The 101,647-nt window shown below is 48.9% G+C and overlaps 1 protein-coding gene across 1 annotated transcript; it reads left to right on the top strand.

Moving 5' to 3' along the window:
- Window positions 1-23,298: 23,298 nt before the first annotated feature.
- On the top strand, window positions 23,299-80,672 carry LOC118233445 (supervillin-like). The gene is made up of 44 exons (XM_035429232.1): window positions 23,299-23,425; window positions 27,477-27,540; window positions 29,685-29,776; window positions 33,688-33,745; window positions 33,979-34,127; window positions 34,693-35,404; window positions 39,461-39,903; window positions 40,016-40,200; window positions 40,285-40,796; window positions 41,753-41,923; window positions 43,261-43,298; window positions 44,456-44,520; window positions 45,407-45,543; window positions 46,322-46,405; window positions 49,357-49,633; window positions 50,752-50,865; window positions 52,574-53,085; window positions 53,205-53,214; window positions 53,849-54,338; window positions 56,039-56,228; window positions 62,485-62,617; window positions 63,011-63,058; window positions 64,632-64,712; window positions 66,606-66,753; window positions 67,348-67,440; window positions 67,607-67,693; window positions 67,807-67,987; window positions 68,685-68,857; window positions 69,258-69,413; window positions 69,983-70,119; window positions 70,622-70,769; window positions 72,169-72,314; window positions 72,483-72,658; window positions 72,880-73,030; window positions 73,651-73,930; window positions 74,362-74,516; window positions 75,183-75,288; window positions 75,582-75,789; window positions 76,221-76,354; window positions 76,483-76,638; window positions 77,114-77,257; window positions 77,763-77,884; window positions 78,629-78,784; window positions 80,501-80,672. Exons 1-44 carry the CDS (start codon window positions 23,386-23,388, stop codon window positions 80,585-80,587), a joined length of 7,749 nt encoding a protein of 2,582 aa, XP_035285123.1. The 5' UTR covers window positions 23,299-23,385; the 3' UTR covers window positions 80,588-80,672.
- Window positions 80,673-101,647: the final 20,975 nt, after the last annotated feature.

Genomic DNA, 101,647 nt, shown 5'->3' with positions numbered 1-101,647 from the left:
AAATAATTTTACTGGGCATTTCTCTTAGATTTGTCTTTAGTGTATCATGTATGCATTGCCACTTCTTTTATATAATTTTTATTTTAATTTTTATTATAGCCATTTCATTTGTATTTTTTTGTTTTGCTTTTAAAGATTCTCTCTCTTTCTTTCATCTGTGTGAAGTACTTTGATCTGGACTCCCTTAAAAAAATCCAAACATACAGACATGCAAGAGAACACACAAAGACCAAGCACCGAACTAAGGAAAATCAGGAACTTAAAAACACCGTGAGACACACGCAGACATTTTACTGAAAACAAGGAGATATGTGCGGAATGGGAAAAATCAATTATCCAATCACAGTACAGCGAATGATAGTAGACACGAGACAGGAAACACAGGGAAATCAAAGGAACGGAATGAGAACTAAAGCAGGGTATTTAGGGGTCAGGAACTGGAGCGGTGACATGTGACGTGTGTGTGTGTTTGTGTGTGTGAGTGTCTGTGCCTCTGTGTGTGTGTGTGAGTGTGTATGTGTGTTTGTGTGTGTGTGTCCATGTGCCTGTGTGTGTGTGTGTGTGTGCCCGTGTGCATGTGTGTATGTGTGTGTGTGTGTGTGTGTGCGTTCTACATTTGCTTTTTTCAGTGACTAACCTCTGTGTGGAAGCAGCATAGAGACTCACTGTGACAGTGAAATAGTGAAATCTATTATTGCTACAAATGCAGGGTGTAGCCAGAATGCTTGATATATAGATTTTCGTAGTAATGCTTTTCTTGTACGCAGCTACAACATCTGCATTACATCAAACTAAAGACACTTACATGCTGCCGTTCAGTGCTTAATCGATGACGTGTGTTAATTTACCGGCATCTCGTAGGACGAACGCCGTTGCCAGTTCGCGATTTTTCCATGGCAGTGGTCCGTAAATAGCACACCACAATTACAGTCTATTGAGCCATTATTCAAAAGCAGCGGTTTCAATTAGTTATCTGAGGGCATACATTTTAGCACCCGGTGAATAGGAATTGTTTTACTGCCATTTTGTAGCCAATCGTGCGCGTTTTACGTTCATTCAAAGACATCAACCTGTGATTCGCATCACATTCATTATTTAAACACAAAATAAATGGGGGAAATAGACTAAACAGGAAATAAACTTCTGTATCAAAACTGGAGGTGACTTCTGTGAATGGATGACAAGGGCTCATTCAGCATATGTCCCTAGCTACTGTCCAACATATAAATTCAAATAAAAGTGTTTGTTGTTTTTCAAGGACAAAGAAGGAAATTGTAAATTGTAGAGTCAATTGTAAAGTCTGAACCCCAGCATATCTCATCTGGCCACAAGGTCAGAGGATATAAATAACTATTTGTAAACGTGCCGGTACCTTTATTTTACGAGTTTAATACAAACAATAAGAAGTGATATGAGTTCTTTCTTTGACAGATAAGATGCTGGTGGCCTTAAGACTCTTCCTGTTTTATGGTTATTGTTTTGTATTGCACTGGTCAGAATTGAATTTGATGCTGTGAGATTGTTTGCTGCTGCATTTTAGCCAGGGCTGGCTTATAATGAGATTTCTATCTCTGTATGAGTCACCTGGGTAAAGAATAACAAATGAAGTATTCCAATTAAAGACACAATACTGCATTTACTGCCTACAGGAATAGCCCATTGGCTGGTCTTGGTTTAACCATTCAATTAGACAATTCAGCAGAGCATCAATCTTAAGTCCGTTGCCAAGGATATGAACACTGATATGATTACTAATAGGCATAAAGTGCACAGTACTGAATTAAGAGTTTACATAGACCTCGCTAATTTCAGGTTGTCTCCCGTCGTCTTGTAACGGCACGTTTCAAACAGCCACCAGGCCGGTTTGAACACCGGACTCGCGTGCGCGCGCGCGCGCCTGCAGACCTCGGGAAATGACCGCTTTCTCTTTAAATGTGAGACAGCGTTCACCCCGCTCCTCCGTTCGACGGCGTAATAGCAACTGGAGTCACTGCGCGGAGTTTGTGGCACCGCAGCCAAATAAAACAAAACTCAGGAGAAGGACGGAATACTAAGAAGTACTGTAAACAAAACAGATGTCAGTATGAGATATACTTATTAAAGAAACACCGAGTCATGTTGTAGCACGTGACCAACAAGTTTTCAAGATTTTCCTCGGAAACAAACGACGTTTATCACAAAATACTGAAGAGGAGTCTCACTTTTCTGACTTGATATTACGACTTGAGAAATCTGAAATTGAGAGGTACGTCATGTGTTTAATAAATCAACTATTATTATTATTATTATTATTATTATTGTTATTATTATTATTATAGTAGTTGATATATAATTATTTTCTCCCCCAATAGCATTGTCAAAGTAGGCAATTGTGAAAGCAAACAACTACCAGCTAACTGTGTATATTCATGTAATAGAAAACAGATGGTATTTTAAAAAACACGCAAGTGACGGTATCCTTGTGCATGTGGCTATGCGTAGGGTTTGTGCTATGATCTGTAGTTTCTTGTTTTCGCTCTTCTGTAACTGGATGTCACTTAAAATGTGCGTTTCGCACAGAGAAAGTAAGCCTTCTAAACAGGTGTCCTGCAGAAACGGTGGCATGGTCCCTGAACTGGTTTCTTTACGCGTTTCTGCTGAATTGCCTGGAAATACCCGGTTTGCCATCGGTGGCCAGTTGCATTTAACGTGTCAGTATTTTTAGCGGTTGGGAAATTGGAGACTGCACGCGCTTGGAGCGAAAGCGTTTTTTCATGCTTCAGTGCGGAGCTAGTCTCCCCAATATAAAGTTACCCGCAAGTAATTTGCAACCACAAAACACTAAACCGTCGTTACAACAAAATGCCTATGATACACGCTAACACATTTCATATTCTTGATTCGCCTTAATTTTCTTATTGAATGGACATTTATGGTGTCACAGCGTCAGTGCAGGTGTGCCGCGACCTCAGTTATTGTAAGAACAGCCCATGATTACAGAAACAACAAAGCTTTTGGTGGAAATCTCATCTCATGACAAGCTTTACGTTGTGGGAGGAAGGAAAAGCTGTGAACTCTCGTAATACCGGCGAGTCTGTAAAAAAGTCACTTGTAACAGAAGTATTTTAACCTGGGGATAACTTAACAAAATAAACTTTATAAAATGTATTTTTTAACAGAGTATTGTGGTCAGAATCACAAAAAGCTGAATATGCGGAGAGATCATTTCGTTTATATTTTGAGTATTTGAATTGGGACAGTGATTGTAGAAACCATTGGTGGGTTTATAGAGCAAATGTCAACATATTCAAGTGCCCCATATGCCTCCTTGTATATATATATATATATATATATATTTTTTTTTTCCAAAGGTCGTGGGTGGGGCATGGCGGGGCAGGGCAGGGGGATGGGGCGGGGCAGGGAAGAAGGGTGGGGCAGGGCTAAGAGGTAGCTGGACTTGGTTTCCCCTACCTGTATGGTAACATTTTCCATTAAAAGACAGAAGTGGTCCTGGAGCAGTGGCTCAGTTCTGAGAAGCTTTATAAATGTGGGCCTAGGATTCCTCTGGGTAGTAATGGCATTAGTTGGCCAGTAGGGGGGCGCTTGTCACCCGGGGCCTAATAAAAGCCCAATCACCCGCTGCAGGAATAGGAGAGACAGTGCTCTGTGAGACACCATCTTTTCAATGGGACATTCGTCGTGCTTGCTGATCTTCTATGCGTTTCATCACTTCAGTGAGTAGTAGTGTAAGTCACTGATTGGCTAAAGAATACACACCTGGTTTGCGAGGTCTAAATTCCCATGTGGAAAAAATAGTATATTGCACTATATTTGATAAACTTTATACTTTAAGTATTCAGAAATATATATGATATAGTATTCTTCCGTAATACTACAGCATACTATTTTTTCACTGGGGTTGGCTGATTGGAAGAAAACCCCCAAAAATTGCAGACACTGCAAACCTTTCTCTCTCTCTCTCTCTCTCTCTCTCTCTCATATATTGCTCAGTGATATTAATTTAGCTGCTTCTTCATAACATTGTACAGAGTGCCAGCGGGCCGTTTGATCTCGAACTTTGATTTGCTCATTTTAATTTGAGTAGATTAATTTGCCGTGCGTCTGTGAATGGGATAGGGCCGTGTTAGATGTTAGCGTCTAATCTCACAGCTCTATTTTGGACCAGCGGTGGTGGTTGAAATGGAGCCAGAACGGGCGGCTGAAAGACCTCAAAGCGCTCTGTAAAGTTACGCTTTATTGGTGATTTAATACGCCTCTGTGGGGGGGGAAAACAACTCCAAGACAAATATGTGAGAAGAGTAAAAAAAAAAAAAAAAAAAAAACACTAGACTAAAATAATTGATTTTTTTGGTTAAAAACCACTACGCTGCAATGAAATGCATTTTTATTTTGTCTTTATCAATTGTGCCCCGATTAAACAAGTAATTGAAACAAAGTTTGAGTACCATCAAGTATGGCAAGTCACAATCACTGCAATATTGGAAAACTGGGCTCAGATGGGGGCCATTGATTCATTTCTTCACTTAAGGTTTTCTATTAATGGATCATCGTTAGACATGCTCCATAAATGCTGTGATTCTTTTATCACACAGTGCAGTCTCTTCTGTAAACGAGCGTGATGAACAGAACATCTGACTGGAGTTACGATGCGGTCACACCCTCATTCCTGCGAAGAGGCAGTCTTGTTTTGTTCAGCCACGACCCTAGGAGAGTTCACCAGATTCACTGATGTCATCGAACACAGCACTCCTGCACCGTCTGATCTGAAGGCGTGCTTTGCAGGATTTTTGCTTTGAAAATATTTTAAGCTGACCAAGTCACATCTGTGATGCACTGGCAATCTCTGTCTTTATGCACATTAGCCGAATTTGTGCACCGGTACTCATATTTGTTACTTTAAAATGTGTTCAGGATGTTTTTGGGCACGGCACAAATTTCTGTGTGTGTGTGGGGGGGGGGGTGACCACAGTGCCTCTGGTTGGGGAACAGATTTGTGGTTTGTTGTTATAGCTAGCTAGCTAGCTGCTACAATGGCCCAGATACAGCAAAGCAAAAAAGACAATCCGACAGGGCTTGTTCAAGGACCAGAGTTAACTGTGGAATTGCTTTTCCTTGGTGGCGTCAGGTGAAGTTTGCAAAGGGGATGAGAAGTGACATTGATGACCGAATTGAGAGGACAGGGTTGAAGATGGAGGAGGTGACTTCTTTGATTGTGAACACAGGACCACAGCACTTTTAAAAAAATCCTGCATAGTATGCCTTTAAGGCAGGGGTCCTCAATCTTATCCAGAAAGGGCCGGTGTGGGTGCAGGCTTTTGTTCCAACTGGGCAGTCACACACCTGATTCTGCTAATCAAGGTGCTTAGCACAGATTCCAAGGGGTTGATTAGTAGAATCAGGTGTGTAACTGCATGGTTGGAACAAAAGCCTGCACCCACACTGGCCCTTTCTGGATAGGATTGAGGACCCCTGCTTTAAGGCCTAATCCCAAGCAGGAAGTCTCAGGCAATCTTACATCGCTTTAGTGTTTATGTCCTTTTGGTAGACCCGCTCTCTGCCAATGGTTTTTCCTAGCCTTTGTGCTTCAGTTCCCTTACAAGAACAGAAAAGTCTCGTCTGATGTTATGTACAGAAACCAAGAGGAATATTTTATCTGCCAAAAATGGAGGTAGTTTATTCCTTACAGTACACAACCTTGTAAAAAGCAGACCTGGGTCAAATACGTATTTGTTTTGGATTCTAATACTTTTCTGTGCCCTATCGATCTTGCCTGGTGTAACTGAGTCTGCCAATATGACCAGAAGGCGGGGTTTTGCACTTTTTGAGAGTATTTCATTGGTTCCAATACACCAGACAAGATCAGTAAAGCGTAGTAAAGTATTTGAATCCAAAACAAATACGTATTTGACCCAGGTCTGGTAAAAAGCCATAAAAGGTGCAGTGAGGTTTCAGCCCTCCTGAGTTTCTTCCTAATGCTCCCATCTTCTTCAAATTCCTTTGTTATAAATGCTGTGTATGCATTGCAGGTGGCACCATTGTGTGACTGGTCACACCTGCAGTGTACACAGTCAAAGTGCTCGAATGCTGCCCTTCCTTTCTCCTCCTCCTTCGGCTTGAAATTCGTTGTGCTGTTGGAACAGGCGGTGTTGTTCCCTGCACGGTCGGTGTTAGGGTTAGGGTTAGGGTTAGTGAGTGAGCTTAGCCTGCGGCTAATTCCCGTAGGCCGCAGTGACACACGTGACACTAATGGCCACCCTGATGTTGTAGCTCTTCATCATATCTCTTCTCTTGTAATCATACCTCACTTCTAGTTTGACTTGCCATGTAACTTTACTGATTTCCTGCAGCTCTACATCAGTCCGTGGAGCTCTAAATCAGTCAATACAGCTCTAAATCAGTCAATACAGCTCTAAATCAGTCAATACAGCTGTAAATAAGCCAATACAGCTGTAAATCAGTCGTTTCCAGCGTGGACTGAATCTCTCTGCTGTTTGTGCCTTGCACTCTGTTGCAATCTTTTAGGGATGCGATGTTCTAATTATACTGCTCGTCTTGTAATGGAAAAAAAAAAAAAAAACGAGGACAGAACGGAGCTCGCTCAGCTGAGTTTGGTGTTTATTTCTCTCACTCTTTACTTGGTAAACCTGATCCCTTGGAATAAGTGAGTGTGCTTGGTCATTATGAACTGGTTTTTAAAGTTTTCATTTTGTTGGGTAATTTTGACGGATGCTGGAGCAGATGTTCTTGTTGAGGTTCAATAGCTGAGTCAACTGGATTGTGCCACATAGCAGAAAGCAAAATAAATAAATAAATAAATAAATAAATCACTTCTGGAACCCTGATTTGAAAAGTTTCCCACTGTTAGAGAGAAAAATAATATTTGGAAAAGTTCCGTTCATATGGTGAGATAGGGGTTACATTGCTGCATTGTAACAGTGTGTTTTATGCATACAGTGACATTGTCAGTGTTAATTCAACTCCAGAAGTGTTAATGTGAGCCCACTGGTAGAGAGGGTGTTTTGCTGAGTAAGCCAGCCCGTCCAGACCAGGTTTCCATAGCAATATGTGGTCCAAGAATTGAAGTACTAAGGTCATGCTGTACCTCTGGCGACAACAGCAGTTACAACAACAGCAGTAATGACAGCAACAATAACAACATAAACAGCAACAACAACAGCAACAATAATATTAACATTAACAACAACATTAACAATATCAACAGCAGCAGCAACAACAACAGCAAGAACAACAGGAACAACAGCAACATTAACAACAAAAACTACAATGTTAACAACAACAGCGACAACAAGAACAACAGTAGCCACAGCAACAAAATTAACAACATCAACGGCAACAACAACAGCCAGAATAACAGGAACAACAACAATATTAAAAACAACAGCAACAACAACTGCGACAACAACAGCAATAGTCACAGCAACAACAACATGAACAGAAATATTAACAACATCAACTGCAACAGCAACATTAACAACAACAAATGCAACAACATTAGCAATAACAACAACATCAAAAGCAACAAGAAAATCCTCCCAATATGTTTTAAGGAGGCTTTGCGGAAACTTGGTGTAAACACCACGCGCAGGCCCCACCACCATCCCGGCTAATTAGCAGCAGATCGACAAACTAACGCTGGCCATGTATGGGGCAGTCTGTGACCGCGCACACTCCGAAACCTCGTGTAGGTAAAGAGATTAAAATGTCTGAGGCTTTGTCAGATTTCGCGACTCTTGCGCTGAGTACCGTGTGTGTACGATGCAAACAGTAAAGGGGGGGCGACATGGCTCAGGAGGTAAGACCGATTGTCTGGCAGTCGGAGGGTTGCCGGTTCAAACCCCGCCCTGGGTGTGTCGAAGTGTCCTTGAGCAAGACGCCTAACCCCTAAACTGCTCTGGCGAATGAGAGGCATCGATTGTAAAGCGCTTTGGATAAAAGCGCTGTATAAAATGCAGTCCATTTACCATTTAAAGGGGTCGCGGTGAAGCAGGGGTGTGGCGATCACAGACGCGCGGTTTTGGGGTAAATAAGTGAGCGGCGGTGGCCTCTTGTTCGTGAGCGGGCGAGTGGGCGCGCGTGCACACTGGCTCTCAGAGCCTCGGGGGGGTGCTCTGCCAGGTTTGTTATGCACGCGGGACATCTTGGCGTCCCTGCTGCGTCTGTGTCTCTGGTGTCCGAGCTTCATTGTCTCGCCCCCCCCCTGGTGCTAATACTTTTCCTTTTATAGGAAAACATTCGCATAGGATGCCTGGGATACCAGGACTGGGCGGAACAGAGAGAGGGGGGATTCTGGCGCAGAACCTTGGGGGGGATCCCTGTAGGACAGTGCTGCCCCCTCTTGGTAGGGAAGGCGTACTGCAACCTCCACCTCGACATTAGCTGCCCCGCTCCACCCTCTCTCTCTCTCTCTCTCTGCTTTCTGTTCTTTGTAGGAAAAGGATAAATTTTGTTTTTGGACTCTGAGGCGAGGCTCGTTTTATATCCTGCAGTTCAGGAGTTTTCAGCCTTTTCTGATCCAGGGACTCCCACCCAGACCCAAAGGCATGTAGGGGACCCCCATCATCAAGCTAAAAAAAAGGTGCCGTAAAAAAAAAACGGATTTATATTTTTAAATATTTCTGCAAATCTATACGTAATCATAGCATATCAGGTCTGGCCAGAGGCACTTCCTGCACTTTGTGGACCCCCCTGTAGAGACTGTAGATAATTCAAGGTTGTGGGTTCCTAAATTTCTGTACCCATGATCCACCTATCGTACCGGCCCCAGTGTACAGGTCTCTCTTTGAGTGGCCAGTGTCCTGTAGAGATCCCAGTTTACAGGTAACGAGGGGTAATTTCAGTCTGGGTTTAAAGTTAGCCCTCGGTTTGAGGGGTCACTTCAGTTCGGGTTTAAAGCTAATCATAGGACTGAGCCTGGCTCTGAGGTTTGGAAATCGTGTTCCGCTTTTCCAATTTTAAAAAAGTCAGCAAAATCACATAAAATGCTCAAGGCTAAGGCCTTGTCTATCTGACTGAGGTTGAACCCTTAATGTTGGCTGGATTATTTTAATGTGATACTGACTGATGTGGCAGCCGGAGTTCTCGATGGACTCCCAACACGTTCAGAATGTAGCAACCAAGAGCTCTCACACACACAGTCTTTGGACTGTAATGTCCCAATGCTCTATTGGCTACCCTTCAGGTTCATGGTCTGCTTATAAAATCAACATCTCACTTTATATTATATTACCTGGCCGTGTTCCCTTCCTTAGCTCTGACCCTCTTGGATTGGCTAATTATTGGCTAATTTGCCTCGGGTGCTTTCTGGCTAATTGCTTTAGCATTTCGGCTGTGTTTCATGAGTTATATTGCTGTTTGTTTAACCTTAAATTTCTTCTTGTGAAATTCCCTGAATTAATTATCATGTTGTAAATTGACATTTATTTTTGACATATTTTATTGTGGGTTAATGGTTTTACTGTCCCCTTGAAAACAACAGCACTGCTTTTTTTTCTAATCTTAAATTTTTATTTGAGAAAAATATATGCGATCTATTATTTCTATCCTTTACTATCACTCTGTACACATACTTAATTTTCATGTTGTAGTTATTAATGAAGTCTCCTCATAACCTCAGTTGAGGTGGCCATAAGATGTCACTATCTCCGTCCTGCCACTAGAGGGCAGTGTGCGCTGATGAACCCTGTTGTGGAGAGTGCAGGGATTTGATTTGCGCTGAGGCTAACCTCAGTGCAGAGGAACAGCAGGGCCTGGGACACAGGCCTCTCTGTGAATCCTGCAGTGTTCCTGCCCTGCCGTAGGAGAGAATATCTCCTCTTTATTTCCCATCTGACATTGGTCCCCTCCCCCCCCCCCCCTCTTTTTTTGACGGGGGGGGGGGGGTATTCTGTCCTGTCCCGCTTGCCCAGAGCTCACACAGAACCTCTTTGATAAGAAGGGGAGCTGTTTTCTCTTTTGTACGGGTACCTTTTGTATTTTGGGCAGCTGTGGGCATTCACTGCTTTTTTTAAAAAAGTTTTTTCTTCTTCTTACATCTGCCATCACAGCGTCTTTGTTGAGGAAACTGCTAGGCTGCGGCGTCGTGCTAGCCTAGCTGCATCGAGGCTGCGTTTGAACAAGCTCCTTAGTTTCCCAGCCACTGTGTATTTACAGTGGTCCACTGTTTTGTGGTTTGTTTGCATGGGATGGTGTATTGAAGCATGTCATCCCAACCCCAGCTGTGCTCTCTGTCTAAAAGGGGGGCTTCCAGACTTCAGTCCTGGAGGGCCACAGCGTCTGCAGGTTTAACTCCAGTCCTGGTGGGCCGCAGGTTTAACTCCAGTCCTGGAGGGCCGCAGGGTCTGCAGGTGTAACTCCAGTCCTGGAGGGCCGCAGGGTCTGCAGGTTTAACTCCAGTCCTGGAGGGCCGCAGCGTCTGCAGGTTTAACTCCAGTCCTGGAGGGCCGCAGCGTCTGCAGGTTTAACTCCAGTCCTGGAGGGCCGCAGCGTCTGCAGGTTTAACTCCAGTCCTGGAGGGCCGCAGCGTCTGCAGGTTTAACTCCAGTCCTGGAGGGCCGCAGCGTCTGCAGGTTTAACTCCAGTCCTGGAGGGCCGCAGCGTCTGCATGTTTAACTCCAGTCCTGGAGGGCCGCAGCATCTGCAGGTTTAACTCCAGTCCCGGAGGGCCGCAGTGTCTGCAGGTTTAACTCCAGTCCCGGAGGGCTGCAGTGTCTGCAGGTTTAACTCCAGTCCCGGAGGGCCGCAGTGTCTGCAGGTTTAACTCCAGTCCCGGAGGGCTGCAGTGTCTGCAGGTTTAACTCCAGTCCCGGAGGGCCGCAGTGTCTGCAGGTTTAACTCCAGTCCCGGAGGGCCGCAGTGTCTGCAGGTTTAACTCCAGTCCTGGAGGGCCGCAGCGTCTGCAGGTTTAACTCCAGTCCTGGAGGGCCGCAGCGTCTGCAGGTTTAACTCCAGTCCTGGAGGGCCGCAGCGTCTGCATGTTTAACTCCAGTCCTGGAGGGCCGCAGCATCTGCAGGTTTAACTCCAGTCCTGGAGGGCCGCAGTGTCTGCAGGTTTAACTCCAGTCCCGGAGGGCTGCAGTGTCTGCAGGTTTAACTCCAGTCCCGGAGGGCCGCAGTGTCTGCAGGTTTAACTCCAGTCCCGGAGGGCTGCAGTGTCTGCAGGTTTAACTCCAGTCCCGGAGGGCCGCAGTGTCTGCAGGTTTAACTCCAGTCCCGGAGGGCCGCAGTGTCTGCAGGTTTAACTCCAGTCCTGGAGGGCCGCAGCGTCTGCAGGCTCCGCCCACAGGTCCAGAGGCCCCGCCCCGCCTGCCACCTCGTCTTCATATTCTTGCACCTTTTAAATCAAGCGAACCGTTTGTTTTGACCCTTCTGTCTATAAATACATCCCCCAAACTCGAGTGTGACACTCTCTCCACCCCCCATCCCCTACACCCTGTCCCCCAACACTCACACGTGAGGGAAACAGCACACCCCCCCCTCCTCCCCCTCCTCCCCATACCTGGATCAAATCTATCCTTGAAATACTTCAACTTTAAATGCAAGCAGAAAAACACTCTTGCAGATCCCCAGGAGTTTTTGTCGAACCGTGTTACCCTAACCAAAACATCACGGTTATGTAATCCGCGGAACTATTACTGGTGTCTAAAAGGTTAAAGTATTTCACAAGTTTATTTGACCCTGGTGTTTGCTACACTTTGTCTGACGAGTGTCATTTGAATCCAAGATTCCCTCATGTCTCAATCAGTGAATAAGTAGAAATCCTCGCAGCCATGACTTACTGATAAAGGTATGATTTTGTATTTATTATGCTTTTATTTTTATTTTTTCTTCATTGCTCTTGGTTGGTTATTTTGTTGGTGTGATGAACAAATTCAAACCTGCACTCTTGAAAAAAACACTTGAAAAAAGCCAGTAGTGGCAAAAAAGGAGTGCATTTCAGCATTGGTCGTTTTAGAAGAAACTTTAATTTAAACTGTCGTTCTGTTTAAGCCTCATTGCATCCAAATACAGACAAATAAGCTTGCAAAAATGGGGGGGGTAGCATGTTGTTGATTTAAGTGCCTCTTACATCTCCAGAGATTTCCCCCAATTTGGGTGCTGTACCTCTGGAGCTACCCACCACCCCCCCCCCCCCCCCCCCCACCCTCCAGAATTACCCCCAGGGGGGCGGGAGGGCTGCTGAGGAGTTGCCCTGGTGGAGTGTTGCTCTCACAGCTGATTCGATCCCTCTGAGGTTCACGCAAGCTATTTATGGCTGGGCTGTTGCTATGAAAGCCCAGCTCTTCAGGCCTTACATGGCTGCTCCTGTAAAAAGGGGGTTAGCCCCACCGCGCTAGGCCCTGCCTCCCCACACACAACCACAAACCAGCCTCGGGATCGAGCTGTCACAGACGCCCTGAAGGATGGGAGCTTAACAAAAAAATAATAAAAAATATTATTATTTGGGTGGGTGGGTGAGTGGCTTTACACGGTTACTGGACCTTTTGGGACTTCTTCTGGAGAGAAACCCAAGTGACTTTGACTTTGGATTTGCAAATCTAATCAAGAATACCCTGGAATATAACTCTACCTGTAGACTAATCACTTTCTTTCCCTCTCTGTGTTCTCTCTCTTTCTCTGTCTCTCTCTCCCCTCTCTCTCTCTCTCTCTCTCTCTTTCTCTCTCTCTCTCTCTCTCTCTCTCTCTCTCTCTCTCTCTCTCTCTCTCTCTCTCTCTCTCTCTCTCTCTCTCTCTCTCTCTCTCTCTCTCTCTCTCTCTCTCTCTCTCTCTCTCCTCTCTCTCTCTCTCTCTCTCTCTCTCTCTCTCTCTTTACTACCTGGTTTATTTTACCCTCGGGCAGCAAGTGGGAAAGCCCCGTTCTATATTTGTAAGGTCCTGAATCATCGTGATCGCCGGGTCTAGCTGCTTGGCATTGCTGCTGTGGGCGGAAGCCGGCGGCTGCGTTGGGTCACTGCCGTTGGGTCACTGGCGTTGGGTCAGTGGCGGCGACTCCTCAGTAGTGACCTCCTCATCCTCCTCCTCTCCCCCCATCCCAAAAAAGGCCAGAGGAGGTACAGAACGGCGTCTTCGTCCTCTTCAAATTCGTGAACTTTCCTTCTGCGGGGGCCGTCCCTTTCAACAGGTCGACTCCCCGCTGCCGCGGCAACCGCCCCCCCCCTCCACCCCCCCCTTCCGCCCCCCCCCCAGCCTTAATGCAGTCTCCCGAGAGGTAAGTATGTCTACCAACTCGCCTGACTGATGATCACTAATGATCGTTGCTGTTAACAACTCAAAGTTGCACAAGGCTGTGTTTTGACTCTCGTCTCTGTGAAGCCACACGCGTGTTTTTAACGCAGTTTTGGTGATACAGAGGGGCCAAGTTTTTTGTTGTTTAGCAAATAGGTATTTTCTTCTTTTTTCGTGCGTTCAGGGATTGTGCTGTACCAAAATTCCGACTTTTACCAAGTTTCTGGTGGCTGAGTCTCCTCTTGGAGCATTCTTGAATTTAAGTTTTGCTGTAATACTGCAACCCTGTGAAACTCAGCTACCGTGCATGATATTCTTAGCGGGAGCTGGTTTTCCCATAATCTGTGTTCTGCCCTGTTGGATTTAACAGTGTTTATACAAAGTTATAAGCTGATTAGGGGAACATTGAGCACATTCTGTTTCGTGTGGTAAGATGGACTAGCCCTGGCTGTGAAGGCTGAGACTGGCTGGTGTTAAAGTGCATTTAAAGGGATGAAATTTAGCGTAAATGTGGCTAACAGAAGGGCCAGAGTCTGATTGTTCACCCCTTGTGTGTATTCTCTTAATCTTTATCACGTGTGTCTACTTAGTACACAATAAACAAGGTCCTCCCACTCGCTCTCTCTTTCACACACACGAGCAGAGTTATCCCTCTGCCACAAAGAGACTGATGCAGGCACGCATGCATGCACACACACACACACAAAACACACATGCATGCACACATTCAGGTACACATACTCTCACGCACACGTATGTACGCATACACGCACGCACGCAAACACACATACACGAACATGCACATGCACACACACACACACACAAACATGGACACACACATGCACATGCACACACACACACACACAAACATGGACATACACTCGCCCACACACACACACATGCACACACACACACATACACACCTACACAAACACACACACACATGCATGCACACACAAACACACACGCACACACACCTGCACAAACACACACACGCACACACGCACACACACACACACAAACACACACACACACACACACATGCACACACACACGCACACACAAACACACAAACACACAAACACACACACACCCTTTTTCACGTGCGTGGTGCGTTTGATTGATCTGGCGAGCACGTGACTGCTCCCAGGCTTATTATTAAGCGCCCTCTGTAAGTCCTGCTCGGCTAAGCAGCCCTGTAATTGGCTAACGCTGATCTGATCACGGGGCTTTGGACGGGAGGCAGGGGTCGGCGCGTTTCCCCCGGTTACGGTACGGGACCCCTGCGCACCTTCAGCGTGACCCGTGCCGTGACCCGGGAGCCCGGGAGCTCCGCCAAGGTGAGAGGGTCGCTCACCTGGAGAAACGATGAGCTGAGGGGTCACAGGATGACCTGGGGGGTCACGTGATCTCTCTCCTGATCATTCTGTGTGGGAATATCGTGTGGCTTATTTTCTGATGGTTTCCGTCCAGTTTCCTCATCACAAAATATGCAAATCCTTGCTACTTTGCCTTCTGGTAAATGGTAAATGGACTGCATTTATATAGCGCTTTTATCCAAAGCGCTTTACAATTGATGCCTCTCATTCGCCAGAGCAGTTAGGGGCGGGGTTTGAACCGGCAACCCTCCGACTGCCAGACAATCTGTCTTACCTCCTGAGCTATGTTGCCCCATAGCTCAGGATGGTGGTTGGTGGGAGCTGTGTGATTTTGGAACGTATTCTGCGGTAATGGTCACTTCTCAAAACCATGAATGGTAACATTGCCGTTCCGAGTCTATTTTATTATGAAGTGTTGTCCACAGCTGTGGTAGGAAGGGGGAGGAAAGGGGAAAGGATTTGTTTTGTCACTGGTTGATTTATGCTCTTGAGCCAAAATGGAAGACATACCTTTGGCATCAGTGCTCTTTCAGAGGGGAAAACAGCTGCTCTTGAGCCAAAATGGAAGACGTACCTTTGCCATCAGTGCTCTCTGAAAGGGGAAAAGAGCTGCTCTTGAGCCAAAATGGAAGCCATACCTTTGGCATCCGCACTCTTTCAGAGGGGAAAAGGTTACTGTCCTCATGTCCTTTTGTCAGATTACTCCCCTGAAACCTTCTGGAAGGATCTGGAATAATACTGCACAGTCTGACCTCTGACCTTCTCTTGGAGAAAGGCCTCTTGAGCGTTCTGTGCCTCTGAGTGTTTCACCAAACGCAAACTATAAAATCGACTGTCACTCTCTTCTTCATGCGCCACCTCATGTATGTGATGAGCTCCTCTGACCAGATGCCGTTCTCTAAGTCTGTGCCTTTTTCTGTTCCTGTTAAATTTCTGCGCAGCAAAATTCCTGGCATTGAATCAACGCTGACAGCGTTTACATAGTGTGTACTTATTCTCTCAGAGTCGATTAAACAGCGGAAGTTCTGCAGCACGTAAAATGTACCGCAGACTTAAATATGACATTAACACCTGCAAGTCGTCGGTACGTTAAATGGAACACTTGAGCTGTTACAGTGTGAGGGTTACCCAGGGTAATGTCTGTCCATGGACCTCAGTGAAACATTTATTAGGCGTGATGGTGGAGGTGTACCAGATGTTATCCATGGCACCTAGGGCTGTCTGTCGTTAGTCTGCCCCCTGCTGGTGGGAGGTCTGTTAATTTCTCAGATCGAGGATCATCCCTCAGACCAAGGGGTGTTTCACAAAGCAGGATTACTGAGTTACCTGGCTAACTGCACTGAGTAAAACCCGGAACAGCTCTTTTTACTTCAGTCCATGTTCCAGATTTGGGAGGGTTCCAGGTTTTACTCAGTGCTGGTATCCAGCTAACTCAGTAATCCCGTTTTGTGAAACAGGGTCCTGCTTCATGAAATACCCCCCCAGGGTTTCCCTTAGCTGGCCCCCAGACCAGGGCACAGAGACCTGGGGCTGCTGTTATTCTCTCTGAAGCTGGGGTGTCCAAAAAGGGCTGATATGGGTGCCATGTTTTCGTTTTTGCCCCACACTAAGATACCTTATTCTGTTTATCGATGTCTTGATTGAAGACCATGATTAGTTCATCAATTCACTCAGGTATCGTAGCGCTGGGCTAAAGTAAAAAACCTGTACCTCACTGGCCGTTTTTGGATAAGACTGGACACCCCTGCCTTGAAGAGTCTGCTCCTCCGGGTGGGGCGGGGTGGGCGTAAGTGTGCGAGGGCCAGCCCTACCCAGTCCCGCTGCAGATGGGAATGTTCTTCCTAATAAAGCCCTGTCTTGGGCTCTGAGAAACAGAAGGCCCTTCTCAGGATCTGTTCAGTCTCACACGGGTACAGGCTGCACCTCATCCCAAAAAAAAAAACAAAAAAAAAAAAGAAAAACAAGCATCGCAGATTCACACGTAGCCAGCGTCTTGTGAGGGGTCGCTTCACGGTGACCTGTCTGCACGTGGAAGGTTTTTAGAAGTAAGGACTGCCAATTCTGTAACACGAGCGAGGATAGAGAAAGACAGAAAGAGGGAGAGAGAGAGAGAGAGTGGGGGGGAGAGAGAGAGCAAGAGAGAGAGACAGAGAGAGAGAGAGAGAGAGGCTAACGCTAGCTGCATATAGGACTCTAAGTCTCGGACTGTTTGTATGTCCAGTCTGGTGTTCTCAGGAATTGCTTGGTGGAACCTGTCCGTGCTCAGCTCGGCTGTGTCCTGGAGGCTGATATTCATTTGAAAATGAATGTTCTTCTCCTTCTCCGTGTGTTTCAGCAACACTTATCCAGCTAACTCAGTGATCCAGGGGGGTGTTTCACAAAGCAGGATTACTGGGTTAGCTGGATAACTGCGCTGAGTAAAACCCAGAACAGCTTTTTTCACTACAGTCCATGTTCCAGTAATTCTACTTTGTGAAGTACCCCCCAGGCTCTTATTGATCAAGTCAGAACTGTTTACCAAATCTGATCTTTTTGAGAGACTCCCCACAATATTGTTTTATGAATAGCCATATTTGTATGTTTACAATAAGCTGCAAGATCCTTATTTCTGTCATAAAAAAGTGACACAAGACAAAGGAAAAGAACTTAAAGACAGAATATCACGATGTATGACCAGGTACATGTATGCATCCACGTACAAATGTGGTCCAAACTGGAATAGAAAATATCCAATTCCATGTTATTATTTGTTGTGTAGGCTTCAAGCAGAAAATTAATCAGATGCACATCCCAGATATAGGGCGAAAAATATGATTTCAAGTTGCTTGAAGCTTCCTTTACGAGCAAAGCTGTCATGAATTTTATAAGGTCCCCAGAGCGAAAACATTTTAAGTCGCGCACGGCGTGTATCGTATCGCGTTTCGCACGCGCTCAGGTCCGGGAAGATTGTGCAACGTGAACGCCGCGAGCGCCTGATATCCATCACAGCCCGAAATGACTTTCATATCGAGCCGCCGGTCGGGAGCTAAGCGCTAAGGGCTAACGGTAAATAAACCAAACCGCGGTGCTGCGATCTATGTCTCTACAGGTTTCTGTGCCGTTTTTAAAAAAATCATTGTTTGACGTGTAAATGACCAGGGGGATCTGGGCTCTGTGTGACGAAGCAGGATTACGGATTTCTCTGGATTACTGAAAAAAAAAAAACGGAACACCTCCCAAATCTGGAACATGGACTGAGGTAAAAAATAAAAATAAAAAAGAGCTGTTGACTTATCTGGTTACTTTGGTCTGAATTGTTTCATAACTTTGAGATAGAAAAAAAAGAAAAAAGTTCAGCAGACTCAATTACAGCAAACCAGGAATGAGTCTGACAGATCTTCTTAAGAACTGGAACAGCTAGTGCCAGTCTGTTAGCTAAGGGACAGGTGTTCCAGTTACAATCGGGCTTTGGGGTTGAGGGATTTTTTTAAAAATCTGAGGTTGAAACTCCTGCTAAATTGGTTGTAACTGCCCCCTCCTTGTTCTGTTGATTGCTTAATTGGACTCACCTGGACAGGAAGTTGAGTCAGAAAATGGCGGCCTAAGTGTTAGTCAGCCACTAATTGAACTGTGAGGATTTCTCCCTGTCCGTCAGTCTCTCTGGTATTTTGGTCTGGTTTGGTTTTGGGCCGTTTGTGGTTCATTTACCGACCCCCCCCCCCCCCTCGCCTGAGAATGGTCATCTCTGACAGGCAGGACCCAAGCTTTACAGGTCAGTAGCAGGGCTGTCACTTTTCACTTTTTCACTGGACCGTTAGCCAGTGTTGTCATTAAACACCAGCCTATGGGACTGATAGGCCAGCTGGCTTTTTTTCCCCCCTCAAAGTTCAGCAACTTCATTTAAAAAACCAACATGTGCTGAGTTGTCATAGTGAGATGTTCTAACTCCTGAGCTTAAATTGTTTTGTGTGTTAGCGTGTTACTCTTTTCTTAAACTTTTTGTTTTACCTAACCTAAACAATTTGGTAGTAAGTGACTCACTGCTCAAGATTATTTTTTGTTTTTTTAATTTAAGGGCAGTAGTATGAATTTAAAAACTAATTTATGTTTTACAGAATTAAAAAAATTGTATGTGTGTTTTGTTCTCTTCAAAAGCAGATTGTTACTTTGACTAAGAGCAGCTTTTATGGTTGGAATCTCAAGAGTTTGTTTTCTGATTTACATTGTTATCAACAGTTAGTTGATCAAATTAAGTGAGCATTTGAACGAGCTTGATGTTTGCTACATCAAAAATAAATCATTTCAATATAACTTGATGGCAAACTGCAGTTTGTGGGTGTTTTTTGGCTGGTGTAGTTTTTCTTGTGTTAGTATATAGAAGGTGGTGTGTGAAAGGAGAAAGATGGTTTCTCTCCTTCTGTGGAGTCTTTGGGTTGCTCAGTACTTTGGGCATTCTGGGAGAAAGAGATTCATGTGTGTTTTACGCTGTTTTTTTGTCAGGTCCCTGTTGTAAATGGTATTGCATTCTCTTAGCATGTGCGCTATCTTCAGGAGCGACTTGTGTTGAAAGAGAACAGAAGCACGTCCAGCAGCACTAGGCCTGGCTAAAGGGGCATTCACAAAGGGGAGTGTGTGGGACTGAATTCTTAATAAAGTACCCAAAGTCAGCTGACCTCTGACCATCAAAGAGGCCAGAGTAAATACAAATCTGAGACGCGGTCTGAAGACGTGTCATGTGACACTTCACGAGGCCTCTTGTCTGTGGAGTGCTGCCAGTGTACCTCCTGGTACCCTGTATCACAGAGCAGGATTCATGAGTTAGCTGGAAAACTCCACTGAGTAAAACCCGGAACCCTCCCAAATCTGGACGATGGACTGAAGTAAAAAGAGCTGTTCTGGGTTTTACTGAGTGGAGTTGTCCAGCTAACTCGGTAATCCTGCTTCATGAAACACCCCCCCCCCACCCCCCGGAGGATTTTGCTGCTGTGTCCCAAACTGACGCTGTGTTGTCAGGCCTGATATGGAGGCTTTATGCAGGCAGTCCCCTGCTCTGCTTCTCCTCTCTGTGGTCGTACTCCTGCTCCCTCTCTCTCCCCATTATCTCCTCACTCACTGACCTCAGATCAGTCCGGGGAACCTGTCAGCCCACTGCATTGCATGCTAATCCCTGATCTGAGATCAGTGTGTTTTTTGGCTAGGTGGAGATGGCGGTCGTGGGGGGGGGGGGGGGGGTTGGAATGCAACTATTTATTGTCCTGCTCTGGTTTATTTTTGGTTTTTTAGTGGGGGATCTGGGGTCTGCTGAAAAGGGAAGGGGTTGTATCAGTTTACCTGCATGAACACAACTTATTTTTTTTGTGTATATTAAAACCAAAATCTGATATTGACTTGTGTGATGTGAGAGAGAGACAGAGAGACTGTGTGAGAGAGCAAGTGTGTGTGTGTGTGTGTGTGTGTGAGAGTGAGAGAGTGAGAGTTTATGAGAGAGAGAGTGTGCGTGTGTGAGAGAGTGAGAGTTTATAAGAGAGAGAGAGTTTGTGAGAGAGAGAGAGTTGGTCTCCTGTATCTTTAAGCTGGTGACAGGGATTAGGAGTGCAGTCTGTGTCAGCTGAAAGGAGGAGGGGGGGGGGAGTGGGGTGGGGGTGGTGCAGGGGGGTGGGGGGGGGCTGGTGGAGAGCAGGCAGTCAGCTGGGGGGAGGTAAACACAGCGAGGCCCCCCTGCTGCAGCCACTCAAATCACACGTTGCCTTATTAGGGTTGTGTGCAGTGTGTGGGGGGGAGGAGGGGGGGATGGGGGGGGGGGGGGGCAGGGGGGTGGGACTTTCGGAATCGCCCCACCCCTTCAGCAGACCAGGGGTGTGGGGGGTGTGGGGGGGTGGAGTCTCTCTGGGTTTTGGCTTGGAGCAGGGATTGTGTGTCTGCACTCATCTGTGTAATACAGAGTTGATCTTAGCGTCCCATTTGAGACGCATAAAAGTGACCGTGTGTGTGCGCATGCATGTGCATGCATGTGTTTGTGCATGCATGTGTGTGTGTGTGTGTGTGTCTGTCTGTGTGCTTATACTTGTAACAGGAAGGGAAAGCATGAGGATGTCAGCTTTGAAGCGCACTTTGTCTTTTAGTCCTTCCATGACCACGAAGAGAACTTGCGGTAAAATCTTGCGTTCTTGCCTTGTTCTGTTCTTGAGTTTGGAACACACTTGATCACATGACCATGTTACTTCTGTACCTGCTATAGACTCTAGATAGAACACAGCACACGTTATGTAAAAGTATACAGTGTGAAACATGGCCTTGGTCTTGATTTATGTGTATGAATGAGTGTGTATGTATCACTTATTGGCTGGAGTCACTGATTGGCTGGAGACTCGACCCCCTGGCTGGTCTAAGCCAGCCGTGATTGGATGGAACGAATGAACTCCCAGCAGCTCCACAGGTCTCCAGGGCCAGATTGAGGAGACTATTTTTGGGAGACACTTTTCATTTCAAGTTTGATATTTGGAAACCGGATTGTGTTTTATGTAACAGAGTCTGTGTATTGCACACAAGTGTTTGCGTAATATGCACAAGAGTCTGCATGCTGTCTCTTAGGTTGAGCTCTGTTACATCAGGTTGAGTTCTGTTAGTAGAACAAGGGCACATAAATGGAAATTAGCAAAAGGTAGATTCCGTTTGGAATACTCTGTAAATTCCATCGAGTTTCGTTGGACAGAATGGCCTGTTCTCGTCATTATGTTATGTTTTATGTCATGTTATGTCATGTTGTGTTATGCATAACAAGAAAGCAGTTTTCTGCATCGCACATACGGAAGGAAATACAGGACAAAAATGTTACCTCGCACTAATGGATCGCAAGATTAAACATGATTTTAAATTAATAGCGTGAGGAAAAGTTCTTTCATCTGAAACTTTGTTTGCATTTGGCCAGTGTCTTATTAATGGACGTCACTGCGGATTTACAGCCAAGCGTTGTTCATGTCAAGACGTCGGGTAAGCGGCGTCGAGGGGCGGACAGCTGGTCAGATCTTGGTGATGCCAGTGAACGCGTGCGTCTGCGCGCCCCCGTCTGTGATGTCATCAGTGGGTCAGAGCTGACTGGGGACAGACAGCCCAGTCATGCGTTGAATTGCGACTGGAAGCACTTTTTTTGCTCTTTTCATTTGGAGGTCTAAGGCGGTGTTCTGCAGCGGCCTTACGCAATTTAAAAACTGCATCATGTGTTGAGTGGTTCTTTGTTTATGGCGGTACGTGGTAGCTCCCTAGAACAAGGATCTCAGCCTGACCGGGTAACTGATTGGCTGAAGGGGAAATGCATTTTGTTGTTTTGCCTAAACTGCCTGCTGATAAAAATAAACTCTACGGCTGGAATTTGAGATGCCTGCTTTATGTTGTGATTGTTTTGTAAGTTTTTTTAAAATGTGAGATGACCTCTGTGATGATTTGTTTGAAACCGATCCTGTCCAAGTGTTAATAAAAAGAACAATCTATATATATATAGACTAAAACTAAAACTAAAATCGCTTTGTAAGTGAGGGAAGTGTTCTATTGAAATTGCACGTCATTTTAATTGGAGACGTCGGAATTGTCTGAGTTCATTATGAATAACAAAGTGAAACCTGTCGTGACGGACACGTACTTCCCTGCCGTCCTGAGTTTTGGAAGGAGGAGCGGACAGTTTGGTGGGTCGTTGCTTGTTTCCCTTCGCGAGTGCCTGTGCGAAATAAAACTTGTGTTAACCGTAGATCAGTACTTAGCGTATTTAGCTCACCCCCCCCCGTCTCGAACCTGCACAGGGACCGGCTGAAGTCCTCGGTGTGGTGTTGTGATTGGTCACAGCACTGCTTCTGGCAGCCCAAGAGCTGATTTTGCGTTCTACCCCAACCCTCCCCACCCCCCACACACCCCCACACACACCCGCCCTTCTCAGTCCAGCGCTCCCCTCTCTCTCTTCGTCCCTCACTCTCTCTCTCTTCGTCCCTCACTCTCCCTCCCTCCCTCTCTCTCTCTCTCTCTCTCCATCCCTCACTCTCCCTCGCTCTCTCTCTCTCTCTTTCTCTCTCTCCGTCCCTCACTCTCCCTCTCTCTGTCTTTTTTTTTTTCTCCTGACTAGTGGAATTTCTTGTCCATTAGAGAAGATTCTCTCTCTCTCTCTCCTCTCCCCCCACTCTCTCCCCAGATGCCGGGTAGTCCTGAAGCCCGTCCAAACTCAGCCCGCACTGCGACTCTCCCCCCCCCCCCCCCCCCCCTCCCCAAACCCCCCCTCCTCCTCCTCATGCTCCTCCAGTCGGTCTCAGTGCTGTATAGAGTCTAATTTTCGGCTGTAATCCGATTAGGGCAGTGAGCCGCTTTAGCGCTAGCTCTAGCACTGCTGTCGAGGTGCGCGGAATGCACCGGAACAGTCTGGAGACGGTCTGACAGCTCAGCCCTGCTGCACGCGCCGGACGCAGCGAGAGGGGGAACCTTTTCCGTGCTGCGCCGAATGTAGCCGAGCCCCCCCTCCACCCCCCCCCCCCTTCTGGGCCGTGTGGGGAGGGGGGAGTGGGGCTTTTTTTTTTCTTTTTCTTGCGTCCATCTGCGTCCGAAACTCAGTCCAGCTCCAGTGTGCCGTCCGTCGCTGCTGCTGCCGCTGCGTGGATTTCTCCATCTCTGGACTTTTATTTCCTTCTGCCGAAATCTTTCCCCTCCCCCCCCCCCTCCCCTCCTCGTCCCGCCGCCAACTTATCAAACCGGACCCTCCCCCCCACTCCCCCCCACCACCACCTCAGCCATGTTACGGAACCCCTGGATGGCCGGCTACCTGAGCCAGGTCGGGTACTGCGGGACAGGTGAGTGTGGCTGTGAGGGGGGGGGGACCCGAAACCAAACGCGCTGTGAAGCTGCATACCCAACGCTCTCCAGGGACAAGGGCTGGATGCTGCTTGTGTGTGTGTGTGTGTGTGTGTGAGAGAGTGCGTATGTGTGTGCATACATGTCTGTGTGTGTGTGTGTGTGTGAGAGAGTGTGTATGTGTGTGCATGTCTGTGTGTGTGTGTGTGTGTGTGTGTGCGCGTGTGTGAGCGTGCGAGTGTGTGTAAGTGCGTGTGTGTGTAATTTTGGGGATGGGGGGGGAAGCAATCTCATTTGCAAAAAGAGACAGTGGTGCTTGTGTGCAGTACTTCTGTATCCATATTCTGTATTTTTAAAACTTGTCCGCTCTGCAGTTAGGGCTGTCGTGTTTTGGCAGCCAGGTAACCTCAACAGGTGTCCGTGCATTACTGGCACCGCTTCCTGAACCCTCGCAGTGAGGTGAAAGGCTGGGGAAATAGTCTCATCTTATTCCACAACTTAACGAGATAATCCCCAGTTTCTTTTTTAGTGTGCTTTTGAATCGCACGTGGGACGGTTGTCCCAGGACAGCGCTTGCGATGTGCAGATTCTGCAGGACCCGTTTGGGCAGTCCTGTCCGCGCTGTGATTGGTGTGGGGTTGGGAGGTGTGAGCATTGAGCTCCTCGTAGCCGGTCTTGAGTGGCTGCTATTTTCACCTTGTTGCCCAGGTGTATTTTTAGAAGAAAAAAAAAATCCCCTACTTTGCTACGTTCGTGTTTCCTGCTCCTGACCTGCGTTTGTCCTGCGCACGTTTGAGTGCAATCCCCCCCCCCCGCAACCCCCACCCCCCCAGGCTCTGATCTATTGACTCCCTCCGCTAACTAGAGGACCCGAATGAGACCAGTCTTGACTTCGTTGCACATCTTCCGCCCTGAATAACGGAATCTGTCCCCTTTTTCCCAGCTGACATCGTTCTGCTCTGGTTTCTGGGATCAAAATGACTGGAATTCCGCTCTTCGCTTTGTTGGGTGGGAGGGGAAGATGGGGGGGGGGGGCTGTGGAGAGAGAGAGAGAGAGAGAGAGCAGGAATGTCTCTAACAGACTAACATCCTGTACGGTAGCGGGCTCGTTCTCACTGTCTTTATTAGGTCATATTTAAACGGGCCTTGCTTAGCCCCCGTCCCAGCCCCAGCTCCGGCTCCAGCTCCAGCTCCAGCGCCAGCGTAGGCTACGCGGCGCCGCTCGTTATTTTTAAATGCTTTTTTTTATTTTTGGTCCGTGCCCCGACGGGACGAACTCCTGGACGACGGGACGGGTGTCGCAGACGTCCAGCGTGAAATGGGGGGGTGGGGGGGGTTGGGGGGGTAAGAGGAGACGTGCTGAAATCGTAGGGGAGGGTGGAAACGGGTGCGGGGCATTGGGGGGTTTTGGTGCTTTTCGGTGCGTTTGGTCGGGAGACGCCAGGGCAGCGGTTAGCCCCCCGCCGCTGTTCGCACACGCCCTCCTGTGGCATGCTGAGCACGTGGCCCAGGTCTGACGCTCCAGAATAACTCGCGTGCCGCTTGCTGGGCTGTAAACCTGGCCTGGGTCTCTCCCCTGATTGGAGTGTGTGTGTGTGTGTGTGTGTGTGTGTGTGTGTGTGTGTGTGTGTGTGTGTGTGTGAAATTAGAGCGCACGTGGACGCACGGACACACACTGACATCAGCGACCCCACACACACACAGTTGACAGCGACCCCACACATGCACACATGGACGTCAGTGACCCCCCCCCCCCCCCCCCCCCCCACACACACACCCACACACGCAGATGACAGCGACCCCACACGCACACATGGACGTCAGTGACCCCACACACTCTCTCTCTCACACACACACACACATGCGCACATGGACGTCAGTGACCCCCACACACACACACACACTCACTCTCTCTCACACACACGCGCACATGGACGTCAGTGACCCCACACACTCTCTCTCTCACACACACACACACATGCGCACATGGACGTCAGTGACCCCCACACACACACACACACTCACTCTCTCTCACACACACGCGCACATGGACGTCAGTGACCCCCACACACACACACACACTCACTCTCTCTCACACACACACACACACACACACGCGCACATGGACGTCAGTGACCCCCACACACACACACTCTCTCTCTCTCTCTCACATACACACACACACACACACACACACGTAACTTGTTCCTCCAGCACACATTCTCTCTCATATTCACATGCTTCATTGGCATGACCACACAGGCATAGTATTGCCAAAGAAAACATTTATATGAAATGTATATCAGCAGTGACAGTGTCAATTAGATTACTCTCTGACACTCTAACGCGTTCTCACTAAGTCTTTCACACACACTTTCTCACTCGGATGCTCTGAAAATATGGAGATATTATATATATATATATATATATAACATTTAAAATATTACATTTAGGTATAGAAGACATAATGCACACACACACATGCAGGCATACTCATATCCCCACACATGCGCACATACACACACAAATATACACACCACCCCCCCCCACCCCCCCACACACACACACACACACACACACAAATCAAACTTTCTCTCCGCAGTATTTAATTATGTGTTCTCAGCTGCTGAGGTCGTGTCGGTATGACCCGTGAGCCGTGTTGCTACAGGGCACTACCCACAGCTGGGATAATACGCCTTACCAAATATACACTCCAGCCGCACTCGCTGTGTGTTCAGTGTCATTGCCCGTGTCCGTCCACACACTGTGAGGAGCGGTGGATTAAAAAGGATGGTCTGGTATTTCATGGTAGAGGAGGGAGAGAGAGAGGGACAGAGAGCGGGACGGAGAGGGAGAGAGAGGGAGGGAGGGAGGAAGAGAGGAGTGTGGGTCCCAGGGGTGTATATCAGTGACCTTCTCCACTGCGGCTCTCGAGAGCTGGAGCACGTTTCCCATGTTTCCCCTGTTCAGACGTCGGCTCCCACGTTCATAGCTGGCATTACTCATGCTGCCATCTTGTTTTTTTTTTTTTGTTTTTTATAAAGGGTTTTGCTTGTCTGCTTTTGCTCCCTCCCTTCCCTTACTTCCCTCCCACCCTCCCTCCCTCCCTCCCTCCCTTCCCTCCCTCCCTCCCTCCCTCCCTTCCCTCCCCTCCGTTAACTCTGATTTAAAAAGTCCTGTATCTCTAAAGCACTGCCTCCCCTGCGCGCACCGTAGTAAATCAGCTTGTACTCTGAGGTTCTGAAGACCAGTCAGCTCTCTGTGAGGTGAAAGGTCCTCTGGTCGGCACTCGGCTCTGCCCTCTACTGGTGAGAGAGGGAATGGCCTCAAAATGAGTTGCATCTCTCTCACACTCTCATTCTTCATGTTCAATTCATAAGAGAGACAGCTGACGTTGCACTGATGAGGTACAGTTGATCGGTTTGGACCCCACCGTTCCCAGGAACATGTCCTTCTCACACGGACTTGGCCATCTTTTCAGTTTTCCTCCAAGACCTTAAAGATTTTTGTGGCTTCTGTTTACAGAAAAGGCAGTGGTGTGATGGAGACTGTGTGCGGTGGTCTCATAATGGCCAATGCCTGTATAAATCTTTCATTGATAACAAAGCTTAGCTGAATGTGGTCAGTTAAGTGCTGTTGATTAGGAGCGTAATGCTGCCGTAAAGTCAGTCGTCTTGTTGAGTGTCTTCTGTGATGTTGATGCTGGCCAGGGGGGTTGGGGTTGGGGGCAGGGGGTTTGGTGCCCAGGCCTGAAAACACTGTGACGGGTGTGGCCGGACTCCCAAATATTTATTAAAGCGTGAAAGAGGAAGTGGATCGATCCCATAGTTCCTGGCTCTGACCTGGCAGGCACTGACAGAGCTGGATCCCTGGGAGTTTTAGCTGCTGTGTTCTTACCGCAGCTGTTGGGGATTGTGATTAAGACACGCAGCGTACAAAGGCATATAGCACACGCCGATCGCACAGTTTCATTTCTGTTGTAAAAAGCAAAAAACTGCTGCATTAATTTGCTAAATTTCTCCTTTTTTTCTTCTTCCTCCTCCTCTGTAGGCTTCGGGGTTGAAGCTCCGGTCAAACCCGGAAGCCCGAGGCTCACGCACAAGAGGGCTCTGAGGTAAAGATGTCTGCCTCCTGTCTGGAGCTTTTTTTTACACCCCGGTTTGTGTTTCTCCCCACTGTCCAGGGGTTCAGCACAGTCCCCCCCCCTTCTGTTGTTTAGAGCTTGGAATCGCAGGTTCTGTTGGACCAAATAAAAAAATAAAAAAACTGGCAGTAATTCAAAAGGAACTGAATTTTGAAAATGTGTTTCATATCAGCAGTCGGATGTACGATGTTATTGGGCGTGTGACAGAGGGGTTTATCAGTGTGTTTTCCAGTTTAGCTGTAGATCACAGGTGAATGGTGTTATACTGCAATCTCACTGCTCAGTTCAATCCTGTCAGTGTATGTTTAATTTATTTTACTTTGAAAACTATGATTCTCCAGTTCCTCTTCCTAATCTGGGCTGTGTGTGTATACTGGGATGATCTACTGACCAATTAATTTTGTTTAAGATGGACGCCACAGGCTATAAATGCTTTTTCGTCTGTTGCGTGTGGAATGTTGAACTTTGTTCGGTGTCAAGTGATTTAAATCCATGTTTAAATGAACAAAAACGGTCAAGTGGTTTGGACTGCTATATAAGGCACAGTCATTCCTGTAGTCTGAGAGCGCATGAGCTCATTTAATCCTGCTGAACATCAAGCCTGACGAAAAATCTTAAGTAAATTACGGTGTCCTGCTTGTCAAGAAAACAAGTTGCTCACCACATGAAAACATGCATGCATACGAATGCACATGCATACATATGTTGCTGTTATGATACGCCTTTTAATGGTGTCTGGGAGTAATTCTTCGAAAATGTCTTGTGCGACACCCTATTTGCAAAGGGGCAGTGTCCAAAAAAAAAATTTATTTTTGTGAATTCTTGGCTGGTGAGGATTTGGTCTGTTTGTGAAATTACCATGCGTATGTGTGTGATGGGGGGGGATTGGGGGGTGGATGGGGGGGGGCAGCACGAGGGAAGGTGAAGGCAGGCGTTTGACGGGACGGTGAAAGTTGAGGTCGCCTGTTCCCTTTGCCCTTTTAATCCGTTGGGTTAGCGCCATCGGAGCGTGACTCTGACTGCTCTGCCCTGCGGGCGGGCGGGACTGGGCAGGGAGGGGTGATCCTCCCCCCTGTAAGAGTCCCGTGTGCGGGTGTGATGTCACACACTGGTCTGTGGGAGGCGGGACTGGGCAGGGAGGGGTGATCCTCCCCCCTGTAAGAGTCCCGTGTGCGGGTGTGATGTCACACACTGGTCTGTGGGAGGCGGGACTGGGCAGGGAGGGGTGATCCTTCCCCCCTGTAAGAGTCCTGTGTGCGGGTGTGATGTCACACACTGGTCTGTGGGAGGCGGGACTGGGCAGGGAGGGGTGATCCTTCCCCCCTGTAAGAGTCCCGTGTGCGGGTGTGATGTCACACACTGGTCTGTGGGAGGCGGGACTGGGCAGGGAGGGGTGATCCTTCCCCCCTGTAAGAGTCCCGTGTGCGGGTGTGATGTCACACACTGGTCTGTGGGAGGCGGGACTGGGCAGGGAGGGGTGATCCTTCCCCCCTGTAAGAGTCCCGTGTGCGGGTGTGATGTCACACACTGGTCTGTGGGAGGCGGGACTGGGCAGGGAGGGGTGATCCTTCCCCCCTGTAAGAGTCCCGTGTGCGGGTGTGATGTCACACACTGGTCTGTGGTCTGAGCGCAGGTCGGTCTTAGGAAAAGCAGAACTAGCATCTAGATTTGTTTGGTCCTGGCCCTGTTTCACGAAGCGGGATTACTCCTTCAGCTGGACAACTTCCCTGCTTAAAATACGGAACAGCTTCCAAATCTGGAAGATGCATCGAGTGAAAAACAGCGGTTGCAGGTTTTACTCAGCGCAGTTATACAGCTAACTCAGTAGTCCTGGGGAGTGTGTCAGGAAGCAGGATTACTGATTTAGCTGGAAGTCTTCGCTGAGTAATACCCGGAAAACCTCCCAGATCTGGAAGATGCACTGAAATACACCCCCTGGATTACTGACTTAGCTGTGTCTGTTCCAACAAAAATATTACAATAAATTTGAATAATGTCTGTCCATTGGCTTGTAGAAATATAATACATTTGCTTTGCTCTGAAGTGAACTTCTCCGTGCTGTAGTTGCTGCACTGATAAATTGTACCAATCAGAAATCTCTGTCATTGTTCCAGCCTCCATAAAGAGTTTTCATTTGAAGAGAAGGACGAATCGGCTCAGAGCAACAAGGACATTGATGACAATATTTTGGCTGTCCTACCAAAAGGTGCGTTGGGAGCTTTGTGCAAACTTTATATTTCCTCATTTTTATTGGTGTTTAATGCCTCTAGTTTTATGAGTTTTATAAATCCCATGAATGTTTAGGTGTTATTACAAATGATTTATGTTGGAGTTTTTTTTTTTTTTTTTTTTTTAGCTTTGTGCTAAAAAAAATTGCTTTGTGTGTGAGTGCGTGCATGCGTAAGATGTTTTTTAAATTGTGAGGCAGCTTCTTGTTCAAAATGCTTTTTGTTCATTTTTATTATTGTGTTTTTAATTTTATTATTAGTGAATGAATAGTACAGTGGTGTTTGGCTGTGTAGATTGTGTCTAGCAGGCCAGTGCAGTAACAGCCTCAGCGAGAGAGTTTGATATCACACAGTAACAGCCGCAGAGAGAGAGTTTGATATCACACAGTAACAGCCGCAGTGTGAGAGTTTGATATCACACAGTAACAGCCTCAGTGAGAGAGTTTGATATCGTGCAGTAACAGGCGCAGTGATTGTTTATCGCGCAGTAACAGGCTCAGTGAGAGAGTTTGATATCGTGCAGTAACAGCCTCAGTGAGAGAGTTTGATATCGTGCAGTAACAGCCTCAGTGAGAGAGTTTGATATCACACAGTAACAGCCTCAGTGAGAGAGTCTGATATCGTGCAGTAACAGGCTCAGTGAGAGAGTTTGATATCACACAGTAACAGCCTCAGCGAGAGAGTTTGATATCACACAGTAACAGCCTCAGTGTGAGAGTTTGATATCACACAGTAACAGCCTTAGTGAGAGAGTTTGATATCACACAGTAACAGCCGCAGTGAGAGAGTTTGATATCACACAGTAACAGTCGCAGTGAGAGAGTTTGATATCACACAGTAACAGCCGCAGTGAGAGAGTTTGATATCACACAGTAACAGCCTCAGTGTGAGAGTTTGATATCACACAGTAACAGTCGCAGTGAGAGAGGTTGATATCACACAGTAATAGCCTCAGCGAGAGAGTTTGATATCACACAGTAACAGCCTAAGTGAGAGAGTTTGATATCACACAGTAACAGCCGCAGTGAGAGAGTTTGATATCACACAGTAACAGCCGCAGTGAGAGAGTTTGATATCACACAGTAACAGTCGCAGTGAGAGAGTTTGATATCACACAGTAACAGCCGCAGTGAGAGAGTTTGATATCACACAGTAACAGCCTCAGCGAGAGAGTTTGATATCACACAGTAACAGCCTCAGTGAGAGAGTTTGATATCACACAGTAACAGCCTCAGTGAGAGAGTTTGATATCACACAGTAACAGCCTTAGTGAGAGAGTTTGATATCACACAGTAACAGTTGCAGTGAGAGAGTTTGATATTACACAGTAACAGCCACAGTGAGAGAGTTTGATATCACACAGTAACAGCCTCAGTGAGGGAGTTTGATATCACACAGTAACAGCCTCAGTGAGGGAGTTTGATATCACACAGTAACAGCCTCAGTGAGAGAGTTTGATATCGCACAGTAACAGCCTCATTGATTGTTTATCGCACAGTAACAGCCTCAGGCAGAGAGTTCGATATCACACAGTAACAGCCTTAATGAGAGAGTTTGATATCACACAGTAATAGCCGCAGTGAGAGAGTTTGATATCACACAGTAACAGGCTCTGTGATTGTTTATCGTGCAGTAACAGCCTCAGTGATTGTTTATCACACAGAAACAGCCTCAGTGAGAGAGTTTGATATCACACAGTAACAGCCTCAGTGATAGTTTATCGCGCAGTAACAGGCTCAGGCAGAGAGTTTGATATCACACAGTAACAGCCTTAATGAGAGTTTGATATCACACAGTAACAGCCTCCGTGATTGTTTATCGCGCAGTGACAGGCTCAGGCAGAGAGTTTGAGTTCAGCGAGGCCGCTGTGTCGCGCGTGTCAGAGACAGCCGGCGCGATGAGGCTATTTTAGGCGCTGGATATCGCCGTGTTTACTGAGCGTTCGGGCCAGTTTACACATCGGGCTCCGCCGGGGAGGGTCAGTCCAGGCACCTCTCGCCGCCACCGAGGAGGTAAATTCGGCATGTGGTGTTTGTCACACGTTAGCGGACGCCGTCTGCCTACCGAGGAAATCTGTTTGCTCGCGAGGCCTTTCCGTTCAGGCTTCCTGCCCAACACTGAATTCATATGTTTCTGAGTTGTCGGGATCTGAGGGGGGGATGGGGGTGGGGAATGTAGTGGAAAATATTGAGGGAGGTAATCTCTTTGGACATACTCCGGCCTGTAAGAATACGTCTGGGGTGTAAACAGACCGTTCTGCATGGTTTGTTTGGGGTCATGTCTTAAACGCATCCGTGTGTGTGTGTGTGTGTGTGTGTGTGTGTGTTATATGGATGTCATCAGTTGTGAAGTCCTCCAAATGTGCCAGACGGTGTGTGAGACAGTGTTATTGCCAGGAAAAGGAGTCCAGTTTATCACCTTCCGTCCTCCAGCCACTTTAATCCGATTGGCTGTCGCTCAACCGGTCTTCTCTTGGCCAGTCGAACCAATAAGCCTCTGCCTTCGGTTTCAGGCCACCTCTGATTGGAGGGTTTCCTTATAATAGCAGTTCCACGAAAAACACAACCTGGATTGCTAAAACTATTCCCCATCACAAAGTCGGGCTGTCCCGGTCGACCTTTAACCTTTAACCCACGGAATCATCCACACTGCCTCCTCAGGGTCATTTAAATCCTATAACGTCAGTTTTGCTGGCTTTTGCGGTTTCACGGTTTCTCGTTCAGAAAGTGTCTCTCTAACCAACTGCCCCAGTTTCTGTTTTGAGGGCGCGTTTCGGGTCTTCTGGTCTGAGCAGCTGACACATTAAACCTGTTCAAAAGAATGCGTTCGGTCAGTTGGTTGGTTGGTTGGTGACAGTGGCTCACACAGATTAGTTCAGATCTTTGCACAGATTTCATACTGTGTACAATTTACCCATTGGTTGCTAGATGCTAATACCTCCTACTCATTTCAGAAGCATTTATAGACAAGTCGTTGACTAGTTCGCAAATAGATCAAATAGAGGCGGCAGTGTAGTGTAATGGGTAGGGAACTGGTCTTGTAACCTAAAGGTCACGGGTTCGATTCCCGGGTAGGACACTGCCGTTGTACCCTTGAGCAAGGTACTTAACCTGCATCGCTTCAATACATATCCAGCTGTATAAATGGATGCTATGTAAATGCTAGGTAAAAAGTTGTGTAAGTCGCTCTGGATAAGAGCATCTGCTAAATGCCTGTAATATAAATATAATATGATATAGATCGGTAGGATGGATTGACCACCATTTTCCTCGTTGTGTCCAAGTCCCTCTTGCGGTTTGAGACTGACATTATCAGATAACCGTCTAACACCTTTAATGACTGCTGCGGCTGTGATTGGCTATCAGAGGTGGGGTACTATGAAGTGCTGCATGCGTGTAAGAGTGCTTCCTCTCGTGTCGAGAGGGCGACTCTCTGATAAAGTGGCAGTTGATAAATGGCAGTTGGAGCTCCCTGCTCTCTCTCAATGTGAACTGACTTCATCCTCTCTGGTCTTATCAGCGGGAGTTGTTCTGAGATAATCAACAATCTGTAGCTGTACGAATCAATGACATGGTGAAGTGCAACATATTGTAGATATATTCAATATATCTATTCCTGTAAGGGAGTCTGAATTACCCATGAGTGAAATATATTGTAGGTGTATGGTTTTTTTTTAAAAATATATAATTGAAATATATTTCACTGCAGTGTAATGTGTTGCAATATGTTGAAAGCTGCAATAATTTCTCATATTTTGACACGTTGAAATATCTTGATAGATGTTCTAATTCCCGTCATGTTCAATATATTCTGCTTCTGTAAGGGTCTTGCTGGCTTATTGGATTTAAGATGGGGCCTGTTCTGACCCGAGTCCTTTTCCTCTGTGCAGTTTCAGAGTTGAAGAAACGGTTCGAAGGTGTCGTGTCCTGCGATTTGGAGATGAACAGGTACAGTACTCTCGCCAGACAAGGGCCTCAACCTCGTTAATGGAGCACACGGGTGTTTATGAAAAGTTGGCTCACACCATCAGTCCAAATTCAATACATTAAGAAGTGAATTTCCTTTAAGTGTCTTTAGCAAGATAAACAACTCTCTCAGTTCATTTTTACTTTTTTCCTAATTTCCGTTTGTGCCCCCCCTCGTTCTGCTGCTCGCTCCCGGCTCGCTCTCCGTCCCGCAGGAAGGAGAGGATCGCTCGCCGTCTGGAGGGGATCGAGAGCGAGGTCCCGCCCGCCCTGTTGCCGGGCTGCGCGGTGGCCAATCGGCTGCTGGAGGAGGACACGCCGCGCTACACCCGCGCCTCTGACCCCTGTGACCCCTGCATCGTGGGTAAGAGCGGGAACTGTGTTCTGAAACAAACCGTTTGCACATGTTCTGTGTAGACCTAAGAGCTAGTGATGCATCAGTGATCTGGCTTTGGCCACTTCCTGCAGAAAACATTAGGTGAAATGTCACTTCCTCTACCTCTTGCTCCTTACCCTTGTTCTTCCTCTCCCTCCTTACCCTTCTTCTTCCTCTTCCGCTTTTCCTCTTCTTCCTTCCTTCCTTTTCCTCCTTACTCTTCTTCTTCCTCTTCCGCTTTTCCTCTTCTTCCTTCCTTTCTCTTCCTCCTTACTCTTCTTCTTCCTCTTCCGCTTTTCCTCTTCCTCTTTCTCCTTTCACCTTCTCTTCCTCCTTACCCTTCTTCTTTCTCTTTCTCACCCTCTTCCTTCTTCCTCTTCCTCATCATCTTACTCATTTCCTCTTCCTCATCATCTTCATTTGCTCTTCAACCTTTTCCTTCCTTTTCCTCGTCCTCTTCCTACTTCCTCTTTCTCCTTCCTTTTCCTCATTCTTTTCTCTTTTTTCCCTCATCCTGTTCCTCCCTGCTCTTCCTCCTCCCTCCTGCCCACAGTCAGACGGTTCAGCAGGGAGGATTTGGAGGCTCCGGAGCCCTCGGGTTCCGAGCGGCAGTCCAGAGCGCGGAGCCGGGCGGAGCCTCCGCCGGGGCGCGGGGACGCGGGGTCCGCCCCGGGGCCTGTTTCGGGGCCCCCCGGCCCCCAGGGCCTGGACTCCAAGGCGGAGCGGATCGCGCGGTACAAGGCCGAGCGGCGGCGGCAGCTGGCGGAGCGCTACGGCCTCTCGCTGGAGCAGGAGCCGGAGGCGGAGCCTCCCGCCCGCTACGCCCGCCTCCGCAAGGAGGCCGACGCCCCCGAGAGGCGGAGCCAGGCGGAGCGCCGTCGCAGCCGGGAGCTCCTGGAGGAGGGGGGCGGGGCCGAGCGGGTCTCCCTGGGCGTGGGGCAGGCCGTCATCCCCGCCAACGCGGACCCCGCCGGCCACGCCCGGGAGCGGGAGAGGGCGCTGAACGCCGAGAACTTCCGGCGGGTGCAGGACCGGGTGGCCCGGGCCAGCGCCCGCGAACACTCCAGCTACATGGAGGTGGCCACCCCGCCGCCCAAGGGCCCCGCCCCCGGCCCCGCCCCCGCCCGAGACCCCGCCCCCGTCACCGGTGTGCCCAGCTCCCCCAGAGCCGCCCGCCGCTCCTCCCTCCCCTCCCCCCGCTACGGCGTCTCCCCGGGGGACCTGTTCATCGAGCAGCAGGCCCAGAACATCCTCAGCAGGCAGGGGTGAGTCTCCCCTCTGTCCCCCATCTTCTCTTACCCCCCCACCCCCATCCCTGCAGGGCCACAGCGTCTGCTTTGGGAAAAGGGGCATGGGACTCTTAACCACTTTGGGTGCTGAAACAGACCATAAACTAGCCGACACAGCGCCCCCTCCAGGACTGGAGTTAAACCTGCAGACACTGCGGCCCTCCAGGACTGGAGTTAAACCTGCAGACACTGTGGCAAATTTTGACCTGGTTGCAACAAACTGTCAAAAAATCTCAACAAGGCATGTAGTTGCTATATTGCAATGGCTAATTTTCCATTAATAAGCAGAATCGGTGGCCAGTTGTGCTTGTGCGGTGTGCTGCTGTCCAATACCAAAGGTTTAATATAACGATTTAATTCATGCCAAGAGTGACAACATGCTGTGTGGCTTTTTGGGTGCTTTCCTGTTGTGCGTTTATGAAATAACCAGTGCCCGATGAGTTAAAGCGGCTCTAACCTATGAAGGGATGTATCAAGGTGTGCTTGGACACCTAATATCTTTGAATATATTTACACTAACTTTGTCAGTGATGCATTGGTCCATCAGTTTGTCTTGTTTGATAAAGGTGTTCAAGCCTGTGTAATGGAAGATGCCTAACCCTAACCCAGCCAGCTGAGTAAAAGGTATGGATAGGCGCTCAACAGCCAGGAAGGTTAAACCAGAGAAAAAAACTCCTTACTCCGCACACTTCACAGAGCGTGGCCCGAAATAAGGAATTCCGGAGTGATCCAGCGTTCCGTATTTTGGGCTATTCACTGTGAAGTGTCCGGGTAAGGAGTTTTTACTCCAGTATTCATTTTCTTCCTGTGTCGGAGTGCGCTTGAGGGAAACGAGGGTTCTGGAACGTTCCTCCTGCCTGGAGTTGAACCTGGAGGCAGGGGATGAATGATTCTGCTGGAGCACAGCCTAGCACCCCCTCCCCATCCCGGCCCTCATTTGAACCCCCAGGTCATGTTGATCCTTAGATTGCGGTCGAAAAACACTCTTTCGTCGGGAACATAATTTGGGGAACAGCTGGGGTCTGGTTTCAGAACTGTGCGTGCACCTCTGATTCGAGGGGGGGGGGGGGCGGGGGCGGTGTTGATGAGGACAGCGGCGGGGGGCAGGGTGGGTGTCTGTCAAGGTTCGAGTTTCCCGGCACACTGTGAGCCAAGCTTCAGACGGGAATAGGGCCACAGGACCCCACCCATAGCTGTGGTCCGGTCAAGACCAGCATGGATGCCACGTGTCTGCTAAACACGTGGAGGCTTCGACATTACATTACATTACATATACATTACATTATATTATGTATACATTACAGTACATAACATTACTGGCCTTTAGCAGACGCTCTAATCCAGCGCGACTTAACACAACTCTTTGCCTAGCATTTACATTCGCATCCATTCATACAGCTGTATGTATACTGAAGCAACGCAGGTTAAGTACGACAGCTATGTGGTCCTACCTGGGAACCTGTGACCTTTGGGCTACAAGGCCAGCCCCTTACCCGTTATATTATGCTGCTGCCCAACGTGAGGAGCGGGGGGGAGATTTATTTTTTGCCTCAGATCACTTGTGGTTTTCTTTGCTTGTGGTTTCTCCTTCAAGCAACCATGTTTTGTTCTCTTCTCGTTCTCTCCCTGTTCAGTCTGTTGGGATAATGTTGGGGAAATAACAGGAGTTTGAGTCGTTCAGGTTACATTGGTTTAACATTAACCTAACGTAGACCATTCTTGGGTGTGGATTCGCCAGCCATGAGCAGTCGCGTGATTCAATGCAGTGATTCGTTCAGTCTCGCACGCAGCAGACGGATCTGCTATCTGATACGCCGTCGAGTTGAGGGTTCGTGAGTTCATGTCTGCTTCGTGTCTGTGATCACGGTGTCACCACTGGGCACGTTTCGACAGCCGGCAGACTGAGGAGTGAAATGTTGTGGGTGGAGGCAGCGATTGTTTCAGTGGAGAGGGTGTGTGCTTGTGCGCTTGTGTGCTTGTGTACTTGTGTGCTTGTGCACTTGTGCGCTTGTGTGCTTGTGTACTTGTGCGCTTGTGTGCTTGTGTGCTTGTGTGCTTGTGCCCTTGTGTGCTCTCTTCTGAATTGATGGATGATGGGGTTACAGCGATGAAGTCAGCTTGCATATTCAGCTTGGCATTCCAAAATTTGCAGAAATAATTTAAAATCTTGGTAAAAATGTCACCAGGTGTGTGCAGGCCTTAGATATGGTGTGTGGTGTGTATGGTAGATACGTGCTACACCTTAAAAAGGAAGTAATTATTTATTGGAAATTACGTAAAACTTACCAAGAAGGATGATTTATCCAGGGGCTGTTGATTTCTGGAGGGTATGTCTGTTACGTGATGTCTATATGAGTTGGCATGGATTGGTATCCATGGCAGCAAATTAATTAGAAGACACGTAAGTCTACACGACAAAAAAGTGTGATGTGCCATATTCCCTGTGAGAGGGAGATGGGATGCAGTGTTTCAAATAAAAATTTTGTTTGAGGAGATTATGTTTTCATGTAGCACAGAAAAAGCATTTAATTCATTAATTTCATTTTGGAAGTTTTGGCAGATGCTCTTATCCAGAGGAACATACAGTGCTTGCTTACAATCTATTTATACAGCTGGCTATTTAACGATTTCAGCGAGAGACACGGCAGCTGGTCAACCTTACGCACAGGAAACGTGCAAAACGGTGAGAATGTGCGCTTCTTTTATGCCTGTGTTGAGGCTCCTTGGTCAGGTTCTGCACAACACGCGTAGCAACATCTAACTGGCCAGGTTATGACCCAGTCCCAACTATGACCCAGTCCCAACAACAAGTACTTTGTGCATGAACTTGCACAATAAGTGGTGGCTAGCTTCATAGCTAGCCTTTGTTACTGTATTTTACTGAAGCAGTTGAAATCAAGTTCAAGGGTACTATAGGAGTGGCTCTACTGGGAATCTGACCCATAGCTACAAATCCAGTTCTCTAACCAGTGCTCTGCACTTTCACCCAGTGCATATGTCCTAACCGGTACCAGAGATTGAGGGAAAGAGAGAGGGGAGGAGGGTGGAGGCCTTTTCAGGAGACTATTTATAGTGTGGAGCTGAGCCCAGACACTCCGCGTGGTCCAGGGGGAGGTCAGCCAGCACCGGGCCGGCTGTTGAGCTCGCTGGACAGGTGAGATGTTGAGTGTTGTGGACAGGTGAGATGTTGAGCTCGCTGGACAGGTGAGATGTTGAGTGGTGTAGACAGGTGGGATGTTGAGTGGACTGGACAGCTGAAACCAGCTGTGGAGAGAGCCTGTAAAAACCTGTCTGCTCCAGACCCAGCTGTGTTGTCAGTTGTCCTCTGGAGTAGACAGTTGGTGAGTAATCCATTACATCATGTTACACTGCTTTTATTTGTCAGGCGCTGTTATCCAAACTGCAGTACAGTAAGTGCGTACCGAGGGTCATCGGACAACATTGATCAGTTAAAGCAGGTTCACCTGAGACACGTGGTAGTGCCGTCAAACACCGCGGGCGTTGGTGAAAAAGGAGTTAACCGGGGATCAGAGCTGTACTCTCCACTCTAGAGCAAAGCGCAGGTCGTAGCGGCACTGCCACCGGTCCAGCGCACCCTGGATCCGTTTGAGCTCCCGCCCGTAGACTAGCCTCTGTTGCCGAAGTGCGCTTCTCACTGTCAGTATTAACGCAACACTCACTCGCCCAACACTCGCCCAACACTCGCCCAACACTCACTCGCCCAACACTCGCCCAACACTCGCCCAACACTCGCCCACCAGTCTCCTGACCTGCTTGAGTGTGTCGCTGCATTAACAGCTCGCGAAACTTTCTCCTTTTTTTCGTAGTTTTTTTTGGGGGTTTTCCATTGTCCTTTTTAAAAGTTTCATTGCAGTACCTCCTACTGCATTTCATTCAGTAGTTTATAATTCAGGGGTATGGCCCCCGTTATCATAATTTAAGTCCATGACTAGTCCAGTGAAGGGAGGAGTTGGCTGTGGGGTGTATATTTGGGGGTCTGATCGAGTGTTAACGCCTTCTTTCTCCCGGAAGTATCCGAGCGAGAGAGAGGCCGGCGAAAGAGGACCTGGCACCGGGACCCCAGCAGGTGCCGGAGCCCCCCTCTTCCAGGAGGCACCCCCAGGTTTGGGCTCCCTACATGGGGAGCTCCGCCCCCCTAAACGTGGCGTCCCCCCCCCGACCCGGGGCCACAGGCCCCCATCGGCCCGGCCCCCGCCGCCAGACCCGCGCCAGCGGGGCTCACGACGGCGGTACGAGAGATAGAGCCGCCCAAAAGGAGGAGGAGCCTGGACCCCGCCCACTCCCGCGACCGCGCCCGCAGGCAGACGGAGGGCGTGGTGGTGATCCGCCAGAGCGACTTCCCCGCCCCGGCCGGGCCCGCGGCGACGACCCGCGAAATCGAGCGCCCCAGGTGGAGGCGGAGCATGGACCCCACTCGTTACCACACCCACGCCCAAGACCACACCCACGGCCACGCCCAGGACCGCGCCCATGAGCACACCCACGGGAGCCGGCCGGAGGGCGTAGTGGTGATCCGTCAGAGCGACTTCCCCACACCGGCTGGGCCCATGGCGGTGACTCGCGAAGCTGAGCAACCCAAATGGAGGCGGAGCATGGACCCCGCCCATGGCCACGCCCACGGTCACGCCCACGGCGTCCTGCGAGAGGGGGGGGGCGAGCTCCGCGAGAGAGACCTCTCGGTGCTGGCCGAGCCGGCGACGGAGCAGGAGGCGGAGCCACCCGACCCGAGTCGCCACACCGACCCAGACCACGCCCACGGCGGCGGCTGGCGGGAGGGGGAGGGGGAGGAGCAGGGGGAGGGCGGGGTCCGAGCGGAGGGGGAGGGCGGGGCGGAGGGGGAGGGCGGGGTCCGCGCCGAGGGCCTGCTGAAGAGCCGGAAGGCGGTGCTCCCCTCGGAGGTGCGCCGCAGGGAGAGGAGCGTGGACGACGTCCACCGCGGCCGCCACAGCGCCCCCCCCAGGGACGGGCCGGGGGCGGGGCGGCGCCGGGGTCCCGACGGCGAGGAGGATCCGCCCGAGCCCCCGGTCCGCCTCCGCAGGGCGACGGTCTCGCCCGTGGCCCGGAGCGAGGGCGGCGGCGAGGGCGGCGGCGGCGGCGAGCTGTCGCCGGGGCGACACAAGATCCGCACGCGCTCCATGTCGGACATCGGCGTGGTGCGGCGCTCGGCGGTGTTCCGCAGCCTGGAGCGGGCCGCCAGCAGGGAGAGGCTGCAGCCGCCGCCGGGCCGCGAGCCGGGCCTGGCCAACGGCGACGTCGCCGTCGCCGACATCGGCACCCTGGACACCCGCGTCTCCGTCGCCCAGCTGCGCCACTCCTACCTGGAGAGCGCCAACAGGAAGCCCGAGCTGTAGGTGGAGCGCGCGGGGGGGACGCGCATGAACTTCCTGCGGGCGGCCGCTGCGTGTGTGTGTGTGTGTTCCCTGGGTTACTAAGGTTTTGTTTGAACCCCTGAACCCCTCTGAACCCCAGTGCTGGTTCACTTCTGTATCCGTATCACTGCATGTGAAACACTCATCAGCCAGTAAGTGCAACACAGATTAATCACGAAAAAGGGAAAACCTGTCCAGTGTTCCCCAAGTCCATCCGTCACACAGACAGGTAAACCAGGTAGGTCTTTGTCAGGTGGATGTGGAACTACCTGACAAAGACCTACCATGGTGGTGCAGGCAATGATTTAGATTTTTGGGGCAAGAAACAGGATTTCCTTTTCGTGAGTCCTGTCGTCTCAGATTGCGTATATAGATCACACATACATGAATAGTCCATGGCTTGTGAATATCACAAATGTCCAGTCAAATGAACGATTGGGGTGGTGAAATGATTAAAAGCTAATGGCATGGAATCCCTCATTGTGCCCCCTGTGGTGGAATTCTGGGCCCCCCATATCTAACCCTGAATTATGTGTGCGTGGGATTTATTTTGCACGGTGGCTAACAAATTTGGGCCATTCGCCGGGCGGCTCAATCGGAGCCCCCCGCACCCCCCATGTGTGTGTGCTGTCTGTCTCTCGAGAGGGCGTGGTCGGTAATCGTGGGACGGGGTCATCGTACCCCCCCCCTCCCCCGCCACCCCCCCTCTGCTAATGGTGCCGAATTTGCCTCTTGACTCGCACGTGACCGTGCATGATGTCTGCTTGGCTCCCGTCCCGATTGCGAAAGGGAACGAGTGACCGACTGGGAGGTTTGGTTTGCGTTTGGAGAAGAAGTGCAGTCTGTACTTTCCTCTTATGCTGTCTCTCTCTCTGCTCGGTTTTGTCCCCCCCCGCCACCCCAACCCCTCCCCCCCCCTCCCTCGGTGGGAAAGGGAGGTGAGGGGCGAGCCGGCCGGCTTGGATGGGGAGCCGGGCGGGAGGGGGGAGTGGGAGAGGAGCTCCCGTAGGCCCAGGATGTACATCACCCCCGGCGACGATCGAAAGACCTGTGAGAGGTTCAGGACTCAGCCAATCACGTCCGCCGAGCGCCTGGAGACGGATAGGTAGGCCGCATGAGCACTGAATCATGCCCCCCCCCCCCCCAAAATGAGGGGGGTCAGGCAGGTGCTGGGGGTTTGAGTACCAGCCCAAAGCATGGTGTGTGGAAGAGTGATCATGTCAATCTTTTCTCCCTCCTTCGAGGAGTGTGTGCTTTTGAAATGGGGGGGGAGATGCTGCTGGTGTTTGTAGTGATGTTGAGGTGAAGGTGGGGTGTGTGCAGATGGGGATTGGGAGGTGGGGTGGGGCAGGGGAGGTATTGGAGGGGTGAGGTTGGTGTGTGCATTTGAGGGGTGGGGTTATTGGAGGGGATGGGGTGTGCATTTTGGAGGGTCCAGTTTGGGAGTGAGCCAGTGGGGGGTTGTGGGTGATGGAGGGTGAGTTTTAAGGTAATTAGAGGGTGAGATTTAAGGTGGTTGCAGGGTGAGATTTAAGGTGATTTCAGGGTGAGATTTAAGGTGCTTGGATGGCGAGATTTAAGGTGGTTGCAGGGTGAGATTGAAGGTGGGTGCAGGGTGAGGTTTGAGGTGATTGGAGGAGCATGTGTGTTTTGGAGTGTGTGCCATTTTGCTTTTGGGAAAGGGCACGTTTCCCAAAAGCCTGACAGGTCTGCATAACATACGTCAAAGTTGGGCATGCGTCTAACCAATCACTGGTCTGTACTGTAAGTGGTGTTCCAGCTAGCGGTCACTGATCTGGGGTACACCCATGGTTCCCCTCATTCCCCATGTTCTGTACGATTCCCCATGGTTCCCCTCATTCCCCATGTTCTGTACGATTCCCCACATTCCCCAAGTTCTCCATGTGTTACCCACGAATCCTCTGGCTCAGCATGTGTCTAAGTGATGGTGGTGAGCTCTGAGGCTGTTAAGGTGCAATGCTCCCGAATGCTGATCCTGGATCTGTACGAGGACCAAACGTGCCCAGGATCTTTACGAGGACCAAACGTGCCCAGGAAAGACCTGACCACAGCTGTGGGGGGGGGTGTTCTCCAGAGAGGGTGAAAGAGGTCCACAGGCCAGGGGTCATGTGACCCTGGCAGAAGCATCACAATGGCGTACGAATGTCACCAGTGTCAACTCGGGTTTAGTGCTGGTCTACTCTGGTCAAGGGACGAGAGAAGCAACCGACCATTTTAAAGGTCAAATATGTCGATGAGAAACGTGCCTGTGTGCTCCTAACCTCCTTCCTTCTGAAGCATCCGGCCTGCTGTGCGTTTTCTTTCACGGTCTAACTTCAGCCTCCCCGTCTCTGTCGCGTAGCGGTCTGTAAATAGCGCTCGTTCGCGTACGCTTCTCTTCCGGCTGCCAGAGGTGACCTGCTTTTCTTTGTCGCCCTGCAGGTCCTGTCTGAGCCCGTCGGACCTGCAGAGCACGGAAGGTGAGTCAAACCGCTTCAGTGTCGAAGTCGAATCTGGCGACCGCCCCGCCCGTTCTGCGGGGGGGGACTGTAAAAGTGTTAAAAGTGGAGATTTGCGCTCGCGGTAAATGACACGTTCTCCTGTGAGGTGGCGCTGTTGAGCCTCTCAGGAAGAAGAGTCTCAGTGTAAATATTCCAGCGGAAGCCCTAATTGACGAGCATCTGCTCGAGCACAAGACCGTTTCAGATTTTAAACAGGACTGGCAACCCAAAGGGGTATTTTATAGACTAATTTGCGGTAGCTAACTGCGGCAGTTATTCTAGTTTAGCAGTTTATACATCTCCTCCTTAGATGGGATATGCTGCAGGGAACGTGGGGTGGGGGTGGGTCGGGGGTGGTTCCGTCAATTTCGTTTGATGCTAAGAAAGATGAAAGTTCATTTTCTGGGGTTCTGCCGTTTCTTTTGGAATAACGCTTCTTCACGCTGAGCATCGTTCAGTAACGCAGATCAAGTGCCGGTCGTTTGCTCCTAAACAAGCCAAATTAATATGTCTTATTAAGCACAGTGAAACTTTTACATAATAAAGCTCCAAATATGCCACAGATGGCTTGCACAGATGCTGCATATCTGTTGCAGGAAGGACACACAGATGTAGAGCAGATTCAGGCTACGTGCTGGCTGATCTGTCATTAGTCTCACACCCCATTCTCTGCTGATATACTTGAACGTATATGGAAAAGGAAAACGTGGGTAAATGTGAAAGCTGAACGAGAACGGTGTAAGTCAGATAACACTAACGGGCTGCCGTGATGAAGCAGATGTACAAGGGGAAAACAGCGAGGAGATTTCCCATCTGGTAACAGTTAGACTGAGTACTTAATCCAGATCATTCCGTGGCCATTCTGAAGCTCTGGACCGTGGGTTTGTTTCCCTAACCCTCTTGTGGGTTACGGGTCTGTGCGCTTCATTTAGTTTTGGGGGTTTTTTTTCTTTTCTCTCTCTCTCTTTTTCCATTGCATTCTTTTCTTTTCTCTCGCAGCGAAGACTGTTGTTGGATGATTTGTTTTTCTCGGCGTGCCGTCGTTTTTCTCTCTGAAGTTATTTCGCTGGCTTGGCGAGGGGAGTCTGTTCCTTCTTCTGGTGGTGAAGGTAAAGATTTTCTTTCTTTTCTTTCAGCAGATGAAGAGAAGCTGGATGAGAGGGCCAAGCTGAGCGTGGCGGCCAAGAGGTCCCTCTTTCGGGTACTGACCCCCCCCCCCCCCATCCCACCCCACCCCACACCACCCCCATATCACAGATACATGCCTGCAGACATGCAGACACAAGCACACACACACACACACACACACAAACACAGACACATGCAAGCGCACATGTGCACATAAACACACACGCACACACAGGTACCATAGTCCATGCCAAAAGAGTCCATGACAGAACAACCGCCCCCCCCTCCCCCACCCTATCAACACCGCATTCCAAGCCCCTGACTCATTTTAAAGGCCTCCCCCATTTGGGTTTGGGTGCTGTCAGAACGTCCCAAAAACCCGCGGGATGATTTCAACCGGCCTCACATTCCTAACATCTCCCCCATATTACCAGGGCATTTACCAATGACTCCCACCCAAAGCCAAGGCCACGCAGGGGATTATGGGTAGAAAAAGACAACTTCCAGTCAAGTTCAGTGATGAGAGTTATAACGCAAAACATAATGGCGAGAACCGGCCATTCAGCCCAACAATACTCATCGTTTTCCTGACTAAATTGTACCTAGGGATCTGACTACCTACGGACTAGATACTGGAGCATCTAACACTGCCCATGAAGCCTTGTATTGAAAATTTCGGGCTCTAATACTTGACCTGACAGAGTTATGTGGGGAGTAAAGATGCTTTTTAAAGATGTTTTAAAAATATGAACACCATTGTCTATCAGGAAGGGTTGTCATTCATTTTAAGTGTCAGTTATTGCTGGGATCCTATTGGTGCATTCCCAGATCTCTCATCTTCCAGGAAGTAGAAAAGTAACCATAGAAGAGCAGCCTCATACACTTAGGACAGTGTGAGGCATTTGTTCTCCCTCTCTCACCCCCCCCCCCCCCTTCTCCCCCCCTCCCTCTTGTCCCAGGAGCTGGAGAGGAGCACAGATGGGGGGGTCCCCAAACCCCGCTCCAGAAACGCGGCGGTGGAGAGGCGGCTGAGGCGGGTTCAGGACCGCTCCCACACGCAGCCCGTCACCACACAGGAAGTGGTCATCGCCGCCACGTAAGTCGCCGTTTCGGTGGGTTTTCATCAGGAACAGCCCCCCCCCCGCCCTGTATTTGGGGGGGGGGGGGTTGTTATGGAGATGTTCTTCCCGCAGGTTTGTCGCAGATAAAGCCACAGCCTCAGAAACGTGGGACTGGGGAGTCTCCGTTATCAGAGGGGTTGCTGGATATGGCGGCTGCTTGAAGCCGTTCCAAGTCAGGACTGAAAATGAGCCTTATATCTGAGCTGCACCCCCCTCACCCCACCACCCCCCTCCCCCCCCAATCACCTGATCACCCCCCACCCCCACCACGGCTTCAGACAATGGCATGTCTACTTTATGGGGATGTCTGACCTTTGACCCCTGTTATTTGGTTCGGGTGCAGAGCTAATTGTGATACCTAAAAAAATTCTGGTTGTGAATGAAATAACTTTAAAGGAAGAGAGAGCTCCTTGACAATTACATGTATATTTTTACCGTTCTTTCTGAGCCTGAGTAGCTTTCAGATTCGAAGCCAACGCAGAGCCTCCTGATCATATGGAAATTCAGAGTGCAAGGATGACAGGCCTAACTGTGGAACAGTGTTTGGCAGGAGGAGCCAGTCCTTCTGTCATTGCCATCGGCTTACCAAGTCGCTTTTTAAATGTTAATTTGCACTTTGATTTAATCCTTCTGTTTATCTCCCTCTAATCTTTAACCGTCACAGACAGCTGACAATTTAGGAATAATAATGATCTTTTTTTTGTAATTTTTTTTTTTTTTTTTTACCCCACCCACTCTCTGCTCTGTGTGCAGTGCCCCCCCCACCCCGTCCTCACCCCCCACCTCAGCCCGCGTCCCCAGTCCCACAGTAACCAGCAGCGCAGTGACACACTTCAGGTACTGGGGACACGCGGGCGTATGTGCGTGCGTGCGTGCGTGCGTGCGTGCGTGCATGTTTGTGGATGTTCGTGTGTATGCGCGTGCGTGCGTGCATGTTTGTGCATGGAGCACGTTGGCACCCCCCCTCCCCCCCCCCCCCCCCCGAAACGCTGACTAATGGTGCCGGAATTCCAGGGTCGCACGAGCACTTCCTGCTTCCTGTTTACCATTTAACAGTTCGGGTTTTCTGGGTACTGTGAACAACTGCACTGGGGTAATGCATGGCTCTTGTTGTCATGGAGATCATGTTTTATGATCTGATTTGTCGATGTTCATGTAAGAATTCTGCTGAGAATCGTTAAGTGTGTATCAGTAATTATGTTCAGTCGTTGCACACAGATAAATTTGTCAAAACTGATACTTCATTGTTCCCTCTGAGTCCAAATGAATGGTTTGGCTCCACAGCGCCCTCTGCTGTCTGACAGAAGTCCCACACTCAAATTTCAAAGCTGCTTTCCTTTTTTTTTTTTGCACAGGCATGGTGTGATATTTCTTTCCTTTTTTTATTAGAAACGATTTTTAAGTGTGCTTAGAGGAAAATAAACGTGCCGATGCTGTCTTAAGTCATGATTTTTGTGTAATTTTCCCGAATCTCAGCCCACTATATTTACAGAAAAAGACAAGCTGGCAGCTCATTTTAACGGCGCCCATTTTAACGGTGAGAGACGGGCGGAGTGTAAATGTCAAAGGTGGGGCGTGTTGAGTCAGTGAGGGCTCACATGTCAGCCCCCCCCCGGGGTAATCTCACGCGGGGGTCTGATTTTCGACTCGCGCCCGGACGCTGAGGCCCGTAAACCCCAAACTCGACCCGGAGCGAGCCGGTCTCTCCCTCGTCGCTCCGCTGCAACCGAAGACGTTTGACCCCCGGTCCCGTTCAGCGGTGCCAGGGGCTCGGGGTATCGCCTGCTGCCACAAACCTCGTCACTCGACGTCTAACGAGGCTATCGCTTAACGCGTTAGCGTCTAATGGGGCTAGCGCTTAACGTGTTAGCGTCTTACTGAGGCTAGCGCTTAACGCGTTAGCGTCTTACTGAGGCTAGCGCTTAACGTGTTAGTGTCTTACTGAGGCTAGCGCTTAACACGTTAGCGTCTTACTGAGGCTAGCGCTTAGCGCGTTAGCGTCTTACTGAGGCTAGCGCTTAACGTGTTAGTGTCTTACTGAGGCTAGCGCTTAACACATTAGCGTCTTACTGAGGCTAGCGCTTAGCGCGTTAGCGTCTTACTGAGGCTAGCGCTTAACGTGTTAGCGTCTTACTGAGGCTAGCGCTTAACGCGTTAGCGTCTTACTGAGGCTAGCGCTTAACACGTTAGCGTTTTACTGAGGCTATCGCTTAACACGTTAGCGTCATACTGAGGCTAGCGCTTAACGCGTTAGCGTCTTACTGAGGCTAGCGCTTAACACGTTAGCGTCTTACTGAGGCTAGCGCTTAACGCGTTAGCGTCTTACTGAGGCTAGGGCTTAACACGTTAGCATCTTACTGAGGCTAGCACTTAACACGTTAGTGTCTTACTGAGGCTAGGGCTTAACGCGTTAGCGTCTTACTGAGGCTAGCGCTTAATGTGTTAGCATCTTACTGAGGCTAGCGCTTAACGCGTTAGCATCTTAATGAGGCTAGCGTTTAACACGCTAGCGTCTAATGGGGCTAGCACTTAACACGTTAGAGTCTGATGAGGCTCGCGCTTAACACGTTAGCGTCAGGGGTGTTCAGTCTTATCCGAAAAGGGCCGGTGTGGGGGTAGGTTTCCGTGTTTTAGCGCAGCGCTATGACACCAGATTCGGCTGATTTAACCAATCATGGTCTTCAACCACGACCTTGATGAGCAGAATCAGGCGTGTGGGTACTGGGCTGTGAGCACAGCCTGCTTCCACACCCGCCCCTTTCAGATAGGATCAGGACCCCCCGGATTTAAGGGCTCTAATCTGATTTCTTTCTGCCGTACCACAGCCTGGGTGGTGAGCTTGCGTTAGTTTCTGCTCTAATCGCTTCTGATCTGACTAATCTGTACTCACACCGGCAGCAGACCTGGGGCGAATGCTGTATGGTAGTACTACTGCGGACATTTGCCCCTGTGCATCATGGGTAATGTCTGAACACTTCATGTCTTGAATGTGTTCAGGGGAAAAGGAGGGTAAGGAGGAAATAAAAAAGAAAAATGTCTCTACAGGTGTGGGCTCAGAGGGCAACCAGGTATGCTCACAAATAAATACCTTTTTTTTTTTTTTTTTTTTTTGAAGTTGCTTAGTCCGGTCTCAAAGTTTAAGAACCAACGGCATGAAATCCCTAATTTCTCTCTAATTGGTGTAGTTCAGACCTTCAATCGCAGCCAGTCACACATCCCATGAACTACAGAGGAAAAGACCAGTCGCAGTGGCTACATCTGCAGGATCCCAGCATGCAACTCACTCGCACGTGTCTCAGTGTGGCAGTGTGGAACTATAAACATGTCTCACCTTATAAATGTGAACTGGCTTGTCAGTCAACTAAGCAGCATGTCTTTAACCCCTTGAAGAGTATGTTTTTTTGGAATGCTTTTTTAATTTTTGTTATTCAAACTCAATGTTCTAGAACTTTGCTGCTTTCAGTCACCAGCAGTGATTGTTACATCAGCATTGGAATGTTCAGTTAAGAACATTCTAATCACTTATTTATTTACCTCATGCCTTAAAGGGTCAATACAGTTTTGTCCTATTGGTTCACAGAAGGCCTGGTGTGGCTGTAGGCACTAAAACGACTTGTTTAACTAATCAAGGTTTTCACTGAAGAGCATGATTGGTTGATGAGTTACAGATCAACCAATGATGAATAAAAGCCTCGATCCACACCGGACCATTTTGGGTGACACTGCTTTAGTCTGTGTGCACCCCAGTTAATGTGTTCTGTACCCCCCCCCCCCCCCCCCCCCCACAGTCTGCAGGCCTCGTCCCAGAAGGGGTCGGTGGCCCGAGAGTCCTCCCTGGGGAAGGAGGCGGAGGAGACGCGCTCCCTGGGGGCGGGGCCTAGCGAGCAGGGCCCGGAGGAGCCCGACCTCTCCACCCTCAGCCTGGCGGAGAAGATGGCGCTCTTCAACCGCCTCTCGCAGCCGGCGCCAGGGCGGGGCCAGGACGGCGCCAGGCCCGACGCCCGCCACCGCAGATCCCACGCCCGCTTCCAGACCCAGCCAATCACGCTGGGAGAGGTGGAGCAGGTGCGTTGCACACGCAGGGACGACGGCACTGGATCATACTGCTAAATTTCTGCATTCTTCACTCAAAATTGCACTCACAATCCAGCACGCACACTTAGTGTTTATTAAATAACTCCTATTGGCTTGATGGGTTATCAATCAGGTGAATAGGTTTTTGTTTTATTTTCAGTCACTTGCTAATAATCTCCTAATCGGTGTTGATCATGGAAATTTGTGGAACCCTTTGATCCCTCAGATACTGTTGCATTCTGGGTATTCTCGTGCAGGCAGTGTTTTCCACAGAGGGTGTTCCTGCTGTTGGCGTGTTATTGTGATGTCACAATGCCCTCTCGCCCTCTGTTCATGAGGGAGATGAATGTCCTGCTGTTGGCATGTTATTGTGATGTCACAAACCCTCTCGTTCTTTGTTCAAGGGAGAGATAGATGTCCTGCTGTTGGCATGTTATTGTGATGTCACAAAGCCCTCTTGCCCTTCCTTCAAAGGGGGAGGAAGTAAAGTTGTGCAATGAGGGATTTCCTGTTGGTTCCCAGCTCCATGTCAGAAGTGCTTTCCTGCTGGATGAACACAACACACTTCACATTGTGCAACCCTTAACTCGTGAGGTTTCCAGTTCAAAGTTACAGCACAAAGATGCCTTAGGCCTCTGAGACATCGTGTATCACGTAGATTTAGAAGGCAAAGCTTCTGAAATGTTGGCTGTGTTGGGTGCATATTAAGCAATATTGTTTGTATTTTCTTATGTAAAACTGTGTGCCTCTATAATACATAATTAATGAATTCACAAAGTCAATCGGAATTTGTGGATAAATGCTTAATATGCCCAACCCCCAAACCACATTACGTTACCTGGATTTAGCAGAGACTCTTATCCAGAGCGACTTACGCAACTTTTTACATGGCATTTACATTGCATCCATTTATACAACTGGATATATACTGAAGCAATGCAGGTTTAAGTAGCTTTTCTCAAGGGCACAACAGCAGTGTCCTACCTGGGAATCTAACCAGTGACCTTTTAGATTACACGACCGACACCTTGCCCATTACGCCACACTCTTCCTCACCCTGGTGCCGCGGCTGAAGCAGTTTAAGTGAACCTAGCCTGTCTCTGGCGCAGGACGTAGCCCCAGCAGAGCCTGTAGCCCCAGCAGAGCCCGTAGCCCCAGCAGAGCCCGTCCCATTGGCTAACGGCCCCGTAGCCCAGCCGCAGAGAGACGTTAACAGTGAGAAAGTAAGGAGCGTCCGTCCGTCCGTCTGTCTGACTCGTGGTGGTGCTTGGCGTTTTGCATCCGATGCATTGTACAGCCTGGCCCCCGGGACTCCCTGATCTGTACCTCCCCGAAACCCCCTCCCTCCCCCACACCCCCCCCCCGCCCAGTGCAAGACTTGGGGTACAGATCATGAGATTCCATGACCGGAAACCTTCGCCCCCTGGCCACCTCTAGAACCACACAGTGGCTGCCTTGTGTTTTTGAAGAGATAGCCAATTGGCCAATCAGAATGTAATATTACACATCTGTGTGGTTATGTCATGCCAAAAAGATGGAAATAAACTTTGGAATGATTTTTGAATGAATACACTTTTGGGATGGCTTTGCTTTGGACGTGTGATACTTTTGATTGAGTCATAATTGCCCCTTTGAGGACATATTTATTCATTTGTTTGTTTTATTATAATTTGATTTGGCTTGTATGGACTCTTCGGTTGTGATGCAACGCTTTGTCACTCCTGAGATGAACGTGAGCATGCCGGTATGAAGCTGAAGTGTTATTTCTGCTGTGATGAAGATGACCAGGGGATGGGACGCCATGCGTTTCCTCCCTGACAGGAAGTGCGGTTTGAATGTGCGAGCTTTGTACAGAATGACGTCTTTACCCTGGAGTGTGTGCTGGTTTTGCTTTGGGCTAAAAAAAACCAGCATCTGGAAAGGGTTCCTTTTAAAAACCATCAGTGACTTGGTTTTGAATTTTTTGTTTTTGTTACCTCTGTGATGCTTCAGGTTTTGTCTGGCTTGTGTTGACATTTTCCCCCAGGGGGAGAATAATGCACTTTGCTTCATAGCGGACGGGTCCTGAAGCCGATGGTTTCCTTCGTCTTTGTGTAAATGAATGGCAAAGCCAAAGACGTCACTTTCAGAGTCAGGAACACAAGGACCAGCCTTTTGAATAGTCTGGCTAAGTGCTCCTGCGAGTGAGTGCCTATGGGCTTCAATACAACGTGACTTTAAATAGACGGACTGGTCTTTGTCTCGGTATCTATTCAGAGCAGGTCCTGCCCCATCACGTCTATATCAGTGCTGCTGATTTTAATGTAAAATCATCTGGAAATGTAATCTGGTGTTTTTTGGGGGTTTTTTTTTGTGTTTGTTCTGAAAGTGATGTCTTTACATTGAGAATTGCGTGGGTGATGGTTGTCTGTCCATCCATCCATCCGTTATCTGTACTCGCTGATTCCTGGTCAAGGTCGCAGGACGTGCTGGAGCCTATCCCAGCATGCATTGGGCAAGAGGCAGGAATACACCCTGGACAGTTGGCCAGTCCGGATGATGGTTGTGATGCCGTTTATTTTTTGGTTGAGGATTAATTTGCATATTTGAAGATTGTCTAATATAGCCAGTATCTTTTTTAAATTTAATTTTTAAAAATTTTAAGCATTCATTTCCAGCCCTCCTGTTCCCTGTGAATGGACAGGGTCCAAGGCATGTCACCCAGCTGCACTGGTTCTGTAAAGGTGCCGTTTTTACTAGCAGCAGCTGGAGCTGTAGTGCATCCTCATGACCAGAGGGGGCGCTCCGCATGGCATGTGATGACGTAGCAGCAATCGAGTCAGAAGAGGCGGAGTGTTTACACTGTATATAGGCATGTTGTGTCTGCTGTTTGACCTCACCCCCTGTTTGCCCCCCCTGTTTAACCCCCCCCCCCCCCCTCGGGTTCCACAGCTGCAGAACGCAGGCGGGGTTAAGATGGGGGCGCTGTCCGCCTCCGTGGTCCGATCCGCCACGACCGGCACGGTCTCTACTGCCCACGCTGGCGAGATCCACCTGGGCAGGTCCACCGCCGTCGTGTGCCCCCCCCAGCCCCCCAGCCGAGGGAAACGTGACAGAGCTGTCGCCAGGCAACAGGGTCTGATTGACATTAGCATGACGAGCACCGTTGTCGCCGAGCCCCGCCCCCAGCCTCTCACAGAACTCCGCCCCCAGCCACTCTCAGAGCCCCGCCCCCAGCCTCTCACAGAACTCCGCCCCCAGCCTCTCACAGAACTCCGCCCCCAGCCTCTCACAGAACTCCGTCCCCAGCCTCTCACAGAACTCCGCCCCCAGCCACTCTTAGAGCCCCGCCCCCAGCCTCTCACAGAACTCCGCCCCCAGCCACTCTCAGAGCCCCGCCCCCAGCCTCTCACAGAACTCCGCCCCCAGCCACTCTTAGAGCCCTGCCCCCAGCCTCTCTCAGAGCCCCGCCCCCAGCCTCTCATAGAACTCCGCCCCCAGCCACTCTCAGAGCCCCGCCCCCAGCCTCTCACAGAGCTCCGCCCCCAGCCTCTCTCAGAGCCCCACCCCCAGTCTTACATAGAGCCACAGCAGTCAGAAAGCAGGCATTATGGCTCAGTGCCAACCAACCGGAGATGGGAGGAGGAGAGAAGAGTGAGGGAGGAGGAGGAGAGAAGAACAAGGGAGGAGGAGGAGAGAAGAACAAGGGAGGAGGAGGAGAGAAGAGCGTGGGAGGAGGAGAGGAGAAAGCAGGAGGAGGAGGAGAGAAGAACAAGGGAGGAGGAGATGAGAAGAATCAGGGAGGAGGAGGCAAGAAGAGCATGGGAGGAGGAGAGGAGAAAGCAGGAGGAGGAGGAGAGAAGAACAAGGGAGGAGGAGGTGAGAAGAATCAGGGAGGAGGAAGCAAGAAGAGCATGGGAAGAGGAGAGGAGAAAGCAGGAGGAGGAGAGAAGAATGAGGGAGGAGGCGCAAAGAGCATGGCAGGAGGAGAGGAGAAAGCAGCAGCAGCAGGAGGAGGAGAGAAGAATGAGGGAGGAGGCGCAAAGAACGTGGCAGGAGGAGAGGAGAAAGCAGCAGGAGGAGGAGAGAAGAACGAGGGAGGCGGAGGCAAGAAGAACGAGGGAGGAGGAGAAGAGAAAGCAGGAGGAGGAGAGAAGAGTGAGGGAGGAGGAGAGAAGAGCATGGGAAGAGGAGAGGAGAAAACAGGAGGAGGAGGAGAGAAGAACGAGGGAGGAGGAGGAGAGAAAAAGATGGAAGGAGGAAAGAAGAAAGAGGAGGGAGGAAGAGGAAAGGCTCCTCCTCTCTCCGGACGGGGAGAGACAGCAGCTCCAGCCCCTCCCCCCAGAGAGGAGCGGGGAGCGGCGTGCGGTGGCTGACCCCCCCTGGAGACGCGAGGGGGAGGGCGGGGCTGACCCCCCCTGGAGGAGGGAGGGGGAGGGGGAGGGCGGGGCTGACCCCCCCTGGAGGAGCGAGGGAGTGGGCGGGGCTGACCCCCCCTGGAGGAGCGAGGGAGTGGGCGGGGCTGACCCCCCCTGGAGGAGCGAGGGAGTGGGCGGGGCTGACCCCCCCTGGAGGAGCGAGGGAGTGGGCGGGGCTGACCCCCCCTGGAGGAGCGAGGGAGTGGGCGTGGCCTACCAGCACCGGCAGGAGCAGAGGAGCTACCTGAGGGAGCTGCACCAGGCCGACGGCGTCTTCAGGGCCAAGCCGGGCATTGTGGGTAAGCAGGAAGGGCGTGGCGACGTTGGGGGGTGTGCGGTTTCTTAAAATTATCCTCGTGTGCGTGGTCCGCACCGAGATCTCCCTCATGGCCCCTGCTCTCCACACACACACACACACACACACTCTCTCTCTCTCTCTCTCCACACACACACACACACACACACACACACACACACACACACTCTCTCTCTCTCTCTCTCTCTCTCTCTCTCTCTCCCCACACACGGGAGGACGGGGCCAATCTTTGTATTCAAAGCAGGCGCTCCGGTGTCGTTTTTTTGCTGAATTCCATTAGCATGCATTTGCATACGTTTATCTGTCTCCCGTAAAAAACAGATCTGTCCCCGCCTGCACCGGCACAGCTGAAGGCATAACGTGGGACAAAGGGATGCTAACAGCTGCTCGATCGCTGCATACGCCATAACATCCTATATAAAATCACGGGGAATTATATTAGGTGGCTATTGTCTTGAATTTCCTTCATGCAGCTGACGCCTGCGTTCCTGTATCCGATGTGATGTGATGGCATCACAAAGCAGTGGAGAGCTTGAGTGTGTTTCAGTGTGTGCTGTCTTAAGGGTGTTCCATGTTTCAGTGGAGGGAAATGAAATTCCTGTTTGCACATGGAACAGGGTGAGGGAATATTGAGTATGACTGTATTGAGACGGACTTGTGTTTTATTATATTTATTTTTTGAGCTTTGATTTTTGTTTTATTGTTTATGTAATGTAATGTAATTTATGTACTGTCATTGGTGTGCTGATTGTAGAAATAAAGGATGGGTAAAAAATAAAAAAAATTTGATGGCCACACTTGCCTGCTTAGTCTTAGACCTTCTGGCTTTCATTAATGTAAAAGGACAAGAGGTAAATTTGCTCAGCACAGCAAGTGAGGTTTGGTGGGTGTTCAGTTTTGTTTAAAGGAGGGGTGGAGGGACGGAGAGAGAGGGATGGAGATACAGAGGGACGGAGGAATGGAGTGACAGAAGGATGAACGACAATGGGATGGAGGGGTGGAGTGACAGGGATGAAGGGATAGAGTGACGGAGGGGTGGAGTGACAGGGATGGAGGTAAAGAGGGACAGAGGGATGGAGGTAAAGAGGGACAAAGGGACGGAGTAACAGAAGGATGGAGGGACACTGTGTACGGTTTAAGGCGTGTCCTTTCCCTCCCTGGTTCTTCTCGGTGAACCCTCCCTGCTGCTTGCTGCCTCTGGGTGTTCAGTGGCTCTGTGTGCAGGCTGCTGCAGCTCAGCACAAAGCATTTTCTGCAGCCCCCCCCCCCCACCCTCACCCCCCCACTCCTCTCCTCTGAGGTGTGTGTGTGTATGTGCGTGCGTGTGTGTGCGTGTGTGTGTGTGCATGTGTGTATGTGTGTGTGTGGGTGCGCCTGTGTGTGTGTTAGCCCATGTGTGTGTGTGTGTGCGTGTGGGTGCGCTCCCGTGCGTGTGTGTGTGTGTGTGTGTGTGTGTGTGTGTGTGCGCCCGTGTGTGTGTGTGTGTGTGTGTGTGTGTTAGCCCATGTGTGTGTAAGCGCGCTGTGCAGCACGGCTGCTGGTGCCTGACAGTTATAGATTGCTGTGGGGCTCTCCGGCACACTTAACACCATCCTGTGTGTGTGTGTGTGTGTGTGTGTGTGTGTGTGTGTGTGTGTGTGTGTGTGTGTGTGTGCGCGCGCGTGTGTGTGTGTGTGCGCGCAGAGCTGCCTGAGCCCACTGCCTCAGCGACGTCCCGGAGTCTCTCCCTGGCTCCGCACGCCATGCCGCAGCCCCGGAACAGCAGCGGTGACCACGGCGACGGCGACCGCGGCGACGGCGAGCACCCCGAGCCGCCCGCCGCCCCGGACCCCGCCGACGACACGTCCGTCTGCCAGATGTCCATCAAAGAACGGTGAGCTCTCCCCCCTCACCCTCACCCCCACCTCCTCCTCCTCCTCCTCCTTTTCTTATCGTTGCCGAGTCCGTTTTTTTTTCTTTTTTTTTTAAAAGACAAAGAGTCGCGCCTCGTCGCCTCGTTGCCGCGGTCGCCGTCGTCTCCTTAGGCGTGGGCGTCATTCATAAAATGCACCAGGCTACCGGGGTGGGGGGGTGAATGAATAGTACGGGGGGGATTCATGAATGTAGGGAGGTGTGGGAGGGGGGACGGGGGGGGGGGGGGTAGGGGGTGCCACACACACACGTTCGGAAAGCGCCAGCCACACCTTTGTGTCTGCAGGATTCTGTCACGTTTGACAGCTTGGGTGTGTGTTATTGTTTGCATGTGTGTGCTTTATTTTTAGGGGTCCAAGCAGCGAAGCTGGTGGAACCCTATTGTATCTGTTAGGATTATTCTTATTATTTTTCTCCGCTAAAAGTGTCTGAGGCTCAGCACCCATAAGTCCTGGAGCAACCAAATTTGGCAGGTGGGTTCCTATGGCCCCCCACTACTCAGGCACTAAAAAGCACGTATGTCAGCCAGATGGTGGCGCTATAACAAAGGGTAACACGTAAAAGCCCATAACGCCCACACCATAAGTTAGATGACCACAAAACTTCATCGACCTATGCATCTGAACGTGCTCTACAACTTTGCCATTGGCCCCACCTATGTCCGCCATATTGTTTGCCTGCCATTTAGACTTTTTAGTTGGGGCGTGGCAGTTTTCTCGGCAAAAATGTCTGAGGCTCAGCAACCATAAGTTGTAGACCAACCAAATTTGGTAGGTGGGTTCCTATGGCACCCCACTACCCAGGCACTAAAAATCACCTATGTCGGCCAGATGGTGGCGCTGTAACAAAGGATCATAGTTTAAAAGGTCATAACTCCCACACCGTAAGTCAGATCAACACAAAACTTCATCGACTGATGCATCTGAATGTGCTCTACAACTTTCCTATTGGGAGCACCTATGTCCGCCATATGGTTTGCACACCATATGGACTTTTTAATTAGGTGGGGTGCGGAAAAGCTGGAGCTCCAAATCCAAACGATTACGACATCGAGTAAACTTCTTTACGGCAAGCGACAACCATGGCGACGCTAGTTTTTATCAGTGAAAGCACGGTCTGACACTGCCACCTAGCGTGCATGCTAGGATAGGCGACCAAAAGTTTTTCAGTAAAAGCTTTCTGAGAGGATGAAAAATTACTTTTCTTTGGCATGGATCCATTTGAAGACAGTATCGGGTGAGTTCGTTTAGTCTTTGAATCTGTCATTATGCTGAGAAATAGTTAAACCATTTTATTGATAGGTTCTGAGTTTCTGTGCACACGCGCGAAAACACGCTGGTATAATAAAACAATGACGGTAATACATATATAGTCCGCTTCGTTCCGTTGCTACCATAACATAACAGACTATCTTATGTCTACAGCTGCAGTTCTCGCTGCAATTTCAAACATTGAATATTCACAAAAGACGCAATTTATGCTGTACTTTGCCAATGTCTAAATAAATAATACGCTACGGTAAAGCTTTGAGAGGATGAATCATTACTTTTCTTTGGCATGGATCCATTTGAAGACAATATCGGATGAGTTCGTTCAGTCTTTAAATCTGTCATTATGGTGAGAAATAGCTAAACCATTGTATTGATAGGTTCTGAGTTTCTGTGCACACGCGCGAAAACACGCTGGTATAATGAAACAATGACGGTAGCCTAATACATACATAGTCCGCTTCGTTCCGTTGCTACCATAACATAACAGACTATCTTGTGTCTACAGCTGCAGTTTCTCGCTGCAATTTCAAACATTGCATATTCACAAAAGACGCAATTTATGCTGTACTTTGCCAATGTCTAAATAAATAATACGCTCCGGTAAAGCTTTGAGAGGATGAATAATTACTTTTCTTTGGCATGGATCCATTTGAAGACAGTATCGGGTGAGTTCGTTAAGTCTTTAAATCTGTCATTATGCTGAGAAATAGCTAAACCATTGTATTGATAGGTTCTGAGTTTCTGTGCAAACGCGCGAAAACACGCTGGTATAATGAAACAATGACGGTAGCCTAATACATATATGGTCCGCTTCGTTCCGTTGCTACCATAACATAACGACCTACAGCTGCAGTTTCTCGCTGCAATTACTAATATTGAATATAAACAAAAGACGCATTTTACGCTGTAGTCTGCCAATGTCTAAAATAATACGGTCCATTTGAAGACAACATCGGGTGACTTCGTTTAGTCTTTAAATCCGTCATTGTGCTGAGAAATCGTATTCTCAATTTAATTTCTAAATTGACTGTAAGCTTAGGGTTGTAACTAGGTAGTTGTTCCGTAGGTGACTTAGTCTTAACTCGTCTTAACTATTGCTTGAATGTTCTCATAGACTGCGTTGTTGCTGTTCTTGTTTGTGTTAGCGTTAATCAGTTTAACCTACTGGGTCCAAGTTGAACTATGCGGATGTTTCCTGCACTTGGAACGGTATTTCTCTCTAGGGTTTTCGGCACACTAATTCCTGGTTATGGTTATACATTTTGTTGTACGTCGCTCTGGATAAGAGCGTCTGCCAAATGCCTGTAATGTAATGTAATGTAATGCAATATTCCGTAGCAACAAGATAAACCCGACATTAGCCCTAAAATATGCAATACAGCAGTGAAAAGGCTGCTCACTGAATAACGAAATAAACGAGACAATTAAAAAAAAAATTATACCATGTCATTCTACAGTCAATATCTGGGACTAAACATTAAATAAATATACAATCTTACCATCGGTTTTACGCGTAGAGATGTCCCTTTTGCGAATGAGTGGTTATATATTGTCTTGGATAATCCGTTTGTGAAATGTCGGATATTTTCAAAAATAGCTGTGCGTAATACCACACCTGTTGCTTACGGCGTTGTCGTTCTTCTTAGTCCAATTTGGCTTGATTGACAATTCATTTATTCAGTAGGTGAGAGTATAAGCTTTCTAACGATGTATAACATGTCTGATTTGGCTTTTGGAATAGCGTTTTATAGGTCAGCTTAACCGAAAATTTTCTGATCTGCCAATGTCTACATAAATAAACCGGTAGGCTGCTCTGCGGTCAGCACGCGGGTCGCGAGTTGATATTAAGTCCTTTTTTTAGTTTTTTCTCAATGTCGTCTTTATTATTTGAAATGTGCATTTAGTGTCATTATTCTATCTGTCTCTGTGGCGCTCTGAAATGTGCATTCTCTGCTAAACTGAGCAATGGATTGGAATATGTGTCTGACGTAGTGTTGCACGGTATGCCAAAACTTCAGCACTTTCTGGGTACTTAAAAAAAAAAAAAAAAAAACAGAAAAAAAAACCGTTTCGTATTTGAATTTCCCGATGTTCGGTAGTTCTGTGTCAAATGTAAAAGCCAGGGAAATGTGTCTCCCGCATTACTGATTTAGAGGATGAAAAGTGTAGTTTGTCAGAATCTTCGCTAGATGGCAGTAGCAACTAAGGTTGCCAAGTGAGGTGACCTGCGCTTGTGCATTCACTTCCCTGATACAGCGCAAGCTTAGACTCAGTTCACTTCAGTAGCAATAGGTGTTCCAATTTGGAAATATTTTATTATAGATAGATGCTGTATTGTTATTAAAATATGCTGTTTTTCAATCTATTTAAAGGTGAAAGACCTGTTTTAAAAATTATTTTCTTTACAACTGTTTAATTTTTGAAATATTTTTAACATTTTTCTATTGTTCAGTGTTGTAACACTATAGGCCTATGCATATTAATATGTTGACGAGGCTTCAACTTAAAGGTTGTTAATGAACCAGGTTGTTCATGAACCATGAATTCGAAAATGAGGTCAACCCTTGTGGACATTATGTTTCTGATCTATTAAGGTAATTTCAGTATCGTTAGGTACCGAGTATCTAATTAGCATCGTTTAAGTTTCAAATATCATTTCAGTATTGAGTATCGTAATACTAAACCTGGTATCACTATCAAAGTCAAAATTTTGGTATCGTGACAACACTAGTGTGACGCCTTTTTTAGTTGTGGCGCAGAAACGCTGCAGCTGTGCATACACGCCGGACCATCTAAGTGTTACGCCATGCCATCTAAGTGTTACGACATAGTAAAGGCCTTGACGGGAAGCGGCCCGGACACATCCATGGCGACGTAACTAAGTCATCCGACAGCGTCTCTTAGCTCAAAATTGGCCGCAAGTCATCAATATTTTATACGATCATCGTGATATTCAGTAGATATGTTGGGGGCGCGATGCTGCCAATGCTTGGACCCCTTCCAACGCCGCTTGCGGCTTTAATTTTCTTTTGCTTTTTTTCATCCTGCTGCTAACCTTTCAGTGTAAATCTCATGTGCTTTCCCTCCTTGGTCTTCGATTGTTTTTGGTATTGGCGGAGTTTATCGTTAATTGGGTTAACCTGACAGGGGTGACACAGATTCTCTTTTAGGTGGCACATTCGTCCACCGAAGCACGGACCCTGAATCCGTTTTTTTTGTCATTTTTTTTAATTTACTTTTTTTATTTTTGACCGTTAGGGCTCGGTTCATAGATGAATAAGCTTATCCTGGTTGAGGCGTTACACACCTGCAGGAGCGGGGTGGGGGGGGGGGGGGGGGGGAATCGTTTCGAGTGATTGTGCGATCCCTCCTAGGTGAACGTACCGTGAGTCACCTTGGTTCTCATTGCGGAATGTAGGTTGCAGAGTCCGGTACTTTTCTGACGCGAGCGAAAAGGGGATTTATTTTTGGCCGCGGTTCTGTGTCGGTTTCTTCACCCCCTCCCTCCCGGTGCGCCCCCCAAGATGGCGACGTCGCTCTAACCTAATTCCCTTTCACACGCCGGGAGGAAGATTGAGTTGCGCTCCCTGTGACCGGGTGCATTACATTACATTACATTACATTACATTGCATTACATTACATTACACTACATTACATTACATTACATTACACTACATTACACTACATTACATTACATTACATTACAGGCGTTTAGCAGACGCTCTTATCCAGAGCGACTTACACAACTTTTACATAGCATTTTACATTGTATCCATTTATACAGCTGGATATATACTGAAGCAATTTCGGTTAAGTACCTTGCTCAAGGGTACAACGGCAGTGTCCTACCCGGGAATCGAACCTGCGACCTTTCGGTTACAAGCCCAGTTCCTTACCCACTGTGCTACACTCCTCCATTAAATCACCCTGCGGGGCTCCTCCCCGTATTACACCGCGGGGTACGAAACCGCGCCCGCGGGAGAAGGGAGATGGTGAAGAGGAAAAGATACTCCACTTCTCCACCGCGCCCTGTCAGCCGCTGCCGTTTCCTGTACCGTCCCGTGTAAACGAGCCCCCGGTTTGGTCTGACTGTTTAAATCGTCGTGGGAACACGGGAAGGGTTCCTTTCCCCCCCTCCAGAGGGGAGCAGTCTTAAGTTAGGAATCTGGGTCTGCAAAGGAAGTCCCTTAATGTGATCCTTAGGAGTCATTTTCTCCCATGGAATTACTTGGCTTATCAGCTCATATTATGAAATTTTTCCATACAGATTTATTTTTCTTGTGGAATTTTTTATTTATTTATTTTTTAAGGCTGTGTGTCCCTAGCATGCTCTTAAGTGTGTGTGAGTGGGTTTGTGTATGTGTGTGTGTGTGTGTGTGTGTGTGTGTGAGATAGTGTGTGTGTGTGTGTGAGTGGGTTTGTGTGTACCTGTGTCCATTGTCCTTGCTACTTTGTATTTGGGATGCAATGAGGAATTCCCTTGATATCACATTCTGCTAGTAGGGCTCCTCTTCCATCAAGTGACTGACCTCCTTGCTGACTGATCTCCTTGTTGACTGATCACCTTGCTGACTAATCTCCTTGCTGACTGATCTTCTTGTTGGCTGATCACCTTGCTGACTAATCTCCTTGCTGACTGATCTCCTTGTTGACTTATCACCTTGCTGACTAATCTCCTTGCTGACTGATGTTCTTGTTGACTGATCTCCTTGCTGACTGATCTCCTTGTTGACTGATCACCTTGCTGACTAATCACCTTGCTGACTGATTTCCTTGTTGACTGATGTCCTTGCTGACTGATCTCCACGTTGACTGATTTTCTTGCTGACTGATCTTCTTGTTGACTGATCACCTTGCTGAATGATCTCCTTGTTGACTGATCGCGTGGCTGATGATCTCCTTGTTGACTGATCGCGTGGCTGATGATCTCCTTGCCTTTTGCTCAGGCTGGCTCTGCTGAGGAAGAGTGGGGAGGAAGATTGGAAGAACAGGATCAACAGGAAACAGGAAGTGGTGAAGGCAGCCTCCACGGAGGGTCAGGCCCCGCTGTGGGAGGTGGAGCAGAGCGTAGTGCGGAAGGTGAGAGAACGTTCCTCAGTGGTCAGCCATGGGACAGAAGCACGATAGCACGAGAGCAGCATGTTAGCACACGGACACAATGTTAGCATGTGAGCTGCACGTTAGCAAACTGGCACAATGTTAGCAAGTGAGCAGCACGTTAGCAAACTGACACAATGTGAGCAACTTAACACCATATTTAGCAAATTGGATATGTTGGAAAAATTTGCAAATGTGTTAAACAATTGAAAACGTAGAATCTCTGAATGTGTAAATGTAAATGGCTTATGTTTGGATTCAGTTTTTTTTTTAAAAAACAGGCTTTCGCTTGCTCTGTGTTTGACTGCTTCTGGCTGCGAATCCCCCTCCCCCCATGAAACATGCCCCATGTTCTCCATTCTTTCCCGCTCGTAGGAGGAAGCGGTGGTAATCCGTCAACATGCGGTGTCTGAGCAGTTCTGGGTAAGCTTTGAAAATGTGATAGCACTGTCTCGGTTTAGAAACCGGAGTCTGTCTTCAATGTTGCCAGAGGGAGGAATTAATTCCTCTTAAAAATCTCAAAACCCTCCATCTTCAATTGACTCCCACAGAAATGTTTCCCAATTTGTGATCATACCTCCTTAAAAATCCACCCTCTGTCAATGACTCCCATGAAGTTTTGCTGTAAAACTTCCATTGTGTTATTCAAAATCCCCCTGCATTTAGGGTTAAATCCTCCAATCTGGCAACCCTGTCTGCCTTTTGAACAGAGAAAAGTGTGACTGGCTGTTCCTGAACTCAAGGCCTTTTTTCTTTCTCTGCGTTTTAGCGTCATGGGACACCTAGCCCTGTTCTCTGAAAAATAAGCTGTTAAAAACTAAAGTAGTTAATAATTATTAGGTATTAATAATTGAAAGATGTAAATTTTAAATGTAAAATTTAAAAGGTACGTTTACCTGCCCTATTTAGGCAGCTAAGCCCCTGCTAAATGCTCAGGGGTCACCCTTAGGTGAGCCAAGATGGCGTCTGAATGGATGTGATTGGAATCTGAGCTTGCAGTGTGCGCTCTGTCAAACTGAACAAATCAGCCGTATATGTCTTCATCAGGCAAGCGAGTGTGAATATTAATCAGACCCAGGCTTTGCCAGACTGGGCCAGTGTTCATTTCTCATTAACTTTCCTGTTACAAATCTACAGTTCATCTACCATACGTGCAGGTAGCTGGCTAGTTTAAAGCGACCGTCCACATTAATTTCCTATGTGCTGTGGTTAATCCTTTTACTTTCATTTCATTTTTTTTTTTTTCATCATTTGCTCACCAGCTTGCTAATGTGTCATCGGATGAGTTTACTGACAGATTGATTTTTTTTACCACGAAAGGAAATAAAGTGTAGCAGCATAAAAGATTCTCATGGGCATATTTAGTGGAGATTTTAAGTCAGGTAATACTTGAATCAATGTATTTATACATTATGAAAGCCGGTATAGAATTTCTTTTTTTTTTTTTTTTTAAATATATATATATATATATATATATATATATATATATAAATGCAATTGTGCATAAATGTATGTTGTGGTCTTAAGACCAGAATGCAATGCTGTAAAGTGCCCAAATCTCAGCTGTAGTTCACTCGGCTAACTGACATCACACTCAGCACTGACCAATAAACCAGATTAATCGCATGACCCCCCCCGCCCCCCCCACGCTTTTACCTGTACCTACTTGGAAAGGAAAGGGGTGTAAAAGTTAGTTACGTTAGTGCCGCGAAAGTGCTCAGGTCTCTCGCTGAACGCTCACAGCGGGGGGGAGAGGATCTTTCACGAGGATGTTTCTGGCATGACTGTTTCCAAAGCAGGCCGACTGCATGCTGAAGACGTCCGTTTAACTGTCGTCCAACTCATGATTCTCCATAAACCCCTTTAATTCTCACACTCACGCTCTCTTTCTCCCTCTCTCTCTGTTTCTCTGCTCCTGCTTTTCTGTCTGTCCGTCCGTCCGTGTGTCCCGGTTTCTTTGTTTGTTTTGTTGCGATTTTCCCGCTCCTGTCTGTAGGAACCTGTCTTTGCTTCCACTTACTCTCCTGCTGCTGTTCCCATTGGTGGTAAATGTCAGTATGTTGACCCCTATAGCCAGGTGAGCACCAGCACAGGGGGGGGAGGGCGGAGGGGGGAGGAGGGGGGGGGGGTCGCCAGGGTTACCTGTCTGCCCGCCTCGTCTGATTGGCTGCCTCTGAAACGCTGGTCTGAGCCGGTGACTCCATGCACAGTCACTGCCTGAAGGGGGACAAACATTAATGTATACTGATGCTTATGCAGGGGGAGGGACAGAGAGAGGGGGGAGGAGCAGAGAGGGAAAGGGAGGGACAGAGAGAGGGGGAGGGCCAGAGAGGGAGAGGGAGGGACAGAGAGACTGAGACTGAGAGGCAGGGACATAGATAGAGGGGGTGGGGCTGAGGGATGGGGAGGGGCAGAGAAGGAGGGGGTGGGGCATAGAGAGAGGATGGGAGGGGCAGAGGGGGAGAGGCGGAGGGGGAAGGAGGAGGGTCAGAAAGAGAGGGGGGGCAGAGAGGGAAGGGGAGGCACAGGTGGAGGAGGTGGTGAAATGGAAGTTAAACACTAGTGGTGTGTAAGGTGGAGAGACAGGGGCAGGAGATCAGACAGAATTTGAATGTGTAAGATGTATGGACCCGCCCACAGAGAGGCCTTTCTCCAGAGCCCTAACACACTAACACCTTCCTGACACTCTGATGCTGAAGTGCCGCTTGTACGCTCAGTAAGATGAAGAGTATATCCCTGCTCCTCCTCATTCTCTCAGTCAGTTTTTATTTGCTAATTTTACCTGGACTTGGTGGACTGAAGTGAAGGTTCAACCTCATCAGCGGCAGTTTGGGGATTGTGGGTTTTCCCCGCAGCTTCAGTAAATTTAAGTAACGGATCTTGTTAAAAAAAATTAAAAAATGTGCAAGTTCAGTTACTGAAGTGATGAATTGGTTTAAGAGATGGGTTTTTTGGGAAAGACATGATGAATAATGTGTCTGGGGTTGCTCTGTCACTTATCAGTGTGTGTGTGTGAGCACGTATGTGTGTGTGTGTGTGTGCATGCGTGTGTGTGTGTGTGTGTGTGTGTGTGTGTGTGTGTGTGTGTGTGTGTGTGTGTGTGTGTGTGAGCGTGTGTGTGTGTGTGTGTGTGCGCATGCATGCGTGCGTATTCCTGAAGATCATGTCGGAGGCAAATACCAAGGACGATGAATGCCTGCAGTCAAGCTTGCTGAATTAATCCTGCTCGTCGCTGGCACTCCCCTCTGCGTACACTAGATGGCGCTGTAGCCACTGGTCTGAGCTTGCTGCCGTACTCTCTGAGTTCTGTTTTTCACACCCATGCTGTAGTGAGACTCACAGGGCAGATTAACTCATCAGCACCTCGCGTCCCCGCAAAGCCCTTCGCTGTGTGTGAAATGGCCGTGTCCTGCAGCGCTTCTCATTGAGTCCTGGAGAACGATCTCTGGTTTATGGCGTGTCGACTTGTTAATACGGGTACTCAGTGGAGAGGGCATTCAAGGTTCTGATTGGTTGGAATGGGGAATGTGATGGTCCTGACCCATCTCGGATCTCAAGTCCTGCAGGCCTGCTGTGTCTGCTGATTTAATTTTCATTCAATTTTTAATTTATTTTCATTTTGCATTTAAGTGATTGTGTCATTGACTGGCTAAATCACATGACATTGCATTACATTTATTTGTCAGACACCTTTTTTTCCAAAGCAACGTACAATAAGTGCGTACCGAAGGTCATTGGAACAACTACAAAACACAGGTCTGATAAGGTGCAATCTACTCATTATGTAACGTAGTTCTATACAAATCGTTTCTTAAGTCTGGAATGGACTACAGAGAGGGAAGCAGACACGTTTAGATCCTCTGATGAGCGTGCTCGTTTGGCCACGTCGGGGCTTCTAGGGTTTCAGTTAGCGCCGCTTGGGTGGTCCATCTGCGACCTTTGACCTTTGACCTTTTGTCTTGCCGCCCAGAGGACGAGCGAGGAGACGGAGGCTCAGATGACCGTGGAGGAGAGGAAGCGGCTGATCTCCGCGCGGGAGGAGGCGTGGCGGGCCAGGGGTCAGGGCGTGGCCAACGACTCCGGCCAGTTCACCGTGGCCGGGCGCATGGTCAAGAAAGGTCAGAGTTCACCGAAAGGTCAGAGTTCACCGAGCGCTGAGCCCCGGTGTTTTCTCACACCCATTGGCTGAAAAAAAAAAATGAAAACAAAACATGGCACTTTTTCATGATTTGTTTCGATTCGCCAGCAAGGACGCGCCTGTCCCGACTGCCGTTGGGTTCCTGATGTTCAGTCCGAACAGCAGTCCACTAGCGGACCGCTTCGGGACAGGCCTAGTTGCCCAATCAGTGCCCGACCTCACTAATGCTCTTCTGGCTGAATGGAGGCAAATCCCTGCAGCAGTGCTCCAACATCTAGTATAACACCTTCCCAGAAGAGTGGATGTTGTTATAGCAGCACTGGGTGAACCAACTGCATATTGATGCCCATAATTTCAGATGAGAATTTGGATGGCGGATGTCCACATACCTTTGGCCATGCAGAGTACCTGTATATCCACGGATAGCTCTGGCCTCTGGTCGAAGGGTGTCCCTTTTGGGTTTTGAGGACATACGTTGCTGATCGGGTTCCTGTAGAGGTTTGGGAGCCCCTGTGTTTCTCTCTCGTGGGGTGCTCTTTGTGTTCTTACGCCCCGGCCTGGTTTCTGCTTTCAGGTTTGGCGCCCCCCGCAGTCACCAGCCCCGCCCTTTCTCCCGTCCCGTCCAAAACCAAGAGCACCAGCCCCGCTGTCACCAAGCCCCAGGAAGGTCAGAGTCACAGTGTCTCCTCTCCTCTCAGTGTTCTTAGTAATAATTACGTTGTGTTGCTAGTGTGGATGTCAGTAATGTCTCTGGTGACTGGTTTTCCATTTATTTTAAAGTAATTGAAGGATGGTTTATTTTAAACTTATCGTTTTTTTATCTCATTTCCCAGAAATTGAAGCAAAGCCAGATCTGAACTTGGAATCCGACAAGAAGTTGGACAATTTGGAATCGTTCCTGGACCGATTGAACAGTAAAGGTAATTAACTCCTCTGTAATCAGTGGTTAGGCGCTGATGAAACTTCAGTGGTCCTGTGTGGGTTTTTCTGACGTCTGTTCTCCCGGGCCCCACCCTTGTGTCTGCCGGTTCAGTGTCTGTGAGTCAGGAGACGACGGTGACGGTGACCGAGAAGGCGGTGAAGGAGGTGATGAAGCTGGACGACGAAGTCTTCTCCAAGTTCTACCGGCACGCGACGGCCGAGCTCCCCGGGGTCACCGGGAGGGTGGAGATCGACGACGACTTCGACGCCATCTTTGGTCCTCAGGCGCCCAAGTAAGGGAGCTTTCTTCTCCCTTATAATGTGTATAATGTGTATAATGTGCCTCTTCTGAAAAATTCAGAACCATCCTGAATGGCGGGTGCGGGGTTTTCCCGCTAAAATAATCAATTGAACAGATTTTGCCCCGAGTAAAGATTAGTTGATTGGTAGAGTCGGGTGTTCTTCACCCAAACTGGCCCTAACAAAGCACATCTCATTCAACAGCTAGAGCTCATTTGTCTAACCCTGTTCCTGCAGATCTAGTGTCCCGTAGGTTTTCACTCCAACCCTAACAAAGCACACCTCATTCAACAGCTAGAGATCTCGAGCTCCGAATTAGTCAGGCACGTGAAATTATGGTTTAAATGAAAACCTACAAGGATGGTAGATCTTCGGGAACACATTGGTCAGCCCTGCTCAAGCCTAGTGGATGGTAGATCTCCAGGAACAGGGTTGGGCAGCCCTGCTCTAGCTGTGGAATGAGGTGTGGCTTTGTCAGGGTTGGATTGAAAACCTACAGGATGGTAGATCTCCAGGAACATGGTTGGCCAGCCCTGCTCTAGCTGTCGAATGAGGTGCGGCTTTGTCAGGGTTGGATTGAAAACCTACAGGACACTAGATCTCCAGGACCAATGTTGGTTACCACCGATGTGTGGAAAGCCTGTGACCCGCCGCGATGCGCTGAAAGTGCCGTTTCGGGTTTTCCGGCAGGCTGGTCTCGGCCGTGGTGCAGCACAAGCGGGCCGTGCGCCCGCTCCGGAACGTTCCGTGCTCCCGGAACCCGCTGAAGACCCTGGCGGCCCGGGAGGACATCCGGCAGGAGTACACCGAGCAGCGGCTCAACGTGGCCGCGCTGGAGTCCAGGAGGATCAGCACCGAGAAGAGTGAGCGGCCCGCCGCCGTCCGTCCCCCGGGGACCGGGGGGGAGGGGACGCACATGTGCTGCAGGGGCTTATGGGAAATCATCCTTTGAGCTCCTGACTTGTGTGTGTGTCTGTGTGTGTGAACAAATATTAAAGCCTGATGGAACTTGTGCTATTAAACTGGGAATAAATTAGCATTGTACAGCTGATATACAGTAAAACACGATGGTTATGCAGATAGTGTATGAACAAGTCAACCTGAGTGTGGTAAATCACAACTTAAGGAATTGCCAAGAATGTTTGTATGAACTTCTGAGGTGTGCATGTGAGCGTGTGTGTATGAGCATTATGAGCATTTGCGTGTGCACGTGTGTGTGTGTGTACGTGTCTTTGTTCTTAAACGGTGTCGTCTGTGCTGCAGTGACCAAGAGCTCAAGCTACTCGGAGGTGGCCCTGGCCGGCCTGGCCAGCAAAGAGAACTTCAGCAGCGTTAGCCTGCGCAGCGTTAGCGTCTCTGAGCAGACCAGCAACAACAGCGCCCTGCCCTACAAGAGCGTCATGCTCATGCAGGTCAAAGGTAAGCCTGGCGGTGGCCCGGGGTCAGAGGTCAGTCTCCTGTGGTGGGAAATCTTCGCCCCGGGGCTCACGCATGAAACACTGTACTTGTGTGTGTGTGCAAGGGGCTAGAGGCAGGACAATGAGGACCAGTGCAGGGGATTTTGGGTATTCTTGCTTTATTCCTTCCTTCCTAACTTCAGCTGATGAGAGGCCAGGTTGGCTGAGGAGTTAATGTTCTACTCACTGGCATTTAGACTTGTGATTTTAACTAATACTGCACGTTCTGTTTGTTAAACTGGGAATAGGGAAAGTGTGGATAGAGGGTAGATATTGTGAGGGTAGAGATTTGGCGGGGGGGTTTTTGTGAGGGTAGGAGATGGAGGTTGTGAAGGTGGCAGTTGTGAGGGTGGTCGTCGTGAGTGCAAAGGGTTTGAGAGAGTGGAGGTTGTTGAGGGTGGACATTGTGAGAGTAGAGGTTGTGAAGGTAGAGGGTAGATGTTGTGAGGGTGGTGAAAGGATGGAGGTTGTATGGAAAGGCAGCAGTGGCATTTAAGGGTGGGGTCTTTGTTTTGTGTTTTGTGACTCCAGGCCGGAGGCATGTCCAGACTAGGCTAGTCGAACCCAGAGCCTCGTCCCTGAACAGCGGAGACAGCTTCCTGCTGGTCACACCGCAGAGCTGCTTCATCTGGAACGGGGAATTCGCCAATGTCATCGAGAGGGCCAAGGTTGGGTCGCTCTGGCAACGGGAGTTATTTTGGGAAGGGTAGGGGTGGGCGGGATGCCTGGCTGTTCTCCACGTCATCTCTGGAATTCAGTTGCAAGTCATGCAGTGTCAGAGGTGTAGGTACCGTTAGCTTTGTTACTCTGACTCTAGCCCATATTCACATACTTTTCCCCTCCATTTCCTCTGGGTGCCTCCTCATTGTTCCAACGCCAGGCAAACACCAGCTGTTCTCTATGATGTCATGAGAAGTCTTGTTTAATCTGCTGGGAATAACTTCTGTGCTGTATTTTCAGTTCTTATTGTCCCAAAGTCGGTCTGGGTGTATCCCATGCGTCCATTAAGCTTCCAACTTGTTGCAGCAACCAAATAGCTTCTGAATGGCAATAAAAATCTCTTTCATTCACTTCTTTGACTGAGAGAGTAATTTGTTTATTCACTGAAAATGTTTGACTCTTGTGGTTAATTACTCAGGTTGTTTATTAACGTTCGGTGTTTAATTCCAGGCCTCGGAGCTCGCTGCGTTCATCCAGACGAAGCGGGATCTGGGCTGCAAGGCGAGCGAGGTGCAGACCATCGAGGAGGGGACGGATGCCGGCAGTCGGGTGGCCGAGGAGTTCTGGAACGTTCTGGGAGGGCAGACCGGCTATCAGTGTACGCTCAACCTTAGCATGGCAGCTACGCTCAAGCTTAGCATGGCAGCTACACTCAACCTTAGCATAGCAGCTACGCTCAACCTTAGCATGGCAGCTACGCTCAACCTTAGCATAGCAGCTACGCTTAGCCTTAGTATACTGTAGCAGCTGCACTCAGCCTTAGCATGGCAGCTACACTTAACCTTAGCTTGGCAGCTACGCTCAACCTTAGCTTGGCAGCTACGCTCAACCTTAGCATAGCAGCTACGCTTAGCCTTATCATAGCAGCTACACTCAGCCTTAGTATACTGTAGCAGCTGCACTCAGCCTTAGCATGGCAACTATACTCAGTCTTAGCATAGTAGCTACACATAGCCTTATCATAGCAGCTACACTTAGCCTTTGCGTAGCAGCTACACTTAGCCTTATCATAGCAGCTACATTCATCCTTAGCATAGCAGCTATGCTCAGCCTTTGCATGGTAGCTATGCTCAGCCTTAGCATGGCAGCTACACGTAGCCTTAGCATGGCAGCTACGCTCAACCTTAGCATGGCAGCTGTGTAGCACTGTATGATATTACAGCCCCAGGCGTGTTTTTTTAGGTCTGTATGTGTTTTTAGGCATATTCACTAATTATACAAATGGCTGGGTTACACAAAGCAACCTAAACTGAATTTCTTAAGTAAAATATCCAGCTGTACAAAAATATTGCATGTAAAACTGTACGCTGTGTAAGTTGTTCTTGGTAAGAGAATTTGCTAAAACTGGGGAAATATAAGCTATGTGATGGTCACCGGCTGCTGTTGCATGTTGATGTTTTGTAAGAGGAGCACTAAGATGGAGGCTATGTTGATGTTTTGTAAGAGGAGCACTAAGATGGAGGCTATGTTGATGTTTTGTAAGAGGCGCTAAGATGGAGGCTATGTTGATGTTTTGTAAGAGGAGCACTAAGATGGAGGCTATGTTGATGTTTTGTAAGAGGAGCGCTAAGATGGAGGCTATGTTGATGTTTTGTAAGAGGAGCGCTAAGATGGAGGCTATGTTGATGTTTTGTAAGAGGAGCGCTAAGATGGAGGCTATGTTGATGTTTTGTAAGAGGAGCGCTAAGATGGAGGCTATGTTGATGTTTTGTAAGAGGAGCGCTCAGATGGAGGCTATGTTGATGTTTTGTAAGAGGAGCACTAAGATGGAGGCTATGTTGATGTTTTGTAAGAGGAGCGCTAAGATGGAGGCTATGTTGATGTTTTGTAAGAGGAGCGCTAAGATGGAGGCTATGTTGATGTTTTGTAAGAGGAGCGCTAAGATGGAGGCTATGTTGATGTTTTGTAAGAGGAGCGCTAAGATGGAGGCTATGTTGATGTTTTGTAAGAGGAGCGCTAAGATGGAGGCTAAGTGGCTCCTCCTCTCTCCTCTCCAGCGGCGGGAAAGCCAGAGGAGGACGAGCTGTATGAGAGTGCCGTTGTGGAGACCAACTGCATCTTCCGCCTGGTGGAGGACAAGCTGGTCCCGGATGACGACTACTGGGGAAAAGCCCCCCGCATCGTCCTCCTGGACTCCAAAGAGGTCAGAGGTCACCCCCCATCCCCCCACCCCCCGACTCCCAAATAATATTCTCATCTTAAACAATTTGTATTTCCTGATCAGTCGAGAACAATGAGGGAAAATCCTGTCCCTTTTTTAAATGGCGGTGTGTTTGGGGTTCCCAGCCTTGCTCTCTGCTGCCCCCTGCAGGTCCTGGTGTTTGACTTTGGCAGCGAGGTGTACGTCTGGCACGGGAAGGACGTGACCCTGGCGCAGAGGAAGGTGGCCTTCCAGCTGGCCAAGCACCTGTGGAACGGCACCTTCGACTACACCAACTGCGACATCAACCCGCTGGACCCGGGGGAGTGCAACCCGCTCATACCCAGGCAGGTCACCTCCGTCCTGGGCCGAACCCTCCCCCATCTGGAGTACCTTCTCATATTTTTAGACTAATTCCAAAGGTGTTGGTATGAGGTACGGAGTCGAAATGTCATTAGGAAGTCAATCTGTCACCCTTGGGCCTGAGAGTGGAGTGGTTTTGGGGGGGGGGGGTTGGAGCAGCCCTCTGCCCCTCGTCCTGAGTGTCCCGTGCCCTCTTTCTGTGCAGGAAGGGTCAGGGCCGTCCCGACTGGGCCATTTTTGGGCGGCTGACGGAGCACAACGAGACCACCCTGTTCAAGGAGAAGTTCCTGGACTGGGCCGAGAAGACGACGAGGTTGTCGCCGAAGAACGACAACGAGCAAGTGTGTGAGCAGAGGGTAGGCGTCTCATTCTCTCTCTCTCTCTCCTGCTCTCTCTCTCTCTCTCTCTCTCTCCTGCTCTCTCTCTCTCTCTCTCTCTCTCTCTCTCTCTCTCTCTCTCTCTCTCTCTCTCTCTCTCTCTTTCCCCCTCTCGCTCCTGCTTTCTCTCTCTGGGAGGAAAACTGTCAGTTTCGACAAGAGCTCAGCAGTCCCTGTGATTGCTGAGAATGTATTACCTTTTAACTTGTATAACCTTTTAAGGACAAGTGTGGATAGAATCCAGTCTGTTCTCTTAGTGGAGCCACTTTTTCTCCAGAGAGGAGCAGGGCTGCTGGGTGGCTTATACTGTTAAAGCACTGTTCCATTGTGTAGATGGGCCCTGTGGTCTGATATCTGTTAAGGCTCTGTTCCACACTACTCTGTTCCAAATCTACACCACGCTATGATGACTGTGGCCATTGCTGGTCTTTTATAAACCTCCCAATGTTGCAATGACTGTTGTGGCATCAGCATGACTGGGTGTTTTTTTTAATTGGGATTAGAATGGGGAGGGGGGGAGCATTTTTAAAGGAACAACTACGGTCAGGCATAACCACACGCGGTCCTAACCCTCGCCCATGCCCCCCCCCCCCTTCCAGGAGCAGCCGAGGGGTCCGGACTGCCAGCCCTACAACGCCACGCTGATGCTGCCGGTGCTGCTGACGCCGGTGGGCATGGTGCTGGACGGCGTGGACGTGGGGCGAGGCTACGGCCGGGTGGAGGGGCCGGACCGCCGGCAGCTGGAGATCGCCACGCTGTCGGTGGACGTCTGGCACATCCTGGAGTTCGACTACAGCCGGCTGCCCAAGCAGAGCATCGGCCAGTTCCACGAGGGCGACACCTACGTGGTCAAGTGGAGGCACATGGTTAGCGCAGCAGGTCAGTGCCCCCCCCCGACCCCACCCCTCCCAAAAAAAACCACACCCCAGAACCCTGACTCACTGTGGGCTGCGCTCATGTCACATGTTTATGCATCAATATCTGTTTTATTTTGCCCTGCTCAGTGTTTTTGTTCTGATCATTAACAACTATAGAGTGTATTAGAAATTCTGCATTACACGTCTCTGCATTTATGGAAGAGACCTCTGTGTTTGACAAGTGCTGATTTAATGCTAGATTGTGTTGTGTGTCTGTGCGTGCGTGTCTGCGTGTGCGTGCGTGCGTGCGTGTCTGCATGTGTGTGTGTCTCTCTCTCTGCACATGTGTGTGTGTGTGTGTCTGTGTGTGTGTGTGCGTGTCTGCATGTGTGTGTGTCTCTCTCTCTGCGCGTGTGTGTGTGTGTGTGTGTGTGTACCCGTGTCCCTGCGCAGTGGGGAAGAGGCAGAACCCGGAGCAGGTGCGCACTGTGGCGGCTGGGCGGGAGAGGTGCGCTTATTTCTTCTGGCAGGGCCGCAACTCCACGGTGAGCGAGAAGGGCACCTCCGCCCTGATGACCGTGGAGCTGGACGAGGAGCGGGGAGCGCAGGTACGCTGACCGTCTGCACCCGTGTACCTGCACACCTGTACACCTGTGCTCTTACCAACCGCACAGCGATCGCACTTACTGTGTACACCTGCACACCTGTACTCTTACCAACCGCACAGCGATCGCACTTACTGTGTACACCTGCACACCTGTACTCTTACCAACCGCACAGCGATCGCACTTACTGTGTACACCTGCACACCTGCACACCTGTACTCTTACCAACCGCACAGCGATCGCACTTACTGTGTACACCTGCACACCTGTACACCTGTACTCTTACCAACCGCAAAGCGATCGCACACCTGTACACCTGTACTCCTACCAACGGCACAGTGACCGCACTGACCATGTGCACCTGTACTCTTACCAACCGCACAGTGACCACACTGACCATGTACACCTGTACACCTGTACACTTGCCAACCGCACAGTGACCACACTGACCATGTATACATGTACACTGATACTGACCAATCACACATCAACCACATTCACAACCACATTTATAGTATGGGAATGTATGGGGGGGAGAAAATGTACTTAAATGGGAAAATATTTTTCAGTCTTTCTGTGGGTCCCCTGGGACTGCCGAGTCTCTGAGGGACCCCCTGATTTTTACGCGGTGTGCCCCCTTGCTCCCCCCCCCCTTGCCTCCCCCCACAGGTCCAGGTGCAGCAGGGGAAGGAACCCCCCTGCTTCCTGCAGTGCTTTAACGGGGGGATGATCGTGCACTCGGGAAAACGGGAGGAGGAAGAGGAGAACACGCAGAGTAAGAGCAGGCGTCTTTCCTTCTCCCCTCTTGGCTGTAAAACTGAAATAATTTTTATCATAATAATCCATATCTCCGTTGCGTGTAAAACTTAAATAATTTTAATCATAATAATCCATATCGCCATTGGTTGTGAAACATTAGTCATTGTTATTTTAATCCGAATCTCCATTGGCTGTAAAACTTAAATAATCTTTATTATCATAATCTGTATCTCCATTGGGTGGAAAGATAAAATAATTAATATTAATAATTTAAAATAATTTTTATTTAAATGGACTGTTCCCTTGCAGACGAGTGGCGGCTGTACTGTGTGCGGGGGGAGACTCCGCAGGAGGGCCACCTGCTGGAGGTGGCGTGTCACTGCAGCAGCCTGCGGTCACGCGGCTCCATGATCCTGCTGAGCGTGACGCACGCGGTCATCTACCTGTGGCACGGCTGCAAGACGCAGGAGCACACGCGCACCGTGGGCCGCACGGCAGCCAATAAGATCAAAGAGCAGTGAGCCCGCCGTCTGACCACGCCCTCTGCCTCCTCTCGACCCGCCCCCTGCCCTGACCACACCCCTGTCCTGCCCCCTGCCCTGACCATGCCCCTCGTTTCTGTCCCCCTTGTCCCGCCTCACGCCCCACCCCCTCCCCATGTTCCACCCTCTGCCCCACTGCATCCCCATCCCCTGTTTCACCCCCCCCATCCCTCCCCCTGTCCCACCCCCTCTCCTCTTCCGCCAATGCCCCACCCCATTTCCCTTGTTCTAGGCTGAGCAGATTAACTTGCCAAGGGTTTTTTTCAAAAGTCTTCATTGTTTTATTTTATTTATTTTTTTAACTGCCTGTCAAAATTCTTATAAATAAATGAAATGTTATATAAGCCTCTGAGCTGGCCGGCCTTCCAAACCTTTTAAACCATGGCAACCGTTTCCATGCCCACAGGTGTCCACTGGAGGCGGGGCTTCACAGCAGCAGCAAAGTAACCATTCACGAATGTGACGAGGGGGCGGAGCCTGTGGGCTTCTGGGAGGCCCTGGGGAGGAGGGACCGCAAGGCCTACGACTGCATGCTGCAAGGTACGCTAGCACAGGCTAGCCTCTGACCTGCAACTCTAATGGGGAATGCTAACGGGATAAACCTGCTAGCACAGGCTAGCCTCTGACCTGCGACTCTTTATGACATAGCTGCGTTTATCTCGTTTCAGATCCGGGGAAGTTCAACTTCACTCCGAGGTTGTTCCAGCTCTCCAGCTCCTCGGGGGAGTTTGTTGCCGTGGAGTACTTTTGCCCGTCCCGAGTCCCTGAGCTGGTCAACTCCCTGCCCTTCCTGCAGGAGGACCTGTACATGGCGCCCCAGCCAGGTACACTGACGCCCTCTCCCTTCCTCTTCCTGCCAGCTGACCACACCCTCTCCCTTCCTCTTCCTGTCAGCTGACCACACCCGCTCCCTTCCTCTTCCTGTCAGCTGACCACACCCGCTCCCTTCCTCTTCCTGCCAGCTGACCACACCCGCTCCCTTCCTCTTCCTGCCAGCTGACCACACCCTCTCCCTTCCTCTTCCGGTCAGCTGACCACACCCTCTCCCTTCCTCTTCCTGTCAGCTGACCACACCCTTCCCCTTCCTCTTCTGGTCAGCTGACCACACCCTCTCCCTTCCTCTTCCGGTCAGCTGACCACACCCTCTCCCTTCCTCTTCCTATCAGCTGACCACACCCTCTTCCTGTCAGCCAATCACACCCACTCCCTTCCTCTTCTTGTAACAGCTGACCACAGCCACTCCCTTCCTCTTCCTGTCAGCTGACCCACACGCTCTCTCTTCCCCTTCCTGTGTGGCAGCCCTGTTCCTGGTGGACAACCTCCACGAGGCGTACCTGTGGCAGGGCTGGTGGCCTCAGGACGACGAGGCTCCCGGCTCCGCCCGCATCCGCTGGGACTCGGACAGGAAGTGCGCCATGGAAACCGTGCTGCAGTACTGCAGAGGTGAGGGCCGGGCCTCAAAGTGACTGATTACTGGCTAATGGCGATCGGAGTATATTTTTAATAGTTTGTTTGCACTCTGGTTATCTGAAGGGAGAGGTTGCTTTGCTTTTCGAGTCGGTTCAGTGAAAGGGATTCTGGGAATGTTGCTGGGATTTGTAGTCCTGCACACTTCTGATGGCGTGATTGGATGCGTGCGCCACTGTGTGGGGAGTTATGCAGAGATATCTGATAAAAAATAAAATTTAAAATATCACAATCTGCGCATGCTTAGCATTCATTAAACAGTGACTAATGAATTTGATTGGTGGGGTAACAACCACCAATATTCAGGGTACTACTTAATTGTAATTTTGATATTATTACATGACAAATTTACATGGAAGGCACTTTGACTGCCTACTTCACCACCAGTGGAAAAAACAGAGACAGAGCATCATTTAGATTGAATATCCCCTGTTAAGTGTCTTCGGTTCTGATGATGAGTTTCTCCTCCTCTGTCTCCCAGAGAAGAGCGAGACGAAGCCGCAGAAGTCGTACCTGATCCACGCCGGGCTGGAGCCGCTCACCTTCACCAACATGTTCCCCTGCTGGGAGCACCGGGAGGACGTGGCCGAGATCACCGAGAGGGTAGGGCCCCGACCGCCAACCGTCAACCGCCAACCGCCGCCGACCGCCGTCCTCACGCGCCGACCCCGGGGTCTGTGAGCGCGTTGACCGTTCTCTCAAGCAGCTGTTTCAGCTGACTGTTCAGTCAACGTCACACACTTCTGTTCTGTCCCGTGTGGTTAACGTGACGCACGTTTGGCGTTCCACACCATTGAGTAAACTCAGCGCTCAGAGGCCAGTGGATTTAACTTCATGTATATGCAGTACTTACATGGTGAAATTCTGTGGATTGATGCACATACATGTGAGCCCTGAATCTCTAGCCAGCTTATTTTGGCCCAACCCTGTTTCTGGAGGTCTACCATCCTGTTAGGTTTTCACTCCAACCCTAACAAAGCACATCTCATTCAACAGCTAGGGCAGAGCTGCCCAACCCTGTTCCTGGAGATCCACCGTCCTGTACATTTTCACTCCAACCCTAACAAAGCTCAGCTTATTCAATAGCTAGAGATCTTGTTGAGCTGCTAATTAGTCCAGTGTGCCAAATTAGGGTTGGAGTGAAAACCTGCACGATGGTAGATCCTCAGGAACAGGGTTGGTTAGCACTGCCCTAGAGCATCCATATTTGAACAGGATGTCAGGTTGTGTTGTAATAAGTTGTGGCAGATTGCATGGAAATGCATGCCCTCATTAAGTGGGTTCAGGGTTTAGAAAGTTTGGGACCCCTCCCCCTCATCTAGAGCGCCCCTCTCCCTGTGTCCTCAGGAGGCGGAGGTGTGTAACCAGATCATCCTGGTTGAGGACGTCCTGGCCAGGCTGTGCCAGAACATCTACCCCCTGAACAAGCTGCTGGCGCGCCCCCTCCCTGAGGGGGTGGATCCCCTGCACCTGGAGCTCTACCTGTCGGATGAGGACTTTGAGGTGAGGCCATGCCCCCTTACAGGCAGGTCCATCCATCTTACCCGTAATTCCCATGTGAAAGTGCTCAGTCCCAGCGATGTGCAGAAAGGGCTTCTGGGATTTTGTGGCAACTTGTTCTCTTCCTTATTTCTGCTCTTACAGTAAAAAAAAATTTTTGATCTAAATTTTTAATTGGACAGAAGACAGACAGAATGTGTCTGTAGGGGCTCTCCAGTGATGACCCCAGGCTGGGCTCTGATTGGACACAGCTGTAGGGGCTCTCCAGTAATGACCCCAGACTTGGCTTCGATTGGTCACAGCAGTAGGGGCTCTCCAGACTGGGCTCTGATTGGTCACAGCTGTAGGGGCTCTCCAGTGATGACCCCAGGCTTGGCTCCAATTGGTCACAGCTGTAGGGGCCCTCCAGTGATAACCCCAGGCTGGGCTCTGATTGGACATCTCTCCAGGCTGGGCTCTGATTGGTCACAGCAGTAGGGACTCTCTCTCTGCTCTCAGCTGCAGGACCAGGCTTGTCTCGTTAGAGCTGTGCAGCAGGGTAATTAAAGACAGCGATGTCCTAATTATAGAGGACAGATAGGGTTGTCACAATGTGTGTCACATGCTGTTTGGTACATTGTGTTTTACACACTGTTAAGGCTGGTTAAAAATGTGCCTTTTCTGTGTTAGCATTCAGGATGGTCTCATTTGGGCATTTTCACACAACTGGAAAAATCCTAGTTGTGCCTCGAAAGAAAAATATTTGTTCCAGAAGGTGGATGTGTAAGAAAATGTCAAATGTACCTCCTCTTGCTTGTTGTGTGCTATGAAAACCAAGGCTTTGGTTAACCGCTGACCTTTGACCTCACCTTTCAGGATGTAGGGGCTTCTGGGAAGGTGAGTCCCATGTGTTATTGGGGGTGGGGGGGCGTGGCTACACACAGCCCCCGCCCACTAACCTCTGACTGTTCTGCTCCACCTGCAGGAATTCCCCCTTGCCTGCCACACCTTTTCATCCCACCTTCCTCCTGATCTTCCTCTTCCTCTTTCACAGCTGCTCCTCAGCACTTCTGTTCTGCACTGGGTTTTGACCACGGAAGAGTCTGGTTCAGATTAACTGTGTCTCTCACATTTTAGACCTTTTAGTCCGTATGTCCGTAGCTGGGTGGCATGTTTAATACAGCTGTAACTCGACTTGGACTCCTCCAAGGTTAGGTGCTACAGCACACGCATGGAACTGGATGCCCTCTCACTACATGAATTTGGTGCCATAGATCACTGATCACGCTAATTCTCTAGTGTGTGTCTGTCTGTGTGTGTTTTTTTAAGTGTCCCACCCTCTGAAGTTGTGTCACTTTCAGGTTCACTGGGTCAGCATTCAGGCTGATGCTCTGGCCTCTTGTCACTCAGAATGTTTGATGTAATTAAAATGCACATGCATCACATGAAGGATCACATGATTATCATCAGATGATAGACTGGAATTGAATGGTGCAAATTTTTGCAGGATTAAAATACAAAAGTTGGCAAAAAAAACCTGCTGTGTCAAGAGTGTTAAAATCTCTGTGTGACATACTGACGTACCCAACACTTTGGCTTCCAGTTGAGATGTTTAGGGCCTGAAAAAAATCTGTGTATTAACTGACTGGTCTGTAATAATCGGGGGGGGGGGACTCAGCCCCCTGAGCAGACCAGCTGCTCCCTGTAAACCCCGGTGTGCCTGTTTTTTGGGTTTCTCAGAAGGCGCTGGACATGACGAGAGAGGAGTACGCTGGTCTCCCGGGCTGGAAGCAGGTCAACGTGAAGAAGGCCAAGGGACTGTTCTGATTGGGACTCGACTGAGTTTGGGGGGAAGACCGTCGCCGTGACGACGGTCGCCGTGAGGCGTGGAATGGGACTGGGCGGTTGCCGGGGGGGTTGACCCGGACCGTGAGAGTGCTCTGGAACGGGCCGTCCTGTACAAGAATGGCTGGGACTGAACTTTAGGATCTCTGTGGGCGTCTGCCTCTAGTATTTAAAAAAAAAAATTAATAATAATGATAATAATGCTTCATTTGTACTTCGAAGTTTTGAGAATCCCAAGAAGGTTTGCGTGCCCACCCCACCCCCTCCCAAAAGGCACAGTGTGGGCCCCCGCCCCCCTCCTTGTTTTTAACACGCATAGATGAATCCTTTACATGCACTTACTGTACAGGTGGCTGTTTTATCATATCACACAGGTGTTGTCAAAGGCAACACCTGGCCATGTGTCTTTAAGGTCCTTTTCTTCTTCTGTGTGTGTGTGTGTGTGTGTGTGCGTGAGCGTGTGTGTTTGTGCGTTATAAATAATTTATATTTATGTAAACACCATAGAAGGGGAGGGGGGGGGAAGTACCCCAGTTTGATGTAATCACTCCGGGGGGGATGAGGGGAAGGGGGGGGGGGGGGGGGGGGGGGGGGGGGGGGGGGGGGGTCGTGCCATGTTGGTTTTTCTGACGCCTGTTTGCCCCCAGGCCTACTTTTAGCTACGCATCCGGAATGATCCGTGGCCATCGCGGCCCTCTCCACACCTTTTCTGGGTGCTGAGATCAACGACAGCGTATTTTAAAAGGCATGGAATTTGAAAAGATATATATATATATAAATATACATTTTAATGTATAGTGCCTTGCTTTTTGTGTACAGTTTATATACAGAAAGATTCTAGTCTGCATTTTGAAGACTGTTTTGTGATAAAAAGAAATTAGGAAATAAAAACACAATGTTAAAATCCCGGGATTTCTGCTTGGTCTGTTTTGTGGTGGAAGATTGTTTTGGCTGCGTGAAAATGAGAGCGAGTATGGGAAAACGTTTTTATTGGAATTGTCCGTTTGAGCTTAAATTTGGACCTGGGTTTAACCCTTTAAGGCCACAAATATGTGATTAGAATGTTCTTCTAATCAGTGAGCATTCTAATGCTGACGTAACAATCACTACTGGTAACTGAAAGTAATTAAGTTCTAGAACACCGACTTCAAATTTTTTCGAAAAAAAAAAAGCATTCCAAGTAACCGACTTGTAAAAGGTTGAGCGTGTCACCTACATGAGATCAGTGTGTAATCATTAGACCTCTCGTTGAAGCTGCCTTGCTGTTTGGGTGCAGTGTTTCATATGTCCAGCAGGGGGTGTCCAAAGCAAGATAAGAAACAAACACCAGATAAGAAGTGCCCGCTTCTGAGAGTGCTTTTAACTGGCCACACTTGAAAGGTGAGTTGTCCAATGAGGACAAAGCTTTGCTTTCTCCCGACTGACCGACATGTAACTGGCAGACAGATAACTGAAGCCTGCGATGAGGAAGCACGGGATTTACGATGGTTCGCCATTCTCTTTCGATTACAAGACTGCATTGTAATTATATTGCCTGGCTTCGATTTGATTTGTTTTGCAATTACCTCTGAGCTAGGTGTTGTGATATCCCGTGCTCTGTTTGGTCTTCTGTGGACTTGTCGTCGTCAGTCGTAACTCACCCGGTGGCTCTTCGGCTGTAAACGCATTCGCGGCTGTCCTGGCCCGTTCCACGTTTAATTAATGTGCCGTAAATACTGCCATGTAAATTCATATGACAACCCTTCCTGTGTATTAGCATTTTTAGGTGTGTGCATGTGTGTGTGGTGTGTGTGTGTGTGTGTGCGTGTGAGAGAGAGAGAGAGCATGTGTGTGTTTTTGTGTATGTGTGTATGTGTATGTGTGTGTCTGTGTGCGAGAGAGAGAGAGCATGTGTGTGTTTTTGTGTGTGTGTGTGCGTGCGCGCGCGCGCGTGTGTGTATGTGTATGTGTATGTGAGAGAGAGAGAGCATGTGTGTGTGTGTTTTTGTGAGTGTGTATGTGTGTGTGTGTGTGCGAGAGAGAGAGAGAGAGCATGTGTGTGTTTTTGTGTATGTGTGTATGTGTGTGTGTGTGTGTGTGAGAGAGAGAGAGAGAGAGAGCATGTGTGTGTTTTTGTGTGTGTGTGTGTGTGTGCGCGCGCGTGTGTGTGTATGTGAGAGAGAGAGAGCATGTGTGTGTGTGTTTTTGTGAGTGTGTGTGTGTGTGTGTGTGTGTGTGAGAGAGAGAGAGCATGTGTGTGAGCATGTCTGTGTGTGTATGTTTGTGTGTGTTCAGCTGTTGGTGCCGGGAGATTTGTCACCTCCCTGCACTCCTAATCCACACCGAATGCTACATCGCTTTTTTTTTTTGTGATTTAACCCTGTTTGCTTGCAAACCACACTGCTCTCTGATTGGTGCGTACACTTCTCCACATGACAGGGCCAGAGCCAATCGGAGCGAAGCGTGGCTTGTTTAATCAGTGCTGTCCCCTCTTGACAAATTGGTGCGTGTTCAGCGGCACCTGCATCCGGGGGCTTCACGTTACCATGACGCAGTAATTAAGGCCCGTCGGACTTCCTAAATGGCTCTTTTGAGGAGGGCTTGGGTGGTAATGAGATGCGTGGTGTGCAGGCGCTGCCGAAGCTATAATCAGCAACAGGAAGAGGAGGGGAGATTTATCTGCACTTACTGAACTATCCTGAAGTGCCGTTATTATTCCGCTTTAAGGTTTAATTTTTACACGGCAGAGTTTGCCGGTGCCAGAGGTCAGAGTGCAGCGGGTATGGGAGTCAGTTTAAAATGGGGAGGGGGAGGGGGAGGGGGGGGGGGGGGGGTTGAAGAACATTTGAGGTGAACAAAATAACAGGCACCAGCACCTGGCAACATTTTTCCTAAATAAATTAAAGCTACACACGGCCGGTTCTACGTAAAGGCGGTCGCCTAGGGCGCCATCTGAAATTGGGGGGGGGGGATACGCACCCCCACCCGCCCTCGCACCCCTGTTATCTCCTCTACGACGGCACAAAAGGCTGCCCGCGGGAGATGTACTAGGAGGAGGAGCAGCCTACAGAGGAACCGCACGACTGCAGCCATGCTGCGGTTTTTTTTTGGGCCGAGCTTTCTCCGGCTCTCTCTCCGAGCGCGCGCTGGCTTCACAAAGCTCGGAGAAGTGCTCCGCTAACAGCGCGCCGCGCCGGAGCGTTAGCCTAGCGCCGGAGCGTTAGCCTAGCGCCGGAGGGTTAGCCTAGCGACGTCCCCCCCGCTAAACCACAGAGGCGCTGGCTCAATAAGCCGCGGCGCGGCGCGCGGTTCAAAACGCTACGTAGCGCCGATCGCGCCGCTCCGCGTGAGAGACGAACGGCGGCACCCGGCAGCCCAGGTGCGCAGGTGAAGCGATTTGGGAAACGGGGGGAGGGCTTGGTTCGGGGGCTGGGGGGGGAGCGAGGACAAGGTCAGCTGTCGTGCCGAAACCCCTTTTAAAGCGTCTGCCGCTGCTTTGCCCGTTAGCCAGATTAGCATAATGTTTACGATGTTAATTTGATGCGGTGTCGCCGTCGCAAAAAATGGCGGCCGTTAAGGCTAACCGGCGCTAGCTCGTAGCGCGCGTTCCTGGATCGCTGCCAACGTAGCAGATTTCATTGTTTTCCATCTTTAAAAAAGAAACAAAAACAAAACAAAGACTCTGTTGTGCTTAGCGGCGTTTAGCGGCCACACGTTTTGTTTTCTCCTGCCATCTGCGTGCTGCATAAACAGGCCTTTCTGTCCTGTCTGAAGAACAGTAGGGAGCGCCTTCAAAAGACAAACCCGCCTCGTGATTTATGTTAAATATCGGCAGCGACCCGCACCAATTATCTTGTTTGTAGCTGATTTGATTTACTGGCATTTATCCAGAGTGACTTACACAACTTCTTTTTTTTTTTTGATTTTACATATAATTTATATTGCATCCATTTATGCAGATGGATGTGTACTGAAGCAATGCAGTTTAGGTATCTTGCTCAAGGGTACAACGGCTGTGTCCTACCCTGGAATCGAACCTGCAACCTTTTGGTTACAAGCCCAGTTCCTTACCCTCTATGCTACACTGCCGCCCAGTCCTCTGCGGGTTTATGCTGTGGAGAGGGGATTCGTTCTGCCTACTTTAATAGCGTTTCCACTCTTTTTTTTTTTTGGATGGATGGAGTACAGGAAGTAAGAGTAAATATCTCTACACACAGGAATTCTGGGTCCATAAAATGTGCAGCTGGACAAGTGTTTTCGGGATAGGGCAATGCTTTGTACAGCAGAGGTACAAAATGATAAAAATGACTCTATTGTCCATCAAAAGTGTAGTTCTCTAGAGTGTTGGTCCTTAATATACAATAGATCACATCATGACATATTCATAGGTCAACCAGTTGGATGCGGTGTCAGGCGACCCCATCATTTCGAAAACGGGGGGGGGGGGGGGAGCTAATTACTGATGCTTGTAGGTGCTTATGCATCACGTCCCCGTGTGTAGCCTAGCCTGCTACACCCGCTAGGATGATTCCGACAGCCAATCGGGGGAGCGCGTCATTTTTGGGATTGAGCTGTAAATCGGGACACCTCTGGATTCCATCCAGCACCACCTGGAGTCATTAGAGTGTCTGACCGCCCGATCGACAGCAACAAACGGCGCCCCACCATCGCCCCATTAGCTCATCTGGCTGATTTTAGAGTCTGTAGTCTAAATAAGAAGGGGTGGGGTGGGGTGGGGCGGGGCGGGGGAGGGTTGGAGGGGGCGTGGGGGGTGGGGTGGGGCGGGGGGGGGGGGAGGGTTGGAGGGGGCGTGGGGGGTGGGGTGGGGCGGGGGGGGGGAGGGTTGTAGGGGGTGTGGGAGGTGAGGGAGGCGGGGGGGGGTGTTATTGAAAACCCTCCCTCTTCAGCTGGTTAGGTTACTACAGGTTGAAATGTTGAATGGAGAGACCTCATATTGCCCCCTCTCTCACTCTGCATCTCAGACTCCACACTACATCTCGCACTCTAAACTGCATTTAAGAGAGGATTCAACCTTAAAATTGACGGGTCTCGGTGAGCTGTCAGTTGAACCAATGGTTATATCAATACTACTTTTTATATGCCACACATTTAAACAAACTTGTTTTTTTTTGCTGCTGGATGTGAAAAGAAAAATAAGTAACATCTGTGGGAATGACGGCTCATATCTTTGCTCTAATATATTGCAGGAGATTTTTACCTTGGCTAAAAACCAAACATCTCCCACGATCTGGAGCCTCTCCGAGCCCTCTGTGTCTCAGTATCACCGTTCGACATTGACAAAAGCACACAGTGTTGTCCTCAACACAGCAAAACCATTTATATGCAAATTGTATGATTAATTAAAAAGATCATAAATTGGTTGATGGGAATCGGTTAAACACAGAGACACTCGCAGGCAAGACCATAATTCTGTCCTTTGTCCCCGGAGGGCTAAAATTAAGAGGGAAGGTGGCAGGAGAATATTAATGTTAATAACGTACATCGTGTTAATAACATACATAAAGCTGCTGGGGGTGCTAATGCTAGCCTTGAATAAGCTACAGTCTGTCCACTGCTGACACTGGGCATGATCTATGTATGAACTCGCTCACTGTCATCTGGGAGGTGTTTCACAAAGCAGGATTACTGAGTAAACTCTGCCTGCACTGAATAAAACCCAGAAAGGCTTCGGCTAACTCAGTATTCCTGCTTTGTGAAACAGGGCCCAGGATTACTGAGTTAGCTGGATAACTGCGCTGAGTAAAACACTGTATCACAAAGCAGGGTCACTGAGTTAGCAGGATAACTGCACTGAGTAAAACCCGGAACAGCTCTATTTACTTTAGTCCATGTTCCAGATTTGGGAGGGTTCTGAGTTTTACTCAGTGCAGTTATCCAGCTAAAACTACGTAATCCTGCTTTGTGAAAGAGTGCCCCGGTTTTTACTTCCAACTTTGACCTTAGAAATAAGGCGTGTGGACTCTTTATCCGATCAATAACCTACTGTAGATACGCACTTAAGTGCTGAAACTCAATAGAAACCAGCAGACAGCGTTGCCCCATCCCCGCCACCCAGAGCTCTGAGTTTAAGACCCCTGGCTCGCAAATAACAAATCAACCCAGCATTCTAGGCACAGCTGTCTCGCTCTAAATTTAACAGCGATGGAGTAAAAAGGAATAGCGTGATGTCCTCTATCGATCTCTCCTGCTTTTGTCAGCCTCGCATTCGCCAACCCTAAAAAAACAAAAGCGATAAGATCAGAACCATTCACTGGCCCTCGGGTCTAATAGCGACGGCAAATTTACTCTGCATCGGGGGGGGGGCCAGAGAAGGTGTCTAAAAGCACCCATCATGTATCCCGACTTTGCTACATCCGACCTTTGACCCGACGGCGATGGGGGTTGTCCGTGTCTGTTAAACTACGACCGTCTGAGGCTCCATAAAACCCGTCCAGCTCCCACGCGGAGGAAACGGAATCCAGAGCCAGAGAGTAAAAAATAAATAAATCTGTGAATAATTTTCCAGGGTGCGAAACGATCCAAACTGCCATATTTCACGGTGATTACGCCTTGGGATGGCGCAGGCTGGCTGTATCTGTGTGCCGTTGGGGGGGGGGGGGGGGGGGGATGGGGGGATCACACTGCATCAGTAATATCATTTAAGTGTTTGTGACATAAAAGCTGTTCTTTATTACGTTGTTATACATTTTTATCGACAAATATGGGCTTTATGCAATGCCACGGAAATTGTACGATAAATATACGCTAATTAGATTATTTTTTTTAATAAGAACGATGCACGCATGGTGAGATTTCGCTTGTTTTGTCGATTTCAGATAAAGCAGATCCAAAGCGGAGCTGAAACGGTGTGTTACTGCAGTGTACTGAGTCGGTGTGAGCACTGGCAATGGGGAATATGGAATAACCAATCAGAAGAATGGAATCTCCGCAGTCCTAAACAATGATTGGTTCGCCTCAGTGGGATTGTGGTAGCTCCTCCCATTTTGGGGTTTGATGAAACCTCACTCTCCTCCCATCACTGCCGTAAAACATCCCATAAAAAACAGACACGGACTCACTCAACAACCTACACAATGCCAGTGGATGTTATGAACATCAGAGGGATGATTACACACACAGACACGCACACACACACACACATACACTCAGCTGCATCCATAGTACAGCTGCATCCATAGCAACAGTGCAGCTACATCCATACCATCAGTACAGCTGCATCCATAGCAACAGTGCAGCAGCATCCATAGCATCAGCACAGCTGCATCCATAACAACAGTGCAGCTACGTCCATACCATCAGTACAGCTGCATTCATAAACATAAACAAGCATAAACAGAAGCAAAAAAACATTATTTTAAACACAAAGCAGCCAGTGACGTTTTTAGCTTAAAAAATCTATTTACTTCAGTTAAATCACACAAACGGTCAGGGAAGCATAAAAGGCAATGTTTTCCCAAAGAAAGAAAAGCATCTACCATGAATATATCAGTTCACGTCTGGCCCTCAGAAGAGACAGAGAGAGTAATGAACTCAGACCTCATTAGTATTCTCATCAGCTAAGTGATATTTAAAAAAAATAATAGAATCAAAACAACTGGGCCAGTTTAAATCATTGAGCTCTGGGAGGACTTGAGTAAGGAGCCGATCGGTCTTGATCAGTAAGCAAATGAGCGATCAGACACAGCAGCCGGATTAAAAAAGATGTTCAAACAGAAGATTGAAGGGGAGGAGGGATGGAACTGCCCATTTAAATCAGCTGCTGTTTGTCAGGGAAGACAGGAAATGTTTATTGTGATTTCTCCAGGGTGGGAAAAAAGTACTGTTTTAGACTTTTTTTTTGCTTTCTGTGTGTGTGTGCGTGTGCGTGTGCATATGAGAGAGAGTGTGTGTGGGTGTGTGTGCAGGTGTGTATGTGTGTGTGTGTGAGTGTGTGAGAGAGAGGGTGTGTGTGCAGGTGTGTGTGTGTGTGTGTGGTGGGAAGGAGAGCATATGGTATTCCTGGCTTTTTCCAAAGTTGGAGAGACCCCCCCCCCCCCCCCCCCCCCCCCCATGTGCTACTGCTTCTTCTTCTATGGTCGTGGGAACGAGGAGGAGGTTGCCGTCACTGTTCTCCTTCTGGGCCAGTCACAGACCGCTGCAATCCCAGGTGTATTTCCTAACCGATGCGGAGCAGGTGAAAGCTGTCAGATGTTCATTTTGAGGCTGACTCCAAAAGTAAAACATCATCATCATCCTCAGCATCTGGCTCTGCTTTGGCTCATATCTTCCTTACCTGTCAGATTCATCAGATTGCAGTTCTCTACTCTGATTGGATGAAAAGCATTTGGCTCTTCAGTTTCATTGGTCAGAGGTGTAAGTCATTGCATAGTGTGCCAGCTACAGCAGGCCTGTCAGGTGGCTTGCTTCACTGAGCATGCTCTGTAGAGACAGGGCAGGGTCCCTGGGCCTTCTGGGTATTTCCCCTCTACAGCTGGCTGTGCTGAGCTTTCAACAGCCAGAGCCCTAAGAACACACACACACACACACGAACACACACTAACATATACATGTGCACACACACACACACACGCACACTAACATATACATGCGTATGCGTACACACACACACACACACACACACACACACTAACATATACATGCACACACACACACCCCCTCTCTCCCTCTCTGTCTAAGCCCTGGTGCATTATCTGTCAGACCCGGTAAAAGAGCGGCTGGCTATTTGTCACCTGCTAACTCTGCGGGGTAATAACGCCCTGGCTGGCGGAGGCTGATGGAGGCTGACGGAGGCTGATGGAGGGGGATGGAGGCTGACGGAGGCTGACGGAGGGGGACGGAGGCTGACGGAGGGGGACGGAGGCTGACGGAGGCTGACGGAGGGGGACGGAGGCTGACGGAGGCTGACGGAGGGGGATGGAGGGGGGATGGAGGCTGACGGAGGCTGACGGAGGGGGACGGAGGCTGACGGAGGCTGACGGAGGCTGATGGAGGGGGATGGAGGCTGACGGAGGCTGACGGAGGGGGACGGAGGCTGACGGAGGCTGACGGAGGGGGACGGAGGCTGGCGGAGGCTGACGGAGGCTGACGGAGGCTGACGGAGGCTGATGGAGGGGGATGGAGGCTGACGGAGGCTGACGGAGGGGGACGGAGCTTAATCACAGATTAGCACAAGTCGCCTAAAAGCCTGTTTTTCTGCCCCTCTGCTGATTGGACGGTGTGATTTCTTACGGCCCTCGGATTGGCCTTTTCCTGGGGACCGTGCACCAGGCGCTCTTCCCCTGGGCTCTTCCTCCTCCGTGTGAAATGCTGGATGACATATTTAGGCTGAGGATGACTCTTCTCTGGCATCGGATGCTTTCCAGTGATATTAGATCAGCGCATGAACGGTAATTGCACTTTCTTTTTTTTCTTTTTTTTTTTAAAGATGCACGTTTTTTTCTCCACATCATCCTCAACACAACTACTCTTTTCTTTCTCCCTGCTGCATTCCCTCAATTCTTTTCAAATCAGCTTTACTCTCTCTCTCATCACTCGTTCTTGCTCAGTTCAGCTTTATTCTCTTTATCTGTCTTTCTCTCTCTCTCTCTGTCTCTCTCTCTCTCCCTCCCTCCCTTCCGTCCACAATCTTATTACTTCAAATGTGCTTTATTAGCATGACAAACATTTGTTTTGCCTAAGCATAAGCATGAACAGGAAAAAACGGAATCACACACAAAAAGAAAATCTCTCTCTCTCTTTCTCACTCACTCTTTCTCTTGGCTTAAAGCAGCCAATCCGAGGGGCGTAAGAAATCATACCGTCCAATCAGCAAGAGGCAGAGAAACAGGCTTCTAAGTGAATCATGCTATTTGCCAAACAGTTTAAATGAATGCATTTAACTGTGGTAATCAAGGTCTAATGAGCAGAAAGCAATTTGCAAAAACTCTAATATGATCACTAAAATTTCCCCTGGTTACCACCACTGGTAACCCAGCCATAACAGACCAAACAGACTTCATAAAAATATCATCTTTTCTTATTGTTTTATTGATGCTGTTTGATCATTTCTACCGCACCAGTTTAATCTATTGGTGTGTCAGGAAGTTCAGTGTCATGATTGACCACAGGAGGGCAGGATTCTGTATGCTGTGATCTCAAGAAACCAAAAGACCCTGTGTAAGAACTTATTAATCAGTTTTGTGTTTTTAATTTTTATTTTTTTATTTTTTGTTAGTTTTTATATCCTGGCTTGTATGCTACACACTTCATGAGGATAATATATTTGTCTGTTGGCGACAATGTTGCTTAATTAATTAGCATGCAATTTACATTGTGACCAACTAGTAGTTTATTGAGTTGTTTTAGTTAATGAGTTTGTTTGGTGAGTTAATTTGGTTAGTGAGTTGGTTTTGTTAGTGAGTTTGTTTGGTTATTTGCATGATTGATTTAAAAAAAATGGAAATAATATCATTGATCATCTTACTTTGCATGTTTGAAGGCATACCACCATTTCACGGTACAAGGCTGACAAATGAAAATCCATCGTAGTGCTCCTGTTTGCTGAGAGTGTAACAATAGTGTTTAATAGTTAGCACTGGCACATTCGCGAAGAGAAAAATAGACTTAGTCCATCACAGGTTTGCTAATGGCAATAAGCAGGAAAAGTGATAAATCACAGCGTGTTGCCAGGGTGATGCTTTTCCTTGGACGAGGTATCATTTCACAAGTACATTTACAGCTCAAAGGCCTGCTGTTCAGAGCTACTCGCTAAGATCCTTTTGGGATTTCCAGGGAAAATGAATTCACAGGAAATTCACTCAGCAGAAACGTTCAACGTTTAATGTCGGTTTCCTTTTAAACTCATAACGAAAAATAATTACGTGTTGTGAACTTGGTCAGAAAGTCCAGTTTGAGCAAGGCAATGCACACAGCTCATGTATTCTCCTCTTACACAATGACCGCTTAAATCTGCAATTCCGTTCAATAAGAACCAAAGATAAATCATTACAGTAACAGGCAATTCATTCTATCTGGTCTTGTCGTGTACTTACCGTTGCCACAATACACTATGGAAATCTATACCAAAAAATATCACATATTATATATAAGTAAGTGAATACGTACTTAATCTTTCAACATATGTATAAGTATGTCTGCATTCCGAGGTACTTCCTGGTGTCCTCACTAACCCTGTTATATAACCATTGGGGCTCTAGCGTGGCAGATTAGCCGAGCGCAGAATGCCTGGTGATTGATAGACTCGGCTAGCTATTGCGCTGCACGTTGCAAGTCCGTCTTTATTGATTGAGCCATTTACTCCCAGAAGGAATTGATTGGTCGGGGCTCAGGGAAAGGTCCCCCTGTAACGAAACCGTGCTCTGCAATGCTACGCATTCTCTCATATTGTCTCCTTACGGAACTTTAGATTTTGGAATTTTTTTTTTTTCATTTATTTTTGTCCTGGCAATTATGCAAATGTGTGTGTGTGTGTGTTCATTTGCTTCCTGAATCAAAACAACAACGGCTATTATGAAACGGAACAGCACTGCAATCCGTGAACTCTTTATCTTTTATTCGTCTCATATATCAGCATCACAAAGGTCTGACACGTCCAGCCAATCACAGGCCACAGAAGGAGCACTCACTAAAATAAAACCAGTTCATATTTATGTCATGTGAGAGGGCAGGAGACTGTAATATGACAGGTGTTGTCATTTTAAATATTGTAAAGTGGGAGTCAAATGTCTGTTAAAAGTTTGTCAAAAAAATACACAAGGAAGGTAGTTGTGTGCATACTTACTGCATGGGTGCAGAAGTCCAACCCTGGGTGTGTGTGTGTGTGCATCTCAGCATCTGTGTGTATTTGTGTATATCTGTGTGTGTCTGTGTGTGTGTGTGTGTGTGTGTGCATGTGTGTGGATGTGCATGTATGCGTGGGTGTGTGTGTGTGTGTTTATGTGTGTGTGTATATGGGTGTGTGTGCATCTCAGCATCTGTGTGTATTTGTGTATATCTGTGTGCGTCTGTGTGTGTGCGCCTGCGTGCGTGCGTGCGTGTGTGTGGATGTGTGTGTGTATGTGTGCGTGGTTGTGTGTGTGTGTGGATGTGGTTGTGGGTGTTTGTGTGTGTGTGAGTGTGAGTGTGAGTGTGTGTGTGTGTGTGTGTGTGTGGATGTGGATGTGGTTGTGGGTGTTTGTGTGTGTGTGAGTGTGAGTGTGTGTGTGTGTGTCACTGTGTGCGTGTGCATGTGTGTTCTCTCCTACACTGGTGTTTACCTCTGTAGGATGCATGTGCAGTCCACAGTCTCAGCTCACGGCTCTATCTAAAACCCCAGAGCGTATCTGAGAGCCAAGCGCTGAAGCAGCTGGATGGGTGACGCTGTGTTTTTCATCACTCTGTGAAACATTTGGACTGAAGAGGCGCATTACTGTTCCAAAGCCCGTCCCACTCAACGTGCCGAATTTGGAGGTAAAAACATAACACTCCGGCTTGGCGAACACACAAGCGGCCATTTCGAGCTTTTCCCCACTCGGGGTGTGGGTGGGTGGAGGTCCTTTTGCAATTACCGTTGCTCCTGGTTACCCAGCTTTCTCCTTTCTTTTTTTAGGGATTCCAGTGTGTTCCAAGAGCATTCTGGAACTTCACCGTTCCTCTCTGTTGTCGGTGGAAACAAAAAAAAAACGGTCTATATCCCGCGTAACCGATTTCCTGCAAGGGTCAAGACGCCCCCCTCTTCCCCCCCAAGAACCTAGGCTGTTGGCAGGATGGGGAGATGTTTTTTGAAATAGACTGGAAGCCGCGGCCTGTGCTGTCCACTGAGCTGTAGCTTGAGGTTCCTCAGTATACCCCCCCTTTGCTCCAGTGTGGGTTCTTTACCCCCCTGATGCAGCTCAGAGTCCTTAAGGGCCCGGCCCAGACCCGGTGCACAGCACACAGGTACACGCAGGGGAAATAAGGAGGCTGAACAAGGCCACTTGGATCATTCCAGGTGGATTCATTTCCAGGAACACCCCCCCACCCCGCACCCCCCCCACGCACCCAATTATGGGAAATGCCCAGTTACATTACCTTAATAAGGCGTCTAGAGAGAAGATGAAATCAGCTTCCAAGTTAAAGTCATTCAAAGGGCCCCCCCACCCTCCCCAGCACTGGAAGCAAGTTTACAGACTTGACTGGCATCGATGAACGTGCGTGCGTAAAAAAATGAAGAAATTAATCACTGACAGATGTGCTGACTGGGGGGGGAGGGGGGGGAGGGAGGGGGTCAGGTGTTCACCTGTGAGAAGCCACTTGATGAGGCCTAACTTAGTAAATCAGGTAAGCAATGATACGTAACTATATTTACATTCATGAAACCATGGTCCCTAAGTCAAGTATTTAAAAGCAAAAATACGTATAATCTAAGAAATCATAGCCGCAAGTAGATGATAACCATTGATGACATCACTGTTTCCTGAACACCCGGCAGGCATGTGAATTCAATAAATAAGTTATTTATACCTAAAATTAATTTAAACACAAAACTTCAAATTTTATGCAGATTTAATTCAGTGTGAGACAAGAAAGCTGTAAATCAGAGTTCTTCTTAACACCTTACCAGGACCTCTTGGAGCCTTTCTGAAATGTGCTCAGATTGAAACAAACCTCCCCACCATTGGCTAAGGTTTCAACCAATAATGTCTTTCAGTACTAGTAATGTCAAGTGACTTCTTAAAACAGGAAATGACTATTGAAAATGATGATACCAGTGAATGTTTTATATTGATCTATTTTCAATGAAATGTGCTACAGCTGCTTGTACTGTTTGTCTTATCACTGTGCGTCTGTTCTTCTGCATGTGAGAAGGAGTACGCCTTGTGACGAGAGAGATTTCAGAGAAATCTGACAGTGAAGTATAATCTAATCAAATGTAATCTGATGTAATCTGATGATGCCACAGGGCTTCTTTGGGCTGGGAAGGGTGAGAGAACGGTTATGGCGGTAATGCACAGGATGACTAAAGCTTCCCACTCAGACCTGCCCAGGTAAAGCACGCAGGGTCACCCAACGTGTGTGTGTGTGTGTGTGTGAGTGTGTGTGTGTGTGTGTGTGTGAGTGTGCGTGTGTGTGTGTGTGTGTGTGTGTGTGTGTGTGTGTGTGTGTGTGTGTGTGAGTGTGTGTGTGTGTGAGTGTGCGTGTGTGTGTGTGTGTGTGTGTGTGTGAGTGTGTGTGTGAGTGTGTGTGTGTGTGTGTGCGTCTGGCACACACCCCTCCACCCAATTGGTATTGCTCCACCCTTTTTTCTTTTATTGGTCAGCATTTATATTTACATTTCTTTAATAAAAAAAAGATGGGGGGGGATTATTCCTACATGCTGACAGCTACTCTGTGGGGGGGGGGGGGTTGAGCATGTGAGAAATGGGACTCCTCTAAACGCCAGCGGTAGTGGGGCGTGGTGGGGGGTGGGGAACGGGTGTCGCCTAATTGATTCTGACAAGAGGGAGATCCAAGTCTACCCAAGGAGGAATCCCTGCTCTCAGCCCCCCCAGGAGGGAGGGGGGGAGGGAGGGGGGTACTGTGGGGGGGGGGGGGGTGGGCAGTTATTCATCAGCTGTGTATGGGGAATAAACAGCAGAGAGCGGAGGGCACAGATGAGCTCACACTGCCCCCCCCCCCATGCTGACTGAGACGCTGGGGGGGGAAGTGGTGTTGACTGAATTACGCAACGCTACCCACCGAGAGGCCCACTGAGACCGCCACCTTTCCCTCGTGAGCTCACGGGTATTGTGATGTCATTTCCTGCTGCAGTAGAACTTTACCCTGAGCTGCTGCCGCTGGTCCGGCGGGGACCAGTGGGAAAAGTGAGGATGCCGTCTGTGTTCCAAGGAAAACGGCGAGAAGAGAACTTCCGCGAAAAAGGGGAAAACGCTTCCCTTGGGAAAACACGACCGGAATTCTGATCAGTCGGACACATCCACCCAAGGAGGCACATACATGGCGACAATTTTTTAAAAATAGTGACTGCATTTCTGGAAGCATTTTATCTATTTTTTTTTTTTGCAAAATATGTGAAAAATTTAAATGAAAAGGTTTTGGCCGTTTAATGATTTTATATTTTATACTAGTGCGCACACTCTCTCTCATACTAATGTTATGCTACCACCAGTGGTCAGAGAGTGAGTATATTTGTCTGCGTGTGGGATGGTCTTCTTCACACCTGTCTCACAGGTAAGAGATGTGTCTATCCACTGCCCGGGAGTGCGGCTCAATATTACACCACAGCACCTGGCAACCTTTAGCCCCTTCTGGTTAAGAACCCTGCTTCACATCCAGCCTGCATTATGACATCATAAACTGCCAACACACCGGCCAATCAGCTTCTCCCATTAGTGCTGCTGTATGGCTGCCAGATTCTCTTCAAACTCCACTCCCTCCCACCCTTTCCCTGTTTCAATCTCTGTTCAATCGTTTAGGAGCATGGACTAATCGATACCCCGTCTGCCTGTTCTGTGATCAATTATTTACCCCCCCCCCCCCACCCTGTTCCACCGCCACAGTGATGCATTAGCAGGACCTGCGTTACTTGAAGCAGCTGGAGGTGTGTGTGTGTGCGTGTATGTGTGCGTACGTGCGTGCGTACGTGTGTGTGTGTGAGAGAGAGAGAGAGCATCATCTCCATCTCCATCAAACCCCCCCATCAGATGTTTTTGATAAACACTGAAAAAAGAGGGTCAAAAAGAGGCATAGCTTCTGCCTTATTGATTTCTTTCTTTTCCACTTTGCAATGTGTGACAGCAGCTACTTTGAATGTTTGCCGAAATTTATTTTGGATGATTCTCTCTGTACACAGAAGCTATCAAAGCTATTTGATTAAAACACACAATTCTGTTAAAGCACAAAAACACACAATGTTGATATAACATAAAAGCACACTATGCTGTAATAGCATAAATTCCCACAATGCACTTTTTTGGTGCAGAGTTGCAATTAATATTCCTTCCTAAATCTCATTTGTATTCATGCATTTGATACAGTTTGAGTAACACAGAATGGAGAGAGTTGGATTTGACTCAAAATGGCTCAAAATCAAAGCAAACTCTATTCATTTACTTTGAGTTATTGATCAAAAGCACTTATCTGGAGTGATTCGCACAGCTTACAGATTGTGCTTGTGTTACAGTTTTTTTGTTAAAAAAAAAAAAAAACCTTCAATCCATTTATACAGAAGGAATGTTTGCTAAAGCAGTACAGGATAATTATCTTGCTCAAGGATGAAACTACAGTGCCCCACGTGGGAATCAAACCTGCAACTCATATGTTACAAGTGTAGTTCATTAACTTGAAGGTCTTTTATCTCTGCTTCATGAAACACTTCATTAAATGTATCCAAGTTTAGCACATTGAAGCGCTCCTGGAACTTTGCTGATGGGAGATGTAGTCCTGCGGCGTGACCTTTGACCTGGGCCACACAGTTCAACACAATTGCTTCAAGAACCCCACATTTCACCTGGGACTACAGACTGTGGACTCGCTGAACTTTGACCCTGGAGGTGCGGGGGGCATTGGAGGTAAGGGGGCGGGGGGGGGGGGGGGTGTATTGTTTTATATTTTTCCCGTAATCTTACAAAATGCCTCAGTGACTCAGTGACTGTCTCAGTGACTCAGTGACTGCCTCAGTGACTCAGTGACTGCCTCAGTGACTCAGTGACTGCCTCAGTGACTCAGTGACTGCCTCAGTGACTCCGTGACTGTCTCAGTGACTCAGTGACTGCCTCAGTGACTGTCTCAGTGACTCAGTGACTGCCTCAGTGACTCAGTGACTGTCTCAGTGACTCAGTGACTGCCTCAGTGACTCCGTGACTGTCTCAGTGACTCAGTGACTGCCTCAGTGACTCAGTGACTGCCTCAGTGACTCAGTGACTGCCTCAGTGACTGTCTCAGTGACTCAGTGACTGCCTCAGTGACTCAGCGACTGCCTCAGTGACTCAGTGACTGACTCAGTGACTGACTCAGTGACTGTCTCAGTGACTCAGTGACTGCCTCAGTGACTCAGTGACTGTCTCAGTGACTTAGTGACTGCCTCAGTGACTCAGTGACTCAATGACTCAGTGACCGTCTCAGTGACTCAGTGACTGCCTCAGTGACTCAGTGACTCAATGACTCAGTGACTGCCTCAGTGACTCAGTGACTCAATGACTCAGTGACTGTCTCAGTGACTCAGTGACTGCCTCAGTGACTCAGTGACTCAGTGACTGTCTCAGTGACTCAGCGACTGGTTCAGTGACTCAGTGACTTACAGTTCAGGGCAGCTGAAGATATGCGGTGTGTTTAATGGTTTCAGCACAACGGCGGGAAAAGAAAGATTATATCACCAGGCCAGCGCTGTTGTGACATATGCTTAATATGCTCATTGGTGACATAATGTTATATACAGGAAGTGGATGTGAAATTCCACACAAGGACATTAATCACAGACAGGAGAGCAGGGGTGGAGAGTGGAGGCTGACAGAGATCACTCTGAGAAATTAGCTCAGGCGGCTAACCCCCCGCCCACAGAGGGAGAGAGGGACGGAGGGAGAGAGGCGGGGATACAGACAGGAAACAGAGAGACAGAATTAAGCTGTTTTATATGTCCTCCATAAATCAAAATGCAAAAAAAAAATTAATTAAATACATTAATTAAAAAGAAACAGTCCACAACGTGGAGGATTAAAATAAAAGGTATACCAAGCGTAGTTTCATAGAGCTTCTCTACATGCTAGCTCATACTGAAAGCATATCACAGAACAGTTACACAGTGCAGATATGGCAGATTTCAAATTGCCTGCATTCTGAATGTGACAGAATAAATATCTATGTCTATTATCTGATAAATGGAATGTCACTCCAGTTTTCTCAGTATATTGTTTGGGTGTCAGTAGTAGCAGACATTGCAGTGAATTCACTTCTAGAGAAATAACACATACAATAACAAGATATAAAAAAGGTTTTAAAAAACCATTGCACTTCAAGCAGAAAGCAATGTATTTCTTCTGTGTCCATTTTAATGTACTAGCCCATACATGGTTTTATTTTACATTTTTTCTTGAGATGAGTGATTTTAAAGACTCAAAATAAAAACGATTCCTGTGAGGATTTGGGCATGTGAACTGTAATGCATGAACCAGGAAAGATTTTATATTTTTATTTTTTTATTTTTTACCGATTGAGAAATGCTCCATGTTTCCTTGGGGTGTGCAGTACTGCAGCACACAGGTGGGAGAGGAATGTTTAGGGGGGCGGATGAGTGATGGGGTACAGCACCGCACACCTGCAGTGAGCCAGCAGCCCCACGGAGCCTCGTCCAGCGGAGTGATGCATCATGGGAGTCAGTGAGGCCCACAGCCCAGGGATGCATGGGAAGCAATGTGCAACAGCTGTTATCTCTCTCCTCTCTCTTTCTCCCTTCCTCCCCCCTCCCTCTCCCCTCTCTCTCATTCTCCCTCCCTCTCCCGTCTCTCTTCCTCCCCCTTTCCTCTTTCTCTCTCTCCCTCCCTCTTTCCTCTCTCTCATTCTCCCTCCCTCTCCCCTCTTTCTCTCTCTCCCTTCATCTTGTCCTCTCTCATTCTCCCTCCATCTCCCCTCTTTCTCTCTCTCTCTCTCTCCATCTGTCCTCTCTCTCATTCTCTCTCCCTCAATCTCTCCTCTCCCTCTCTCCCTTTCCCTCTCTCTCTCTTTCTCCTCTCACTCTTGCTCTCTTACTCTCTCTGTATACAAGAAATGTAATCTGTGTGCGTCACTCTGGATAAAAGGGTGTTGCTCAATACTGACACACGATAAAAACTGTGATGTCATCAGCGTTGAACGATGCGCTAACTTCAATCCCAGAGGGCCACGCTGTCCACTGGTGTCCAATGTATTACATTGCATTACATTACATTACATTGCATTACATTGCATTACATTACATTGCATTACATTACATTACATTGCATTACATTGCATTACATTGCATTGCATTGCATTACATTACATTACATTACATTACATTACATTGCATTGCATTACATTACATTACATTACATTACATTACATTGCATTACATTACATTACATTACATTACATTACATTACATTACATTGCATTGTATTACATTACATTACAGGCATTTAGCAGACGCTCTTACCCTCTTTACACAGCATTTACACAGCTGGATATATATGAACTGCAGCAATGCAGGTTAAGTACCTTTCTCAAGGGTACAACGGCTGCCCCAGTGTGTTTGGGCCCTGGGGTCTGTTCTGGAGGGGACGTCACTCACAGGGCTGAGATTACTGAGGGGGGGTCGGGCGGGTTCGGACCCAAAGACGGCAGGCCCGGGGGGCTGGGAAAGGCCGCCGTTATTCCCAGCCCGGAAAACCCGGCAGAGCCGCCCCGCGCTGCACGGGAAGACATCTGCTGTCTCAATCTCCCCGTCAGCCGCGGCCGAACACAATCAAACGCCCCCTTCGCCAGGAGCCCGTTAAAGGAAGCAGATCTGGGGACCTCTGGAGCCGGGGTTGGGGTTTTTTGTTGTTTTTTTTTTGTCTAATTTTAGCCTCCGGGTTTTTTTTCTCCTGTGTGGGCGGGAGGATGAGGAGGGCCGAGCACAAAGAGAGAGACAGGATGCCCTTCGTCTCGACCGGCCCGCCCCGCCCCGCCCCGCCCCGCCCCGACAGCGCTGAGGAGCAAAGGAGCCTGGGTAAAGACACAGCCCGCGCCGATGCTAACTAGCCAGCGCTAATGGAACGCGCCGCGCTGGGAGAGAGCACTGAACGGGCCTCCGCTGAGAGAGAAGGACTGCAGCTAGCGTACATTAGCTGGGGTCAAAAAAACGTTTTTTGTTCCTCTGAGGCAGTGCTAACCAACCCTGTTCCTGGAGATCTATCGTCCTGCAGGTTTTCATTTCAACCGTAATTTGGCACACCTGATTCTACTGATTAGCAGCTCAACAAGATCTCTAGCTGTTGAATGAGGTGTGCTTTGTTAGGGTTGGATTATAATTATACAGGATGGTAGGTCTCCAGGAGCAGGGCTGGTTACCGCTGGTCTGAGGGATGATCAGGGATCAAAGCGAAGAGTTAAGGTTGCTGCTGAGGTCGTTAAAAAAAATTTGTTGTGAGTGTGACATCACAACCCGTTCTCCGCAGGGAGTGATGCTATCGATGCAGCGCTCCTGAAGGCATCACTGGCAGGGTAGGCCTTTTGTGGGGGGGGGCTGCCAGGGGGTCAGGGTCAGGTTTCGGTCACCCCGCGGCCCAACAGGAAGTGATGTCACCGGCTCTTGGCTGGAGATCTGGACTGACCTCGGGAAAAACAAGTTCACACGCCGAGCGCGTGCGCGCGTGCTTCCTGCGGAGCGACGAGGCCGCTGGGACTGCGCGGAGGGAAAGAGCGCGGCGTGTAAACACGACGCACGCACAAAATGGACCAATCAAAACGAGCGGCTCGGGGCCCTGTCTCCAGGATCAAAGGCCGCACGCCGTCTGTGCAAAAAGCTACGCGAGAAGAAAAAAAACAAAAAAAACAAAAGAGAAAAGATAAATTCAGAAAGGAAGATTCAGAAAGGCAGCCTGCCGTGCCTGGAATAGCGACCGGTGTTCCCGCTGTGCGGGGCGGCACAGAGCTAAGAGATCATGAGATCATGGGGATAAGTCAGGAGCAGCTCTCAGATTCACAAACAAGCCGCAGTGCACGGTCCACACCGCAGTCCAGGAGAGGAGCTTTGCGCAGTAACACAGACACACACACACACACACACACACACACACACACACACACACACACACACACACACACACACACACACACACACTCACACACACAGAACCACAAACCCACAGACACACACACAGACACACAGACACACACACTCACACACACAGAACCACAAACCCACAGACACACACACAGACACACAGACACACACACTCACACACACAGAACCACAAACCCACAGACACACACACAGACACACAGACACACACACACACACACACAGACCCACAGAACCACAAACCCACAGACACACAGACACACACACTCACACACACAGAACCACAAACC

This window comes from Anguilla anguilla, chromosome 8, assembly GCF_013347855.1.
Source record: "Anguilla anguilla isolate fAngAng1 chromosome 8, fAngAng1.pri, whole genome shotgun sequence".
NCBI lineage: Eukaryota > Metazoa > Chordata > Actinopteri > Anguilliformes > Anguillidae > Anguilla > Anguilla anguilla.
The sequence above is the reverse complement of the archived record's forward strand: the minus strand, read 5'-3'. Positions and strand labels throughout refer to the sequence as shown.

Coding starts and splice junctions, on each gene's coding strand:
- LOC118233445 (XM_035429232.1), top strand. CDS start 23,386: ATGGCCGGCTACCTGAGCCAGGTCGGGTACTGCGGGACAG. Junction 73,031..73,650: donor AGCAAGTGTGTGAGCAGAGG/GTAGGCGTCTCA, acceptor CCCCCCTTCCAG/GAGCAGCCGAGGGGTCCGGA. Junction 74,517..75,182: donor ACGAGGAGCGGGGAGCGCAG/GTACGCTGACCG, acceptor CTCCCCCCACAG/GTCCAGGTGCAGCAGGGGAA.